The sequence below is a fragment of the Condylostylus longicornis genome, unplaced genomic scaffold (assembly GCF_029603195.1).
Source record: "Condylostylus longicornis isolate FDR11 unplaced genomic scaffold, ASM2960319v2 ptg000031l, whole genome shotgun sequence".
NCBI classification, from domain to species: domain Eukaryota; kingdom Metazoa; phylum Arthropoda; class Insecta; order Diptera; family Dolichopodidae; genus Condylostylus; species Condylostylus longicornis.
Window position 1 is genome coordinate 5,941,887 of NW_026578000.1, and position 144,179 is coordinate 6,086,065.

Here is a 144,179-nt window from a genome sequence, read left to right on the forward strand (position 1 = left end):
ATTTGTTTTAACTTTTGTAACACTGGACACCATCGTTCATGGTTTTACTGTGTAAAAACCTTATGAGCATAAAGACTTAAGGGTTCATATAGTTCAAATTTTGAATAATTAATTGCAAAAAAGCACAAGTTTCAAAGTACTAGTTTAAGAGTAGTTTATTTTTTATTTGAAAAAATCTGAGTTGTTTTGTTTTGAAAACTATCCTGTTTCTTTTTTTTAAAGCTTAAATATTTTGTATGCATTTAAAAATTACTTTAATTATCTTCCAATTTAGGCTTCATAGGCCGCGAATGTCTTAACATATTGCATTTCACTTCACTTTGGTTCTTCCAATGGAGATACATGATTATTTAACAAACGTCCAAACATGAATACAAATAGTTGTTACATTAAATCCCATAATTGACCCACTTAAATCTTCTCCACATCATTTATCGTTCATTTTTATTTTTCTATTTTATGTTTTGCTAAGCGAAGCCGAAATTTTAAATGCTTTTTTTCTCTTTTATATTATAATGTTGTCTAGATCGTAAAAACTTGTTTTATTGTCACACGGATTTAAGTGCTTTGACTGTTATATAATAATATATGAAGGTAACCAATTTAAAATAAAAAAATTTAATGTGATCAGCAAATAACCGACCGCAATGAATATTTCCTAGATTAGTAAAAGTATTGACTAATAAACTTTTAGTTAACATGCCTAGAAAATATGAATTTGGTTTCTAGTAAAGTTTCATTTTGTGCCATTCGAATTATGCTAATCTGGTAACATTCAGAGCTCAAATACTTAATTTCAAGAAATTCCATCAAAGCGTTCCGTAGATATGGTAAAAAATGTAAAATTCGGCCCCAGATCAGTTTCCGAGCCCTGATATTTCCCAAAAATTTATAGATTCATTGTTTTAACACCTCGAATTTAAATATTAAATTTCAATGAAATTAGTTGATTATTTTTCTTTATATACGCAAAAATGTATATTTATCCCGTACAGTCGAATGAAGCTTATATATGAAATCTAAAATATCTGTTAACTATTTTCTTCAAAATGATCAAAAATGTAAAACAAGACCGCCAAAAGGTCCAGTTCCCGAGGCCTGATATATCCCAAAAGTTGATCAATTCGTGACATAGCCAAAATAAACTCACCTATAAAATTTAATGAAAATCGGCTCCGCCGAACTTGATATTAACGCGTGTACACACAGACCGATAGATTGCTAAAAATAATTTATTTAAACTTCCGTACCATGGAGAAGTGCGTTCCCACCGAAAACTCGACATCCAAAATTTGGCCCCATCACATGACCTACCTGATTGTATACACAATCCGGTCGGTAAAAAGAGCAATATCCGTTTTTGTAGATATCCTTATTTTGTATTTTATTGTATGCTGTAATAATTTTATAAAGGATATAAAAGAAAAATATATATAGTGTATATTAATCTGTATATATATTTAGAAAGGTGTTACCTACAACGCAATAATAATAATGGTAATAATAATAATAGAAAGCATAACGAGAAAATTAATAAAAGGTTGGATATGAATGTCATAAATATTTTGTTTTCAAAAATGATTGCATAAAGTTAGGTGAACAATTCCGAGAGATTATCAGGATGTGGAGACACGACGTACTGGTTGGGTGTGATGCGAATGCGCACCACACTCTATGGGGAAGCTCGGATGTTAATAAGCGAGGTGAGTCCTTAGTAGATTTTCTTAGTGGTACTAACCTTTGTGTATGTAATAGGGGTTGCGACCCTACTTTCGTCGTTAGGAATAGGAGTGAGGTGCTACACCTTACTTTGGCTACTAATTTGGGGACCTTAATGGTCAGTAACTGGATGGTATCGGAGCTGTCTTCCCTCTCGGACCATTGCTCGGAATCGATGCCCCGATGGGCAAATACGGATGGGTGCTCGGCGGCCCTGGAATCTGACATGGTTAGGCCGGTACAAGAACTGATAAGAAGAGGTATGTCGATTTACAGTGCGGTTGAGTGTCTGAGTACGGCTATGAGGGTGGTCTTCGAGGCCTATTGCCCCATTAGCCGCCCTGTAAACTGTGGTAGACCACCATGGTGGTGTTACGAAATTGGTGAATCCAGGAGGAAGGGAAGGAGGCTACATAATTTAGTGAAGTGGGGTAGCAGCCCATGCATGTGGGATGAATATAAGAAGGAACTGAGGGCTTTTAAGTACACAATATGGAAGGTCAAACGGAGATTTTGGAGGAGCTATTGCACATCATTGGAAAATACCAATGAGGCTGCAAGATTAAGGAAGCTACTATCGGGGGAGCCCCTGGTACCTGGTTTTGTTAAAAGAGATGATGGTACTTGGGCTGACTCTAGTATAGAAACGCTGGAGAAGCTGATGGTGTTCACTTTCCAGGACCAATTCCCGAGGGAAAAGGAAAGCCAAGGGGGTTCCGAGGAGAGGAACGGAGGCTGTACGAGCTTTAGGTAAAGAAATTTTTACGGGGGAGAGGATACAGTGGGCTATTAAGTCTTTTGGCTCCTAAAAGTCTCCGGGAAGAGATCTGAGTGATCACCAACAAATCAGTGATCAGAACAGTGATCACTGACTGGTTGGTGGTAATTTTTCGTAGCTGCTTGTATATGGGGTATGTCCCTAGAGAATGGAGAGAGGTAAGGACGGTTTTTGTGCCGAAACCTGGTAGGAATGGTCATGTCCGCGAGAGGGATTCCCGGCCAATCAGCTTGTCGTCTTTTGTGCTGAGGACCATGGAGAGGTTAGTGAAAAACTATATAAGGAATGAGGAAAGGGAGTCGGATCTGTCAAATGACCAGCATGCCTACAGAAGAGGGAGATCTGAGGAGACGGCGCTATACGCATCGGTCACGCAGGTGGAGGTGTCTCTGCAGTACATTGTCTTTCTTAGATGTTGAGGTTGCTTTCAATAATGTGAAGGTTGAGGCTATGGTAGGGGCTCTTCAAAAAGGTAGGAGTAGAGAAGAGCATAATCAGATGGATAGGGCAAATGCTTACTACTAGGGTGGTGGTGGCCGAGTGGCGCTCAAGTAAGGTGAGGATGCTGTCGGTCAGAGGCACTCCTCAGGAGAGGTCCTGTCGCCATATCTGAGGATTCTGGTTATGAAGGGTTATTTTAGGCTCATGGGAGATAGTGGATGTACAGTTACTGCCTATGCGAATGATGTGGCAATCCTGGTCTCAGGTAAATACCCGGGAGTACTGAGAGCAATAATGCAGAAGGTCTTGATAGACTGGATGGTTGGGCGCGAGGATGCGGTCTTTCTGTGAACCCCGTAAAAACGGAGCTGATGTTGTTCACAAGGAAATGGAAGGTGCCCAGGTTTGCCTTGCCTAGGCGGGAGTCGAACTGGGTTTGGCGGGTTGAGCACGATACTTGGGCGGGATTATGGATAGTAAGTTGCGGTGGAGGGAAAACATAGAGAATAGTGTAAGGAGGGCCACGAGTGCGTTGTTTGCCTGCAAGTGGCAAACAACGCACTCGTGGCTTGTTTGGCTTTGGTGGATCGATGCAGGGGGGCACTTAAGGCACTTTGTACTATGTGCAGGGTGACTGTGTGCTGGGTTCCCGCTCACAGCAAGATACGAGGTAATGAGATGGCAGATCGTCTTGCAAGGGCTGGGGCTGGCGGAGATACTGACTTGGTAGACGAGTCGGTTCGTTTGAAGCTGAGGGCTTATCTTTCCGTCATGAATGGTGAGTGTAGGAGGAAGAGCGGGGTCTTGTGGGCAGAGGCTCACACGTGTAGGGTGACCAGGGCAATGTGGCCTATCAGGGACGGAAGGAGGACGAGGATGCTGTTGAGGTATAATAGGGCTGATATCAGCACACTGGTGGGGGTCCTGACGGGGCATTGCCTTTTGGGGAAAATGGCCAGGAGGCTTGGTGTTTCTATGACGGATGTACGTCGTGGATATCGGGATTTGGCGGAGGTGGAGGATTTAGGTGGGTGTCTCTTGCGCGTTTTTTTGACTTCGCCAGGGAGGTTAGCTGGTTTGGATAGGGGGTCTTGTGTGTCGAACTGCATGCGAACAAGGTGTTGCTTCTTCATGCCATGCAAATACTCCAATTACCCAGATAATTTCCATTACCCCAGAGAATTTCGAAATCCATTCCCGCTCCCATAAAAAAATTTTCTCATTTTCTTGGCTCGCAAACAGAATAACAATTCTTTAACATCTTTTATTCCCAGAAAAACTATTTTGTGCGTATACATTATATGCGGTGTGATAGTGTACGTGCATTTAGAAATAAGGAAAAATAATAAAAATAATTTATTCTACATTTTTATTTGGGTAAAAAAGGAAATTTCTTGTTATATTATTTCTTAAGTGTTAGCGAAAAAAAAGAAGGAGTTTGTAAATTTATTTTTTTACAAAAAGGAAAAAGGACACATAAAAATAAACAAGTGGTGATTTTGTAATAAAATGTAATTAGCGTTAGAATTAAATATAAAAGTGGGATTTTTATTTTTCGGTGTATCTACTAAATTAACTTTAATTGAGCATAAAATTTGTAAATTTTCAGCAGCCTTAAACGTATTTTCTTTTTACAAAATATTAATAAAATTTTAAGTAATTCAAATATTTTGTTGGTAAATGTATTAAATTCTTAATTAAATCTTACCTTATATCACTTTTCCATAACTAAATAATATCCATATATATAGTGTTTAATTATGCATTCGTTTTTGTTTATCTTACCTAAAAATATTATTAAAAATATGACAATATTAGAATTATAATTAAAATTGTAAAGACACAATAAATAAAAAAAATTAATAACATAAAACACAATTGAAGAAACAATTTTGAAACACAGAATTAGATTGGAAAAAATTTGAATTTCCAGAGATCACTTTAACAAAAATCGATGAGGAGTACAAATGAGATTGCATTAACCGATAAAATATCCCAATTTCTAAACGCAAAGTTAAATATATTAAAGGTTAGGAAGAAACTTGATACGTTCCAGGTTGATCCGGAACAACAAAACCCATCAATTGCTCGTAAATCGTAAATACCTTAACAATTGTAATTAAATACTTCTTGTTAATATTAATAAACCAATTGTTCTATATATTTGTTAAATACAATATCACCGACTTACGACCTTATCAAGCCGACCTTATAGAAGCGAAATATTTCCTGACCAAAATGGAAGACTCACGAGAAATCTCGTATTCTCACATACTTCTAGTATTTCAACTACAACACTCAATAACCAAAGCCTCCGGATTAAAACAAAAAATTTTCAAAAATATGAACTGTGATTATTATAATTTTACTCATAATTAATTATACTCAAAGTAATAATAGTTATGTGGCACAAGGCCGGAGCCAGAGCCGAAATATGTCTCGATTTCTTCCATAACTCTGATTTTATACTTAATATTACCTTAAAATAGCATATGTAAATTAAAAATCAATTATGATACTAATATTATAAAAGAATATGGTATGTAACTTATAATTAATTAAATTCAAATATAAACTCTTAAAACGTGTCATATGCCATATATGTGAACCCATTATCGCTTTAGTAAACATTTTTTTTCATTCTTACCATTATACTCGTAATCTTAAGTTCTCTAAGAGTTGTACCATGATTGAAATCAAGTGTGACAAACAATAGAAAGGAAAAATTAAAGAAATAAATTGAATAGATTAAAGAGAGAAACAAAGAGCAGAGTACTGTTCAAATGAAATTTAATTTCAGTAAGGGTTAAGGTAATGGTTTTTTACATTTCAAATACATATTGCAAGAGGTGCAATGACTTATTATACCATTTAACAATAAAATGTATTAATAAATACGTTTATATCCATTTTCTGGCATTGTCTCAAAAATAACTAAAAAATAAATTATATAAATGCATTTCTAAAAATAATAAAATCTCTGAAGGCATACATAACAATATTAAATTATCAAAATAAAATCAAAACATAATATGTCACAAAAGAAATCTTAAATAAATTGAATATTAATTAATTACTGTAATTAATAAGTAAAGAGTAAGGCATTATCTCTTTATAATTCACATGAAACAGATCAATGAGCCGGAAAGATCTAGGTCCACCAGCTAAGTCTGAAAGAAGGAACACTGCTGTTTACATATTTTGCGGAAGCGGAGCTTGAATTTTGTATTCCCCTCATTGGTTTGGCAGCTTGACATGGCTGTAAAGCTGACGTTTTTTAAGGGTGGCTTGTTTTTCTTGAAGCATTCGTTAGGATCAATGAAGACCATTCCCTGATTTAAACTGAGAGAAAGTAGTAAGTCGAGATCAACATTATTCACCTTATATATGAGATACCACTGTTGGCAATTCAGTTTTTATTGTAAGTTGTCACTTTCAAAAAGCTCTTAAGCAAAATAAGTTTCTTTTGCCATATGTGGTGATTAAAATTCAATTCAAAAATTGATATTTTTGGATTTGAAAAAAAATTTATTAAAGTAATATAAAAAATGTGTACTAATATTACAACAAAACTTATCCTTAACATGTGTAAAAAATTAACAGTTCTGTAAAAGTTAACATCCAACAATATTTAATTAACTCGAAAACGTTGCTAATTGGGGTAAGGTATAACATAAATTTCATACAATTACCTTCATTCCATTCAGTGATAATCGACGTAATTCATGACCTAATTTTATTTAATATTAATCTGGTATGTCTGGAACTGCATATTTTGTTTTTAACAGAAATTTATTTATACATAATAAATAAGCATTAAAAATAAAATTACAATTAATTCACATACGTATATACACAAGATGCGTGAACCTAATAATATTGATGCTATAAAATTTTATTCTATAAAATTATTTAAAATGCATTTTTATTTTAGTATAAATATCACATTATTTTGAAAAATTGACAAGCAAAGTAGTTTTAATTAACATTAACACTAACATTTAAAAAATGAAAGTTTTATTTTTCTGTATATTTGTTTACGCCTGTGTGCTAACGGTAATAATTCATATAATTGATGTTTGCGTTTGTCATTTAATTATTAATATTTTTATATTTCAGGTTTTATCGAAGCCATCTCCAGGAATAATCCAATTTTTAACAAATGCTTCAGCAAATATTAATAATGTGAATTCTGAAGGAACAATTTTAATTTCAGCTAACAATAATTCAAATGTATCAGGCGTTGGAATGGCATTTTTAACAAATGTACCAGTTAATGTATCATTCCTTCCGCCATCTACAACTACAAGTACAACTACAAGTAGCCCAATTCCAGTATAAGGATATTAAAGCACAAAGATAAAGTGTAGACCTGTACATTAGGTGTTAATTTTTTGATGGAATTTCAGGACTATAGTTGAAAATTTGAATTCGAATCCCAGTAGCTTATTCAAATGCAAATAAATCTTTCATATTTTATCAGCTGGTGTCATTTTAAACCAACAACTTCCCAATAATCTTAAAATTAATATTTTTTAAAAATTTTTAATAAAAATTTTAAATTGAATATTATGTGTTTTTTCAATTTAATTGCGTCCACCTGGAAATAGGATTCTAGGGTTTTTAAATGACTAAATTTTTTGAAATATTGTTGAGTGAATAAATATATACCAAATCTAATTACAAGTAATCAATTCGTTTTCGATTATTTTTAGTTAGGTTTTATAAGATTCATTATTATATTTACTTTTGAATTATTGCACAGATTTTGGAGATTTTACAATTAAAAAACGAAAAATAAAATTAAAATCCTTTAGTCAAATCAAGTCTGAACAAAAATGAAATGACATGTTAATTGTTGTGCATGTATCGTTTATTTCATGCCTTAAATTTATTTATAAATTTTGTAAAAAGAACCTTTCCTCCCTCCACATATTTCAATTGAAAACTTAATCCATATTACTCAAGCGTTAAACTAATAGTATCTTAACCATTTTTTTAAAATTCGATTCCCTGAAGCTATCGTATTTCGACTTTGTTATAATTTACTCCTTTAGCAACAATTTATTAGAATATAATGTAACTAATTCAAAAAGTCATAATAAATTATGTAATTCCATTTGTATTCCTTAATCAATAAAACTACAGCCACTGTTAAACAGAAATTTTTTTAAAAGACGGTGTTAAATTATAGGGCAGCTAAAATAGCAAATTTGTTTTTTCAATAAAAAAAATCTGATGTGGTCAGCACATTACCGACCGCATTGTGTATTGTTTAGTTAAATGAAAGTGTTACAGAATATTATAAAAATGTCTGTTAAATACTTCTTTCCAATTTTTAGGACATTAGTAAGCTTAAAGTTAACATACCTAGAAAAATGTAAATTTGGCTCTTAGTAGAGTTTCGCTTTGTGCTACCCGAATTCCCTGAAATGCTTAACAGTTAGTTTCGGTAACAAACAGAACTCAAATATCAAATTTCAAGAAATTCCATCAATTCGTTCCGTAGATATGGTGAAAAATGTAAAATCGGCCCGCAAATCAGTTTTTGAGCCCTGATCTTTCCAAAAAATTTACATGTTTATTGTTTTAATACGAGGAATTCATATATTAAATTTCAATGAAGTCGGTTGATTATTTCTCTTTATATACACAAAAATGTATGTTTGGCCCGTAGTAAACGTCTAGTTGCCGATGCCTGATCTTTCCAAAAAATTTACATGTTCATCTTTTTAATACGAGGAATTCAAATATTAAATTTCAATAAAATCGGTTATTTCTCTTTATATACGCAAAAACGTATATTTGGCCCGTAGTAAACGTCCAGTTGCTGATGCCTGATTTGTTCCAAAAGCTAGGAATTTTCACTGACGGTCGAGCAAAGCTCATATATGAAATTTCAAGTAAATCGGTTGAATATTTTCTCCAAAATAGTGAAAAATGTAAAATCGGCCCGCAAATCAGTTTTCGAGCCCTGATCTTTCCAAAAAATTTATATGTTCATTGTTTTAATACGAGGAATTCATATATTAAATTTCAATGAAATCGGTTGATTATTTCTATTTATATACACAAAAATGTATATTTGGCCCGTAGTAAACGTCTAGTTGCCGATGCCTGATTTCTTCCAAAACATAGGAATTTTTGCGGACGGTCGAGCTGAGCTTATATATAAAATTTCAAGTAAATCGGTTGAATATTTTCTTCAAAATGTTCAAAAATGTAAAACAGGCCCGCTAAAAAGTGCAGTTCCCGAGGCCTGATATATTATCTTTATGAGCTAACGCTCTTTTCTGAGATTATAATTAATAAATAAAATATATACCAAAAGTTGATCAATCCGTGCCATGGTGGAAATAAACTTACATATAAAATTTCATCAAAATCGGTTCAGCCGAACTTGAGATACACGCGTGCACACACAGACCGACAGACCGACAGGTTGTTAAAAATAGTTTATTTACACTTCCCTACTATGGAGAAGTACGTTCCCACCGAAAACTCGATATGCAAAATTTGTTGCCATCAAATAACCTACCTATTGTTTACACAATACGGTCGGTAAAAAGAAGAGGTTTAACTCTGCCGCATACCGATGTTATTCGTAATATTGGAAATTATATCACATTTTTGGTAGATTATAAAAGCTTAGGTTAAGCGTTTTATTACGTTACTTGACTCAATCATCACCATAAGTTTACACTAATATCTTAATACAACAGTTATAAATATAACTAATGTTTGAACATAAATTTCTATGGTGCAAGCTCAGGCGCCATTTATAAATTTTTTTATAGCATGTATTCGGCATATTTTAGAACAGTAATGCCTATACGAAATAATGCTCCAACTCGCCGTCCGTCCTAATCAATACCAGTCAAATTGTTTATAAGAATTTTGGTATGTACTTTAATTTAGATCGCACAACTCCAAAAGTACTGCTCGAATATTTTCTAAAAGCATTGTTGTTTAAAACATGTAACATGCATTTTTAATTTAATTATTATATCGATACTATTCGCACACATGTATTTCTATTATATACTTTAGACTTTTACCGTACAATTTTTTGTCTTCATTGTATTGACATATTAATAATATTATTATATTCAATTTTAGTCTCTATTGAACATTTATTGAATAAACTTATATTTCTCTAAATTCATTTGATCTAAATGAAGTGAACAACTACTGTAGCCATATCTTATAAACTTTGTAAGATAAAGAGTTCGTAAGTTCTGCTTAAAACAAATTGATAAAACGAGTAATATTCTAACACGTTGCACGAAACAAGTTTAGTAACAGGCTGGTCAATGTGACAGATCTTCGTGTTAACAAGAGCTTTATTAGAATCCCTTACCCGTTCTATTTTTTCTCGAAATTTGTAATAAATGAAATACTGCTTTGTACATAAAATAATAAAAAATTAAATTACAAAATTAAAAAAAAAAAACCAATTTTAATCAACGGAAGTAAATGAGAATAATAACTCTACTCTGTTTTCTATTCTACACATCCACTGATGAATACAATCATAAGGCTAATTTTCTAAACCCAATTATTATTATCTAATTCCCCAATAATAAAGATATTCATGGCAAGGTTTCGATATTTTTAACGCTTTATTTGCAATAAAATTCAATTCAGTTTCGATAAATTGGTTTCATATTCCGATTAATTTACGTAACTTGTGACATACTTTTCATAACACACCTGAAAGGAGCAGACTCATATTTATTTATATAATATCACACGAAAAATAAAATAACAGACGATTAGTGTCATGCAGCTCAAAAACAATACCTAGAATTTTAATTTTAAAATAATATAAAAAAGTTATTATTTCTAGTATAAAAACCATAAATCTTTTGAAATTTATTGATAAAAGACGGCATAACACTTCAAAGTGTAAGATTTTTTGTTGTATAACTGCTTGCGAAGATTTGAAAATGAAATACATAATTTTTATTACATTGTCATTTGCTTACGTACTAATGGTAATTTATAATTTATATAATTTTATTGAGTTTTAATTCTTTAAAACAAAATTAATAAAAACTAATACAGAAATTGTAAGTATAAATTATTTTAATTGTGTTTTTTTGTTTTTTTTTTTGTTTTATAGGTTAAATCAAACCCAATTCCAGAAATATCTCAATCCCTAACAAATTCATCAGCAAATATAAATTCAGTTAATAATGAAGGTACAATGTTAATTTCAGCAAGTGGATCAAATGTATCAAATGTTTCAATGTCATTTATATCCAATGTACCAATCAATGTACCATTTTCTTTACTCGTTCTTCCAAAACCATCAAAGTGATAGTAAACTCTAAAGCAGTAGAAAATGGAATTTACATGAAGATAAGAAATGAATTTATAACTTTATATTAATAAAAAAATTTCATGTGTAAAAAAAATCATTTAAATTTAAGTGTTTTGAAGTTCAATATAAAATATCTGCTTTCCGAATATGTTAACATTACAATAGTAAATAAAAGTTTAAACTAAACCTACAAATGTTTTATTTTTTTCTTTTTAGTTATCTTCATTATAAATTTAAAATTAAATTTCAAATTACGTAAGCAAAATCAGTGCATCAATATTGCCTTTTACTATTTAGCTTTTAAACAAATTTTGTTGCCGTTTTTGTCTCTGTTCTTAAAGTGTTTGGTATGTCTTGTGCTGAAAACTAATTTGACATTCTCTTTGTTCGGTCATTAAAGTCGTCTAATCCAGCAAGTAAAGTAATCTTTTGATAATAGTTAACGTTTTACCGATTTTAATAATACCAAATTTTTTTAATTTTTGAAGATGAGTTTTAATGTAATATTTACATTGATTTTTATTAAAAATTTTGTAAATTAATTAATAGATTTACAAACTTTAGTTCATTGTAACTATAAATTATAAATAGCATTTAAAATTTAAGCAAATCATTTTAAATACACAAGAAAAAGTAGCTCATTTCCTGTAATGTCCTTACTCAAGTCAGAGTTTCATTTTTGAAAAAACTTATAAGGTTGTCTAGCAACTTTCTCAATCATGGTAAAAAGTAATTTATTTTGATCATTTGCATGATTTTAACACATAATAAAAATATGAGGGACAGTTTCAGAAACAGTTCAAAGTTTCAGAATTCAGAAAGTTATAAGTCAGCCCAACATCACTAAGAAAGCCCGCCCGAACCATCTGCATCTTCTGATGGCTAGAGAAGGGCAGCCACATGGAATATGTGTGACTCTCTTCTCATTCCTGCAGCAGAATATACATGTAATCTGAGTCGATTGAAGAGTTAAAAACGCCGTTCTAATGTCTGAGAGTACAAAGATGAGCGATTTTTATATCCTCGTTCTAATTTCACTCACAGGCATATCTCTATTGCATGTGTTTGAGCTTGACACACCCAACAATACGAATCACGGTTTGCATTTATAAGTGAGTGCGGCCGCACTTCTTAAATGTCTAAATTCGTTTTGGGTCCATTTGCGAACAAAACACCAGAACGACAGTCGCAAAAATTGGACAATTATATTCCCAAATTCGTCGATAGGGAAACACTACTACGTTTCCACGGTCCAAGTTATACCGCGAGAAAAAAGCATCCACCTACCCTACCCCCAGAATGATGCTGCTTTTCACGAAAGCCTAATGAATGCTATGGGTCTCTTTTCCCAACATAATTGCCAATAAGAAATTGATAAGTTTCAGTCGTGCTTTCCGAACAATGTGGAGCTGCAATGGCAGCAGTCCAACGAATGCTAACAAAACAGCCGTGAGAACCTTCCGCATTGTGCCCGTCGCTCTCTTCTCAACTCAGAAACTGAGACCTTCCAACTTGGCCTGTACCTTGCTACACTCCTCTACGGGCATATAGATGACGATCGTCTATATAGTAAAGGACGTTACTCTTTATCTAGATGACTCAATAATCCTGTCTGTATGAGTATTTCAGGAAAAGCAATTATCTCCTAGGCTTAAACTCTGACATTTTTGCAATATTTTATTTAAAAGTAGATCGGCCATAACCTGGCCTAAATTTTAATGTATGTATGTAATTTTCAGTTTTACAAGAAAAAAAATCAGGAGTAAAAGTACCGTTGCAGGCGCAATAATTTAACAATCAAAAAATATATATGATCTTAAATAAGAATTCCATCGAAAAAATCAAGACTACTCGTATTAGTAAAAACGTTTAAGGATCATGGATTTTCAAAATCAAATTTAAAGAGTGAAGTTCGAAAAAAAAGTTTTACGAGTTTTAGTTGGACATGTTTCAAGATTTTTGTGTTGGAATTTGAAAATGCTTACTTCTGCATTTGAATTAGATGTTTTAAGTTTTTGCACAAATACTTCTACGATGAAGTGAAACAATTGATCTTTATTCAAAATGAATTTTTATTCTCTCTGAAGGAGAGGTTGTTGCGGAGATCAAGTTTCTTTGATTCAAAACAGCACCAGGATTTTACCTTGTTAAGCAGCTACCTAAAAAGGAAATTACAATTGCTTACGCGTGTCATGAGTGCCTGTATAAATTTCAAATAAGTGCCTGGCATTTGGAAAGTTGCAGAAATAATTATGCCACACAAACCTAACCAACCATTAAACGAAGCAGCTTCTAATAAGACTTCAACCAATAATTGAAAGTAAAGATTTGATCCCAAATTACCAGTTCTCGAAAGCCGAACTCAATACTCAACCATTGATCAAATTCATCGTATTTCTGTCATAATAGAGAGTTCTCTCAAAGAAAAGCAGATATGCTCTACCACATTTTTGACGTAGCATAAGCTTTTGATAAGGTTTGGCACCATGGATTAATAAATAAACTCAAACAATTACTGCCGCAGCTGTATGTTCAAATAATCGAATTGTACCTTGCTGATAGCATTTCGAATTACACAAGAAAAATATTCTTCGCGATATTGGGTCCGGCGTACCACAGGAAAGCATATTGTGACTAATATTATATTTATTGTATACTTGAGATATTCCACAAAGGGAGTTTGCACAACGGCAACATTTGGAGACGATACTGCAATAATTGTAATAAGAAAAAATGTAGATAAGTCAAAAAATTACAGAGAGGCAGTAATAAAATCACGAAATGGACTAAAAAATGGAACGTAAATCTTAACGAGGTGAAATCAATCCACGTAGACTTCAGCAATAGGTAAATTGATAATTCTCTTTCAGTCTCAATCAATGGTGTCATAATCTCAAATGCAAATTCGGCGAAATACCTGGGTATGACGTAAGATGCCAAGCTCAAATGGAAGGAGCACATAAGGAAAAAAAAATCTCATCTAAAAGAAAAATATAGATATCAAATGGCTTCTGGGAAGGGGTTTATCATTTTGAATATACGATAAAGTTCTGATATATAATTAAATATTTAAGCTAATCTGGGCTAACGGTATTCAAATGTGAGGCTGCGCCGCGAAGAATAATCTTCTTCTTGTTTAATTCGAAATACCCTATCAGTAAGGTACGATTCGAGTAGTGTCTTTTTCATTCACCGCACGGCAGAAAAAAAAAAAAATTCCTGTTACCCAAGCGCTTGTCTAAATTTTACACCATTGACATTTTTCGCAATAAAAACGAAGAAAAATAAACTTGTAGCCATTTTCTTTCATTGGCTTTTCAAATTAAAAAAAACCCCTCTGTATTAGAATTACCTTCAAGAAATAATTAAAGCGTATTATGTTACAACAAATGTATTAACAGCTTTTAATAAAAAATTTAAAATTTTTTACCTCTTATTTGCTCTTGTTAACTTTAAAAATTCGAATACCAATATATATACAAAGAAATGATTGCACTGAAATATACACACATGACGACAATACAATTTACGCAGTAATTTACGCAATATTTTCATTACGAATGCATGCAAAGTAAATATTGATGAATCTCAGCGTCATAGGTACAATCGAATACATAAAGATTTAGTCGTAAGCCATTACAATTATGTTTTTTTAAATTAAGTATAAATACAACAGATTTTTTACAAAATTTAATTTATTTGTGAAATAACATTTAAGCAGAGTACTTAAATTAAAAATCTGTGCATTGTATAACTTTCAAAATTTCAATATGAAACTCATATTTTTCCTCATATTAGCATGCAGTAGTATACTAATGGTATATCATACATATAGTTATAGTTTTATATTCTATTGATTTACTGTTACTTTATTATTACTTTCAGGTTGTGCCAGATCCACTTCCATCAATATTACAATTTATTACAAACAGTAACGCCAACATAAATGATGTTAATAATGAGGGCTACATTATAATTCCAGCTAGCAATTCAAGCGTATCAAATGTGAGCATGGTATTTTTGAATAATGTGCCAATTAATTGGTCCGGGTCTCCATCTCCATCTCCAATTCCACCATCACCACCAACAGGACCGCCAACAGTTCCAACCGGACCTCCGACAGTTCCAACAGGACCCCCAACCGGACCGCCAACTGTTCCGACAGGACCACCGACTGTACCAACAGGACCCCCAACGGTTCCTACAGGACCTCCAACAGTTCCAACAGGGCCACCAACTGTACCAACAGGGCCTCCAACGGTTCCTACAGGACCTCCAACTGTCCCAACAGGCCCTCCAACAGTACCAACAGGACCTCCTACTGTACCAACAGGACCTCCTACTGTACCAACAGGACCACCAACAGTTCCAACAGGATCTCCAACTGTCCCAACAGGGCCACCAACTGTTCCAACAGGACCCCCGACTGTCCCAACAGGATCTCCAACAGTTCCGACTGTTCCGCCGACTGGCCCTCCAACAGTCCCAACAGGACCACCAACTGTTCCGCCACCACCATAAAGTCATAATATCATCTTTGTTAATTCATCTGATATATTATGTGTTCTACACATTACTATGCATAAAATATTAATTTTAAATTTTTGTAAACTTTAAACTGCTTAAATAAGACCAAATAAATTTTATTAAAATCTTTGTAACATAAGATATTCTCAAGTTATTTGAAATATTATTGAAATTTCAGTCAAGAAAAAAAAAGGAATGACCCGTATGAAAGTGTGTAAACACTGGAATCCAGTCACCAGCTTTACTTCATAAAACTGTTGTTAGTTATATGAATTATTTAATAATAGCACCAAGTATGTATTGTTAAAATGCGTTCCAAGCATAATTAAACTAAATTCAATTTAAATCAAAGTTTTATGATAAACAGATTAACAAAGTTGATTCATTTTTTTGTCAATCATAATGATTTCACGGTTATTATTTTTTACCCATATTGTTGTAAAAATTGAAGTACAATAAATTTTCGATGAGCACAGCAAACATAATACACAAAATAACTTGAATAAATAAAATAATGTTTGGCTTTTGCCATTCATGCAGACGCGAGTAGTTAAAATACATACAATAATACAATGAAAAATATAATCTTTGTTTTCATAATAAAAACGAGTTAAAGATGTTCAAATATTTGAATTCACAATAAAAATTTAAGAAACATACGAGTATTTTATTGATCTTAAAGAATTAATCAGCAGGAGCATCATAGCACAATTGTACTTTCATGCATATAGTATCATAGGTTAGGTTAAGCAGTCGGATAGAATACAATACATATTTTTCGTTGGAAATGTGTTAATAAGAACTTGAGCAAATAAAAATTATTTAGTTGCTCATTCAAACGCGAGCATTAATTCAAATAACATGTACGAATTATTTCGGTTTTCAGAAAGAATGAATTAAATAAAATGTGCTTAAATATTTGCAATAAAAAAAATTATTAAAGGAATAAAATTGAAGAAGGTAAATAATTTTTGGGATATTTTAAAAATTAAATGAGACTTAAAAAACTTATTGCTTAAAACTTTCAATCTTAACATTGATTTTCTTACAAAGCCCGATTTTCGAATCAAGCATCTGTATATATTATGTTCCACATATATGGTTCAACATGTGTCAAATATTCAAGAAAAAATAGTAAATTAAATTTATTTAATAGCACAAATTCCAAGACAAACAAACTATATTATATCTTTTAATAATAAATGATTTGCGTAATGTTCCCATTTTCCTAAAACGTAATCATATTCCCTGGAATTTTATCTTAAAATGATGTAAAACTTTCTTTCTATTCAGTATAAATACTCTTGCGTTGCCTAAAACATTATCATTTTTAAAAAATTCACTCCACCAGTTTTAGGAATTCACATTTTATTTATAACTTAATAAATACGCTAACATTTTTTTCAAATGAAATTACTAATTTTTTCTGTATTAGCATGCATGCATAACATGGTAAAATTATTGTACTTTTATTTTTTTTTTTAAATTTTTGCCGCGATTTTTGAAATATAAATCATAACTTGTTTAATTTTCTTCTATAGGTTTCATCAAATCCAAAGCCGAGTGTAATTCAATATCTATCGAATGGTTCACAAAATTTAAATACAATTGATACAGAAGGATACGTCGTTATATCAGCTGATAGTTCAAATGTATCAAATGTAGGCATAACTTTTTTATCAAATATACCAATTAATTTTTCAGTAAATGGACCAGCCAATCCGCCTCCAAGTCCTCCACCGAGTTCTTCACCTGATTGTCCACCAACTAATCCGCCTCCAAATCCTCCAACAAGTTCTGCACCTGAATCTCCTCCAAGTACATCACAAACAGGACATTTACTTCAACCTCAGAAATTAATTCAACAAAACCGTTTAGGACGCTAAAACATCTTTTATATTCTGGTTTGGTCAATCAATTTGGTATTTTTTAATTTATTTCAATAAAGTTTATGAAGTTTTGGTATATTTACTTCTGGGTATTCCAAGCCCATATAAAAGCTTATCTTTCACGATCTTCACGATCTTTTTATTTTAAATTTTTCCATAATATTGCTATACAATGTATGTAATAATAAAAACTTAATGACTTTAATTAAACTTTTATTTCATTTTGCATTTATGTTTAGTGAGATCAGTTAAAGAATTGTGCAGATTTTTTAAATTATTACGGAAAAATAAAATTAATGACAAAATCGCGGCACTGTTTAAGCAAAATAAAGTACAAAAATCAACCTGTATGAATTCAATTCTGTTAATGTTATTTTATTTTTTTTAAATAGAATTATTTTAATACAACCACTCCATTCATAACATAATTAAGAAACGCTAAAATAATGTAAAATAATTTTTTTTCATAAGAACATTCAAACTAATATTTTTTAAGCGCCACCCGCAATCTTCGAATTAAGTTTGTGTTTTAAATTATCATGCTTAAAACTAATAATTTATCTATGAATTATTTCTATAATTTTTGGAATTTGATTTAAATTTAACCAAGACAAAAGATGTAGTAAAAAGTATCGTATACATATAAAGTTTCAACAGAAACAAAAATAATAGAAAGCAAAAGGTGGAGAACTTGAACTTTTTTTGGTATACGTTGCAAGACTAGAATTATCGATGGTTTTAGGCAAGGTATAATTCAAAAATTTCAACTACGAACCCTTTTTTTAGACATTAATTTATAATAAATTTTATTTTTAATATTTTCAACTTAAATGGAAAATGAGAGATTTGACGTATTTTAGAAAACAACAAGAGGCTTTAAGTCCCTTAATAGTTCAATAATTTGGTATGAGTCGCTACCATGGTGAAATGATAAAATAAACTGAACCGATTAAACTGTACAACACTGTATTAAATCACGTCTAAAATGTCAAAAAAAAAAAAAAAAAACTGACAATAAATAAAACGTCTATATTACAGAGTGACTTAATAATAATCATCAGTTAGAATTCAAATTTCATTTGATCCTGTTTTTAATAAAATATGTAAATTAAAATGCTATATTTTTTGAAAATAAATTGTTAACGGAAATAGCTTCCTATAATATATTGGGTCAACCATATTTTTAATTATTTTTTATTTTAAATGTTTTATTGTTAAAAATCCATGCATGTAAAAAATTTCTGTAAAAATCTGTAAAAATCTATAAAAAATATTTTATTACTTCACTTAAAGATGTCGCTCTACAGAAAAGTGTGACCTTTTATTAAAATTATGTGTTCTTTAATTCTCAATATACTCGAAGGAAATTGCAGATTTGTAGTATAATAGTTGATAAATTTATTTTGTTATTACATACTTATTGTAAACTGATTTACAAATTTAACAATAAAAATTGAAAATTTTTTTTAAACTTTCACATAAATATTTCAAAATAATTTAAAGGAACTAATTTTGTATCTAACTGATTTCAAACTATTTTAAAAACAATATACATATTTCTTTGAACAAAACCGAATATCTTAGCGTCATATTGAATTTTTCGCCTAATCACTTACTTGAGGCAACTAGAACTCTAGCTAAAACAAAGATTATTTGATAAAGGATATTATTCAAATCGATTACTACTTTAAGAATAATATCAATGTGATAGATATATACTTAAATCACAACTTTATTGGTATAATAATAACCAATCATATGACGCACCTTGAAAATACGGTGATTAGATTTTGTTGCAAGGCAGAGTAAGAAGAATAAAGTTTATACTGAAAAAAAAAAGTATTACGTTGTGGATTATTGATCGAAGATTGGACTGTTTTTGGTAAACTAAATATAGCCTTTTCATTCATTCGTTCGCCTGCCAGCTCATGTTTTTTTTTATTTTGAATAAATATCTTATTATTTTTGTATTATTTGCTTTAAAACTTTTGTTTTTTTTTTCGAATAGTGATTGTATTGAAAAACAAAAAAATTAATTATGACAACACTTCGAATCGGTCGTTGTCCTGTCGACAATCTTTTTTTCTCACAAATACAAACTATACGAATTTACGAAATTTATTACAAAAATAGTTTGGTGGCTATTTTAAAATTTTTAAAACCTGTATAAAAGTACGGAAAATATTAAAGATTTTATCAATATTACAATCATTTTCGCTGACATTATTATATAAAATCATAAATTTTAATAAATTTTCTTTAAATTGTTTCGCTATGAATTTTATGAATATTTTTTTAATAATAATTTGGAATCTAACATTGGTACATTTATTCAATACTTAATTTTGTAGAAATTTTATTTAATTGATAAACTATTTAATTCAATATAGATTAGATATAGTACTTCACAAATTGCGGGAGTAAATTTATTAAATACTGTACAAGGACCTGTTCCCAATCAACCACCAAATCTTGTAAATGTAAATGCTTTAAATACTGTACTGAGTCCACCAACAGGAAATAATCCGATACCATTGATACCAACTTCAGTTATTCCACCAGTCACAGGTGTTCCACCACCTTCAGTGATTCCGCCAGTAGGAGGTGTAATTCCACCAGTTGGAGGAGGTGTTGTTCCACCAGTCACTCCTCCGGCCGGCGGAGGTATTATTCCTCCAGTTATTGGAGGTATTATTCCTCCAGTTGTCGGAGGTATTATCCCTCCAGTGGTTGGAGGTATTATCCCTCCAATCATTGGTGGTGTTGTTCCTGGTGGATCAAATTCAACAATACCTTTAATTAATATTGGCCTACTATCTCCTACTTCTGGAGGCGCATCTTTACTTAGTTTGTCCATTTTAACAAGTGGTATACTTGGTTCATCAGGCAGTATCTTACCACTCGCCGTTATAAATATTTTAAGTGGATCTGGTAATACGGTTTCCAATAGTCCATTTTTAATATATATTAATATTTTGAATGGAAATATATTTGGTAATTTAGTAATAAATACCGGATATTGTGGAAATTCAAATAATCATCCAACACCACCACCCCCCCCACCACCACCACCACCGCCTCCATCATGTAATCCTCAAACTCAAATTTATTGTTGTAAACCACCATCTCCACCAAGTTGTCCAAATTCATGTTCACCACTTTTAGTATGTAATATATGTTGAAAGTAAGCCGTTAAAGCGATAAATTAATATTAATGTTTACGTTTTTATTTATGGTACGTTAAGTTTCTTGTAATTTCGATAATACAATAATAAAAAGAAGCAGTATTTAATATTTTTTATTGTTTTCTTATAATATATAATCACAATATTTATTAAATTTAAATTTTTATGTTACATTATATATTTTACATATAGGTACTGCACTCATTGAAACATTGGGGAGTTCTTTATATTTTTTAAGCAAACTGGCTTAGTTTTATGCACATAAAGAATATTGCAATAAAAACCGGATAAGTGTTTCTATTTAGCAGCGTGTTTCACTTTGCCATCGTATTTGAGGTCGCAAATTGCTTCCATATGATTCTTTTATAATCATCTTCACATTTAACGGATTTTTATAATTAACCTAACTTGCATAACTGCTTAGATTTTTCAGTTTAGTTGTAGCCATCTTTGCTTAATACAAACAATTTTTGCACCATTTTTGAAGGGATCACGTTGCAGCCTAAACTCTTTAATATTTTTAGAAAAGCAATTCAGTAGATTTTACTGTAGAATACAAAAATTTAAAAAAACAACACAAAACCCAACGAAAATATTTCGCTCACCCGCTAGGGATAACAAAAAATAAATATTATAATTTTACGAATATCAAAAAGAAAATTGAACTTTTGGCTTAATTTAAATGAATCTTGAAATTATTTTTTTAAAAAAACTTCTTTTTTTTTTTTTTAAAAAGTCTTTCTTTAACATTTACAAAATATTTATATTATAAGTATATGTAAAAAAAACATAATTATTTACTCATTTTAATTTGTTTTTCACGTTTACGTGTGTCAGAGATTCTCAATTTTACTACAGCACATTTAAATTTAACTTTTAAGTTTTTTTTTTGTAGCTACAAAATAATCTAGTTGGGTAGCTTTTATATAGTATGTAAATTAAAGTTCAAATTCAAGAATGTTAACGTACACAACATTATTTTATATTTACTGCCAATCAATTGTGTCAACTTAATGACGTTCTTAAAATGTTACAATGCCCTCTCACGTTTTCTTATTTTCCCATAATTTTATTATTTATTTAATTAACAATTCTTTGCAATGAACGTCTTAAGTAAATATATTATTGTTAAAATAATAATGGACTTCCAATGAAATTATATAAAAAGTCCAGCAAATGTAAGGAATTTTATTAGTATCGTGAACATCTCTTGTGGATATTATACACAATATTAAAGTGAAACTATTCTACAAATATTATATTATTCGAAATATGAATCTTATAATTGTTTTAACTGTAATATTTTTGGTAAATAATTCAACAAACCTTAAAAAAAAAAATAACAATTAAATAACAATATTTATTTAGGTTAAATTTAGCAGCGCACAGGTTCCAGGAGTATTAGATGTAGATATTCTCAATACTAATAATCCACCAGATGCCACTCCACCTGTAGTCGATGTAGATCTTTTGAACATTAACAATCCACCTGCATCACCTACAGGCGCTGGTCCTGTAGGTCCTCCACCTCTAGTAGATGTAGATGTCTTGAATGTTGGTCCCCCAGATTCTGGTACGGTAACAGTTGATATTTTGAATACTCCACCGCCACCTGGTACTCCACCACAAAATTTCGATGTGACAATAACAACATCTGGTACAATATGCCAACCAGGTTGTAATGCACCTCTTACAATTATAAGGCTTGATACTTGCAGCGGTAATACAATGTCAAATAGTCAATATTTAATATATGTCAAGGTTGTGAATGGAAAACTGGTTGGTAATTTAGTTATGAATCCTTTATTATGTGGAACATCATGTCATCCTCAACCACCACCGCCGTGTTCTTCAGGACAACAAATTTATTGTTGTAAAACAACATCTTCAACAAGTTGCAATCCATGTACTCCAGCTTTAATATGCAATTTATGTTCTTAAAATTCACTTATATGGATTCCGTGTTTGATATTTTTTTATCATATTAAAAAATGAAATAATTAAAAAAAAAATATAATAATTTGTTTATTGCTTCTCGCTTACATTACATTTCTATAGTTTTATTCCACTATTGTTTCTGTAGTTTTTTCATTTCAAATTAAAAAAATTATCAAAGTAAACGATTTAATCGCTCCTTTTAGGATATTAATATTTTACATAATATAATTATGAAAAGGATGAAAAAATCAAATGAAACTAAAAAATGTTGTCGTGAATATGAAATTAATTTGAATTGATTTGAGGGTTATAATTAACTTTAAATTTTTTTAACTGCGTCGAGCTTTTCTATTGAAATTTATATTTTTGTATAATGCATAATATTAATTCCGTATCAGTCTATTCTGTACTTCATCAAAACTCTTTGAAATTGCAATTCAAAACGTAAATACGTAAATTTTTTCTGAACGTTGGCAGCAATTTTAGTTCCTTGAATTGCAATCCCAGAAACTAAGCAATATGTCGCCAAATGTTATATGTTCTTGCGATTGTGTGTTTCAAACAAAGAGGTGTTGATAGCTATTTCATATAAACTATACTTTGTAATAATGTAGATCACTTTTTAAAGCAATGTGAAGCCGGTAATTTTTTCATGCCTCTGTATCTCAATTGATAATCGTTTGAAAGACTTAAAGTGAAAAAATGGCTTTAAAAATTTATTTTTCTGTAGAGACTCACTTTTCTGTATCAAGATGGCTTTATCCGAGAGATGCATTTTTTCCTCTTGTAATAACCTTTTAATTAAGTCTTCTTCTTTTATTTATAGTTTCCTTTTAAGATTTTGCTACCCAAGTTTGGTTTATTATGTTATATATACTTCAAAACAAGGTTCTCCTCATTTAATGAAGAGTTTTATTGCAAAATCGAAGTTCAAGTCAAACCAGTTCAAGTTAAGATTGATTCTGAAAGTAAACTGCGCATATTTTCACAATTAAACTTCAATAACTCCCAAAACTTAAATTTTTATTGCAATATTACTCCCGAAATCATACAAAATAAAACAGAAAATTATTCCGATGGTAAATATGTGAAAAATGTGTAAGACGTAATATGTGTTATATTTATATTAGCAAGCTTTAATGCTTAAAATTTAATAAAATTTAATAGCTGTACAAAACCAAACTTTACTATGAAGCGATAAATATTAAAAATCCTAAAATTATGCAAATTAAAATAATACTCAAAATACTTAAAACCATTTTCATAAGTTTTTCTTAACATATTGTAATAAATTTGTAAGGTATGCAAATGTATATTACATCATTTGCAAATCTAAATGTGCGCAAGTTATATTGACTGGATTTTTTTATATACATATTTTTTATATTTATATAAAAAATATATATAAAATATTATTTCAGCTTTAAAAAATTTTGAAGGTATAAGTACAGGACTTTTACATACACTGAATAAAATTGAAGAGTAATAAAACAATAAATGTACCTCATGAAATCTCTTAAAAATTGCAATTGAAAACGTAATATGTAAATTTTTTCTGAACGTTAGTAGCAATTCTAGTTTCTTGTATCCCACAATGCAAGGCAGAATTGCTATCCCAGAAAGGTGTTGATCTTTTCTATCCGTAACATGTTAATTTTTCGAAGAATACAAATATTGCAAATCTATTCCTAAATTTATGCAATTCAACTCAATTTCGAATTTTGGTGTAAATGCTAATAACAATTGCGTTTTTAGCATAGCAAGCTTGTATTAATTTGAACACTGGGAAATAATAATCTGAAATATAGATTTACATAATTATTATGTGCATTCTTGTAGAATATTGAATTCTTAGTAGATTTGACTTAGTAGATGTACTCCCGTTCATCCATCCCTTTATCACAATGGCATATCAAAGAGTATTTGGTGTAAGCTTAATAAATTAAAAAAAATTAAGCTAGGGGATAACCAGATAATTATTGTAAAGTTAGCCAGATAATAATTCGAATGGGTATGGAACAGTAATTTGGGTATATTTCAAATATGGTTTGAAATTTTGTAAATACGGTAAAATAGTAAAGTAAAAATACTTAATTGAAATAGACGTTTTATGAAAATTTCGATAGCTTCAGAAATATTAAATTTCAGATATAAACGAAGAGACGAAATTAATTCGCAACGTTTTATTTGCTTTTCCTTTTTAACATTTTCCAAAAAAAAATTGAAAAACAAAGTGCTTATCAGTTTCTTTCTGTCCATCTACGAACATGTTTGCAAAACTTTTATATCCTTGAAGATAGAAGGCTCAAATCTCATATTTACTAGCCACGTATTTCCGAAGAAGAGAATTTTTAGCTCTCTCATCCTCTAAAAGTTATAGCCACCAAAACTAATTATTGCATGAAAACAATCAAAAGCAGTCTGAAAATTTAGCAGCTATTAGACACTAATAATTAGTTCAGAAGAAAATTTTATTTCCCCCTTCACCCCCTCTGAAATTGTTGCCTTTCAAAATCATGTAAAATACAAATTTTTAACAGCTTATATTTCTGAAACTGTAAGCTTTTCCTAATTTTTATAAATGCAGAAAGGTAACGGTAAATTTCATGACGATAAAAAATATAAATATTTTTCTGAAATCAGGAAATTAGTACTTAAATTCGAGCATTATGTTACCGTCAATTCAAATAATTTTTTTTTGGTTTATTTCAAAAATAGAATATATTGCTCACCCCAAACGTATGCAATATTTTTAAACATATTTCTATATGAGTAAAAGAAATTTTAATAATGTAGTGCATCGCAAGATTGTTTTTAAAAGCAGTATCTTCCTTTGTTGAAGGGAAAAGTGCTACATTACAAACCATTGGATTGACTCAACTATATTTAGATTTATTTTTTTTTGTAACAATATCACTTATGAAAATTAACTTTATATGTATAATATGTATATATTTTTGTTTAAATATTTTCAAGCAAGTAACTTATCAACAATTGCTTGAATTAATTGAACAATTGCTTGGTGATTTCTTGAATTAGTCCATAAAGTACATTTTATAACTGGACCATTAATTTCTAAATATTAACAACTGCTAAACACAAATTGTTCGTGTTTTCATTGCCTGGGGTAGCATGCAGATAGCCAACTTAATTTTGTTCTCTGGTTTTACACATAAAAACAAAAATCGTTACAACTAATATTTCGTATCACTTGAGCATTGACATGAAATTTAAAAAAAAAAATTCATTAACCAAAATTGTTTTATACCCTAAAAATAAGTTTGTTTTAAAAATACTTTAATAACTTTCAAGTTCAATATCACTTATAAAATCAATAAAATTGCAACTTTTTGGATGATTTTATTTATTTTAAATTTTTTATAAAGAATCAATGGACATTTTATCTAAAATTATAACAAGAAACTAAAGGTAAATGCACTAAAATTTAAATAAAATATTTTAAAATTTAATATTCTACCTTGGTACCTTTAAAAAAAAAATTATTTTTTATTTTTGTTACTACCTTTGCGTAGACAGTTTTTTAACTATGAATGCTTTGTTTGAGTAAAACAATCAGGTAAAGTTGCAGATTTTTTATAGATTCTATAAAAACCTAAGTATATCAAGAAACTTAAAGCAGTTCCTCTATGAAAACTTGTTTAGTTTCGCAAGAAAGTCATTTGAAAAATTTGATTAATTTGTTTTAGAAACCTTACATTTAAAAATTCAATAATGAAATTAAACAAGTATTGACTTTTACCGAAATGGCAATGTTGTTAGTAGCCATTTTGTAAGTTTTTTTAACCTTTTTACTTAACTTAATAATAATTTATTTAAGATATGTGATTTTATTTTTGGATTTTTCTGTTTGATTAAACAAGTAAATTTTTTTAGTTGAATCTAAAATTAAAAACAAATGTCAATATGAAACTCAATTCAATTAAATCTACAATTCTATTTATATTGTTTAAAATATAAAGCGTACCATTTAAATCAATCCAAACTTTAGAATTAACGATTATTTCAATCAGAATAATTAAAAAATTGCTATATAAATAGTTGAAATCCAACATATGAAGTTATCATTCGTTCGCGAATAATTGGAAGTCCACTTAAGTCATTAAGACAAAAGATTAACAAAAAAAACAAAAATGTTTGTGTTAACTTTAATATCCTTAGCATTGACATTTGGATTGGTAAGTTATATAAACACAAAAAAATAAAAGATCGAAATTAAAAAAAAAACTATTTTCAGTGTTATGGTAATCCATGTGGCGGAACTTCCCCTGTTGTAACTCTACCAATAATAACAGGACCAATAAGTACAAGCAGTAGTTTTAGTGATGCTTTTGCATCTAGTCAAGCAATAGCTACTGGCTTAGATTCTACGGCTTCAAGTTTAGCTAGCTCTTTAGCTGCAGCTAATTCTCAAAGCTATAGCGGTATTTTGGGTGGCAGTGTTTCATTTGCAACCGGCGCCGCTGATAGTTTAGCGAACTCAGTAGCTTGGACCGGATCACAAACGGCAGATTTATCAGCTAGCTTAAGTGAAGCTAGCTCAATTAGTGATTCTCTTTCATTAAGCGGATTTTATGGAACACCTTTAGATTTTGCGACAGGTTTTGCAAATACATTGGCTTTAGCAGACAGTTCTAGTAATGCTGTAAGTTCCAGTTCTTCTAACGGTGCAGGAAATGCTTACAGCTTTAGTTCAGGCACTGGTGCTGGTAATAGTTATACCTGGACTATACCTAGCTCTTCTGGAGGATCACAAAGTTCGAGTAGTGCAAACAGTGCTAGTAATGCAGTAAGCTCTAGTTCATCTAATGGATTAGGCAGTGCTTACAGTTTTAGTTCAGGCACTGGAACTGGTAACAGCTACACCTGGGTTGTACCCAGTTCTTCAGGAAGCTCACAAAGTTCGAGTAGTGCGAATAGTGCTAGTAACGCAATAAGCTCTAGTTCATCTAATGGATTAGGCAGTGCTTATAGCTATAGTTCCGGCAGTGGACTTGGCAGCAGTTACAGTTATTCCAGTTCTCCTGCAACTTCACAAAGCTCAAGCGTTGCTCAGAGTTCTGCAAATGCCCAAAGTGCTAGTTCGTCGACCATATTAGGTATTGCCGAGTCTTCAAGTACAGCAAATTCGTTAGCTACCGCAGTTAGCTCTGCCACATCACAAGCTACTAGTATTGCTTCTAGTTCAGCAGCTACTTTGAGTAGTGCAGTGGCATCTTCCGTAGTAACTCAAACATTAACTATACTGAGCAGTCTTTCTAGCACAATTAGTATTGCGTTTTCACAAATTCTTGCATTGACCAGTGGAGTAACAGGAATTTTGTCTCTTCTTTTAACATTACTCGGAAGCATTGGAATAGTTACGCTAGATTTACAAGCATTTCTCAATATTCTTTTGGGGTTAAACCTTAATGGTGTTGGTGCGGTTTTGGGTAATCTGTTAGTACTCCTTGGAAATTTATTACAACCTGTTGTGGGAATTATTTCAGGATGTGGTCCGTTATCAAATTTACTGCCAATTCTCGTCGGGTCTAATACCATTTCTGTCATAAACAACTTATTTGCTCAAATAGGAGCGGTAATTAACGCTCTTTTACAATCAGTTGGTGGTACATCAATAACTTTAACCAATGGAATATTATTAGCACAACAGCAAATATTAGTAGGAAGTAATGGAATTCAAGCAATTTTAGCTCTTGTACAATCAACTTTAGGATTAATTATAAGTCAGACAACATCTACTTTAATCGGGCTCTTGCAAACCTTAGGAGTTGGAGGAAGTTTACAAATATTACTTAACGGACTATTAAATGGTGTTTTTGGACTTATTTTGCAACTGGTTGGCGTAATATCAAATGACAAAATTTGCGCTTTATTATCTTCATTATTCACTCTATTAATAAAATTAGGTGAATTACTTAGTACCACATTTAAAAATTTAGCTGCTATATTCGGCGGATGCGGTTGTTCTTGTACTCAAGATAAAATAGTTGCAGCTTTAATAATATTGCGACAATTAATTGGGTCAATATCAGTTCTTGTTACAGGACTTGTTGGTTTTAGTGGTGGGTTCAATATTATTGGGCAAGTATTGCCTTGCTAAATATAACATTAGATTCAATGTGAATAAAATTTTGACAGCAAACTTTAAATTACTAAACTAACCAATTTTACCATTATGGTTCCAATAATTTAAGAGTTTTCATAAATAAATTTTCAATAAAATTGAACATTTGGTAAAAAATTCTTTGTTTTTTCTTTTTTTATAATCTTTAAGTTTACAACAAATAAGTTTTCATTGAAAAATTAAATTTCAAATTTCTATTTTAAGTATAAAGATTTTACATATTAAGTAAATTGTTTCTTGAACTACAAATCAATAATTAGTACTCAAAATTTTGAAATTTGTAAGTATTTTTTCAAAGGTGTAATAATTCTAATAACAAAACATCAATAATTAGACTTATTCAATTATTCGAAAGTTGAAACGAAATTCTTAAATTTCGTCTGCTGGTATTGGATAAAGGAAAGTAGTCATTCCTTCCTGAAAAATTTATTTCCAAATTAAAAATATTAAACAGCATTGGTATATTTTTTAAGGAATGCAACAAATAGTAGACATTTTTCATTAATCTAGTAGTTGTGAAAAATATTATAAGCTTAAGAAAACGTTCTTATGATCACAATGTCATTGAAATTTTAATAGCATAAGTAGTTAAGCAAAATTACAATATAATGTAATTTTTATCTGTGAAATAAAGTAAAGTATAAAAATAAAAATTTTTATATTCTCTAATATAGGATTTAAAGCCATCCAAAAAAAATTTATAAAGAGGCTTAACTATACTTGTTAACTATATTAAACTTGTTAGCTATATTAAATAAACTATATAAAGGTATCTTAAATAATGATTTTTTGTAATTAGTCAAGTAGTCAAATATTTGCTCAATTACTTAAACCTTAATTGGATCAGTAACTTCTCTTAAAATTCATTATTCCTTTACCTTTTAACTTGATCCAGTGATCAAGTTAAAAGGTTTTAAGACAGCTGTTTTATAACAATTTCTACTACATTTGTATTTCATTTTCGGTAATTAGCATACTTTTTAATATTCTTAAAAATTAAAATTCTTTTGGTGGACATAATACTTTTAATTCCTTGCTGAAATACCAAATGAGAGTTTTAAAAACATATTCAAACCGAAGGAACCTTAAATATATTAAAAAGCTAAAATAAATTAAATTAACAATTTTTTGCTTTATGCCTTATCATTAGGAAACTTCCCTGCCTCATGTTAAGCCAATAATCTTGCAGCCTAATTTTTTATTGATAGAAATTGAAATTTTCATACGTAAAAATAATTATTATTGATGATGCTGACAATAAATTAATAATTTCTATATTACATAATTATGATGTGAAGTTTAGTTTTACAATATTGTAAATACTATGCTTTATAATGTTGGAAAGTAACTTAAAATTTTTAAAGAAATCAATGTATTTTGTAAAATTAATTACAATATATATTTTATGTATACTCTCTCGGATAAACCCTAATTTACTGTTTGTTGGACATAAGAAAAATTTATGTAAATGCATAATATTGTGACCAGAACTACCAGAAATATGTATTTTTTAATTTTAATATTTTTTAATTGAATTATAAAGCTAAATCAAATAATTCGGGGGCTTTTTGATTTCGGAACCCTAAACTTTAACTTATCATGAAATTATGAGTATATTTGCCAATAAATTAAACATAGTTTCTTTTTATTTATTTTTATTTCTTATTTGTTTGACTTTCTTTACATAAATCATGCTGGATTTATTTAAAGTAAGATAAAAATAAAAGTTTCACATAGAAACTGATAAAATTGTTTAACATATAATGAACGGGCCTTAAAACATATTATGTATATATTTTGAAAAATAATGGCTAAAATTTCCTATAATATATTTATTATATGTAAAATTTACTAAATAAGAACTATGTATTCTTTATTATAAAACAGTAATTATTTATAACAAAAGTTTAAATGAATTTAATTTAATGAAATCTAAATCAACATTTTTCATAAGATTACTTTTAATTGACTTTTATAAAAGTAGTTATACAGCCCTTACAAAATTTACGTTACCGCAGAAATTGCTGTATTGCTGAAATTCACGAATGAAAGAAACTTCATATATCACGATGTTAAACTTTTAGATATGCGAAAACTTTCATCATCTTTTAGAACCAGGTTAATTTGTAAAAATTAGAGAAATACTGTTGTAACTGGTAAAATTTCAGGTGTTACCATACAAACTATTAGTAATTATATGGGAAACTATTAGTAATTATACCTGTACAGACGTATGTTCGAAAGGTTTGCATGGGTATAATTACTAATTTAAGGGTAAATTTATCGCTCTAAGAAATTATTGTCTGAGACATAAACCATTATTTCTTTGCGTTACATATATGTTTTTGATCAGCGTCGAATTCTGAGTCTGTAATGGTAAAAACCGGAGCCCTATTTAAATTGGATAGTCAGCGGTGGTTCGGGTAGCTGTTACGCAACTTAAAAAACTAATTGGCTATATTTTAGAAAGCTATCTTATCGAAATTTGGCACAAGCAAACATATTATTAAAGCTGTTATGTGTGATAAAAATTATTGAAATTACTTGACTTCTTCTAGTAGCCGCCATACAACTTTAAAAGTTACTTGGTCATAGCTTAGAAATTGTGGAAGCCACGGTACAGAAGTTTTGCAAAAACTATTATGGTGAAATGGTCATAATTTTCGGATGAAGCAGTTAAGATATCATGAGCACTTGTGATAGCTGCCATACAACTTCGAAAGTTATTTGGCTAGATCACTGAAATTAAAAGATCTTAAGAACTAAAATTTCAGACAAGCAAATATCTTATTAGGACTCTTATGTTTAATAAAACTAGTTGAAATATTTTGACTTGTGATGGTAGCTGCCATACAACTTTGCCATTTGGAAAGCCATTTGGTCGCATATTATGAAAAATATTAAAATTAAAGTGCTAAAATTTTTCATAAACAAAATGGTTTATGAAAAATTTCCCTATTCTGCTTTTTTTTATAATTTTTTAAGTTGTTACAATGTTAGACAAATTTCGCAATAATTCCATAAAAGCCCCCAAAACTGCCATTTATTTTTAAACTCAGCAGATGAAAGAACACATTTTGTGCTACTGCATAGAAACGAAATTTTGATGGTGATGCAATTTCAAAAAAAAAAAAAACTTTTAAAAACAGTTTAATTTCTAACTTCACGTTCTTTGCAATTACCAAATCTCTCTTTCTGCTAAATATTTTTTAAAAAAAATTTACCGAAAGAATCTCAAATAAAATATACGATTCGCCGAAAATAATTTTCAATTCTATAATTTGACTGCCAGCGTTTCAAAAAGAATATGTTATTTTCAAAAATTAAATTCAACTTCAATTCAATACCAAATAAGAATAAGAAAATCTATCTAAATATAAAAAAATCAACTATTTTTAAAATAATACACCTCACAACCTTACAACTAACCAAACAAAAAGATATTTTAATATCATCTAAAATTAAAAAAAGTCCCGAAACAAATCATCTTATTTTAATAAAATTATTTATAGAATATTATAAATATTACATACATATTTCGATACCATTAACTTTTGGAAAAAATTTTAAAAAAGTTTAGTATAAATACGTGATTTACATTAATTGAGTTATCATTCGCTTGCGAATAGTTAAAAGTTATATTATCAGAACTTAACTAAAACACTACTTAAACCTTTTAAAAAAATTGTAAAAATGAAGGCATTTTTACTTCTTACATTGGCGCTAACATGTACGAAGGTAAGATGTTACATATTTATCACAATATTTGTAAAGGATTTCATAAGATATATTTATTATAGATATCGGCAAATCCGTGTTCTCCCGTACCACCTGCACCACCACCAGCACCACCTTGTTCCTCTCCACCTGCTGGATCTCCTATACTAGGTCTATCCTTAACTTCGAGTTTAAGTTCTGCTGTAGCTGGAGCGGGAAGCCTTACAAGTAGCACCAGTGGCTCTGGCGCTGCAAGTTCAGCCCAAAGTTCTGGTCTTGGCTCAGCCGTTTCTTCTGCCATCGGTGGAGCTGGCAGTCTTGCAAGTTCCGCAGCATTGGCAGCAGCATCAGCAACAAGCTCAAGCTCTTCCAGCGGTAACAGTGGTTCAAATTCTGTAAGTTCAGCACAAGGATCCGGTATTGGAGCAGCCATTGCTTCAGGTAGTGGCGGAGCAGCAAGTCTTGCAAGTGCCGCAGCATTAGCTGCAGCAGCAGCAAAAAGTTCAAGTTCGTCCAGTGGTATTGGGGGTTCAAGCTCCTCCAGCTCAGCACAAGGATCTGGTATTGGAGCAGCCATTGCTTCAGGTAGTGGCGGAGCAGCTAGTCTTGCAAGCGCAGCAGCATTGGCAGCAGCAGCAGCAAAAAGTTCAAGTTCATCCAGTGGTAGTGGGGGTTCAAGCTCCATTAGCTCAGCACAAGGATCTGGTATTGGAACAGCCATTGCTTCAGGTAGTGGCGGAGCAGCTAGTCTTGCAAGCGCCGCAGCATTGGCAGCAGCAGCAGCAAAAAGTTCAAGTTCATCCAGTGGTAGTGGGGGTTCTAGCTCCGTTAGCTCAGCACAAGGGTCAGGTATTGGTGCAGCCATTGCTTCAGGTGGTGGCGGAGCTTCTAGTCTTGCAAGCGCCGCAGCTTTAGCAGCAGCAGCAGCAAAAAGTTCAAGTTCGTCCAGTGGTATTGGGGGTTCAAGCTCCTCTAGCTCAGCACAAGGATCTGGTATTGGAGCAGCCATTGCTTCAGGTAGTGGCGGAGCAGCTAGTCTTGCAAGCGCCGCAGCATTGGCAGCAGCAGCAGCAAAAAGTTCAAGTTCATCCAGTGGTAGTGGGGGTTCAAGCTCCATTAGCTCAGCACAAGGATCTGGTATTGGAGCAGCCTTCGCTTCCGGTGGTGGCGGAGCAGCTAGTCTTGCAAGCGCCGCAGCTTTGGCAGCAGCAGCAGCAAAAAGTGCAAGTTCATCCAGTGGAAGTGGGGGTTCAAGCTCTATTAGCTCAGCACAAGGTTCTGGTATTGGAGCAGCTATTGCTTCAGGTAGTGGCGGGGCAGCAAGTCTTGCAAGTGCCGCAGCATTAGCTGCAGCAGCAGCAAAAAGTGCAAGTTCATCCAGTGGTAGTGGGGGTTCAAGCTCCATTAGCTCAGCACAAGGTTCAGGTATAGGTGCAGCAGTTGCTTCAGGTAGTGGCGGAGCCGCTAGTCTTGCAAGCGCTGCAGCTTTGGCAGCAGCAGCAGCAAAAAGTGCAAGTTCATCCAGTGGTAGTGGGGGTTCAAGCTCTATTAGCTCAGCACAAGGTTCTGGTATTGGAGCGGCCTCTGCTTCCGGTGGTGGCGGAGCAGCTAGTCTTGCAAGCGCCGCAGCTTTGGCAGCAGCAGCAGCAAAAAGTACAAGTTCATCAAGTGGTAGCGGGGGTTCAAGCTCCATTAGCTCAGCACAAGGTTCAGGTATAGGTGCAGCCGTTGCTTCAGGTAGTGGCGGAGCCGCTAGTCTTGCAAGCGCCGCAGCTTTGGCAGCAGCAGCAGCAAAAAGTTCAAGTTCATCCAGTGGTAGTGGGGGTTCAAGCTCCATTAGCTCAGCACAAGGATCTGGTATTGGAGCAGCCATTGCTTCAGGTAGTGGCGGAGCAGCTAGTCTTGCAAGCGCCGCAGCATTGGCAGCAGCAGCAGCAAAAAGTTCAAGTTCATCCAGTGGTAGTGGGGGTTCAAGCTCCATTAGCTCAGCACAAGGATCTGGTATTGGAGCAGCCTTCGCTTCCGGTGGTGGCGGAGCCGTTAGTCTTGCAAGCGCTGCAGCTTTGGCAGCAGCAGCAGCAAAAAGTGCAAGTTCATCCAGTGGAAGTGGGGGTTCAAGCTCTATTAGCTCAGCACAAGGTTCAGGTATAGGTGCAGCCGTTGCTTCAGGTAGTGGCGGAGCCGTTAGTCTTGCAAGCGCTGCAGCTTTGGCAGCAGCAGCAGCAAAAAGTGCAAGTTCATCCAGTGGTAGCGGGGGTTCAAGCTCCATTAGCTCAGCACAAGGTTCAGGTATAGGTGCAGCCGTTGCTTCAGGTAGTGGCGGAGCCGTTAGTCTTGCAAGCGCTGCAGCTTTGGCAGCAGCAGCAGCAAAAAGTGCAAGTTCATCCAGTGGAAGTGGGGGTTCAAGCTCTATTAGCTCAGCACAAGGTTCAGGTATAGGTGCAGCCGTTGCTTCAGGTAGTGGCGGAGCATCTAGTCTCGCAAGTGCCGCAGCTTTGGCAGCAGCAGCAGCCAAAAGCTCAAGTTCTTCCAGTGTTGGCGGGGGTTCTAGCTCCGTTAGCTCAGCACAAGGTTCAGGCATTGGTGCAGCCATTGCTTCAGGTAGTGGCGGAGCCGCCAGTCTTGCAAGCGCCGCAGCTTTGGCAGCAGCAGCAGCCAAAAGCTCAAGTTCTTCCAGTGTTGGCGGGGGTTCTAGCTCCGTTAGTTCAGCACAAGGATCCGGTATTGGATCAGCCATTGCTTCAGGTAGTGGTGGAGCCGCCAGTCTTGCAAGTGCCGCAGCTTTAGCTGCAGCAGCAGCACAAAGCTCAAGTATATCTAGTGGTAGCGGGGGTTCTAGCTCCGTCAGCTCAGCACAAGGATCCGGTATTGGAGCAGCCATTGCTTCAGGTAGTGGGGGAGCCGCCAGTCTTGCAAGCGCAGCGGCTTTGGCAGCAGCAGCAGCTAAAAGTTCTAGCTCCTCCAGTGGTAGTGGGGGTTCAAGCTCCATTAGCTCAGCACAAGGATCCGGTATTGGAGCAGCCTTTGTTTCTGGCAGTGGCGGAGCCGCTAGTCTCGCAAGCGCAGCCGCTTTAGCTGCAGCAGCAGCACAAAGTTCAAGTTCATCCAGCGGTAGTGGGGGATCTGGCTCCGTTAGTTCAGCACAAGGTTCAGGTATTGGAACAGCCATTGCTTCCGGTAGTGGCGGAGCCGCTAGTCTTGCAAGCGCTGCAGCTTTGGCAGCAGCAGCAGCAAAAAGTTCAAGTTCATCCAGCGGTAGTGGGGGTTCTAGCTCCGTTAGCTCAGCACAAGGATCCGGTATTGGAACAGCCATTGTTTCAGGTAGTGGTGGAGCTGCCAGTCTTGCAAGTGCCGCAGCTTTAGCTGCAGCTGCAGCACAAAGCTCAAGTTCATCTAGTGGTAGCGGGGGTTCTAGCTCCGTCAGCTCAGCACAAGGATCCGGTATTGGAGCAGCCATTGCTTCAGGTAGTGGCGGAGCCGCTAGTCTTGCCAGTGCCGCAGCTTTAGCTGCAGCAGCAGCACAAAGCTCAAGTTCATCTAGTGGTAGCAGGGGTTCTAGCTCCGTCAGCTCAGCACAAGGATCCGGTATTGGAGCAGCCATTGCTTCAGGTAGTGGCGGAGCCGCTAGTCTTGCAAGTGCCGCAGCTTTGGCAGCAGCAGCAGCAAAAAGTTCAAGTTCATCCAGCGGTAGTGGGGGTTCTAGTTCCATTAGCTCAGCACAAGGATCCGGTATTGGAACAGCCATTGCTTCAGGTAGTGGTGGAGCCGCGAGTCTTGCAAGTGCTGCAGCTTTAGCTGCAGCAGCAGCACAAAGCTCAAGTTCATCTAGTGGTAGCGGGGGTTCTAGCTCCGTCAGCTCAGCACAAGGATCCGGTATTGGAGCAGCCATTGCTTCAGGTAGTGGTGGAGCCGCCAGTCTTGCAAGTGCTGCAGCTTTAGCTGCAGCAGCAGCACAAAGCTCAAGTTCATCTAGTGGTAGCGGGGGTTCTAGCTCCGTCAGCTCAGCACAAGGATCCGGTATAGGAGCAGCCATTGCTTCAGGTAGTGGCGGAGCTGCCAGTCTTGCAAGTGCCGCAGCTTTAGCTGCAGCTGCAGCACAAAGCTCAAGTTCATCTAGTGGTAGCGGGGGTTCTAGCTCCGTCAGCTCAGCACAAGGATCCGGTATTGGAGCAGCCATTGCTTCAGGTAGTGGTGGAGCCGCCAGTCTTGCAAGTGCCGCAGCTTTAGCTGCAGCAGCAGCACAAAGCTCAAGTTCATCTAGTGGTAGCGGGGGTTCTAGCTCCGTCAGCTCAGCACAAGGATCCGGTATTGGAGCAGCCATTGCTTCAGGTAGTGGTGGAGCCGCCAGTCTTGCAAGTGCTGCAGCTTTGGCAGCAGCAGCAGCAAAAAGTTCAAGTTCATCCAGCGGTAGTGGGGGTTCTAGTTCCATTAGCTCAGCACAAGGATCCGGTATTGGAACAGCCATTGCTTCAGGTAGTGGTGGAGCCGCGAGTCTTGCAAGTGCCGCAGCTTTAGCTGCAGCAGCAGCACAAAGCTCAAGTTCATCTAGTGGTAGCGAAGGTTCTAGCTCCGTCAGCTCAGCACAAGGATCCGGTATTGGAGCAGCCATTGCTTCAGGTAGTGGTGGAGCCGCCAGTCTTGCAAGTGCCGCAGCTTTAGCTGCAGCAGCAGCACAAAGCTCGAGTTCATCTAGTGGTAGCGGGGGTTCTAGCTCCGTCAGTTCAGCACAAGGATCCGGTATTGGAGCAGCCATTGCTTCAGGTAGTGGCGGAGCCGCTAGTCTTGCAAGTGCCGCAGCTTTGGCAGCAGCAGCAGCAAAAAGTTCAAGTTCATCCAGCGGTAGTGGGGGTTCTAGTTCCATTAGCTCAGCACAAGGATCCGGTATTGGAACAGCCATTGCTTCAGGTAGTGGTGGAGCCGCGAGTCTTGCAAGTGCCGCAGCTTTAGCTGCAGCAGCAGCACAAAGCTCAAGTTCATCTAGTGGTAGCGGGGGTTCTAGCTCCGTCAGCTCAGCACAAGGATCCGGTATTGGAGCAGCCATTGCTTCAGGCAGTGGCGGAGCCGCCAGCCTTGCAAGTGCCGCAGCTTTAGCTGCAGCAGCAGCACAAAGCTCAAGTTCATCTAGTGGTAGCGGGGGTTCTAGCTCCGTCAGCTCAGCACAAGGATCCGGAATTGGAACAGCCATTGCTTCAGGTAGTGGTGGAGCCGCCAGTCTTGCAAGTGCCGCTGCTTTAGCTGCAGCAGCAGCACAAAGCTCAAGTTCATCTAGTGGTAGCGGGGGTTCTAGCTCCGTCAGCTCAGCACAAGGATCCGGTATTGGAACAGCCATTGCTTCAGGTAGTGGTGGAGCCGCGAGTCTTGCAAGTGCTGCAGCTTTAGCTGCAGCAGCAGCACAAAGCTCAAGTTCATCTAGTGGTAGCGGGGGTTCTAGCTCCGTCAGCTCAGCACAAGGATCCGGAATTGGAACAGCCATTGCTTCAGGTAGTGGTGGAGCCGCGAGTCTTGCAAGTGCCGCAGCTTTAGCTGCAGCAGCAGCACAAAGCTCAAGTTCATCTAGTGGTAGCGGGGGTTCTAGCTCCGTCAGCTCAGCACAAGGATCCGGTATTGGAACAGCCATTGCTTCAGGCAGTGGCGGAGCCGCCAGTCTTGCAAGCGCAGCAGCTCTGGCTGCAGCAGCAGCACAAAGCTCCAGTTCATCCAGTGGAGGCTCGGGGGCTGCAAGTTCAGCTCAAGGTTCTGCTATTGGATCAGCGTTGGCTTCTGGTAGTGGTGGCGCTACAGGTTTAGCAAATACCGCTGCTTTAGCGGTAGCAACAGCCCAAAGCTCCAGTTCTTCAAACAATAATAGTGGTTCTTCTAGTGCTGCTACGTCATTAGCTGGCGCCGCATCAAATGCAATTGGTGCAGTTACTTCTCAAGCCAGTAGTACTGCTTCTAGTTCAGCATTCGCTATATCTCAAGCCTCCAATATAGTGACGAATCTTTCGAGTTCGTTAAGTGCTTCAGTAATCCAATTGCTAGGATTAGGTAGTGGAAGTGCCGGACTTTTATCTAATTTACTAGTATATATTGGAAACTTTGCTCCAGCTTTACTAGGAGATTTGAATAGTTCTTTAGCTTCCATCATAAATTCAACGCAATTGACTACGTTATTAACATCAATAATAGGAACAGTAAACCTTAACATTCAAATTCTTTTAAATACTATATTTGGGTTGAACGTAGGAGGCGTTGGTGCAGTTCTAGGAAATTTACTGATAATTCTCGGTAACTTACTACAACCTTTGATTGGAGGTGTAAGTGGTTGGAATGTGTTACAAAATGTACTTGGTGTTATTGGAGGTTCAGTATCTGGGGTCGCAGGCAACATATTTGCTCAGATTGGTCTTGTTCTTCAAGTGCTTCTTGGATCAGTTGGAGGCACCCAAATAATTTTAACAACTGGAATTGTATCAGCTCTGCAACAAATACTTATTGGAACTAATGGAATTCAAATTTTCGTTACTACTTTACTTTCTAACGTGCAGTTATTAATAAGTGAAGTATCAACTACATTACTTGGTCCTCTACAAAGTTTGCTGAGCAGCTTAGGAGCCGCTGGAAGCTTACAATTACTTATTAATGGACTACTGAATGGCGTTTTGGGACTTATCTTACAATTAGTCGGTTTCGTTTCCAATAAAACGCTTTGCGCACTCTTGTCATCGTTATTCAAGTTCTTAGCAGCAATTTCAGATGCTTGGTCAGCTATATTCACTAATTTAAAACTAATTATTGGAGGATGTGGTTGTGCATGTACGAGCGACACTATTGTTGCCATTCTTATAACTTTGCGTCAATTACTTGGTCAAATTTCTATTCTTACAACTGCGATTGCGGGATTGGGTGGTGGATTCGTTATTTTGCCACAACCTACTCCGTGTTAATCATCAGCACATCAATTTAATTTCACGAAGTCGATAGGAGCTATCGACTTGCATTTTCCGAAAATTTATTTAAAATATTTTTTTTAATTTATAAATAAATTAAAATTTTAATAAAATTATAATTTCATTAGAAAAATTTTTTTTCTTGCTTATTTGAAATTTTGCAAATTTACTATTTTCATCGAATTTTTCTAAATACAAAACATTTTGGTTTTGGATTACAAAAAGTGAAATTTAACAAATAACAAACAAAGTTAAAAAAAAAATTTTAAATTCAAAACTTACGGCGATAGTGAAACCGCGATAGCGATAATGTATACGCAGAAGTAATAAAGAGTTTCCAGGTAAAAATGATAATGTTCGATGTCTGCGAAGAAAAAAGCAACAAGTGAAAACGTTTCAGTCGTTGCACCTTTCATTATTACATAGCAGTTACTCTATACTTATAACATGCTGTACAGAATTACTTTATAGCAATTACTCGAACCTATGAAACCATTCTATAGAAACTTCACGGACCTATAATTGGACACATAACTGCCAAATATTATAAATCAAGTTTATTATTTTTCAAATATTTAAAATTCTCTAAACCTGTCAAGCAATTCAACCAAAACTTCAACAATGTATCTGACCTTTAATATTATTTTTCCGAATAATAAAATTTGCGTGTCTAAATCAACGCAGAATTTTACGCTGAGCAAGAATATATATACATATCCATTCCGCGGATAACTCCTTCAAGTTATTACAAACTCCATGTCAAAGTGCAAGGTATAAAAAGGAAATGGAAGAAGTTTCGAATTCATTTTGTTTGCTTTATTTTATTATATATATGTATATAGCTTCTACTATACGGGTAATAGGGCTAGAGACGTCGACAAACGTAATTACTTAGCCCCAGAAAAATATTTATTTTTATGACAAAATTTAATAAGAATATGTTATTTTATTGCATTAAATTTTTACAAATAGGATAATTTGAAAAAGTATTCAGGAGCCGAAACTTGCTGATATTGATTTGTAAGCTTTGTAAAGCTTCACAAAAAAAATAAAAATTTTTAAAGAAATGTTCATCCAACAAATCGCATTTTACGAACCTAAGACTTTTTTATACAAACTGTATGATATACGCCTTACTCTATATACGTTAGTATTAGTGTTAACTGATTCACGCATTTTATTCGCATGTATTAAAAAATCCAAATACATATGTGCATGGATTTTAGTAGCGAATTATTTTATGCGTAAACAGTAATTGACCGCTTAAAGTCAAGTACTAAATCGTTTAAAATAAGTGCTTATTGTCAAAGGTATTTTACAATTTTATGCGACATAACTGAAAGCGAAGTTCCAAAATAAATTACTGAAAAGATATTTTGGAACTTCGCTAATTATTTGTTTAATTATGTACTTTTTGGTAATTATTTTTAAGAGCTTTTCTTATTTCAAGTTTTATTTTATAAAATATTTGGAAAAAAAACATCTATATGCATGTTACGGGTGTGTTTTTGAAGAAAATAGAGTTGGATCAAACCAATGGTTTGTACTCGTATTGTAGTACTTTTCCCTTCAAAAATTGAAAAAACTGCTTTAAAATACAGTATATGTATATCTATCACACAATTAAAATTATTTTCATTCGTAAACGAAACTAATTCTAGGATTGCATATATTTAGGATGAGCGATTTATCTAGTCTTTAAAATAAAACAAAAATTAACTAAAAGAGGGGAAAAAGAAAACTAAAACATAATGTTCCATTTTAAGAGTTTATTGCATGAGTTAAAAAAAATAATTATATTTTTTAATGTCATGGAATTTACCGTTAGCTTTTTGCGTTTATAGAAATTTGAAAAAGCTTACGGTTTTGGAAATATAAGGCGTCAAAAATTCAAAATTTATAAATTTCAAGAGGCGATAAATTCAGAAAGGGTGGAAATGGAAAAAGATTTTTTTCTAACGAAATAAACTATTTGTTAGTGTCTAAAAGTTGCTAATTTCAGGCTTCTATAACCTGAGGTCTAGAAGAAAAACGACATCAAAACTTTGGAAAAAACTTATTTTAGATAACGGTAAATTTGAACGGCTTTTTTGTTTTTTTTTTTCAAAGTTTAACTATAGTATGCCTCGGTAGGAGAAGCAAGCAACTGCTTTTCTGCGTTTGCAAAATTTGAAAAATGCTTATGGTTTCATTGCAATAAATAGTTAAATAATGAAATTTTTATGGTTATGGGGGGATAGAACTTGAGGTAAAACAAGTTTTTAGTAAAGACCTATGCACATATAAAATTTCAGCTTTCCATCTTCCCCCTTAATAAAAACTATCTTCATCCCATAAAAAGTAAACTCAAAATATCTCACACACAGAATGGAACATAATTTCAAAATTACAGACATAATACTTGCAAGGCTTATGTCTAATATCGAATTCTGAGTCGATTTAGCTTTGTCTGTCCGTCCGTCCGTCCCAGCGATATTTCAAAAACTGTATTATTAGAGCGGTTATGTGTGATAAAAATGATTGAAATATCTTGACTCATAGTAGCCGTTAGCAGTCGTAGAACTTCAATAATAGTATGGCCAAGAAAATATTAAAAATACGATACTGAAGTTTTGCATAAATTAATATGGTAATATGGCAACTTAAAGTAAGTATGACATAGCCAACTATGACATATTTATTCGCACACAGGATAACAAATTCGTATGGGTATCACAGAGTTGACGCGGTCAACTCTATTTTTTCTCGTTTTCAACTAAAAAGTTTTGAAAAAAAAAGGTTTTTGAAAATAAAACCTTCGACATAACCAATAAGTACATGTATTTTGAAAGCTTTGTAATTTTAAAATATTTTAAAACACTAAACTTTACTTTACAAAACCTATACATTGAGAAATATATGATGTAATTTTTTCACGAAAAGTACTATAGCAGACACTTTGCATATAAAAGCTTCCAAAAGTTTTTTGAAGTTTTATAAAGTTTTAAAAAAACTTTTTTATACCAGACAGACCTACTATCCGTGACTTCAATAATGCTTTATAAAAAGTTTAAGTAATACGATTATAGTACGATTAATACGATTGTAGTACTGTCTCAGAGTTTTCAATACCTTTACATTGTAAAAAAAACTGCTAAAGCTTTTGATACATTTTGGAATACAATTTTTGAAATATATATAATTTGACGTTTGTTTGAAAATTTCAATTTAAAGTTCTGGACAAATTTTAATTTTCAGCAAACGTTTCCACATCATTAAAAATATAGCAATTTTATGCTGCGTTTTAGGAAAAAAAACTTAAAAACTAGCACTTTATTGCTGAAAATATATGCTAGTTTATATAATTGGTTATTTCTGGTGACATTTATATGACATGTATAAGAAGAGTGTGCTCGATTTTTTCGATACCCAATTTGCTTTTATTTTACGTATCCACTAGGTATAGAACACATTTTGGAAAAGTGTACAATGTCAAAAGCTTTTACTAAACTTTTTGGAATGTGATACTTTATAAAGTTTAGCTTGTAAACGCATGTATTGAACCCACGGTATGTATGAAGGTAATTTAGATAATTTTAGTTTTTGAGCCTTTTTTTCAGCCCGAAGAAAATGTGGAAAAGTTTGAAAAAAAATTAAATACAACTGCATATCGTCGAAAAGGTTTTGGAAAACTTCAACTATGCAATATGGGAAAAATATACGAATAAAGACAATAATATTTAATTACTTTCTTTCCAATTATTTCTGAGAATTACACGCTAGAGCTTGCTTGAATTATAAAACAATGAAAGGATTTAAATCAATTAAACAATTTCATATTGAAAATAAAAATTCGATAAATTCGAATTCCTTAACTTGAAAAAAATTATATTTAAAATTTTTAAACGATAATAAGGCTTCGCGATATGACTTAACAACACCCCAGATGCATAATTATAGTTTTTTTTAAAAGTGATCTTGTTATTTACGATAACATAACATCGTTATGTTGAAATATACGATTTAGATTTTTTTTCCTACTAGTTAAATTCAAAATATAATTTTCTTCAATTATTCGAATTCGAAAATTTTTTTTCCTGACGTTTCGCCTATAAATCAATTTGCTTATACCAGAATAAATAATTTATAATAAATAATTTTTATTTTATAGTAGAATATAGATTTAATTAAGATATACTTAATTCTCACTTTCTTTGGTTTTTTAAACAACAGCTAGCTACGAGTTTCATCATCTGATAGATATGTACGAAGTAATTCGGGAAAGAGCGGGTTCTCAATATTTGATCATTATTATCTTATTAGATCACTTAACGGAGATCTACAAAAGTGTTATTTATTAAAAAAGAATAAGTCACGATTTTAAAAATTTTAGTAAATTCATTTATTAAAGCTATTGAGTTACTTATGTTAAAATCAAATTAAAATTTTTTCAGTAACTTAATGTTCTAACATATAAGAAATGTATAACATATTGTTAAAACATTATTGTCATATAAAATTATTATTTTAGCCCTGATGAAGATTTAAAATTAAATCGAAACGTTGGTGAAAAGTTAAAGAACTTTGTTTTATTTGTCCTACACCAGACTACACTGTCATTAATATACATTGCACACAAGTGCATACCCTGTGAATTCAAAAATAGTTTAGTAGCGTTTCAAGTTATAGAGAAACGCATTTCTGACACTAAATTATTAATTACAAGAAAAACAAAATGCAACGGCTAAATAATATAAAATAACATACATTATTGGCTTTGTTTTACATGTTTTGTGTGCATATGAATTGAGTTTCCAATTACACGTGATTTAATAATGTGCCATACACGTAAATTTTAATAAAAACATGTTACAATTAAAAATATTTAAAAATTTATTCCAAGTTTCCTCACAACTGAAAAAAGCCGACAACGAAAGTTCGATGAGAATACGAAATCATGTGTAATACAACCTAATTCGTATTTCGAAGTATTTTATAATAAAAAAACAAAATTAATATAAAATATTAAAAAATTTATTAGTTTTTTACAATCTTTACAATAGTTGCAATTGTAATAACATATTTAATCTCTTACTGGTTTAATATAAAATAGAAAATGGAAAAATTTTAGTAAGAGGAGAAAATTTTAGTCTAATTATTAACAGGGTTGTGGCACAATACTGAATCCACCACCAAATCCAACTAAAGATGTTAAAATTATTGATACTTGTCCAATTATTTGACGCAGTATTATAAGGACACCAATAATTAAATCTTTAGTGCATCCACAGCCGCATCCTCCGACAATTATGCCCAATTTAGTAAATATTGAAGTCAATGCTCCAGCTATTGCCGCTAAAACTTGGAACAAAGCTGACAATATAGAGCATATCGTTTTGTTGGATACCACACCAACTAATTGTAAAATGAGACCCAGTATTCCATTTAATAAACCATTGATAAGCAACTGCAAACCACCGGTAGCTCCTAATGTGGCTAATAAGTCTTGCAAAAGTTTAAGTAAACTAGTTGAAGTTTGACTAATCAATAATTGTATACTGGCTAACAGAGTTGTGATAAATGATTGAATGCCATTGGTTCCGTTAAGTATTTGTTGAATAGATGATACTATTCCACTCGTTAATACAATTTGAGTTCCTCCAACAGATCCAAGGAGCGCTTGAAGTACAAGTCCTATTTGAGCAAATATGTTACCAGAGATAGCAACCGAGCCAGAGATTGATCCCCCTATTACACCAAGCAGATTTTGTAATACATTCCACCCACTTACTCCAATTATGGGTTGTAATAAGTTTCCAAGAATAATTAATAAATTTCCGAGAATTGCTCCCACACCTGTTACATTAACACCAAAAATAGTGTTCAAAAGAACTTGGACGTTAAGGTTAGCTATTCCGATTATTGATGTGATTAAGCTTGTTAGTTGAGTAGAATTGATGATAGGAGCTAATACACATGTCAAGTTACCAAATAAGCCCGGAGCCAAGCTTAAAATATATGCAAGCAAACTCGATAAAAGACCTGTATTTCCACCGCTCAAACCAAGTAATTGGATGACTGATGCGCTTAAAGAACTTGAAGAGCTAGTAACAATACTGGCTGCTTGTGCAGTAGCTGAGCTTGAGCTAATAGAACCACTAGAGCTACTGGAGCTTTGAGCAGTGGCTGCTGCTAAAGCTGTTGCTTGTGAGGTTGAACTGCTACCACCGCTACCGCTAGAAACGGCTGATCCTGAAGCGGCACCAAGTGCACTGCTTGAGGAGCTGGAACCACCTGATCCTGAGTTACTTGAACTTTGAGCAGCGGCGGCAGCTATGGCTGCTGCTTGTGAGCTTGAGCTGCTACCACCATTTCCGCTGGAAACGGCTGATCCTGAAGCGGCACCGAGTGCGCTGCTTGATGAGCTGGAACCACCTGATCCTGAGTTACTTGAACTTTGAGCAGCGGCGGCAGCTATCGCTGCTGCTTGTGAGCTTGAACTGCTGCCACCATTTCCGCTGGAAACGGCTGATCCTGAAGCGGCACCGAGTGCGCTGCTTGATGAGCTGGAACCACCTGATCCTGAGTTACTTGAACTTTGTGCAGCGGCGGCAGCTAAAGCTGCTGCTTGTGAGCTTGAACTGCTACCACCTGATCCTGAGTTACTCGAACTTTGTGCAGCGGCGGCGGCTAACGCTGCTGCTTGTGAACTTGAAGTGCTACCCCCTGATCCTGAGTTACTTGAACTTTGTGCAGCGGCGGCAGCTAACGCTGCTGCTTGTGAACTTGAAGTGCTACCACCTGATCCTGAATCACTCGAACTTTGAGCAGCGGCGGCAGCTAACGCTGCTGCTTGTGAACTTGAAGTGCTACCACCTGATCCTGAATCACTCGAACTTTGAGCAGCGGCGGCAGCTAACGCTGCTGCTTGTGAGCTTGAACTGCTACCCCCTGATCCTGAGTTACTTGAACTTTGTGCAGCTGCGGCGGCTAATGCTGCTGCTTGTGCACTTGAACTGCTACCACCTGATCCTGAGTTACTTGAACTTTGAGCAGCGGCGGCAGCTAAAGCTGCTGCTTGTGAACTTGAAGTGCTACCACCTGATCCTGAGTTACTCGAACTTTGTGCGGCGGCGGCGGCTAATGCTGCTGCTTGTGAACTTGAACTACTACCACCTGATCCTGAGTTACTTGAACTTTGAGCAGCGGCAGCAGCTAATGCTGCTGCTTGTGAACTTGAACTGCTACCACCCGATCCTGAGTTACTCGAACTTTGTGCAGCGGCGGCAGCTAACGCTGCTGCTTGTGAGCTTGAACTGCTACCCCCTGATCCTGAGTTACTTGAACTTTGTGCAGCGGCGGCGGCTAATGCTGCTGCTTGTGAACTTGAACTGCTACCACCTGATCCAGAGTTACTTGAACTTTGAGCAGCGGCGGCAGCTAAAGCTGCTGCTTTTGAACTTGAAGTGCTACCATCTGAACCTGAGTTACTCGAACTTTGTGCAGCGGCGGCGGCTAATGCTGCTGCTTGTGAACTTGAACTGCTACCACCTGATCCTGAGTTACTTGAACTTTGAGCAGCGGCGGCAGCTAAAGCTGCTGCTTGTGAACTTGAACTGCTACCCCCTGATCCTGAGTTACTTGAACTTTGTGCAGCGGCGGCGGCTAATGCTGCTGCTTGTGAACTTGAACTGCTACCACCCGATCCTGAGTTACTCGAACTTTGTGCAGCGGCGGCGGCTAACGCTGCTGCTTGTGAACTTGAAGTGCTACCACCTGATCCTGAGTTACTCGAATTTTGAGCAGCTGCTGCGGCTAACGCTGCTGCTTGTGAACTTGAAGTGCTACCACCTGACCCTGAGTTACTTGAACTTTGAGCAGCGGCAGCTGCTAACGCTGCTGCTTGTGAACTTGAAGTGCTACCACCTGAACCTGAGTTACTCGAACTTTGTGCAGCGGCGGCGGCTAATGCTGCTGCTTGTGAACTTGAACTGCTACCACCTGATCCTGAGTTACTTGAACTTTGAGCAGCGGCGGCAGCTAAAGCTGCTGCTTGTGAACTTGAAGTGCTACCACCTGATCCTGAGTTACTCGAACTTTGTGCAGCGGCGGCGGCTAATGCTGCTGCTTGTGAACTTGAACTACTACCACCTGATCCTGAGTTACTCGAACTTTGAGCAGCGGCAGCAGCTAATGCTGCTGCTTGTGAACTTGAACTGCTACCCCCTGATCCTGAGTTACTTGAACTTTGTGCAGCGGCGGCGGCTAATGCTGCTGCTTGTGAACTTGAACTGCTACCACCTGATCCAGAGTTACTTGAACTTTGTGCAGCGGCGGCAGCTAAAGCTGCTGCTTGTGAACTTGAACTGCTACCACCCGATCCTGAGTTACTCGAACTTTGTGCAGCGGCGGCGGCTAACGCTGCTGCTTGTGAACTTGAAGTGCTACCACCTGATCCTGAGTTACTCGAACTTTGTGCAGCGGCCGCGGCTAATGCTGCTGCTTGTGAACTTGAACTGCTACCCCCTGATCCTGAGTTACTTGAACTTTGTGCAGCGGCGGCGGCTAATGCTGCTGCCTGTGAACTTGAACTGCTACCACCTGATCCTGAGTTACTTGAACTTTGAGCAGCGGCGGCAGCTAAAGCTGCTGCTTGTGAACTTGAACTGCTACCACCATTTCCGCTGGAAACTGCTGATCCTGAAGCGGCACCAAGTGCGCTGCTTGATGAGCTAGAACCACCTGATCCTGAGTTACTTGAACTTTGTGCAGCCGCGGCAGTTAAAGCTGCTGCTTGTGAGCTTGAGCTGCTACCACCATTTCCGCTGGAAACGGCTGATCCTGAAGCGGCACCAAGTGCGCTGCTTGATGAGCTAGAACCACCTGATCCTGAGTTACTTAAACTTTGTGCAGCCGCGGCAGCTAAAGCTGCTGCTTGTGAGCTTGAGCTGCTACCACCATTTCCGCTGGAAACGGCTAATCCTGAAGCGGCACCAAGTGCGCTGCTTGATGAGCTAGAACCACCTGATCCTGAGTTGCTTGAACTTTGGGCTGCGGCTGCGGCTAAAGCTGCTGCAATAGCGCTTGAACTGCTGCCACCATTTCCGCTAGAAACAGCCGCCCCTATTCCAGCACCCAATGCACTGCTTGATGAGCTGGAACCACCTGATCCGTGAGAGTTACTTGAACTTTTCGCTGCAGCTGCAGCTAACGCTGCAGCAAGGGCACTTGAACTGCTGCCGCCATTTCCGTTGGATCCGGCTACTCCTAAAGCGGCTCCCAAGGCGCCACTTGAAGAACTCGAACCACCTGATCCATGAGATTGACTTGAACTTTGGGAAGCAGCTGCAGCTAATGCTGCTGCAAGGGAACTTGAACCGCTACTTACGCTAGAGCCAGCTGCTCCTAAAGCGGCACCCAGAGCGTTGCTTGATGAGCTTGAGCCACCTGATCCATGTGAATTACTAGAACTTTGGGAAGTGGCTCCAGCCAAAGCTGCAGCTAGCGAATTTGAACCACTGCCGACATTTCCACCAGAAACAGCTGCACCTAAAGCAGCACCTAATGCGCCGCTTGATGAACTGGAACTACCTGAACCGTTTGAGTTACTTGAACTTCCAGCAGCAGCCCCTGCTAAAGCTGCTGCAAGGGAGCTTGAACCACTACCACCACCGATAGCAACAGATGATCCCAACGCAGTACCAAAAGCTAAAGCTGATGAGCTTGATCCACCGGAACTTGGTGGTGGGGGTGGTGGCGGAGGTGGAGGCGGTGGTGGAGGTGGGGGTGGGGGTGGAGGTCCGCCGCAAGGTCTTGGATTTGCGTTGACCTACAAGAATTAGTAAATCAATAATAATTAATTAATTAAAAACAAAAATTACCGCTGCAATCGTTAGAGATAAAATTAAGAGTACTAAAGTATTCATATTTAATTGTTGGTTTTAAACAAGAACGTTTTTAGTATCGATCAAAGTTCTAGTAATTGAGTCTTTGAGTATTCGCGAGCGAATGATACCATTTTTGAATTATTTCCAATTATTTATACGAAAAAAATTTTAAGTGGTTTTAAAAATAACTCAATATATTCGAAAAACAATTAAATCGCCAAAACAGTGTATTTAAATAATTTTGTTGTATTTATAATTTGTTGGACTCGAAAAACTTTTATGGAAATAAATGTACTTGTACGTATATGGAAGTAAGTATATAATATTGTTGACCCTTTAACTCTAAAATGCCACATAATACAATTGTTCTTAGCTTAGTTATACACAGTTTTACAAATTTTCCTAAAATAAAGAAATTTTCAGGAATTTAACGATATAATATTGAATATTTAAGCGTTTCTTAAAGTTATAAAAAAATTCTTATTCAAACGATACAAATATCTATTCCTCACAAATTAATGATATATGATATTAGTTACAAGCAACAAAATTTGTGAGTGAATGACTCTATATGTAGATTATGCGGAAGAGTTAAGGAATCGGTATTTTCAACTAGTATATATATAACTAAAATTGTTATTAAATTTTATATTAGTCATAAGTTCTGAATTACTGAACTAAAAGGAGAATGCACGAAATCTATAAACCACTTACTTTCTTTCGAACATCAATGCTAAAGTGGAATACTGTATTTAAGAACGTTAGAACATTCTAATTAAGATATTATTTGGAAATAATTTTCAAAATCGAAAATTTCGAACAATCAAGCAATTCGAACCAGTTCGCTCTAACTAAATGTCAGCATGCTTTCGATCCTTACTTAGGTCCTCTTAAAGACAAAAATTAAATAGGCTTAACTTAAAATAAACTATAAAAATGCTTAAATTCTTTCTGACATTTCCGAATGGCACAATATATGTACGTACGTACATACATATACTCGTATGTAGCTTTAATAAATTCTCAACAAAATTTTTTTATAACATAATTTAAGAATTTTAAAGTTTTGAGAATAGGATTTTTTTTCATTAAAATTTTAATTATAAAAGCATTCAGAAACAATTTCCTTAATAGGAAATTATTATTTCATATAGAAATAATATATAGAAACTACAAACTTAGTACTTTTCTCTATGATTCTTAATGTGCTGTGTATCTCATTTATATTGTGTTTGTTGTCATTATTATTTTAGCCAGGATAATCGTCATAATTACAATTGCCATCATAACAATTTTTTAAAGAAAGATTTTAATAAAGAAAGGCAAAAAGACATCAGTTTTATATTAAACAAGAAAACAGTAACAAAAATGGAAAAAGAAAATTGAATGAAATAAAAAGAAATTTAGAATTTTTCGACAAAACGAAAATAAAAATCTATTTAATTTACACAAAAACGTAAAACGTTTATCACTAGAAACAATAACAATTTTATTTTTGTGTCATTTAAATTTACTAAAATTTTTAAACATTACTAATTTATTATTTCTACTCGTATAATATCACAAGCACGTGAAGATTAGAAAATTAGAACAGAAAGGTGTGGAGTTCTTGTTTTTGAAAATTATGCTGGTTTTTGAGCTATAACCTAGTGACATACTCGTTTTTGAGCTACAGTCTGTTGAAAAAAAAAGTACCAGATAATTCCTGCAAATGCTTATAGCTTCGAAACCATGCGACATACTGTAACCATTGATTGCTTTTTCTTTTCGGTCCTACAACCACTTAGATTTGAGCTTTGAGTTTTCGAGGCGAAGCTCATCAAGGTGAGAATTTTTTTGAATTTTCTTTTAAATTTCTAGAAAATTTTGTGCTATTTTTGTTTTGTTTTTTTTTTTTGATGCACTACTATGAGACCCAAAAGTTAGCCCATATAACATTTTACTTTATCTCTCATGGTTTTGTCATTAAAGCGTAAAAAGACGTAAAAAGTAAAAAACTATTTTCGAAATATTAATTAATAGTTTATTTTGCATCATAATGAGTACCCGTATATTTTTATTTTAAATTAAATTCATCTGGCGTTTGCTCTTACGAAAAATCAATATTTTATTATTATTCTTCGTAGTAGATACATAAAGTATTTATTTTTGCTAAAGAAAAATATAATATGTAAAGGTCAAAATAATGTACATATTAAATAAACAATTATTTTGATCTATAGGAATATTGAAAAGAATTTATTTTTTTATTGTAGAAACAGATGAAAAAAGAAAAATTATGTAGTTTAGTATATAATATTAATCTTATATACATACATACATGTACATAAGATTAATATTATTAACATATTTTTTATATCTGGATAATCACAAAATTTGTAAAACAATTTTGACAACTCAAGTATTTATATAGGTATAAAACGTCAAATTTCAAAAGTTTTAGTAGAATTATTAAATTTATTGAAGAGGATATTTTATATAATTCCTTAAAGCCTTTCGAAAATTTAAGGCTGGAGAAAAAATAAATGCGTTTATCTAGGATCTTGTAAATCTATAAAATTTAGTGTAGAGAAAAAACACCTGAAATTTTTTAGAGATCTACAATAAAAATCTGTATATTACAGCACAAATTTTGCATATTACCAAAATTAAACAGAAAAAAATTACATACTCTTTATGTTTTAAACTACATCTTCGAAAGAGTCAGAATCATACTGATGCTAATTCAACTTCTACGGTTCTAATTTACCACTATCCTGTATTTTAAATTAAAACTGATTAACAATCTACTCATTTTAGCTTATGTAGAGAAATTCTATGTATATGACTATTAAAGTTATTCTAAGGCTACAAGAAACATTAGAATAAAACAAACATTAGAATAAGCAAAGTTTATTTTTGATTGCAATTTACTTAAATTTTTTTTTGTCTTTCGACTTTGGTTTTTACAATTATGTACTTAGGAAATAAAACACAAAAATTATTTGATTTCCTTTTTATATTTTTATCATATTCATTCTTTATTCAGTTTTAACCCTTTTAAACACAATGATCTATATATAAGTCATACATAGCGTACCGTAATTATACATATGTTACATGCATGCAAATGTAAAATGGAAAGGGAAAGCTCTATATGAAAAATGGTATTTGAAACAGTAAATTTATCTGTTTATACTTTTGTAATGAAACTTCAGTAACTCTTATACTTTAATAATGAAAACAAGCAAGTGAACTCTTATACAACATTAAAACTGTTAAAGCAATCTTCATATTATAATCGAACATTACTAAATTCCATACAAGTACTATTGATACTATGTACCTACAAAACAAGGGGTTATTTTTATCATTTAAGAATAGGTTATTACACTATTGTTTTATAATTAAATAAAATTGTCTTAATAAAAATATCAATAAAACTTAAAACAATTTAAACAATAATGTTCATTTTCCTTTCGTTTTTTATTGTTTTACAACAATAAAACAGCTTTTATTTAATATTTAAAATTATTAAAATTTATTTGTACATATTTTCTGCGATTATATTATTATTGAGCATTTAAAATTTAAACAGTTGAGTAAATAAAAAAAAAAATTTTAAACAAATTTTATTTATTATTATATTTCTGACCAATTTTCAACAATATTATTATTCACTGTTATTGGTGAACTTGTAAAATAAAATTAAAGCATTAAAATATAGTTTATAAATAGAAAGAATTAAAAAGAAAAATAAAGAAAATATTTATGACGACAATAATAAAATAAAAATAATTAAAATTTTATTTTTATTTGATTGTTGAATGTAAAGTATGTATTTAACAAATATACGTATCGTATATATATTATATGTATAGCTTGTTATACATAAAAAAATTACATAGTATTAAAATTCTGTTTTAAAATTAAATTAACGAGTCTTTTGCAGGACCTAACAACGGAAGAAGCTTAATTTTACAAACAATATGAAAAAATGTGTTAAATATTAATAGCAGTTTTGTCATTTTCATAAATTGGTCGTTTTTAACCTAGCTTTACCAGTTTTTGACTAAATAAAAGTCGCATAGTTCAACTTTATTACGAATTAAAATATATCAAAAATATTATAGCTATCAAATTTTAGAAAATTTCTAAAAAATTTAAAAAAGAGTTTAAATTTCTTTTAAATTTTAGTTTTTGAGAATTTGTAGTCTGCACTACTACGTAACTACAATACCACATTCAATTACTTTAAATCACTTACAAAAATTAATTGAACAAATTAATTTATTTTTCAACAAGTTAGTTAATTCAATAATGTAGACTCACCTAAAATGAAACAAAAAAAAAATTTATATTAATTTTTGGTTCTCATATAAATTGCACAAAATAATATTTTTAAAATTAAAGACTTAAAATTTAACTTTAATCTTAACTTAATGCGAAATAAAATTTTTATTGAATTTGAGATCTTTAAATTATATTTTCCACGTCATTTAGATTCTCTCATCAAGTAAAGACAAGCCTTAAAAAAAAAATTCAAAATTCGAATACATTTGAAATATTCGGGAAAATTAGTATATTTACTCGGTGTTATTTATTTTGTAACGAAACAAAACTTTCTACTGTTAAATTGTTATTTTCGAAATCGCTTATAAGTGAAAGTTCTTTAATATTAGTAAGAACCTTCTAATTCTTACTAATATTAAAGAACTTTCAATTTTGTTTTCAAATTTACTTTTAATTCTTTTAGGTTTCCCATTTCATTCTTTTTCGTTTTTGTACCTTATTTTTTCTATTAAATGTTAAAAATACCATTATAAATCTTGAAAATATTAAAATCTTAAATAAAAGCAATTCAAATAAAATAATATAGGGTGAGTTCTTTTATTTTTAGTTTTTCCTGCTTCCATTTAAAATATTTCAGGCGCGATTCATTGCTAACATAAAATCGATTCAATTTGATTTGTAGTAATTTCACTACAGAGAGATTGAAATCCAAACTGATGAATTGATTGATCATTTTTGTTTTAGAGTTTTTTGGAATTTTTTTGTTTATATCGACTATTCGAAACCGATTGAAAGTCTTCAGAATGTAATATTAAACGTATAATTATCTAATTGGAAATATTCCGGCTGAAGGGTATGGAATATTAAGACATTTGAAAAACTGAACACTTCAAAAAAATCACCTAATATGTCATTATGAACAAAAAAATATAATTTAACAAAGTGAATGACAACGATTAATTTATAAATTTAAATGAAAATTACATACAATATAGAAAGTTTCTGTTTTTCTATGATTCTAAAAATCAAACGCCTAAAAAATCACCTTTTATATTTGATAAAATTTTATGTTTGTCAGTTTCTACACAAATACATACATGTATAAAAAATTTTTAAAGAAAAACATTTTCCCTAAGTGTGCTTACAATAACTTAATACATCATATAATACATACATAGTACATAAATACATAATAATATTATAATACTTGCAAATATACTAGGTACTTTGCAAATAAAATTGAATACGAGTACATAATATAAAGGTAAGTAAGGTGGTAAGTTATAAACACTTATAAATGCCTACCCCTTTTATATAATCGTATTTAGTTTTATTTTTATAAATTCTATTCAATATAACATTTCCGAAATATACATATTTACATATTATGTAAATAACATGTAGAAATTGCCATATACATTAGGTATTTTAGGAATATATATTATTTTGTTAGAAAGTAACTAGAGTTAAGTTATTTAACACAAAATGTTTAAATAAATAAAAATTGTGCTGTGTCTGAATTTTTCAAATCGTAAGATTTATATTGTTATATTTTGTATTTTGTTATGTGCTTACTTATATTGCATTTTTTATTGATTTTTTAATGCCATATTTACAATATTTATGTCTTATACGACTAAATGAATGTCTTATACAATTCAAATTTAGATTTAAACAAATATTTAGACAATGTAATAAAAATTTATGTGTGTATACTAGTTAAGAATTTGTACAAAATATAAAAAGTATTTTATGAACGAAAAAAGTTTAAAATTCAAATTCAATAAATGAATGCAATTTACAATATTGAAAATTAGTAATTAGTAATGGGTACTTAGCGTACATACATTTATTAGTTATCACTTAACTTAAAATTTATAAAAATTTTCAAATTATATAAATATAATTAGTTAAATTTGGGATTTCAATAGCATATGAAGTTCACAACACTCCTTTCCATCTTTCTTGTTGCCTATTTATATACATATATGCATTACCTCCATTGATAGCAGAGTTGCGAAATTTGTAATGAAATTGGAAATAAATTTAAACCTAAAATTAAAAAAAAAATTCTTTATAAAATTTTTGGTAAACAGCGTAAATAACGGATATTACTACAGGAGTAATTTAGGGGAATTGAAGTGAAGACAAAACTGGAATATTGTGGAAACTGAAATAATATGAAATTTCATATAAAAATTTTGATTTTTTGAACCACCTAAAACTGGGAAAATAAAACAAGGCAGATAGAAAATTATGTACTACACCAAATTACATTTGAAATTCTAAGGGTTTTAAGTGCTCATTTTTTTATACTTTACAACTGAGCAGCACGGACGAGCTTTCGAGATGTGGAACAACCTTGGTACTCTTCCTCTTTTATTACAAATTTTCTTAATTTGTTAAAATAATCTCTTTAAGAAATTATAATAGTTTCTAAATTGAATTTTACATGCGATTTTATTAATTTTATAGCACATTATAGCACATTAAAGATAATTTATTATTTAAAGTAGGTATAATTATAGGAATGTTTTATCACTAACACTTTCGTTTTATTTTTCATTAAAAGCAAATTAACTCATCATATATTTTTCTTTTTAAATGGCACTAATAATAATAATATTTTCAAGAAAAGAAAAATTTTTATTTTTACTTCGTTTTTTATTCACTCTTCTAATATATATATATATTCATTTATTGTTCAATTAATAGGGTGAAGAGTTTCAAATAACAAGTTTCCTTGAAAATGCGATAGAATTTACTATATATTTTTTCTTTAAGGTAACAACTTTATTTCCTTAAAGAAAAAATATTAACTTAGTGCAAATTAAAAAAATTATATCTAAATTATCATGATCTTTATCGTAACACTTTATTATATATGTGCACGAATACAATTTATAAAGTAAATTTAAATGGTCCTTCTTTCATAATTGTTATATATAATAATTATTGTTAAAGGTTATTGGATATGAAGAATATGAGCGGTCTAATAATTTTTTTATAATAGAGTTTTAAAGATAGAATTTTAAAAATAACAACATAATTATTTTTAGAAAAAAAAAAGGCATTAATATTGAAATGCAAATTTTAAGAAACTTAGGGCATTATTATTTTACAAATTCTTGTTTGTTATGGTATTTTGCAGTAATATGAAAAATAACAGTTAAATTACAGTTCCATCTTATTTTAATCTAATTACTACAATAGTCAATTTAAGCTCCGAAAGTTTATTTCTTTATTTCTTATTGAAAATTACATCTTAATTTTTCAACTTACTTTTTTTTTTCAGTGTACATAAAAATAATTATTTTGAATGAGCATTTGTTACAAATTATTATTCTTTAAAAAACATTTTATATAAATTTACATTACGTAAAATACGTTATTCTTTAATATTTTTTATTACAATTTTATTTACATAATTTTAGACTGATAATAACATTTTTATTATAATTTCAAAGAATTATGATAATTTATTATATTGTATAAGTGAAGAATGAATCTTCATTATTATAATAATTTTATAATATTATTACACTAGTTGGTTAATGATTATTATGAATAAAATATAATAATATTATAAAGTTAATAAAACATTATGAAAATAAAAAATGTAAATTTATAACTAAAAAGAATAAAAGAAAAAATTAACAAAAGGAAAAATAAAACAGAAAATCTAAAATAAAATTATGATTATTATTTATACATAAAGTAGAAAGAGATATTATTTTATTTATTATATAAAATATTCGGTTGGATTTATTACATTAAACTAGAAATTATGTAATTTATTTAGGATAAAAAAAGGATCTAAGTAAAAGCAATAAGCATTATGCATCAATCCAAATATAATACATAAATAGTTAATTTTGAAGAATCTACGAAAGAAAAACAAAAATATTAATTAGACTAAGAAATCTATTAAATATCATGAATAGGAATTTTAAATTTGAATTGAAAATTTACAAAAAATACGATTATAATAACATGGTTTGAATATCTATTTAATATCGTAATGAAATTCCCATTTATCTAGCTTAATAATAAAATATTAAATTTTCAATAATAACGTTTCTTTTTTCGATAATTTCAGTAAAAAATAATTAAATTGAATCATTTTTAGTAAGCAAAATTAAAAGAGAATTTAAAATTTAAAATGACTGTAAATATTTTTAACAAATGCATAAGAATCAAAATCTATATATAATTAATTATTAAATTAAATAATTTATTTTATAGTGTATTAAAAATTATTGTAAAATTAAGTAATTTTTTTATTGACATTTTATTAACACATCAATTAATTGTATTTGTATAGCGTAAATTTAATAACGAAATTATTAATAAATTAACAAATGAAATTTTAATCGATTTTTTCTTTATGAAAATATCATTTTAATTTTACTTAAGAATTAATTTTTTAATTATATTATACTTATATAGATTTTATTTAAAATAAGAAACAGAATCGTAAAATTTTCCCGATTGAATCAGGAAAATTATTTTAAAAAATCCTAAGGTAATATTTAATTGTCCTTTCAATTGTAATAACAGCAAGCAAATAGATATTAAAATGAAATTTTCGAAAATTTTATCATGTCTTTAAAATAAATAAAGTTGGGCCAAAGCAGTGGTTTGCAATGTATCACTTTTCTCTTCAACAAGAAAAAATATGGTTTTAAAAACAATCTATGGGTTATTTGCATTAGTTAAGAAAAAATAATTATATTTTTTAATAGCATGATATTTACTGTTAACTTTCTGTACTTATAAAAATTCGGAATAGTTTGCAAATTCGGAAATATAAGGCATTAAAAATTCAAATTTTAAAAATTTTGATGGACGATAGCATGACAAACGAACAATCGGACAATCGAACTGACGGTATATTTTTAATCCGTATATTTTGAATCGCCTTATATATGCCGCAGTTTTAAACCTGTATCTAAACACAAAATGTCTGTTATTATACCATCCCATTTATATTTTCAGATATTGAAATTATTCGAAAGCTTTTTCAATTTACGTTGAATGGTTTTGTTTTCTCTGGTCCAATTAAGCTTCAAACTGAAATAAATAGAACATTTTTTTCAAAATTTAAAAATAACTTAGTTTATATGAATTCCCCTTCAATTTTCGAGAAGAATTTATTAAAGAATCAATAATAATAAAATTAATAAAATTATATTAAAAGGATTTTGATTGAATTAATCAAATCTTCCTTTTTTTTGAAAAAAAAATTATGTCAAATATGACTTTTCTTAATAATTCACATAATATACTACAAATATACATACTTAGATTTATGTTATTATATAACAATATGTATGATTTATAATATATGTACATATATACATAATAATATATATACATATATTATAATATATTTATATTCAATAACTGAATGGTGTCATAATAACGCATGTTATGTCTCCGGTAAGATTTGAATTTTCTTTTCTTTGTCCTTTTGTCTCATCGTTATCGGTTTTGTCGCGATAAAATTTCGTAATAATATTATGTATTTCCGTTATCTTATGTTCACACCATGTAAATTCTTGTATAAATATAATTACATACATATGTATATGTTGTACGTATTCCAATTTTATACTTAACCAAAAAAAAAAGAAATACAACAAAAAAAAGGACCAAAAACGCAGTTCATAAAAGAAGTTTATCATAAAAGGATCATAAGTGTTACTGAAAATCTCTTTTATGTCGTTTACAACACATATATATATATATATATATATATATATATATATATATATATATATATATATATATATATATATATATATATATATATAAATATATAAATATATATATTATAGCAAAAATAATGGCAACGACATTAAAATAACAAAGAGAAAAAAAAAATTGCTGAATAAAAGATATAATACAGAAGAAGTGCGGTATAAGAGTACAAAAACTCAAAAAAAAGAAAGGATTTATTACCCTTTAATACAATATTCTGTTTACACTGCAGAAAAATACATAAAAATAAGAATAAAATTTTTGTGTATTCTAAAAATCTGGAAATAATAATTTTAAAGTCCGAGAAAAATTATATTTAGAAAATTAAGTGATTTCGTTTTATTACTATAAGTAGGTGATATAACACATTTAGGTAATTTCCCAGCACTTACACAAGGCAAGCGCAATAAAATACGACATGGGGTTCATTTACACAGAAAGCATTTTGTTTTCATATATTATTCTCATAGATATTCATAAACTTCATTTTAAATCAACAAAGATTTAGACTAATGTTATAATATCTACTATAGGCTTACAATTCCACTTCTGTTAGCATTTTCTAGCATAAAGAGTAACAGAATTCTCTATCATCAAATTTATAGTTCTGTACCAAAATTTTCTAAGATATTATTTTTCCTGTTTAAGATGAAATTTAAAATTTTGTTTATTAAAGACCATAACAACTTTCGAGTGTACGAAATATTATAATATATTCCGCTCCTGCCTACGTTTATGAATATTCCTACATTAATATTATGCGAATACATAAAAAATTATTATTGCAAAAATTTTTCAAAAAATTATTGGGTGTAACATAAAAATAATGAGATAAAAATATTTAAAATTATTGAAAAATAATATGCCTCAGCTGATATTTTTTTTTCTTCTTTTACTCTAGTTACAATATTATGATATTGGAAATTGAAAAATTATTTTAAGGACAATATGAACAAATAATTCAAACAAAAAATATAAATTTAAATGTTAAATAAAATTGGTTATTGCACATATTAATATTATTAATAAAAGCTAATATCCAATGTATGTAATTGCTAATCGCCATCACAATTAATCACAACCAAATAATTGTAATATTCTACTTTTCCAATATTTAAAAATTATTTAATATACAACGTTTTCAATTATTTTATTATTAATTTTATATTTTCTGTGGAGTTTATTTTATCTGGTATGCGTATAACATAAAAGTTTAATATTTTAAATTTTAATATACTAGTATATAATATTCCAGCTCATATGTATAGTGAGGATATATTTTAAATATTAATATAAAAATTTTTATTGAGTTAAAGTTAAATTTAAAAAAGAAATTTTTTTTTGAGTTTGAAATCGATCAGTAATTCTTTCATTTTAAATCTTTAACTGCATTGCGACAAAAATTTTTGCAATAAAATTTATTATTTTCCATTTTCATTTAATGAGTGGGTACATTTGTGTTGTTAAAAAAATTATAAACATACATTATTTAAGTATATATCACCAACAATTTTGTAATATTGGCGTTTGAGAAAAAAAATATATGTACAGATGTAAAAATTTTATGATTAACATGTCCAATCATCAAAAAGAATTTAAAATTGATTTCATATTTAATTACAAAAACAAAAATTCAAAATGAATTAATTATTTAAAGCAGAATTTCAATAAACCTCGAAAAGTGGTATTACAAAATTGAATAATAATAACATATTATGCATAAGTATGTAATATATTAACTCATTAAAATTAAAATATTTTGATGATATCCAAGAAAATTTTAAACAGCAACACCACAAAATAATTCTATTTCAATTACAGAAATGCGTAATGTAATTTAATTGTAAAAATGCATTATTGTGGATACTGCCTCTCAGTCCTGTATTATATGTGTTTAATGTAAAAATGCAGATTTTTCTTAAGATCAATGAGTATCCAATTACCTCATAAATTGATCTCGTAACTATAAAATAACATTAGTTACATGTTTAAACACAAATTAACAACATGCTGTACCCACTAACTGCGACTTTGGAGTCTTAGACCTATAATTTATTACCACTTAAGAATTCAAAATTGCAATTAAACTTCAAATTCAAATTATTAACTTGATTTCTTCTGCATTTAGTAACTAAAAACATCGAAAAAATTTAGTATAAGTAAGTGTTAAAATAAAAAAGAAACTCAAATTTCTGTTCGCGTACATAAAACTGAGAAATAATTTATGAAATTTCTACAATTTTATAATCAATTTTAATTAGGTTAGTAAGTACCTAACTAGTTAAAATCCTAAAACAAAAATTTACCTAGTGAGGAAATATGCTAATTATTCAAATTCTATTCAAATATTCTTAAGTCAGTTTGATAATAAATATTTAATAACTTATATCTAATTTAATTATAAATAGGTTCTGTTGACATTAGATATTATAGTATTCTGCTAAACGAGCATACATGTACACCATTCCTAAATTTGTTTAAAAGATGCTATTTCAAGTAATACCTAAAAAGAAATACAAATTATTATTAGAAAAATAAAAATTACAAAGGGATTTACCATGTTATTTAAAATGAAATATCCTTGTCATTGTCATTATCCAATTTCTTTAATATATATGCATAAACACACATAATGACATATGTATATGTATTAAATAGGAAACTATATATCACTATATAAGTATAAATGTAGATTTGTAATAAAATTTTTATTTCATTTTACATAATATTTAGCAATTTTTTTTTCTTACAAGTTTGTAAGCACAGGAAGTAAATAAATATTAACTATGTATATTTATAAACATTATTATGAATCAACAAAAATAATAATAAAAAATATTTCATTAGAAAGTGTTGAAGTATGTTAGATCAATATAAGCACATCACACGTAGTTTCTTAGATCTTAGGACGTTAGTTCACAGTTTTCGAAACTATTATTACTTGATATCTATAACATTAGAGCAACTATATCAACTAGTAGTATTCCGCTGTACCTGTGCATTGGTTACATTAATTTAGACTTTGAAATTCATAAACACTAACATATTTTTTTTAAAATCGGATCTAATTTAGGCACAAGTTTTTGAAATTATGTCAAACAGAAAATTTTTGAATTACATTTAAAAAAACTTACTAGGTATCTATACTTTATTATGGACTTTGGGCAACTAAAGGGTCTCTAATAACCGGAGGATGTAGCCAAAAAATTAATAAATCTCCTTAAAATATCTTCAAACATCTATATATATCTTTTTTTAAAGCTATAAAAAATTTCAAAATATTCTACAATTTTACAAACAAATCAATGAACGAAAGTCTAATGGATAAAAATTGGAACACCCTTTAAATATTAAATACAAAAATATAACGAAAAAAATAATATCCTTTTTCCTTTTTGGCCTTACTTGCATTTTCCAAGAAATGTGATTTAAGGATGTTTATGAAATAGACACTTAAGAAAACAATCACATTTCCAATTAGGCTTTAATTAGACTCCATACAAAAAAGAACTGAAAAAGAAGAGGAATTTTTAAGGAAAAGTTGTTTATATTTTTAGTATGACAAAATGAGCTTTCAAGGATTTTTACTGGAATTATATTTTTATTTTGAATTTATTCCCGGGCAGAAAGATAAATCTTAAAGTATAATTTTTATTGTCCGTATTCAAATTTTTCTTTTTATGCTCGTTTTATAAGAATAAGATGAATAAGTACCTACATCTAAATAATTATGATTTTATTTTGTAATATTTCATGGAATGAGAACGGTGAAAGATCTAGGTTAGTGCCTACCTATATACCTAAATGCTTAAAGGTGTTTCTTAATTGGAAATTTATGGTGGAAATAATTAAAATTAAATGTTTTACGTGAATGTAAAAATAATAACAAAATATTTACTTTTTTTTCATTTAAAGACCGTAGTATATAAATAAATTTTGTCATTTAAAATCTGTAATAAGTTGCAAACTTTTCAAATTAGATGTGGGTACGTATGTATCTACCGACTTGCACAATTTTTTCAAAGTAATTTTAATTTCCAATATATTTTAATATAAGAAAAATAAATACGAATTTTTCTTACATAATTGCGAAAAATTATGCCATATTTACATTCTTAAAAATACAAATCCTACTTAGATTCACAAGTATTAGTTATCACAGGTACTATGAATTTGCATCTATTAAAATTGTTTATTATTCTTTTAACTTATATTTAAAATGGTGCATATATGTAGATAGAATTTAAAATACATATTACACTTATTTATTGAAACGCTTATTTCAATCTTCGCACTATTCCAGAGATCGGTACGAAATCATTGCTTTAAATAATAGGTAGGTACCCAAGTAAATGCCAATTATTCCACATTAATGCTTAAAATCTAAGAAATTTATCATAAAATAAAAGAAAAATATCCAAGTACCTTTTAGCATGTCTCTTTATTTCTTGCAGCTGTTTTAAAATAATTCCATAATTATAGACTTTCATCCACTCCTAATAAGCTAGTACATTTCTTACAAATTCATAACTAAATATATACATATGTATGTATGTACACATGTAGATGCGTAAGTTTGTATATGCATGCATACATAAGTACATTACGTACAATGTAAGTAAATTTACCGCAACAAACTTATAAGTCCACTGGAATCAGCAAATATTAGCAATTTTTAGTTTTTTTTCGCTTATTTAGTAATAACGAATTGATTAATCTTGAAAAACCTTTAATTTCAACGAATTGTAAAATCTATCTAACGGTATTATGAAAATATTTTAAAAAGACGCAATTTGAAAAAATCAAATGCAAGAGCCGATATGTTTTTAATTGCAGACGTTTTTGAAAGAATTGTTACTTATATTAAAACTTATCTACATTAAAATTTTTCACGATTTAAGCTCTGCTTTTGAAAATTTGTTTTTTAAAAAATGCAAGCACAAAATTTAAAAAAAAATTAAACTTAAACCCGATTTTTTTAATAGCAGCGTCATCGTCACTAAAATAATTACGCTAGCCACGCAACAGAACAACTAAAGAGAAGAGGAAAAACTTCCCATTGAATCTAATATTCTGATCATAAAAATAAATTCACAATTTTGACGAAAAAATGTGATCTGTTAATATGTTAATGTAGTCAGTTTATATGTATGAACAGCGTTTATATGTACGATTCAATAAAATTATTAGCATGACCTGAAAACAGACCGCATATATGCCAATTGAAAAATTAAAAGACTGAAAATGGCAATTAACATAGATATATATCTATTTAATTATATAGATATCATTATAATGATTGTCAGCTAACGTCAAACTCAAGTAGAGTTCAAGTAATATTATTTCAATCTGTACAGTGTATATTATAAACGCAAACTAAAATTTTAATTCGAATACACAATTTGCCGAAGTAAGTGTTGTTATTTTCAACTAGTTTTTCAGTAGCATTTTGTGTCAGAAATAAAAATCGTAAGCCTAAATTAAAATTTCTTGCCTTTTGACTAAATGCGCTTCTTTTGTTTTCAATTATTTTTTATTGTTAAAAACAAAGAAAGAACGAAAAATGTATTCATTCCAAATGATAGTTCAAATTTTGTGCATTTTCGAAGTGTAATTTAGAAAATTCTAAGCCTGATTTCTCTATAGAAATTTTGAAGTGATCGCTTCAAATTACCTTTTTTCTTATAGAAAACTCAAAATAGGAAAAAAACACATTGCTTCCTACTTGTGATTGTAGGAAAAATTCACATTTTCGTTGCATTTCCATATAAAACGCGGCCGTGTAATTTTTCAATTTTCTGACACGTGCTTTTTATATTTTTTATCTTTCACGGAATTATATTCAAAACAAATTTTAGTAAACTTAAATCTTTTAATGAAGCAGCTTACAAATCTTTAACACGAGCCTTCAGTAATTTGAAATATAAACGTCAGATGTTTTTTTTACGATAATGCTTTTAATAATTAAACCATAAATATATTTTTTTGGAGTTGAAGTCTTATTTGTAGTTTTTCACATTTTTATAAACAAATTAAAGTAATGACATGAAAGTATGACAAAAAAGTAAAAATGGTATAAATGCAAAAACTTGTTAAAATGGTTTTGCAATATTATAGAATGTCAAAATGTAATAATAAACTTCGGGTGTAGTAGAAATAACAACACTGAATGTAGTGTAAGCTCGATTTTTTTATAAAATGTTAATTAAGAAGCGAAACGTAATTCTCCTTTAGTCTAAGGGTCTGATCTTTTATCTCACTGTTACTTCGTATTGCGTATCTTATTTTTTTTTTAAATATACACAAAATCTATTTTCTTTGTTTTTGAAGGTGAGACATTCAGTCGATAATTTGAGAAACTATGCAAAACTCAAATTGAAAATATGAATAATCTTATTGGAAAAATGAATTATCCATTAAAAAAATGGAAAATGAATAAAGAGTGGGTAAAAAAACGAGGCTCTAAAACTAAGTATGGTATTAACAAATAGCATTCACAATTAATTTAGCTATTGTGAATTCTGAAATTCAGTTTTGAAAAATATCAAATTTAACAAACTGATTTTTGGATCCATTTGGAGTATAAGTTAAAGTAAATTGTGGAACAATTTTCATAAATTTTTAATTAGTTTTATTGAAAAGAAATATTCATTTTTATTATTAATTGATAATTATCATAGATTCTTGCTTGTATTTTCTGATTTTTTTTTTATTACGTCTTTCGTAAGTTAAGAAACATTTTTAATTTTTCTTACCTAACTGACTATTAAAACATTATTTTAGGTAAATATGGAAGTTTTCGAGTAAATGCCTGCTTGAATGTTATAAAATGAAAATATGTACATATAAGTATATTTGGTTGAAACAACATAAAAATTAGAAATTAGTATGTATGTACGTATATTTACATACTGTATTTTTCGCATTATATTTTTCATCATGAAATTATTCTAATAAATTCATCCAAGGACATGCAAACTAAAAATAAAATGAGTCAAAAATAAAATTTTCATTTTTCTGTTTAATGAGCTATCCAACACCAACACAATAAATTTTTTCTTTTCAACTTAACCTCAAAAATTTTCATGGGATGTCCTTTTTTTCCTCTTACAATATTAGAATATTTTTATTGATAATTTTCATTTTTAGATTTTAAAATAAGCAGAAAACAAATAAAAAAAAATTAAGGACATAACCACATTCAACATATTTTTGTTTTTGCTTTGTAAAATAAGTACTTAACTGGTTGAAGTGCTTATATTATAAATTCATTTATAGCTTGTGTTTTTTTTTAAGGAAATGTTTGGATATTTATCTTTAGAATTTCAACATTATATATGTAAAATACATAGTACGTAAAAAAGAAAATGGAATTTCCAGACTCGAAACGAACAAAAAATGGCCTTTTTTTGGCTTGTAAGTATTACGTCGTAAAATTTAAATACATACTCAAACCAAAAAAAAAGGATAAAGATAAACAGGAGAAAAAAATTACTAACGCATTTAGTTGTAATAAAGTTCTTTTCAGGATTCTGGAAATACTTCCAAATGTACGTACATACATAAAAAAAAGGATCAGATTAATAAATTATAAGCTGTTAAGGAGTATAAATTTTTAATATTGGTTTCAAACAAAAAAATTTCATTTAAAGATATGTAAGTGTATTCACAAAACAATTAAGAATTGTCATTATAAAGTAGTAGTAGAAGTAAATCATTGAAACTTTAACTAATATGCAATTGTATTCGATAAATAGTTAAATATAATAATTTTTTTTATATATTTACAAATTTATGTAAACAAATGTATGGAAACAGTTAACACAATTTTTAAACCATTAAAGTTATTAAAAATTTAATACATCTCATAATAAAACTCTTATAACTAATATTTGATATACATAGGTAATATAACTACTACCATACTCATCTCACAAAATTAAACTAATTTATAAAAAGATTAAGTATTTTTTTTATAACAACGAAATTCGTATTACGAAATAACATCAAAAGCCGTGTGAAAAACTTTAAAGGATTAGGTGCTTACCTCCTTAAATTGTTAAACCAATTTTTTTCTTATACACATTCAAATTTTATGTTAATCTTTACATTATATTCATGAAATATTCAAAGATATTTGTGTACCTAGTTGTGTACCGACATATAAAAGCATTAGTGTATTCAATAATTTAATTTTTAAAATTTTAAACCTTTAGTAAGTTATTACGAAAGCTAATTTTACATTAGAATTTAGTTCGAGTTACTAAGAAAGAAATAGATAGACACAAAATAATGTTCTCATGTTAAATTCTGACTTTGATGTAATATCATTTCATTCTACTGCTAGGTATTAAGAAAGATATAGTTTTTGACTAGCCCTTGTTCAGAGTTAATAATTCAGTCACTATGCAAATAGAAAATTTAAATATTTTTTTCCAATTCATTATACAGTTCAGAGCTCTTGTATTCCAAAAAGTTTTTAATAAACATTCGATGAATAATATTGTGATTTCCATATATTTATATAGGTTGAATTGAAAATATGTAAAAAAAAATTAAAAGAAATATTTAAACAATTTTCATTTCAATTGAATTTTTATCGGAAGAAACACGATTTTGTTTTCCAATTTTTTTCCCTTTTTGTGGGGAATAAAAATGGACGATCCAAGCAATTTATTTTGATTACCAAAAAATACTCTTGAGTATGCAATTTTACAGTACCTAGCCGAATATTATGGCAATAAAATTTTAGAATATACAAATGTAATATTGGTTTTTTTTATAAAAAATATTGAAAAAAGGTTGAAGCAAAGTCAAAAAATTTTTATTAAATTGCTTGGAAAAAATTATCATTTATATTTAAAAAAAATTGAAAATTTTTTATACTGCAAAAAAAATGCTCTTAAAAATTGAACAAGAAAATAATTTTGTTTTTTTGCTGTGAATAAAATCTATAGCTAAAATAATGCTTAAATGTTTTAAAAAAAGCTTTAAAGGCTAAAAGGTTTATCGTAATTTATTTTTAAAATTGCTTTAAGCCACGTACGTATACGTATTATGTACATATTATGTACATAAATAGTTTGTCATAAATTTTAATGTATTCAGGTTCAATCGCTCAAATATTGTTGGTTGATACACATGCAGGAAAAATTTGTTGCCTTTTTTTTCAACAGGCTGTAGCTCGGACACGAGTATATCTGCACGGCCTCACTCTTACATTTTTTTTTGCTGGAAATTGGTCAAAGAAATTATTTGCCACCTTATGCAAAATACCTTGTATGAAAGTTTTGTACGTAACGTACAAAACACGAAGTTTAAAGTAACACGAAGTTGAACGAAATTGAATTTCTGACAATATTCGTATATTTTACATTATCGTGTATAAAAAATATTCATATATATAAAAATATTCAAATAGATTGTATGTATTTTCAATGACATTAAATAAAAATTTTTATTAAGGATTCATTTTTATATTAACATTTTATATTAAAATTGAACAAAAACAGTAATTAGAGAACAAATTAATAAATTTTTAACTCTACTATAATAGAAACATAACTGGAGTAATCAGAATGCATCCGTTCATATACTTGGTTGCATGAAGTTGCTATATTATTAAATTTAACTAAATTTATTTTTATTGCTATCATCTTTTATAATTTTAAATATTTTTCGTAACATATGTGAATAAAATTTACTTGTACAGTTACAGCGATAATTTACAGATTTTTAACCAAAAAAAAAAAATTAAATTTATATTTTTTTCACGAAAATACCATTTACTTTTAACATTTCTCATCTTTATAAAAAAAACGTGTTGTGTTTCGGCACTGTGAATCAAACCAAAGATATAAGATAAAGAAAAAAAAATATTTAAACTAAAATAAAATATTATATCTATTATATTTTTTGATTACCATATACATAATATTATTATATATTATGTAGATATATTTTTCCATCATAGCAATTTACACAAGAGAGACTCGTATATGCAAAAAAAAACTGAAAAAAAAAATTAAAAGCATTGTAAGCACACAAGACGAATATTCATTGCGTTGACTATTTTTTATGAAATTTCTTTTTTCCTTTTCTTAAAATTCAACAAAAAAATTCTATACACAAATAAAGAAAAAAAAATCGGAACGAAAAAAGGTTCAAAAGATATTTTGACCTAATAAAACAGACACACATTTCTCATGAGAAAAACCAAATAATTCCCATAATAACAGAATATCTGAGTAGCAATACAAAGGAAAAAAAATATGATATGTCATTCAAAGTAAAATGGAAAAATCATTTTTAATGTGTGTAGAGGCGATAAATTTTTACGTGAAAGTTGAAAAATAAACGAAAATCGTCCTATTTGAAGAATAGAAAACAATTTTTTTTTTTATTTTTTCAAACATATTATTTATCATGCTTTTTAACATAAAACAACTTTGTGTAGTATGCAAACGTTGAATTTGGATGTTTTTGGATTATGTATGAAATAAAAAATTTAAGGGTTTTGTACAATTTTAATCTATTCTAAAATTTCTGAAGAATAACTGTCGCTCATATATATTAAGAAAAAAAAAATTAATTAATATTATAAATTGGAATATTAGTTTTTTAGTAAATGAAAATTGGAAACTTAAATATGTTTTTTGTTTTAGGATAAAATGGAAACTATGGAGAACACGTGAACGAAAACCATATTTTTGCAAAAAATTTAATTAATGTAGATGTTTAAAAAGAACTAAGTACTCCCAGTTCTTCTAAGAAATGCTAAGAAAAACAGAAAATTATGCCTGAAGGAGAGAAAGGAGAACGGATCAAGTAGAAATAAATAAGGTTTTCACTATTTTTCCGAAAGATACAGAGCAGTTTGCAATAACGGAAGAGAAACAATTATGTTTCATTTAAGAAGTGAAGTAAAATTTTGATACAAACAGAAAACTGTGAGTATCAAAATGAAAAATTTACTCTTTGAAATAGAAGAAGCTTTTTTAAACTATATAGAGTATTGAAAATGGAATACGAATGAATTTACCAAAAAAATTAATAGGTATATGAACTGTTTTAGAAGATATTTTGTTATTTTAAATTTAAAAAAAGACTCACATATATTGAAAAGTATAGAAAAATATATACGTGGTCGTATAACATTTTTCTAATATTATCCTTAAACTTGATAAAACTTTAAAAAAATCAATATTCTCTTTTTTTTAACTATAATTTTATTTTTTGCTTTAAGGTCACAACATATAATATTCTCATAATTATGCATAATACAATGTATAACAAGTACATGTACCTTATTTATTTTAAATTTTTATGCTTATATGTATTAAAGGTTCATTAATTGACTTAAGTTTTTTTCTCTTGTATTTTATATAAAAACAATTTAATAAAATTCAACCGTATAAATATTTAGATATAATATAGGACATACTTCTACATAATAAGACCCCGAATTTAAAGAAATTTTCATAAATTACCAGAAATTATTAAATAAATTTTTATTTTCATTTTAGGATATGTCGAGTTTTAATAATATTTCATATAATAAAAACGATACATGAGAAGGTTATAACACCGAATAAAATAGCCGAAGGACAATAGCGTTAAGTACGTTTATATTTAAATAAACTATACAAGTAGGAATTTCAGTTAATTTTTGATACTAGTAATTTGAAAGGCCCTTTACATTCTACTAGCCGACAAATTTTGAGCTGATATCGCCACTTTCCACATTCTATCTGCTCATCATTTCACATAAGTGCTCCGATTCTACAATCCCAATAACAACTCAAAATTGGATTCATTAAGATTTAGCAATTTTTAACAAATTATTTAAATAATTAATACCTAGAGTTCTGATGAATTTTGTTTGGAATAGAGATGGCCGCTTGAGTTACAACAAGTGTTGCTATTTGACGTTATTGTTTTACTTTTTCGTTATTACATTATCAAATATTTTATTTAGTGTTATAATAAGATTCAATATTTCGCATGATTATTCAGGATTAAAGAAACAGGTCAAATTATCGTCAATGCCATTATTTGTATATTGAATATTTAAATCTTTAGAAATTAATATAACCCTTCTATATATAACCATTAATATAAAAATTATGAAAGCAACAACATTTAATTTTTACTAAAATAATATTTTCTATAAAATCAAGAAAAAGTTTTTGGTTAAAGTCCTTAAATCATTAACCGTTTTGCTTTATTATTTTGGATCGATAAGATTCCCTTTTATTTTATTAAAAATTTTACACAGTGTATGTATAAACTATATAGTATTTTCGTCCTTATTTACTGTATTTTGATCTTCTTTCAATATTTTTTTGCTATATGAAGTATTTATCTTTATATATATGTGTTATGATTATTATTGTTAATAATAGCTTAGAATAACATGATTTTATATTTTTTATATAGACTTTGAAGATATTTTTTTTTTGTAGTGACAAAAAGGCTAATAATATTGCTTCCTATTTTTCTTAAAGAGATTATAAAATAAAATTTAAATATTTTTTAAATACACACAATTATATTATTTATATACATACACATAATATTCCGAAATATATATATATACGTAGGTACCTATATCTTTTCTGTATCTTTTTCTTTTTCATTTTAAATTCTTTTTTAATAGCCCTTGGGCTTTTCATATATGTATCCTTAATACTAAATTTGATAAAAATAAGTTAGGAATAAGGCAAAAATAAAAACAAATTTTAGGAAAATTTTCCTTTAAATTCTCTTCTTTCCGCGCTCTTAATCAAATCAAATGAATTCAACTGTTAAAATGCTGTTTAAAAATCAGCAAGTTAAAGTTATTTGAACTTTTTAAAGAAAACATAAAATATATTCATTTTACATATAAATTTATTTTAAATATAATTTATATTCTATCCATATATGTATATGTGTGTGTTAATATTTATATAATATTTATATTAATTTTAATCAAAGTACAATGCACACTGAGTATTTTGTTTTAATTAAATAAATTGAAAACTGCTCCTTTTTTCCGGTGAGAATTAATGATCCTTATATTCTTATTTTTTCTTTTGTTTTATTATTCTTATTTGTTTTAATACATATATAAAATCTATAAATGAATATTGTATTATATAGATTAAATATAAGTATTATATGCCGGTGTAAAAAAGCACAAAATACTTGTGTATATATTTATATTGTATAGCTTTTTGTATAATGCAATGTATTATATGTAAATCGTTTAACAATATCTTTAAAAGCATTCCTTAACTTAGTATATATGTATGTATAAAGCAGTATAGCGAAATGAAATTGAAAACTTTAGTTCATCCGGGTATTAATGTACATTTAGTATATATATACTTTTATATAGATGTAAGAGTTTATTATATAAAAGGTATATTGGGAAGTCTGTTTAATGATTTTCAATTGGTGTATATTGAAAATATTGAGACAGCATCATTTTAGTGTATTTCTAGAAGATTAACTTATCGTAATGTAGTTTATCATCTTTACATGAATGTTTAAGAGATGGAAGGAAGGAAGGAAGGAAAATTAAGTAACACGAAATTGAGAATAAAGCCAATTGTCAATATATAGTTTTCAATTAATTTTTTATAAAGTATAACAATAAAAGTTTGCAGTTTATAACCGAATTTAAAATTGATTTTAAATTCAATTTCGAATTTTATACTTATTGTTAAATTCATTCATTAGAGCCAATAGGTTGTGTTTTATACTTTATTAGCTACCGTTGTCTGTGAAAATTTCATCAATTTATATAAAAAAATTGAATGGGAATATTAGTGACGGTCATGCAACACCCTGTAAATATGTTTATCATTAAGATAAATAAATCCATATAATTTAGAGCAAAAAAAACTTTTATAAATATAACAAAGATTTCCGGTTTTTTCATTGTATGCATATAGTTTGCGGTGTGAGGTCGATTTTAATATCTTATATACGAAAACTATATACAACACATTTATACAAATACATTTTGTTATGTTAACTAAGCAAAAAATTTATTTAAAAATTTCTTATTTTATTTGAAAGAGATTTAAAGTTGACCTTTGCTAATTAATAGAAAAAATTTTTTATTAAACTATTTTTGAAAGCCAAAAGCAAAAATAATTGACTATAAAAATTATATAATACTCGTTTTACGTACATATATACATACTTGAGCAATTAAATAAATTAAATTAAAATATTTTAAAACTAAAATTCATTCTTTAATCAAAAATATTTTATATACAACGTTCAATCATCAATTAAATTGAATTTTTTGTTGCAAATTTTGCATTTAATTAAAATATTTTCTGTTTCTGTTAAGTATTGAAGAAAATATTTTCTGTATTTTAAAATTTAAATTTTATTATACTTTCATTTTTAAGCAGGAGTTGATAATAAAGTATAGAAACTATTCTTCCTTTATATTAATAATATTAACAGCGAGTGGTCAATAATTGTATTCTATTCAATTCCTATAGCCAATCACAATGTGAATGAAAAATTTTCTTTTCTCATTGCACTTGTACGAGCAATTTATAAAATGAAAAAGTAGATTAAATTTATTTGCAATTTTATGCATCTTATTGATTACATTATTTGATTTAATTAAAATGAAAAAAATTTCACACGTCAATACATAATTTATTAGAATAATTGGGATTAACTATGGGGGATTAATTATAGAAACTATTACAGTATAAGTGAAAACATAAATTGTTTCAAAATTCATTTTATAACAATTTCAATAGCATAATTAAGATTTTGTATCTAATTTTCTGTTTTAGCATTAAGTTATATGATTTTGTTATGAAATTCAGCCAGAATTATTGTTATGACTAAATAGGAATTGGAATGTTATAAAATAAACATGTTTTTTTCTATATTGTTAGATGACATACAAACGATTCATAGAATTGAACCTTGCTCTAAATTTTTTTTTGGTTGAAAATCAAGACATTAATTGTAAGCGGTGAATATTTTTATGTCGAACTCAAATTTCCATATTTATCAAAAATTTTAAAATATTACTAATTACTGTTTTTTAGTTTGGAAGTTTTCCGTTTTTAAACATAATTTTAACTTAATTGAGTTATTATAGATCTGTTTACTTGTGCGTGCATTGGTCGTTTACGCAGCTCTTCTTTTATGCTTCTCCCCATACTCTTTGTTACACAAAAATAAAATTTATTTGATAGAGAACCATAATCCGTATACATCTAAACAGGGAGTATTAATTGTCCTTTAACATATTGAAATTTTCTGTTTCATAAAAAATCAAACACATTATTTGTTAAAAATAAATCAATAAATAATCAAGAAAAATGAAATTTTTTTTCTATTCTAAAAAATGCTACTGTTGATGCTGTAATACGAGTACATCTACTTTTCGGTAGCTGGCAGTAATGGTATTTTTATGCGTATAAAAATTAAATTTTGAACGTTTTTAAAATCTTTATTACGGAAAGAGCATTAGTTCGAAATAATTTTAGTGAGTTGAAAAATTTTTTTTTTAGAATAATTTTAATATTTTTAGAAACACCAGAAGTGGTGTACCACAGTCAACTGGGATCTTGCGTTCTATGTGCAGTTACTTTTTACTTTTGTTACTTAGTACTTTTGTGTTGGTAATGGTCAATAAATAATGAAAATTAGAAATGTTCAAACACTGAAAATTAGGAAGATTTTTGAGCAAAATTTCTTTTAAAGACAAAATGTTTGTTATGTAAAGCATATATTCTTGTTTTAAAAAAAAATATTAAATTTTAATTTCAAATTATTTAAATTTCTTTATTTTTAAAGTTCTTTATAATTATTGTTACTTACATAATTTTGTATTTTGAGCTTTAAAAATTTATCCTTTGGCTAATAGTACAAGTTTGGTACATTTGTTGTTGTTATTGGTATTTAAGAGTTGATCTTGATGTTTTCTATTTTTTTCCTTTATTACTTTTATTATTATTGTTATTATTTTTAATATTTTACTTCTTCTTTAAGCTTTTGTAGTTATGAAATAATTTTTATTTTTTTTCTGTGTATGTTATTATAACTTCTTATTACATTGAAATACGAATACATATAAAAAATAATGAAAAACAATTACATACATACATAGAAATTTTTTTTTAATATTATTTTTTTTTAATATACAAGTAGTACATTAATTTATGTACGACTGAGTAGATGTAACGAGAAAAAGACAATATACGTTAAAAAATTTCCTCTAATAAAATTCTTAAAATAAAAAACAGAAATGAACTTGATGTTGGTTATATTGTATATGTATGTGTGTGTATGGTGACTGCAGTATAATTGAACATTAAAATAACTGAAAATCATAAGAAGCTGCTGTGCCTCTGTATAAAAAGAAAAAAACTGAAATTAAACTTGAAACAATACAAAAGGAAGTTGAAACAACAAAAAAAAATGAATGTGATGAAAAAGTTTTTATTTAAAATAAAAACAAAAATTACTTTTTGACTCTAAACCAAAATTCTTTCACACATACAATAAAATACAGAATAATACACAGGACAATAAAAAAAAAAAGTGAATGAAAACAAAAAGTAAAAGAGAAAAAAAAGAAAAATCTAAAGTGTTTCCTCTTATTTTCCTTTTTGGCTTTAAAAAATTTAATAATTAAATTTTCAACACATTCTTTACTCTTCTATATATACATTTGTGTACATTGTTCGTGCACTTTCCTAACTGTACAAATGTATATAACAGGGGTATACAGATTTCATCTTGACGAGTGTCAAAAATTCAATTTGATGAAAAGAAAATTGAAGAACCTGAATGTTTGCCGCATATTTTTTAAAATCTGATTGACTTGCTAAGACTTTACAAAATAAGTTCCGTTAGGTGTTTATTTATTAGTGAATAATATTGAAAATTAGTTCGCAATTCAATAGATGAGATTGGATGAGAAATTTTTCATATTAGTACCTGCAAAAATCAATATTTTTGAAAATGAAACTTGGCCTAAGTCGTATTCAAAAAATGGAAGAGCCGTTATTTGGCCAGCCCTGATATATAATGAAAAAAGGAATCTAGAAGAACCACTTACAAAAATTTTAAACAAAAAAGAGAAAAATAAATTAAAAATATATAGACAGGCACTCTTTATGCGAGGGCATCTTATTTAGTTCTTAAATATAAAAAGAATTTTTTTTTTATTTTTTTTTTTTTTTTTTTTTGTAATTACTCAGTCAAATTTGTAGAATAAACCGCATGTAGAATAAAAAGTCAATAGGCTTTGATGTCAGCTATGAGTGTGAAATTATTTCAGAGATGAGAGAGAACATTATACTCATAATCAATGAGAGATAGATGAAAAGAGTATACATAAAAGATTATTAGGAGAAACGTGTTTCGAGTACATAAAATATCTAAAATATAGACGATTAAAAGAGGTGGCGCTGAAAGTTTTATTAAGAATTTTTTTGTGTTTAATTTTTTGAATTTAGTTTTAATAAAAAATAAATGTTTAATGTTGAAAATTTTGGTAATTACACAAAAAAAACTTCTCATAAATAATTACAGAAAGAATTTTAAAATGAAAGTTGGATTCAGAACAGATACATGGGTATTATGCTCTCGTCAATACAAAATTTTTGTTCCATGAACCCTAGAGAATCTTTTATCATAACATTGATAATTTAACACAGATCTCAGTTTTTAAAATGTGTCTGAACAAAGTACTAAACGCGTTTCCATATTCGAAATATGAATCCTACAAATTTATCAGAAATCAACTTACTATCTCCCAAACCTGTAATTTATGTTAAACCCTCGTAATGAAATATATTTTTTTTTGTTTCAGTGTTTCTGCATATTAAATAAACGCCCATGTATACATCCGGTTAATTACAATTTTAAAACAACTTATTATAAAAATGTAATTTTAAAATTTTTAAACGGAACAATAATAATAAACTTTTTCCTAGCAAATTATTGAAAATCCAAATGAATTAAACTGAATCATTAAATGTAAATATACATAATTGTGTACATGTGCTCGTTTAAATACATATACATATATAATTGCCTGCCCTCTATATACTATAATAATAATTTTTAAAAAGATTCCAAAAATATTACAAAAAAAAATTTCAAGAATATAGGAGCTGAAATGAATCTATCAAAGAGAAAATTAAAATTTATCAGTACAGAATTATGAGGAACGTGACAGAATTAAATGTCAAGAAAATTATAAAAGAGAGAACAAAAAAAAAAAAAAACAAAAATTCAAATTTAATTTTCTTATTTTCTCTTTTTTTTTTGAGCAAGGATTTTAAAGATCATTTGAAAATACTATAGACATAATTATAGTAAAGAATTTGGAATTAGACCAAAACTTTGTAAAGTAGCACATTTCCAAGAAAATAAGATTTCACATTGTACTCTTAGTTTCTATAATATATCAAAAGCATTGCATACTTTTAGGGTAAACTAAAAAAAATTAGTTCTAAAAAAACTGAACCGACACAATTAATGAGATCATATCAAACATTTAATTGTATTTTGTGAGTCCTTAACTTTTTTGATTTCGTAGAAATTTGATTAAATATAGAGACCAAAAAAAAAAAAATTAATAGCCGAAAATAAAAATTTTGTTAATTTTCAGATTAATAATTCCAAAAATTTCCAAATCCTGTAGTTTACCATTTTAGAGAAAAATTATGTTAAAAATATAAAAATGAAAAAACCGTTTCGAGATAGTGGAAAGTTTCAGCAAGCTTTTCATCATTGTCTATGCCGTTTTACAATGGTTATCTATGCCGTTTTGCAATAGAAGAGAAGTGAAAATTGAAGAAGCGTTTGCGCAATTAAGAATGCATTGTTGAAATATGACCTTTTTAGAATGTTGGGCCGTAACATTTAAATGAATATAATGCGTATAGATTCCACTGTAATGTCCATATATTCCACTGTAAGACCCATTTGAATTTAAAATTTTAGACTCCCGGGCTATAAACTAATAAAATGTTCCTTTTTTCAATATTGTTAGAAATGTGCTATAATAAAAATAAAGAAATTTCAAAATTCATATTCAATGTTTGCATGGTATTTTTGTTTTTCTTTTCTCTCCTTCTCTCTTTTTTTAATTCAATGGTTTGATCCTTAAGAGTAATCATTATTATTTATATATTCATTTTATTTGGGTTTTTTGAAGAAGAGGAACGGATATACAGAGCGTATATTATTTAAAAAAAGAAAAAAAGGATTTCAATTTAAAAAATATTGAATAATCTAATATTAAAAGGAATTAGAGAAAACTATAATATACATTTGAGCAAGAAAAGGATGTCGTTTTTATATTTTGTTCTATTTATTCTTCTTTTCCTTCCTTTGCCATAATATTCTTGGTTGTCAACAACATGTTAAGAAATTTTTTTTTTTTTTTGTAGAAAAGCAAAAGAAAATCTATTTTGTATAAAGATTTATAGAAAAATTATAGTAGTATACAAGATGAATAAAAATGTTCTTTTCTACAAAAAGGTTTTACAAAATAAAAATATGAAAAAGGACAAAAATATTTGAACCTTGATGCATATATATAGCTATATACATATACAAATTTCTAGTATATTAAAATATTGCAAGTGAATAATAATTAAGTTCTTATTATACAAGGTATACACTTCATATTATATCTTTATATAACTTAATTCTCTAAAGGATCAGTGAGTTTTTCTTTGGTATCAAGGATGCGTATGATGAAGAGATCTTGTAAGAAAATATTATAAAAATAATTCTAAAAAATACGCTTATAATTAAATTGTAATTTTGTTTTAATGGGACGTACTTTAAAATTAAAATTAAATATAAAGACGCACTGAAAGTACCTTGTGGTACTTTTGGATTACTTAAAAATAAAAAGACAGTGTTATGTTACAATAATATAAATAAAAATACATTAAAAATTTTTAAGATTTTTTCATATAGCGTTTTTAAATTAAGAACATTTTTTATTTTAGGTACATTTAATAATATGAGAGTTGTTGTTCGATGTTGATCAACCTTGATGAAAAGGAATTGCTAACTTTGAAGTGGAATAGAGTGAAAAGAAAGAGAATGAAATAGGAGGTATGAATGAAATAAGAAGCCAAAAAAACAAAGATATTTGAAAGAGAGTTAGAGCAATCATAATAAATGTAGATGTATGGAGCGATTAATGGAAGTCACTGATGCCAAGTTGAGAATATAGCCTTCCATAAACATTTTGCGAATGTCAGATAGAAAAAGAAGTTCACAGAAATCGGACTCGGAAGATGATTTTCTCGGAAAGAAGGACAGACGACTTAGGTTGGTCTATTTACCCAGACAATTTAGAGTTTACAGTGATTACACACCATTATAAGGTTCGCGATTTCAGCTCAATCTATTTATAAAGGATTTTAGTCAATAATGTGCAAAAAACACAATTATCCGTTTCTCCTTAATCCTTAAATTTAAAAAGAAAATGTAATCCTTTTGAAAAAATTTCAATATTATATGATTAATAATTTGAACAAAAATCAAATTTATCGATAAAAGTCAATTTAACAATTTAAATTGAGCCAACAGTTTCGTCTTAATAATTTTTTTTTAATTTTGTTTTTCATATTAAATACATAATCATATAAGAGTTAAAGGGATAAATAGAAAAAATTTTCTTTAAAGAAACAAGAAATATTTTATCTTCATATGTTACCAAAATGGCAAAAAATAAACAAATTTTCATTCTATTTGCACACTTTCAAAAAATATGTTATTTTTTACAATTTCAACGTACTTTTACAAATGCAAATGCAAAAATACTCGAGCACACCTTAAGTAAAACAACAATTACACTATTTATAAATACATAGTGTACTTCTACCCTGCATAATTTTTATTTTAAAAACATTGCATTCATTTCAATATAAAAATTTTACAAATTTCAAAATAAAAGTTCATGTTTTATATAATTTTATATGGATTGAACCTTTTCTTTTGCATCATTTATCGATAAAGGGGATTGTAGGACCCTTAACATCTGTGACAAAAAAATTTTTGTTAAAAAAACATATTCTCGCTTTATTCAGGACTTTATGTTTGTATTAACTTTTATGGTACGATTGAAAATTTGTACGACGAATGCATATCTAAATTATTCTTTTGGAAAAATATTTTTTTTTCCAAAAGAAAGAAGAAAAAAATATTTTATTTTTAAAATGAATTTTGAATAAAAATAAAAACCATATTTCAAAAAAGTGTAGATTATAAGAAAATTCCAAATGTACAATAATTTTGAGCATCCATACATTGTTGTTTTCCTAAAAATATGCAAATTTTTTTGTAATATATAAAATATTCCCTTTTAAGACTCTAGCACAAGGTTCTTAAAAATTTTCTCAAATATATTTTAATAAAAAAAATATTTTTTTTTTCATGACAACAATCTACAATATAGGATAATTTAATTCAAAAACAAATATTGAAAAAAAAATCAATATTTTTTTTTTTTGTGTATAGTCCAGATATAAAAATTTTTATTTTATTTCTGTTGAGTATAATATGGAAAAATTGACAATAACTATGGAATTTAGAGCTTTAATAATATGCAAAAATTATTTTTTTATTATTCTTGTTACACAAACAATTTGATAATTTCATTTTTTTATAAACAATATGAAAGTCTTTTTGTTTCTCTATTAAAATGTGTGTAAGAAATATTCTTTATTTTAAAATATTCTTAAATTTAAGCCTTCATTAAATTCACTTTGTTTTTATAAATAAAATTATTTTGTTAAATTGCAAAATGAATTTGCAAAATTTCTCTTTTTTTTTTTTGTTCTTTAAATTATAACTAAAAAATTATTAGAAATTTAATTAAAAAAATAAATTTATATTAATGCAATTTAAAATTTTATAAAAAATAATTTGTTGAGCAATTTGTACAGTTTGCAGAATTTTACTCATTCGACAATATTTAGAGTTTAGGATTGTTTCTAATTGTAAATGCAATAAATTCAAAAATAAAAGCAAAATTATAAATTAATAAAAAATTATTTCGAAAATTTTTCAATTAGGTAAATTATGACTTAAATATATTCCGAATAAATTTTATTTTTTCCAAAAAAATCTTTGAACCGAATTTTTGAAACAGAAAAAAAATAAAAATATTCCTCTTTAATGCAGTAATTTTTGCTTTATTTTAAAGGACATTGAAATTTCCAAAAGGCTTTTGCATTTTTTTTTTTGCTGTTTTGTTTTTATTAAAAGAAAAAGCAAATATCAAAAATGAATCAATATTTTTTTTTATTAAAAATTCTTAAGGATAATTTCATTCCAATATACAATAATATTTTATAAAATAAAAATATTATTGCCTGTGAAATATTTAAAACAAAAATAATAAAAAAAATTAAAAAGAACCTTGAACCTAAATAAAAATTCTAAAACATAAATTTTGTATAAATATTTGATTTTTATTTTCTGGATTTGAATGAAAATGAAAATTCAATTAGTTTCTTTTTGTTTCTTTTAAATTATTCAAAATTTAAATAAGAAAATTTTTATTGCTTTTTTAAAGTTAAATTTTAAAAATAAAAACTTAGTTTGTATTTATTTTAAATTCAAAGTATAATGTGCATGTTAAGAAAATTTTAGACGTCTCATAGATTAATTATAGTATTTAAAATAAAATTGCTGCTACAATTACAATTGGAAATTTTTTGTGCATAATATTTTTCCTAATATTCCTCCTAAATGTATGCAATAAGATGTTTATTTAATGAATAGTTAACTTAGTTTACGATATTTTTATACGTTACTTAGAATTCGAATTTTGAATCAATGTTAAAAATTACAAAATTCGACTTAACCGGTTTTTAACTGTATTCGAAACATAATTGTATAATGAATAATTAGTATTATTAATATAACAAAAAATTATTGTAAATTGGAAATGGATGCTCGTTAAATTCTCAGTTAATTATAACATTTTTATATATTTTTTATGTTCGTAAAAGACATTATTAATTAAAAATGTCTACAAATCATTAAATAATTTATTTAATTTCAGTAATATTAATTATGTTATTCATGAATGATTTTTCAAAACTATTGTTAATTATTGTCTATCTTATTTTGCATATATTATAAATTCTTCAAAATAAAATATATTTAATTTAAAATTCCTGATAAAGTTTCTATTTTTTTTTTGTTATTCTTAATTTTATTATCATTAATATTATATTTAATAAATTTTATTGAAAATAATATAGAAATTCATATCTCAATTATGTAATAATCGATAAAAATTAGATCAAATTTATTATGTGTATATTATGTATATAGAATTTCATTCCAATAAAAATTTTTTAATAATAAACTTTAATATGCAATATTTATATAAAATAATATGCAATATTTAAGTAAATTGTATTTTATATTTGCTTTTATAATTTTAATATTGTGCAAATTTAAAAAACAAAAATAAAATAAGAGATGACTGCATATACGAACATAAATTTCCATTTCATGTTATTTAATTAACTTTTTCATAAATTTAATTTGTAAAATTATTTCGAAATATATTATATCTCAATAAATTTAAAATGACTATTGAATTGAATTTAAGAAAATTGAATAAAATGTAATATAATAATATTTTTTGACAAATTAATAATATTTTTGCATTCCGGCGAATGAAAAATTTTTATTTTGTTCACTCTCTCCCGTTTCTCAATATTATTCGAATAAAATATGATCTTTAATATAGAAAATGTGTTAAATAAATTTTTTAAATATAAAGATTTAAAAAGTTCACAAAAATGCTCACTGTCTATTACATTTATTTAAAAAATTTCCGATGATATTGTCAAATTACAAAAATTTTTGATTAAAAGAAAAATACATTATAAATTTTAAATTGAATTATTAATAATTAAATTCGAAATTTCCAAAATTTTTGTTATTTTATTGCATATTGTTTAAACTGCTTCATTGAAACTGTAACAGCATTTCGTATAAAATTAAAATATTTTTAATTTTTCATTTAAAATTTTGCTAAAAATAATTAAAAAATATATGTATATTTTATATAGTAATTGGAAGTACATATATAGTGCAGCTAAAAAACAAAAGAGAATGAAATTGCTCCAATTTACAATGAAAATAATTATTATTTTCCATTGAAAGTTTAGTAGGTAATTATATAATGGACCGGACATGCTTTGTTTTATAAATTTTTATTTATTGTCTTTTTTTTTTATTAATCAATTTATATTTTCTTTTCATTTCAGTGTCTCCTAGAATAGAACTTGGTGCATTTTAACTCCTTTAATTTTATATCATACCTACAATAATCTAAAGGAAATTTGATTAAAATTGCTTGTTAAATTTAAAATGAAAATTATAATTATTATTGGTATTTGCTGAATGAAAATGCAATGGTTGGTAAAGTATCTATACTGCAATCATTTATTACATTATGTTTTTTTTAGAGAGTACTTTGAATCCGAATTGAATCCGGGCTCTATTCAGATGTGAGATTAACTATTTAGTTGTTTACGATAAGACATGTGGTACGAAAAAGAAAAGATAAGGCAACGTTTCTTAGTTGCATTAAGTGAAAATCTGTTGCAAGAAATAGAACAGCATAATTTACTACCAATGAACAAGAAATCAAAAACATGAAAAATATTAATGTTCAGTAACAAAAGGCTAATCCACACAAAGTTTATTAGCACATTATATCAACATAAGTCCCAGTATAAAAATCAGAATAAATATTATATAAATAATTTTTTTTGGTACAAATTTATTTCACGCATAGGTAATGATAAGAAACACATCACAGCCACAATTTTATGCAACCCTAACGCTAATTAACAAACGAAGATTATTGAAGCCACGAGACATTAATCATGATCTGGAAATGAAATTTACATCCAGTTATAACCTTACGTATTTCCAACGAACTTAAGGTTACAAGAGCGATAACAGACTGTCACTATCTAGTGACAATTCATAAGGCATAATTTAATTTAAAATTTAGCTTGCAGATTCCCATTGTAAAACGCCAAACAGCTTTAGTATCACGGTAGAACACATAAAACCTACCACCAAAATTGTACAGCAAAAAAAAGTTCAAAATTTATTCTTAATCAATAAATAGCTTTAGATTTAAATTAGAAAAATTTAATTTATGTACATATAAAGCTTTTCTTAACATGTAAATAATATGAAAGGGAACTCGAAGAGTTGAATTATTATATTCATAGATATGTGCAGGCAGTTTAGGTAATAAAAAAAATTTAGACATTACATTGATTAGTTTATGTAATTTTTACTTTTACCAATTTGTAGAAGATTGCAAGATTATTGCAGTCCAAATAAAATTAATTCAGTATTATTTTATTCTAAGTCACACATACATAATAATATTGTTCTATAAAAACATAATTTTTCTAAGAATATTTTAAAGAAGTACAATAATACAATACAATATGTTTATGTTCTGAAATAATTGAAAACATATTTTTCCAGAAAAAAAAAAACATTTTATTTTTGAAATTGCCCTAGTAATTTATATACAAATTTCAAATTTAAAATATAGTTACATATACATACAAATTTTTATAAAGAAATTTCTAAAAATCAAAAGAAAAAGAAACTCATAAAATATAAAATTAATAGCAATTTTGTATTAATTATATCGCAATTATTCCGACTAATAAGTACGTATAATATTGAACCATACATATATGTAATTAATATGCATGTATAACATAATATGTAAATACATAGATACATACATATGTTATATATGTATCTGCAAATAAATTAAAAATTTTCTTTGCTATCTATAAATTGAAAAAACTTATTAAAATAAACAAAAGAATTTTATTTTTGTTTGATTATTTTCGGAAATTAAAATCGGAAAGAAAAATCTGTGTGTATAACAACTTGGACATATTGTGCTTACTATAATAAAAATAGTATTCTATACATATAACAGCTATAAATATAGAGAATTCGATATTAATATAGAAAATTTAATAATGTACAATACTTTATTATTGTAAATTAAAGAAAGATTTACGATAATTATCAAATATTTTAATAAAGTGTTTAATACTGACGCTTTTAAATGCAATTTCAAGAAAATTTTCTTAAATTATTTTAATTATCTTAATAAAGTTAAAACTACTTTGAATTTAAATTGTTAAATTTTACAAAAAAAAATTGTGTAAATAAAATTAAATTAAAGATTAATTAATAAGATTTTAACATTTAGAAAAAAAAGAAGTATGGAATCCGATTGAGAATTTTAATATTAAAAAAAATTTTACTTTAATCTGCATTGGGAAGGAAGTATGGAATGAACCATGATGTTATCATCTTTCAGTATTACAGTTTCTTAATATGAAAGAAATCATTTCAGTTGTAATATGGTTTCTGTATAAAATTGTATGTGAAATTTCAAATTTAAACTTGAATTTTTTTTTATAGAAATAAGGTGCCATTTTAAAGATGTTTCTAAAAATATTATATGATATACTTTGGATTTAAAGAAAAATGGATAAACACTAGTGAATTCACGAAACAAACTTGATCAACTTGAACATTTTATTTTATCAATTTTATATATAGAAAATATATTGTAAATTCGATGCATAATCTAATTCAACTGCACATAATAAATTGCTGTCATCCAAAGGGTCAAATTGACTTAAATTCAAAAAGCAAAAAAAAATTTCATCGGAATCAGTACATTTAGATGGAAAGTAAGCCAGTCGAAACCAACCGTCGGTATGTTTTAGCAAAAATGTATTTATATACCATTAGCAAATCAAAGTTCCCCTTGTGAAAATGGAAAATATCAGCTGAATTAGCCGGACCTGATACAAAATTCATATTCTATAACATTTACAGCTTCCTTGAGAAAAAACGGATTATATAGAGTTCCAGTTTGCAAGAATAAAGTCATATCATAATAAATGTAAAGTTGAGTGACATTTTTAAAAATTAAGAAATGATTATTAAGTTGGCGGAGTTAATATAAAATATTGCGTTTCAACAATAGAAAATTATTGGAATACAAAACATAAAAATTCATATTAGGAAAATATTTTTTATGGCTTATAAATAAAGTACGTATGTTATTACAATTGGTATCATAGGATGAAAAAATTCTAATATATTCAAGAAAATTTATAATTTTTACTTATTTTTACTTTTAATAATTTTTTTTCGTAGAACTTTAATTTCATTTTCTTTTTCTTGAATATGTTTTCTATAGAATTTCTTGTAGTATGAGAGCCTTTCTAAATCACTAAAATATATAGTTCTAGGAAATATTATTTTACGTATTCCATGAATTTTTCTATTTTATTCTATTCTTAGATTTTTTGAGAATATATACCTATTAGTTGACTCTTAAATCAGATTCCTATTGATTCGAAAAAAAATATACGAATTACAGGGCGAAATTCCTGTTTTTAGGAAATATCTAAAAAAAATTTCTTATAATGTGATAATTCAATTTTTTTGTCTGTAATTTTTTGAAAAAAATTTTATTTTTAATTTTTTTTACTGAGGATTTCGTCAAGAAATAATAGCGTTCGCCTTATTATATACAATACTTATAAAATTTTCAAAGTTAGAATATTTTTCTAACCTGTATTCGTTCCCATTATAGCTACTAAGTTATACGAATTAGTTTCTCTGCACAATATACTTGCTATATCAAGCAGAGAAACTAATTCGTTTCTCAACAAGTATGCTTCAACAAGTATGAAATAAGATTTCTAAACAATTTAACTAATATTAGACTTTCTACTAATGGCTTTTTTTTCCAAAATAGGTTACTTAGCTTAAGATATATGCATGTGCTTATTTGGATGGCATTACGAAAATTCGATTGAGTCGACAAAACTAGAATTAAACGAAGAATTAATCATAACAGACAAAGGACTTAGTTTTTGGTAGTTGAGATTGATGGAAATATTGGATCCATTGTGATATCCAATAGAAGAAAGAAATTCCACATAAATGATTTAATGCAAGCAAATTGGTTAGAGGAATCAAAAGGTTATAGTACAACTTGATGCTTTAAAAAATGTTTCAAAGTTTCCGAAGTATAATTCCAAGCCAGACAAACACCATATGAAAGCGCTAGTACATGTTTTATGTTACCTGAAGAACATTTAGGATTATAAGTTAAAATAAACAAGAGCGTGTAAACCAATTTATGTTTTCAGAGCCTTTGACTAGCAAGTCAACGACGACTGCAAATCTTTTAATGGTTGTATTTTGATGGATGCCGGTGGTGCTGTTAATTGGACTTTAAAGAAATAAAAAACTATTATCATTCAATCTTTAAATCTATTGCAAATGCCATTTCAATTGGAAATTTATTTTCTCATATTAATCTTACTGGCTAAATCTTACAATATAAAATACTCAAAGACAGCTGTCGGTAGTAAATATAAGTCGGTAGTTAATATAATTCAATATAAATTTAAATTAAATATACAGAGTATGTTAGTCTAACAATATAAGAAAATAAGAATTTGAAAACAAGTTAAGAACATTGTTTTATATAGCAAAATATAAGTGACAAATGTAATTTAAATATCTAATGTATTGAAAATTAATTTAAATTGAGAAACAATTGAGAATTTTATCCGGGGTAATCCGCATGTTGTTGTTCCTTGAGAAAAATTCAATTCCCTCCATCTGTTTTCCTTAAAAATCAATACTTTAAATAAGCTAGTGTTCAAGGGCATTATATAAGCTAAATTTACATTTTAATTTTATTTAAAAAATCAATATAAAAATTTAATATTCAGTGGTAAAGAATTTGTGTTGATATTAAAGTGACGTATCCACAGAAAATAAGGGGTAACCAATGAATATTATAAAAAAAAAGTAAAAATTAAAAAAATATTGTATGTAATTGTATGCATTAAAATTTTAAAGTGAAATGAAAAATTTTGATTAAAAAAATATTTGATTAAAGAGGTTTTAAATATGTTTGAATAAATTTTTAAATGAATTTTCTAATTAAATAATATTTTTTCCGTATAAAACGTTTATCTAAAGGCTTGTTTTTATTTATATTTTACTTTTATAGTAAATTTATTTTTAGTCTAACAATTATTTTCAGAATTTTCTCTTCATACTACGAAAACTTTTTAATTTTATATAATATTTGTTTTTATTAAATATTATTTTTTTTTATTAAATGTTGTAGACCACATTTTCATCCCCATCTTTGGAACAACATCTTTGGAACTACTCTATATTTATTTCATGACAAACTTTAGCAAGAATGAGCTGTATGATACGAGTATAAGTAGTTTGTGCTAAAAGAACAAATTAATTAAAAGAAAATTGTTCGATATTTACACTTGCTGTGAAAGTTGTATTTTGAAATAGAACTTTTTTTTGGGAGAATAAATCAAATATTTTGGATTATCAAGTAATTTGGGAGAAAATTATAGCTTTTGTAATAGAAATTTTTCTTTTTTACATTGAGATTTATTCCTGGTGTCTCAGACATACGTCTGTCTTAAAAAAGGATAAAAGTTAGGAAATACGAAGATTTTTTCAATTAATAAATTTCTCAAATTTAAAAATTCCGCAAAAATCTAAATTGAGTACAATATGATGTACATATAATACAATTTCATATAAACATTAAGAAAATTAAAACGAATTTAAAGTAATTTGTATTTTGACTTTTATATAGCTAAAAGAATTATCCATGATTCCGAATTTTTTTATAAAGTGTTTCGGCACGCAATTTCACAAATCGTATATATCAGGTATCATATCAAAAATTTTCAGGATTCGACTTTCAAAATTCATTTTGGCCTTTCACGGACTTGTTGTAGGTGCAAATAAAATTTTAAGCCTCAAGGTCATTTGACCTCCCGCATAGTACGTTAGTAGTTGAAACTCCATAACTTACTTCAAAATATATTCGAAAAATTTTAAATAAAAAATGGTAGGGCCCAACTATATATAAGGATTATTCGCGTAATATAATTTTGAAAGTATGCATGTACAAAAAAAAATTATTTATTAGAAATTAATTGGAATTTTATTTTTTTTTTTAGGTTTTATTTATTTATTTATTTTTTGTGAAATATTTTAAGTGCCTTTTTTTATATTTTCTCCGTCAAAAAAAATTACTATTTTTTTTTTAATAAATTTTAGATTTGCGTGTAATAAAAAAAAAGTAATATAAATTATTTATTTATTTTATTTTCAATAAATTTATGCCGGAATTATTTGTGAACTTTTTTCGAATAGATTCATTTAAATATCAAATGGAATATTATGGAGGCTTTTATTTAATTATATTTAAAAAAAATTTTTTATATTTATTATTTTTTTTTTTCTTTTTATTGCTTTTTTTCACATAATATTTTTTTTTTATTTTCATTTTGAAAATATTGAACAATCAATTAAAGCCATTGAACTGTTACTTAATATTATTATTTTATATTTTTTTTTTTTCTTTTATACACTTTAAATTATTAAATGAAAGTATATTATAAGAGAAAAGAATGAGGTTATTATGTATAAGAATATTTTTTGTTTGTGATGGTCAATATTGTATATATTTAAATTATTGGCACGCAATTTACACTTAAAAATAATTATTATTATTGAAATGACATTTAAATAATGGTATATATGAAATATTTTTTGGTATTAAATTTCAAATTTATAAGAATTTCCGGAATTTGATTAATGTAAAATTTACATGTATATTAAATTGGAATGCACTTTATTGTAATAATTCATAGAATTGGCACATATAGCTTGATAATTATGAATGAAATTATTATAATAATGATGTTTGATAATAAGACTAATATTTTAATTATTTAATTTTTATTTAAAATTATTTTAAATTTTAATGTAAGCTTGTTGAATAATATAACTTTAATATATGTAAAATATTCATTTTAATGTCACTGCTTAATATTTTGAAAAATTTTTGATATTTAATTATTATTTTACATAATTTACTTTGATTACTTTAATAATTTTAATATTTTCAAATAATTCAAAAAATAATTTAACAAGAAAAAAACAATAATAGAACAGAACATTTTTTATTCAAATATTCAATAATTTTTAATTTATTTTCATTTTCAATTTTATTTTAAATTTATTATAAATTTGTATTTTAAATAAAATTTTGATTGTTTTAATAATAATTTTAAATTTTTCCTTTCAATTTCATTTATTTTAATCAAAAATGCAAGTGTAAAACTTTTTTAAGCATAAAAATAAATTTACAAAATTTTTTAACACACTCAAAATACTTAATAACTTTGAAAATATTTTTATTATCATATTTATATTTTAATGTAAATAAATAAATAAATTTTTAAAAAATATAATGAGAAAAAATAAAATCAGAAACCAGTTCTAATATTTCCTCTCTTTTTATATACTTAAAAACAATAAAAATAAAAAACAAACCTTTATAAGATAATCGGAGTGTATAAGAACAAAACAATAAAGACAAGAATGCGCTATTATCAAATTTTCATTAAAAATAACAATAAATTTAAATTCACTTATAAATTATATACATACATAATAATATCATATATATATATACACTCCATATAAACCTATATGTTACAAACATAAATAAATTTTTTCTTTTATTTAAAATATTTTTCGTATTGAAAATTATTGCACACAAATTTTATATTAAAAAATACACAGAGAAAAAAATATTACGAGATTTTTTTTTAATTTTAAAATAAATTGCTATTTTTTTTTTCTTTTTAAATATAGATTTTTATTTATTTTTTTTTTGTAACGATTAACAAACGTACGCCTATTGCCAACAAAAGCTTGTATTCAACTAATGGTAAAAACGAATATAATTTTAAAACATTATTTTAATATTAAAATTTACTTATATTTTTCCAATATTTTTTACTTTCCTTTTCTTTTTTTTGTTTTCTTCTTTTCTATTTCCTTTTCATTCCTCTTTTATATTCGTTTTCTTTCATTTCGTTAATTTTATTTCGTGTTTTCAATTTTATTTTCTGTTGTTTTTCTGTTTTGTTTACTTGTAAGTATTCACAACATTAGCCGAGTACTTAAACCTCACGAAACAGAAAAAAAGAAAAGTAAAGTAAAAAAATAAAAGAAAGTATAAATAATAAACCGACAAACATACATTTTTTTTTTATTTTAAATGAACAAGGAAAAAATTATGTACATAGAAAATGTAAATAAAAAAAAAATTATATTACACACCAAGATACCAATCATATTTTCTTTCTATAGATTCAAAGCTAAAAATAAACATATGTAACGGTAAAATAATAAAAATAAAATAGAACAAAAAAATAAAAATAAAAACAAAATAACAAAAATTTAACATTCCCTCTCTAAAATATTAGTAACGAAGATAATAACAAAATGGAAAATGTTGATAATAATAACAACAACAAAAAAATATACACAAAAATTAGAAATTTGTAAAGAAGAATAAATGTAAAATGAAATGGAGAATAAATATAAGAATCAAAAAGGAATACGAAAAACAAAATATAACAGTAAATAAGAATGAATATAAATTGAGCGAAAGAATGTAAATAGAATAATAATACTACAAATACAACTATAAATTTGTGCATGAATGTGTGTAATTATATTAAGAACGTGAGTAAATTCAAGTTTATGGCAATTCTGTCAACTGTTATATTAAGCAGTAAAATAAAATATACATAAAAATAAAATGAGAAAACATAGTGTATAATATGAATATGTATATATGTAGGAGTAAAATTATATATAAATGTTATATGACTCATACGTATATATATATATATGTATTATGTAATGTAAAAAACAAAAGTGTTATCAGATGAAAAAAATTTTACATATTATTTTTCTATTATCTGTTACCTTGGCACATGTATCTTTCTTAACATGTGCAAGAATAAAAAAAAATTTTCAATATATTATGTTATATGTGTTATACGTACATAATAATGTTATACATAATAACATAATAACGTATACAATGATAGAAAGATAATATTAAAAACGACCACAATTTTGCATACTTTTGCAATTTTCATAAGCTCAAAATAAACTTGGCAACAAACTATTATATTTTGTATAAAGAAAAGAAGAAAAAGAAAAAATATTAAAGCTTATAGGCAAAATGTTGTAAAGATTCATGAATTAAGAATAAGATATTGTTGTTGGAGTTGTTGAGTGGTGTTATTTTGTGTAATAAATAATTCGTAAAAGTTTCTATTTTATGAATATAATTGTTAAAATAATTATTAAGTTTTGTATTAAAAACTGCGTTTTATCCCAGCGTTACACTTTAAAACTATTATAATTTTTCATTTTATTTCATATATTAAAATATTGAACGGTTTTAATTTGTTCAGAGCATCCTTCATTATTGATACATACCTTTTCATAGTGCATGTTACAAAACCGCGGTGACATTTTCATAGCTTGGAACACACGTAATCAAAGAAATAAGTTCGCAGTGTTATAAGGGAGTGCCTGTAACTAACATTTAGTTTAAATAGTCCTATTCTTCTATACTCCTTTAAAATTTAAATCAGTTTTTTCCAAGAATTTGGTAACAATTTTTAAACTGACCAACACTAACATATTTTTGTTTATCGAAAGTTTGAATGAAAACTTTTATGTTTGTTTACATTACAGTTATACGAACAACCTCAATAACGAACGTAAGCTTTAGCAATAGTAAATTAAAAAAGAAAAGTACCAAACTAAAAAGTAATGAGAAAATTTCCTTTTTCTTTTACGTTTATCGTATATTTAAAAGGACTTATAAAATATTAGCTTTTACCTACATTTTGAAACGTTAAAAATTTAAGACTTTAATGAACTAATAAAATTTTTAATTCATACTCATTACATTGTCAACTCAATATTATTTTATAGCTTATAAAACACACTTTTTAATTCTAAAATAGTTAATTTTTATAAAGAATTTTTTTATATTTTCAATTTATCTAGTTAAAGCACACTTATACCAACGTATTCCATTTGAAAAAAATTACCCTTATAAAAGTTGAATCGAAAGCTTTTTGACACATTTTTCAAAAACAAATATTTTACCGTTATGTTTTAAGTAATATAACGGTCAATCTGTTAACCATTTTTAAAACAGAAAAAAGTAAAATTCAAAAAAAATTTCCCGAATAAGTGTTGCCACTTTACATTTCTTTTATTTTTAAATCAAATTCAAAAAGCTTTTATCCTAAATGTATGCAATTTCAAATGAAAAGAATAACGGAAAGCAATTTTTTGATTTAGTTTTCTTAAGTTTTTATGTTTTCTAAAAATTTTTGTTTGTAATAATTTTGCTGTTGTTTTTTTAAATAAGAATAATTTATAACGAAATAAATACTAGGTCTAAGCATTTAATAAAGAAAGATTGTCGAAAAAACGTGATTCGAGTTCGAAGTTTATAATATGTTTTTGCTGTTATGAGCTTGCAGCTCCGTATTTCATTATAAATTCACAATATCTAACAGAATTTGATTGACGTATCTTAACTTATTTTGAAATTATAAACCATAACGCAAACTGATTACAATTTGTCGTTTTGAAATCAAAAATTTAAATCTAATTATTCCAATCACACAGCCCACAATTTCTAACTAATGCACAGCCCTAAATTTCTAATAAATGCACTAAGCCTAACTAAAATAATTTTTGTTAGTAACCACAGAATACTATTTAGTTGTACAATACCATTTTTGTCTAATTTTTTTTCAATTTTTTCAACGAACCTTCAAGTCACATATACTGGAATCGCAGTTTTTCGAATCTAATTAAGAATTGGACTCAAATTTTCCAAATATCTTATAAAATATCTAAATCATTAATAGACCTATCGGCCATTAACGGAAAATTAAAAAAAAAGTGTTGAATTAAATTGAAATTTGTAGAATGAAGGCATTAACCTACGTTAAAGAAAAAACTCTTTTCATCAAATAACACAGATGAATAAATTGACTTTTTTTGTTTTATTGCTTTAATCAATATTAATTTTTCCTCTTACATAAATTGAATTAAAAAGAAAGCGTGTCCACTGAAACTATAGTACAGGTGTAAGATTATTTGACCAATCTTGTAAATATTTAGTTACTGGCATATAAAATGTATTTCATATAACTAAAAAAAATTTTAAATTTTTAAAAAAATTCATATATAAGTAAAATTTTAATCGCCACGAGTTTACTATTGAAAAATTACTGTTCAAGTATAAAGACTCTTTGTTTTCCTTTCTAAAAATTCAAAACTTATCAAAAATGTCATCAAAAATAGAAGCAGTTTTGCTGTTCGTAGCAACACTTTTTATTGCATTACAAGTAAGTTTTTAATGTTGTTAAATTATTAAAACTTAAATTATAATAATTTTCTATTTAATTTTAGTCTGCTGTTGCAACTGGTACATCATCTAGTTCAACATCACAATGCTTAAATTTCCAAATGTAAAATTGACTTAATGAAATTCATAATACTTTTTGCTAACACAAACAACAATCATGATTTATGAAAATGGAATCGGCTTTGAAAAACTAGAGTAGGGCTTCTAATTAAAAAAAATCGGCAATGCCATAGAAGATAATTAACATCTTTTTATTTATTTTGAAAAAATTATATCAAAATAAAAGGAAAACCAAGACATCCTATAGTTACCTAAAAGAAATATGAGAAATCAGTTTTTGTTTTAATTGTTTACAATTTTAGTTAACAGCTAGCAGCAGTATTTTTATTAGATATATTTGAGTTTAATTAAAAAAATGAGGGGTCTACTAAAGAAGAACCTTCCAAAAATTTTCGCATAGCTTTCATCTTTAATATGCTTAAAATAAAATCCCTGTTCGTCTTGTTAGAAATGTCATCCGAACCGATTTACGTTTCCAATCGAGAAAATTCTGCCTCTCTAGAGATGTGCGGAGATTTCATTTTTATGCTTGTTTCATTTTTATGCTTATTTCTATTTACTACGATGTGTTATTAGTAAAACTTTAAAACTGCTAAATTTGCACGGAATAAAGTTTGAAGTTGTATTTTTTTAAATATATACATACTCCAATATAAACTACAAAATTTATGTAAAATTAAATTTAAAATCCATTATCGTGGGAGAAATTACTTTTAAGCTCTATCATTATTGCTAAGATTGCTACAAATTCGAAATTCTCAGAAAGTACTTAGTCCTTTTCGTAGGATTTTTGTTTGATTCGATTTGCGCTCTAATTTCTCAATCAAATAGAATCCATTCACGTTCACACACATCCAATTTTCATCAAGTTTTTTATCGGATCAAACAACATCTATGAATTAAATTTTATATATAAATGCTGATTAATCTCAACCATAATTTTTATAAGGACGACATCAATTAATTATTAGCTATGCTGACGACCTGGTCGTAATGGTTCAGGAAAAGTCCCAGACTACTGTGTCGAAGCACACTCAACTGGCTCTGGTTGTAGTTGAAGACTGGTGTAAAGGCGCTGATTTAAAAGTAAATCCGCAAAAAGTAAAGTGTATACTTTTCAGCAACAGGAAGACTGTGGTACGGCCAATAGTAACGTATGCTGCCTTTATATGATGGCCCGAGACGCGACAGGCGTTGGCTCAAATTGTTCTTAACAAGATACAAAGGTAGCCAACCTGTCTGGGCGCTACTGGTGCCCTGAGGATTTCTCTGACGACAGCGCTTGAAAGAATGCTGGGACTTCGCTTGCATCTGCATGTTGGTGGCCTTGCGGCTGCCAGGGCTGCAAGACTGAGACCCTCACAATATATAGCACGTGGCTCGACGGACCAAAACTCCATCCTGGGGGAAGTCGAATTGGACGGGGAGCTCCTGAAGGCGTCGGTCTTCCTGATCAAGATGATTAGATACGAGAGGAACTTTCAGGTAATAATATCTAAAAGGGAATTCGTCGAATTCTGGATGGCTCGGGGAAATGTTCCATTTTTATAGTTTCCGACAGCCAGGCTGCTTTGGTGGCACTGAAATTATCAACTTTCAACTCGCAGATAGTCTGAAGTTGCTTCAACAATGTGAAAAAACTGAGTATGAATAACAAAGTCACTCTTATATGGGCTCCTGACTCTTATTGAGGACCAATGCCTCCTTAGTTGGGTGTGGGCCGTTCTTCGAGGTGTCTTTTAGGTGTCGGAGCAGTGGCCGTGCTCCCGTGCGGACGTCTTTGGTCGACGGATCGCGGGCATTGCTGATATTGTAAGTTGGAGCCGTTCTCAATTGAGGGTTCTATCGTGATTCGTCACTTTAAACTCATATTTATAAAAAATTGGCGGATCAAATACTCAGCGATGTAGATTCTGCGACCGGGGCACGGAGGACTTCACTCATGTCCTATTTGAGTGTTATGGCTTGGCCCGCTCTATATACAGATTTTTCGGGGTTTGGGACTTTCTTATGAATCGTTGTGCTCGGGGAATTGTTAAAATTTATTAGGAGCCTGAATCTTGAGTTGAACTGATCTGACACGAGTATGCACAAAAGACCTGTTTGATCCAGGTGTTGATTAAATTCGCCCCATACAAAATGTAACATAACATAATTAATTATTATTAAATTTTACTAAATTTTCTATGTTCAGAATGTGTAGTATGAAATTAGATCTTTTTTGTTTTAAATAAAACAATTGTTTTTATCATAAAATGTTTACTTTGTATTTTTGTGTTTTTTTTGAAACCACATCGTTATTTAAATACAAAAAAGTCTGATGTGATCAGCATATAATCGAATGCATGCAGTATTATCTAATTTACTAAAAATGTTACGCAAGATTAAATAAATCTTTTTTATGTGTTTCTTTCAAATTTTAAGGACACTAGTAAGCTTTTAGTTAACATACATAAAAAAATGTAAATATGGCTTTTAGTAGAGTTTCACTTTGTTTCCGATTTCCTTGAAAAGTTCGTCAGTTACTTCAGATACCAAACAAAACTTAGGTCCTTAGTGAAAGTTCAGTTTCAGAGCCTTAATATTTCAAAAAAATTTATAAGTTCATTGCTTTCATACACTGAATTTAAATATTAAATTTTAAGTAATTTGGTTGATTATTCCTCTTTATATGCGCTTATTCCTCTTTATATGGTTGATTATATAAAAAATTAACAAAATTATAAAATTGGCTCGTAAAAAGATCCAGTTCCTAAGGACTGATATATCTCAAAAGTTAATCAAACCGTCTCACCATCAAAGTAAATTCGCGTATAAAATTTCATCAAAATCGGTCAGAAATTTCATCAGTCGAATTTGAGGTACTGATCTACGCGAACTGCCAGATATCTCTCTAAAAATAGTTTATTTACACTTCCCTACAATGGTAATGTGCGTGTCCACCGACAACTCGATATCCGAAATTGATTGTTATCACATAACCTCTCTTATTTTATGCAATGCGATTGGTAAAAACAAAATTATAACGAAAAAAGAACACAAAAAGATATGAAAAAATTTAACACAAAAATTGTGAAAATATTTACACAAAAAAAAAATTTTGTTTTCATAATTTCACTATTGAAAACATTTTTATTAAATTTAATTTTAAATTCACTTTTTATTCCCATAGGTGATACCGTGTTGGTAAAGTGAAAAATAAACGCCATAATTATTATGGCATACAAAAATTACGTGGCATTTTAGAAGATTTTTCATTTTTTTTTTTAAAATGAAATTTCTGATATTTGCCATTGATTAAAAAATGGGAATCGAACTTTTACCATATTTTATCATAGCTATAATATATTTAATTAAATATCAGGTGAAAATTTTAGAATATAATAAAAAAAATGTGCTTACATATTATTTATTATAAATTTCAATTAAATTATTTAATATTTTTTAAACTACCCCAAAATTATTAAAATTTTCATAATATTTTATTTTTAGGTTGATGTTGTAATGGCAGATGATGAATGTGCAGGAAAACAATGTGAATTTTAAATTTTTCTTAACAAACTTATTAATTAAATTTACATTGTAATTATTATAATTGCATATTGTACTCGTATATTAGCAATTTGGGCAGTAAACTCATACTAATGACAATGTCAGTTAAATTAAGCCAGCTAATCATAGCTGTCAATAAAATGTTTTCAATATTTTTTTTTTTTATATTTATAATTTTTACTTTCAACTTAAATATTGTTTGATCATATTTAACTCTATATTCTATTATTCTAATAATGTTCCTTACTATTTAAAGCAAAATCAATGAAAATTTAATTTAATTTTAATATTATTATTATTAATTTAGAAATAATAAAATGTGCTTAATTACCACAATAGCAAAAAATCTAAAAAAAATATTTAAATAGTGTTATAAATTATTGCGTTTTAATAGTGTTTATTAAAGAGTGTAAAGTATGTATAAATACCGCTGTATTGTAGTAATCATGTAAATATTCCTGTTCAGAGAATTGTCTATCGATTCAGGAAGTAATGAGTATTATTATGCTCCTATTAGAGTTGATGAAAAGGTTGAGTTTGCCACTGATCTTCAGCTACATGAATGAAAATTCTGGCTTAATTACGCCGCAACTGTGCTATAAACAAATTATGAGTTTTGATTTTGAATACAAATTAAAAAATTAGAATATTTCTTTAATTACAAAGAAAATCAGAGCTAAATTGCGGTATATGCCATGGTTAAATTTCAATAATACGCTGTTAACATTTTTAAATTCATTTAAAAAACATAGAAACATATTGAACTAAATTTATTTGGTATATTGAATTTCTTTATCTACCTATCATTTGTTTATTAATGGACAAAATTGAAAAAAAAACAGAAACTAAGTTCTCAAATCAAGGCTTTAAAACTTTTTTTTTTTCAAACTGATTAAATAAAGCACATCTTCTGTTCAGGAAATTATTTGGTTCATACATAATTTTCTAATTAATAAAAATAATAATTAATTATATATCATACTTGAATCAAACATGTTGTATTAAATCCACAACATATAACAAACATGTATTAGATGAATAACAACACTATTTACCATAGTGTAAACAAAGTACAACTTCTGTTCATTTCCTTAGGAGAAAAATTATTTGATTCTTACATAATTTTGTAATTAATAAAAATAATAATTAATCATACTTGAATCAAACATGTTGTATTAAATCCACAACATATAACAAACATGTATTAGATGGCAAACAACACTGTTTAACAAAGTATATTATACAAAATTCGTGTACATAACATATATGTGTATAACTTGTTTAAAATATTCGGCTCTTATGTCTGATAATTTATCATAAAAAATATTTTTAATGCCTCAATTAATAACCTACAATTGACATTGTCAAACACAAATTTTTTTAATTTTTTTTTTCAAATTAATTTAAATTTAAACTTGAACTTCAATTTGAGATGACGTTCATAAAAAAAAGAATTTAAAATATTAAATTATTTAATTTAAAATTGTTTTTTCTAAAAAAAAATTTTTTCCTTTGAAAAATTGTTGACACAAGTGCCATTCTATGTAAAGTACATAACAGCAAATTAATTTTAAATGGAAAATTTGTGGAAATTTGTTGAATTCGAGAGAAAAAAAACAAAAAAAAGAGAAAACCAAGTTGTACAAATAAATAAAATAAAATTTTAATCATAACAACAATTTTAAATGAAAATAAATTTTATTTTATTTTAGTTTAAAATAGTATCGTGTGGATTTCTTCGAACAGCTGTTATTTTTAGAGCGACTATGCGTTTTAAATTATTTCATTTAATTTATACGTGGAAAGATCCTAAATATGATATCTATTGTGTACTATTATGGATAGAATTTCAATGATAATCGAAATCAATATAAAATGTGATAAAGTTGATAGTGAAAACTAATACCCAAACTCAGGCAAAAGAAGAATAACATGTTATACTCTTCGATTAACATGTTATAGAAAGTTGAATTCACATTACATAAGTTGTTTTAAAATAAAATCTTAAATATGAATCATTTACATTTGGAAAACATGCTTTATTTTGACAGATTCTTTCCGTATAAAATTTGTGGTTAAACACTATACATTTATAAAATATTATTCAAGAGTATAGCATGTTATTCGTTGCAGTGTGAATAGGGTGTAAGAGAGATTTTTACAAATTGGTTTCATAATTGTATGCTGTGGATTGCAATTTTGTTCCAGTAAAATTTTTATTAGAGGTTAAATTTATAAAGGTAAGAAATTTAATTAAGATTAACTTTTGAAATTTTTTCACATTTTAACGCTGAAATATAAATTTCCCGCACGAGAATGCTAATCCGTCCGAGTTATGAAAATTTCGTGTTGAAGAGAAAAAAAAAGTTATGCCAATGTTCAGGGGAACTCATATGGCTTTGAGCCGTCGGGAGCTCAGTGTGGAGGCTCCACTGTACTTCACAAAGAGCCAATGTATTAAAATAATATTTTCCTTTTATTATCGTAAATGCCGATTTCCTGTGTTCAAAATAAATACCTCCTCTGAAAAAAAAATTAAATAATACTTAAAATAGTACACAATAAGACAATAACATAAAACTATTTTCTGTGCTACTCTTACAAATATTTTATAATTTGTTAACTTGTTGAGATCAGTGTTGCCAATTCGTATATAATCATTGAACAAAATAAAAACATCGTATTTATTCAATTATATAACTTGGCTAATAATAATAACTTAAGCAGTTACTTTCAAGTTGTAATATATATAAGAAATACTATATTAATTTATCAAAATTTAAGAATTTTAAATTAAAGAATTTTAAAATGAAACCAAATATCAATATTTGTCAATGCAATCAGTCAATATTTTGTTACTGTTAAGAGAAGAATGTTTATATTGGTATCACAAAATAAGAAAGTGGTATGGACCAATTTTTCTCAAAAAATTTAATTTTAAATAAGAATTATAAGTTTATTAAAATAATTGAGTGAAAAATAATATGGCAATCAAAAGTTTTCAATGGAATTTCCCACGATTTTTTCCCTTTTACCCTCCAAGATTTCAAAATTCCCTCAAAATGGGAATCTTCACAAAATTTCGCAACATTAGCTGAGACTCAAATTTACAATCTCACTTAAAATCAGAATATAAAATGAAAAAAATTTTAATTAAATTTTGAGAGGAGAGAGAAACAATAGTAGATTTCATTTTTTGTTCTCTTCTTGTTTTTTTTTTATTTTTGCTAAGTACCCTAACTATACCTATTATTCTCTTAACCATTAAAATCTTTTCAATTCAATTATTTTTGTTTTACTCAAGTAGAGCAATTTCTCTTTTTTGTTCCAAAAATTCATATTTTTCATTAAAATTCTTCAACATTTTAAAAATTTCATCTTTTCATTCTTTCATTTTTGGGTAATTTAAGATACATGCAGGCACTTTGTGTTAAAAAAAAAAACAAAATAAACATTTATCATAAGACACTTTAAAAAATTGCTTTAAACAAAAGATTTTCTTAAAATAGTCATTTTGGCGAGCCCTGCGCAGGAGCATTGATCACTGAGAGGGAAATATCCATTTAATTCGGCTGGCCCTGGCGACATAGTACCAGCAAAACTAGAATACGCTGCGGAGGTCATCCTTTCTTGGCTTAAGATCATTTATGAGTGCTGTCTAGACTTAATCTACATTCCAAAAAATTGGAATGTTGCTAAGGTGGTCTTTATCCTTAAGGCTAGGAGAAGTTTTCACAGCTGCCTAAAGGACCTATCAGTTTAACGTTTTTTCTATTAAAGATATTGGAAAAGTTGATGGGCGTATACATAGTGAGTAACCTTAATCCAAGGTTTGTATCCCCGGCACAGCATGCGTATCGTAAGGGGAAGTCAACGAAAACGGCCTTGCATTGATTAACACACTGCATTGACAAATCTCTGGACTGCAGAGAGTGACAATGGCTGCTTTCCTGGATATTGAGAGTGTATTCAACAATGCCGAGTCGCGGGCTATCACTCAGACGCTGTCGGGGCTCTCGAATCATGGCTCCCTGATTGCTTTGATAGGCAACATGCTGTCAGGCAGAACCATCAGGGCTAGCTTTGGGGGGTCATGTATTGAGTGCTCCGTTGAATCAATTACTGGTACGCCTGGAGAAGGAGGACAACAAGGTGATAGCTTACGCTGATGACTTGACTGTCGCGGTGTCTGGAAAGCACCTTCAAGCCGTAAATGGGCTGATGCAGAGGACCCTGGGCCTCGATTCTGGCTGGGCTGCCGGCTGTGGGCTGACTATCAACCCACAAAAGACAGAACTGGTTATTCAATGTTTCAAATTTGGGGATGGTTAACGAGCTCTTGTATCTGTTTAATCATAGTTTTAATAAATAGGTTGCTGCATTTCAGTATTCTCACCCTCATATGTATACAATATAAGTCAAATTGTCATAAAACCGACTAAAATACTGATAATGAAACCAACTCCTTTACCATATTTAAAGTTATCACGCTGAAATCAAAGTTAAACCAGAAGTAAGACACTTTTAATCATAAATGGCACATATCTACAATTCTCATATTTACTATATCTCATGTAAAATAAGTTTTAATTGAAAATAAGATTAAAATTTTTCACAAGTAAAGAGAAATAAAAAAATCAAAATTACCTTTAGCTCCTTTTTGGCTATCGAGTAATCCTTCAGTAACCGAAATTTTTGGTTGTCCAATCTGATTAGTTTTTTTTTGTTGTAAATGAAAAAAAGAAGAGAAAATAAAAAAAAAATTAGTAAAAAGTTTTGCACTATAACAAACTTTTCAAATTTTTTTTTTCTATAGTTTGAAAAGGTATTTAGAAATTTTCATAATAAAACAAAAATTTTTGGGAGTAAGAGTAAAAGGGTTATAAAGAGAATTTTTAAAAAGATATACGAGACAATCAATTAAATTTTTAGGGAAAATTTAATATTCTATTTTGAAATTTCAAAACTAAAAATATTTTTAAATAATTTTGTTAAACTTTTTCATTCAATTTAAAAAGTAACAAAAGTTTTAAACTATAAATTTAAACTAAACAGCTTTAATAAGGCGATTTTGTTCTTATTTTTAAGTTGTCTACTAGGTTATGAAGTTAGATATTTTAATAATGCAATGTTTGATGTGGTTAAAATTGCTAAACAGATGTAATAGTTTCTAAAAATGCTACTGTAGACTTCACATTCCTCACTTTTAAAGCTTTCATCGTTACAATGAATCTACTCCAAGTAACTTCGAGTAAGAATCTCTTTTCGTCTTGTAGACCACTGCAGTGTCTTTCAGTCGGAGTCGCAATAAACAAGATTTTAAAATAGCTGGCATATCATGTAGATGTATCAGCATCTTCACGGATGGTCAGACAATGATAAGGGCGTTGGAAGCGGAAACGGCTACTTATACAACGGTCTGAAATTGCAGGTCATTTCTCAATGAAATGGAGCTTTCGTTTAAAATTGACCAGATTTATGTTTAAGAAAACTGAAAGGTAGATAAGCTCGCGAGGCTTGGAACGATTTTTGGGGTTAACCCAAAACGGAGAACTTGGGAATGCGGCAATCAGGGCAAACTAACAGCACGTAGAAAAATGGAACCACACAATAGCTAAGATTGGCATAAACTGCAATCGCTTCGCACGACCGATTTTATTCTCCACGCTCAGGGTTAAATCGAAGCTATGATAGGGGTTATAACTGTATAATTGTCTGATTCGTTAAACGGTAGGAGAATGGGAGGAGAGGGACGATCGCTAATATCATCTGTGCTCATGTCCAACTTTCATATGGGAAAGGTTTAGCTTCTACTTCTTAAACCGGTGGCAATAGGGACCTTTTGTGGAATAGTTATTTTTTTTTAGTAACAAAGATACACTGGTATAATCGATGTTTCACTAAAGGTAAATATCGTGAAAAATTACAATAATATGAAATTCTTTTAAAATATTTGAGATTAAAAGCATTTTAATTGAGAAATGTTATACTTACAGCCAAAATATAAGCACTCTCAGAGCAAGTAATCCCAGATGATGAAGTTCTCGTGTAAAATCGTTCTGAAACAAATACAAAAATATATTTAATAGAATTAATTAAAAATGATAAGCTTCTATTAATGGAAAAAAGTTCTTATTTTTAATAAACATATTTTAAGAATTTGGGAGGAAAAACAGACCTGAATGTTCGCAATTCAGGATGATGCTTGGTGTTTGCAAATGTTAAAATCAGTAAAATATTTTAAATTAAGTTCGAAGAGCTGGCCAATGGAATTGGAATAAGAGCATTTAAAGTTTACCGCGAACGATGCTTTTTTTATATTGATTATATAGTAAGTGAGATCATTATTAGAGAACAAAGTTATTTCACTGTTTTCAAAATACCATATTAGAAATTAAAGTTATTTTCAACAAATTTCTCAGAAACAAAAATTAAACACATTCCACCATTCTCTACTGTCCCAAGCCCTCTATTAAATAAAATTATTTAAGTTCTAACCGTATACCACAATATTTCATTGAAGATCAAAAAATTAAATACTTGGAAATGCTTTAACTTTTTATTAATTTATAACTTTCTACAAAATGTCATAAAATATTAACCGACATAAACATGTAGGTTGCCTTCATAGCATAAATTAGAATTGTCTATTCTTGTAATAAATTAGTATTGAAGGATAGTAAGTTTTAAATCAAAACTTCTTCAAATCTCGTGTATATGAAAAGTTTTCTCAAAAATTGTTATTTCTTGAAGAGATAAAAATATTCTTAGAAAAAGATATAAGGTAAAATTTTTGCTTTTCACTTGATGTTTTTCTTATTTTTTTTTTGTTATCGTCAAGGATATACAAAATTAAAACACAAAAAAAAAGGACTAAATAAATATTTATTTAACATTTTATTACCTTTGGTAATATTTGAATCAAGTTATACTCTTCGAGACATAAAAAAAAATGTGTGTACTTAAAAAAAATAGTAATATCAAATTCATAAAGTAAATCTATGGAAACTCTCTTTAAAAATTAGTAAATGTAATTACTGTTGTCTAAATTTATTTATAAAGAGAATTTTTTTTTTCTTTAAAAGAAGCTGAAAGAAATTAAATTTTATGAAAATTTTTATAAGTTTTGAAATTTAATTTTGAATAAGTTTGATCTAATGCTATAGATCAGCAAAATATGTTTGTGAAGTGTTATTGTAGAATACGAGAGTCAATGAACTTTCATAGTACTTACATTATTATAAGCTTTAATCTTTCTTAAGAAAATTACAGTCGTCCGCAATTTTAAAATAAAAAGAAAATAAAATCTTCAGCAAGATGATCCCTATCTTACAGATGTTGTAAAATCTTCACTAGGCTTACAGCAGTATAGATCCACTGGGATACTTCTTCTTATGTCTTGTTCCCTTAAACAGCATCGTGGCAGGCGATAGAAGAAGGAAACAAGGCATAGACAAAATATTGTCTAAAGTAAGCATGGCCTTTGGCTGGCTTTTGTCCGTAAGCAAATCATCCCACTAGGAACAAATACCATAAAATGAAAATATTTAATATCTGAGTAAGACCGATATTGCTTAAAAATTGCAAAACATGATTAGCGGACACAACCATATCAATAAATCATAAGTATATATCAAAATATACCTCAGAACAATATGTGGAATATTCTGGCCCAAAACCATAACAAACAAAAAAGCTATGTGCAATTACAAAATCAAAACCCTATAAACGTAGATATAAAAGAAAAAAAGTAGAGAGGACTCGGATACACGCTACTAAAGCCAAATATATACAGTAGCTAGATTGGAAGGTACTGGACCCTGTAACTCGTGGCGGGGACCGCACTTAACGGGGCTGAATCAAATGAAAAATTTTGGTCAGAATTGGTGTTCCTAGAACAAAATAGAGTGAGTTTCAGAGAATTTGTTGAAGCCATATGTTCTCGCCGGGAATGAATAAAGAAAAAAAAAACCTTAACAACTCATCAAAAAATCCACACTTTTCGTATAATATGGAAAATTCTTTATAAAGACATTTTTAAAAATATCCTTAAAATCCCACTTTAATATTATATTAATATTATGAATATTAAATAACATTGAATCAAGTAAGTGACTTCACGAAAAAAGAAAGAGAAAATAAATTATTAAACATAAATCTAAACACAAACACGCGTTTTATATACTAAAAATATAAAAATTAAGTAAATCCAATAATAATAAAAATTGAACAAAGAAGAAAGACAAAAAACAAAAACAAAATGGTCGATATTATAAAATATTAATAAATGTGTTAAAACTTACCACCATGCGGATGATGTCCACCAACAATTATACTTGGTAAACAATTTGTAACACAATGATGACATTCAGCCGTAACATCGGTTATTAAACCGATAGCACCATCTGGTGTAACTCTACTACAGCTACCACCAGGTTCTAATGGGTGGCATATAACTGTACCCATTTTGGAGAATTTTATTTTTATTGTTTTTTATTCTAAAATGATTTTTTTATATGTTTGTTTTCTGATTTGTTGTTCTGTTTGTTTGCGTTGTTGAAAATTTCAATTCAATATTTTTTTGGTTGCTTGTTTTCAATTTTGTTATTTGTTTTTTTCTTTCTTATTTTTATTTTTCTGAAGCCTAAAAAATTTTGAAGCATTCATCTGGACCAGTGAGAATTAATATTTGATTTTCTTCTCTTTTTTCTTCTCTTCTTGTTCTCTTCTTTTCTTTCTATTGTTTACGGTTTTGTTTGCTTGTTTTGTTTGTTGTTGTTTTGTTTAATATTATTTTATATATTTTTTACACAAGCTATTTATTTTACAGGTTAAATATTTTGTTTTATCCTGGGTATTGTATAATAAATTTTTTTTCTGTTTTTTTTTTTCGGAAAATTTTTCTTCTTATACCTTATCCTGTTTTTTATTACTATGTTATATGTTTGTTATACAGATTTTTCTCACAGAAATTTATATACCTATATACATAATTATTGTTATATATTTGATTAAAACATTAGCCACCTTAATTTCAAAATTTCTAGGTAAAAATATAGTATATCTACTTGTATTTATGTAGTTATATAAATAGAATTCTCTCATATAATGTTTTAGATTTGTTGTCAAAACCGTAATGTAGGGTGTTTAAATGGTTATGAAATATTCGGCTGGTTTTTATTCTGTTTTGTTAGTTAACCGATTGTTAAATTTTGTGTGTTTAATTGTTATATGCAATATAAATATACATTTATGTAAAATTAAGTTCTGAGAGAACAGTTAAAATTTGATTTTATATAGTAAATGTATAGTAATGTTAATTTTATGTATTTGTGCACCTATGAGCTATTCTACGAAACGTAAAGCAAAATAAAAAGGGAAAAAATAGTAAAATTTTTCGGCAGTTAATGGAATGAGTTGCTAATATTATTTTTAAATTAGAAAATTAAAATTTAAGGTCTTAGATATAGAATATGAAAAGACCTTTTTCTTTCATTTTGGCAACTCCAGAAATTATAGTTTCGACTTTTTATAGAGGAGACTGATTTTTTGGCTAAATCTTAATCTATTTCTTAAAAACATTAAAAAATATCTACTGACAATATTTTCGTGCCTACTATACATGTACAATGTGAGTCGCATATGGTGATTTCGGCTCGCACAATACTGCTATACGAATATTTAATTATTTTTGATTATTCATTGCCATTTAAGGGTCAAAATGTATATGAAAGGCACCCAACTACTTAAAATCATAAAATATCTGATAAATAGGAATAAATAGGAAAAAATAGGAATAAAGTAAATACGTAAAATTCAATGTAATTTTTTATATAAAATTATTTATTCAAATAGAAAATAAATTGCTATTATGTAATTGTATATGTATATTAAATGTACAAGAAATAAGAATATGTAAATATCATTATAGAGAATTAAATGATAGAAAAACAAAAAAAAAAATAAATGAAAAGATTTGTTATATTATAAGGATAAAAGAATAGAATTTTCTTTTTCTCTTCTTTATTGTAAAAAAGGAAGTGCACATCAGCAAGAATGAAAATGAAGGCAACAAAAAAAAAAAGGAATTTTTATTTATTGTAAAAAAAATAATGGTTAAAAATAGGATCACAATTTATTTATGCATATAATATAGAAATGTACAAATTATGGAAGAAAAATGATATAACAGAAAAATAATAAAATATTAATGTGAGTATGTATTTTTAATGTATGAAAACTATTTATAGACGACTGGGAAAAATTTTATTAAATTTGTAAGCATACGAAAATTGTCATTATTTTTCATGTGAACGTGCATATCTTGCGTATCTTTATATATACGCAAATTGTAATAAAAATTCTGTTTGAATAAAATATTTTCATTAATTAATAATTATGTTAGTTAAAATGATAAATAATACCATTTTTATGTGTTCTTATTAAGCAAATTTAATATAATAAAAGTTATTTATTTCTATAAATAAATGAAAATATGAACAAAAAATTGCATATTTTTAGGGGAAGCCATTTAGTTTCGTATTAATATTAATAATCTAAAAATAAATTCATAAGACGTGTTCTTCTGAATTTATTTTTAAGGAATCATTGGCATCACGGGACTGACGTATAAGAATACTTTCTCGACAAAAATAGTTAATCCTGCCAACAATACCCCTTATGATCACATTCGTTGACTCTAAGCTTTAGTATAACAGGATTTGAAAGGGCTTATAAAACCGGTTTAATTTATTACAACTCCTGAGGCGATTTGTTCAATATTTTAAAAAATAAATTTTCTCAAATCGAAATATTCATATTCATGAATATTTTTTTTTGTTGTTCCTAATAATTTTTAAATCAAAAAAATATTAAAATGTTCCTTCTTCCTTCTTTACTTTGATGTTAGTGTTGATGATGAAAATTTGTCCTTGAATATCTTTTTATTTTATAGTTCTTTGTTACGAGTAATTCCTGTAAAGAAAGAAAATAAAAGAAAAATTAATATTAAAAAAGATTTTAAATTTAAATAAATTTTTTGGGTATTTTTAAAAATAAATTATTTAATATATTTCAATTCTTAAAACAGCAGGCATTTAAATTATCAGAATCTATTATACATAGATGTTACAAGAATTTTTTATAATGTGTGTTTCCTATATCAAAGTTGAGTATTTATGTTACACATTTATACAATATGCATTAAATATTATCTTCATTACTATTACAGATTGAAATTTAATGTAAAAGGATTCATAATAGAACGTTAAAAAATAGTCGAAAGTTGGCAGAGTGTCCTGTTATAAATCGGTTAGTCATTGGCTCAACTCCAGTTCAAATAGAAAAATTTTCTTAATTTTTCAATCTTTAAGAATATCTGCGTTTAACACGTTTTTAACACTTGCTCTTATCATAAATGTTTCCACTTTTAAAATAATTAAAAATCCAACAAACTCCTGGAAGCTTTATTTTTGCCAATTTATAATAGAACAATTAAGAACTGCATTCAAGGAAATTTAATGTCTAAGACAGAAGATTAAATATTTAAATTTAACAATTTAATAATATCAAATTTAATTAATTTTTCACACATTTTCCCTCAAATGAACACACTACAATAAATTTATTTAAATTTAAATTCTCACTAAAAAATCTTCTTTTTGCTCTTATGAGAATACTCAAATTTTACTCTTTTTATTCTATTATCACTTTTATGATACATAACACGAAATATTGAAATTTTTTCTCACTTGAAATTTTTATTTCATTTTTAATTTTAATCTTTATATGAAAAGGAATTTGCAATTGAAAACTTATTTTTCTACGAATGCAATTTTTTTAAATTAATTGAAATTTCTAGAATTTTTTCATATAATATGCGAACATGTACATTATTCGAGTACACAAGTGTGTACTTAAATTGAATTCACTTGAATATTGAATGCATAGTAATTGTAAAAATTTAAGAAATATTTGAAATTTAATAACACTAAAAAAACTTTTTGCTTCATAATTTAGAATAATAAATTTAATTTAAATAGCTAGTACACAAACCATCAGGCTTCTAAGGTTTTCAATAATAATATTTAAATATTTTCCAACATTTTAATTGGATAAAACGAAAAATTTAAATTAGGGTAAAATTAATTTTAGAATTCAAAATTTTATAAAATCAAATTTATTTTGTTTTTTTTTTCTTTAAATGATAATGACCACAAACAATTTATTAAATTTAATGATATTTAAATTGCTTATAAACTTCATTATTTGAATATTTATAATTACCGACCGTTTTGTGTAAACAATAGGTAGGTTATGTGATGGCAACAAATTTTGCATATCGAGTAGGGAAGTGTAAATAAATTATTTTTAGCAACCTGTCGGTCTGTCGGTCTGTCGGTCTGTCGGTCTGTCGGTCTGTCGGTCTGTCGGTCTGTCCGTCTGTCGGTCTGTGTGTGCACGCGTGTATCTCAAGTTCGGCTGAACCGATTTTGATGAAATTTTATATGTAAGTTTGTTTCCACCATGGCACGGATCGATCAACTTTTGGTATATATCAGGCCTCGGGAACTGCACTTTTTAGCGGGCCTGTTTTACATTTCTGAACATTTTGAAGAAAATATTCAACCGATTTACTTGAAATTTTATATATAAGCTTTGCTCGACCGTCCGCAAAAATTCGTATGTTTTGGAAGACTACGGGCCAAATATATATTTTTGTGTATATAAAGAGAAATAATCAACCGATTTCATTGAAATTTAATATATGAACTCCTCGTATTAAAACAATGAACATATAAATTTTTTGGAAAGATCAGGGCGCGAAAACGGATTTGCGGGCCGATTTTACATTTTTCACCATTTTGAAGAAAGTATTCAACCGATTTACTTAAAATTTCATATATAAGCTTTGCTCGATCATACGCAAAAATTCCTAACTTTTGGAAGAAATCAGGCATCAGCAACTGGGCGTTTACTACGGGCCAAATATACATTTTTGTGTATATAAAGAGAAATAATCAACCGATTTCATTGAAATTTAATATATGAATTCCTCATATTAAAGCAATGAACATATAAATTTTTTGGAAAGATCAGGGCTCGAAAACGGATTTGCGGGCCGATTTTACATTTTTCACCATTTTGAAGAAAGTATTCAACCGATTTACTTGAAATTTCATATATAAGCTTTGCTCGATCATACGCAAAAATTCCTAACTAATAAGCTTACTAATGTCCTAAAAATTGGAAAGAAGTATTTAACAGACATTTTTATAATATTCTGTAACACTTTCATTTAACTAGACAATACACAATGCGGTCGGTTATGTGCTGACCACATCAGATTTTTTTTGGTTTATACTCCTATTCATTCATAAAATAATAATTGGTAAAAAAAAATTAAATTCCATTGTGGTTTTTATAATATTTTGACAATATAAAAATGGGACTATTTACATTGATTTTTTTTTTTGAATTTAATACTATTATTTTAAAATAAAATTAATTTTTACTATTATTTAACTACTATAATATTATTATTATTGGCAGGAGTAATAAGAGTTTTGATCCACAGTAAAATCCAGACAAAATCCAGTCGTGTCTGATCCAGAATGGCCGGCTTACTGGTCTGCGTTCGATCCCAGAGGGACGGCAGTGGAAGAAACCTTGGCTGGGTTATTAACCATATAACTTATAAACAAATATAAAATATCCAATAACAAGAATATAAATGCTGTAGGGATATCTGCCAGAGTGCCGGAGAGGGCTTGGCTAAACTTTTAAGACGTTCAGAGAAGTCAACCAGTGGAAAAAAAAATCACATAGTGAAATTGATGAATTCTTAAAACCAAAAGAAACTCAAATAAAAGCCAAGAGTTGGAGAGAAGAAATGAAACAAGCCAGAAATGGAACCAGCACTAAAAATAAATAGCACCAGGGTGGAGAAATCTCCACTAAAGAAGAAAGCTCAACTTAGAAAACATAAACCTCCGCCGGTAGTAGTAAGTAATATAAATAATGACATGCAGTTAATAAGGATCCTTAAAAGGAAAGTATTAACCTGAAGGTAAACATGATGAACAACGATCAACAAAAAATAAATGTTGAAAATGAAAATGAATATAGACAATTAACTAAAGTTATTAATAAGGCAAAATTGGAATGGTATACTTATGAAAACAAACGAGGCCAATTAAAATGATGGTCAGAAACCTACATATAGCATGTGAGCTGCAGGATATTAGATACGAACTTATCCAAAGGGGATTCAAATGCGTAGATGTCATAAATAAAATTAAAAAATAAAAGAAAATTTTGTAAATACTATTAAAAAGATGTATATGTTGTCTTATAAGACATAAATAAAATATATAGTACGAGTACAGAATATCTCCAGCATCTGATTGGTGAGGGCTCAAAGGTCTTCCTGGAGGGAGTTTTGCGACAGGTTTGGAGAGACGGCGGAGGTCTCCGGGCTTGGGCGGGTCTTGGCAAGTGACCCAGCTGTGCCAAGCTACTTGATAATTGGTGGAGGCTCCTAGACCAATTTCGCTTCGGAGTCTCTGGATCTGCTCTTGGATACGCACTTTCCTGAAGATCGGAAAGAGCATGGTCCGAATAGTCATTTTGGCGAGTCCTGCGCAAGAGCAATGATCACTGAGAGGGAAATACTCTGGGCCATTCCCGGCTTTGATTTCAGAAACGAGCTCCGGGGCCCTCTGGGGCTCGTTTCTGGCTGAGTTGTTGTCTGTGGGCTGACTATCAACCCACAAAAGACGGAACTGGTTATTTTCAGTAAGAGATATAAGATACCAACAATAACTCCGCCGACACATGGAATCCGCTTATCCTTTAGCAGGGAGGCTAGATTCCTGGGTCTAATTCTTGATTCAAAGCTGAACTGGAGATCCAACGTTATGGATAGAGTAAGGAAAGCAGCTATTGCGCTTTACTTACGTAAGAAGGCCGTCGGGAAGAGATGGGGTCTGAAACCAAGCATGGTCTCTGGTGTGGTGGCCAGCGCTCCACATAGCTGGAAACCTCAGGCTGATAAACAAAATTCAAAGAATTGCGATGGCGTGTATTGGTGGGGTATTACGCTCGAACCCTACTCAGGCTCTCGAGATACTCTTCCACCTGCCGCCATTAGATGCCGCTATCTGCCTGCGGTCTTGTACCTCTCAGTGGCCTTGTATCTCTCAGTCAGTCATCTCAGTGGTCTTGCACTTCTTGAGGACATGCTTCCGTTCTTGTGGACTGTGGACATGCTATGGGGGCGATTGATTATGTTCCTCCTGTGCTCTCATTCATCACTTAGAAGTTGCTGTGAAGAAGGGGAGGAGAAAATGGTGACCCACCTTCTATGCTCATATCCGGGACTGGCGAACTCCAGGCAGAGATTCCTTGGGTCTTACTTCTTCGGCACGTTACGGAGTTAGCAAAGGGGGTTCGATTTTTGAGGGGTTCGGGCTGGTTCAGATGAGGAGCGGGAGGGGAGAGATCCGGGGATACCATAATGGGCCTAGTTGGCCTATGTGTACCCTTCGGGGAGACGCAACAATCTAACCTAATCTATATCTTCAGCACATGAGAGAAAAAGTTGGGCCACAGAATAATAAATATTGTAGAAAAGGCGTTACAGGAAAGGAAAATATGTTCAACAATATTTCTGGACGTGGCCCAGGCGTTCGATTAAGTTTGGTACGACAGTTTATTATTTAAATTTAAGAAATTGACACCTTTGCAATTCGTGTTACTATTGAATCATATTTATCTGACAGCTTTATCAAACTATAATATTGCTTCACACAAGCGATTTGCCAGATTTAGATGTGTCATGAAACATAGGGCGCGTTTAGATCAGCATGTTAATTTCGTGGCCTCCCAATTTGTAGGGGAGAGGGTTTGGACCAAAAGACTGAATAGAAGGAGAACTCTCGAATTTGCCTAAAGTGTTGTGACAGCACGTCTATGACTTACTTCAAGGAATATAGACACGAGGACACGATTGAGCAAAACTAATGGTTAATCAGTTTGACTCTAGGTGCGTTTTGGTTTGGATTAAAATATCCCACTATTGATAGGTCTGATGTCAGGTTCGGTCCGCCTATCTTTGTATTTCAATGATTTTTAACACTTGTATTAAAAATAAAACAAAAAAATATAGAAATACGTACCAGTAGTGTTGATCACTAAAATTCTTTTTATGCCTATATATTAATGCTCATATACCAACTATAAGCTATAGCAATAAGTTTCTGAAAAATTTATATTAAAATTCCTTTAAACTGAAATCAGAGCCAGTTTTAAACTGTTTTACGCAATCGTATTACACAATCGTGTCTCGCGCTTTCAGTCTGAGATAAACAGAATGAGCCGAAATGAACTGAAAATAAGAGTGTTTATTTTTTTTCTCGCTCTACCGTTTTGTTTTTGAGTTACTCCAATATCCATTAAACGAAAAACAAATTTAAATGTAATTGACCTTTATGAGCCCTGTAGTCGACAAATGGTTGATTAGAAAATAAAATCAAATCAATTTCGATGCAACACACACCAAAAACGTCGAAAATTTATTGAACTACCCGTTTTTAAATCAATTAGAAAATTTTCCATAATTAAGAGGTTTATTAAAATTTTACTTATTTACTATAAGCATCTTATTTTTAAAAAATTCATAATAAAAAAAATGTTAGAATTTTTAATTAAATATTTAGAAATAAAAATATTCAAACCTTGAATGAATGCATCATACCATTTTATTTGGCGCCGGAATAAGGTAATAAAAAAAATTGTAACATACACTTGAAGGTACTACTTGCTAATACTGGAAATATGAAACTAATACGCATACTGTAATAAATGTGTGCGTGAAAAATGTTAAAAGAAAAAAATAACATAAATGAAATTTTCAGTGGTTTTAACGACAAACGATACTTGGGATATTGTGAATAGTTTAACGTCATTGCAATTCTGTAATTATTACCTTATATGAACGACTTGTTAATTTATTAAGTTTCTTGCTGTTTTCAGCAGTTGTGTTCTCTTTTTTAACAAATGCAATTAATTTGGGAGAATACGTAATAATTGGAATTATGTGAATTTTATTCGTTATTTACGTTGATTTTAAGAGCAGTAATAAATTAAATTTAATTTTTGGATACCGGCAGATAGTAATCTACCACAGTCAACTATTACCCAATGAGTCACAATAAAAATTAATTCTAACTTATGGAAAAGTTGTTATCTGCTGTCATACAAACGAAGTTTAAAATATTTCAATTTTTTATATACGATTTTTTCACATACAATTTTTAGAAAAACTATGCGTTTGCATTCTGCTGGTGTGTATGCTGCCTTTAATTTAATTATAGGCACATAACGTGGTAAACTATAAACTTGTTCACTTTATTTTACTGCAATCAAAATTTATAAATCAAAAATTATATGAAGCACATGCAATTTTATGAGCAGAAATTTTTATAATTTGTAAAAAAAAAAAATTTCTTATTATAGGTCGTATAGGCACATAAACCACGTACAATTTTATTATTATTTTGAAGTAATTTTTATTATAATTTTTTATTGGAAACAAAAACATTTGTTATTGTATGGCCCTAGAATTTTCCAAATAAAACAACATGTTATAAAATTTCTTCATATAACCACAACTGTTATGGTGTTGAAATTTTACTTGTAAAAATTTTTAAATGCTGTTAAAAGGAAATGCCAAAGTATAGTTAACATTTTCTACTAAATTATAAAATATTTTGGCATACGAAAACTATTTAAAATTGGTTAGATTGATTAAAAATCAACACAGTCCCATCTACTTTCTATCATGCGATTATTGATTGCATATAAAACGATAATCAATTAATTTAAGTGATCTGCCAGAACCCTTGATCACTTAGAGTTGGCCATAAACAAAAATAGTGAAAAACAATCTTATTTTTAGATTGTGAACCCGCGGTTGCCTTAAATTGCTAATGTCTGCTGTGAAACTGTTAACGTCTTGATCGTTGTTCAAGATATAACCAAATCTTCTACACATAAAGACCATTCTAACACACATAATATGCTTTTAGAAATATTAATCGAAACAATACCTCCCGTTATGTTTTTGAAACCCAGAGGAAAATAACACTTGTTGTAATGCTTGCCTAATGATCTTCATTTAATACTAAGTCCTAAAGTAGACATTGCCGTGTTATAATACTGCTGATACTCTGCGAGTGGTGCATTATATTAATAAAATTACAAGATAAATAAAATGTTGAAAATGGAAAAATGTTTCCAGATCATAAACATATTTCATACTTAATCTGGGCAGTTTGCTTTCAGCAGTATTTGCCTCATTTAATTTTTAAATCCTACATTATTTGATAGTGCGAATGTTATAAGCCATGGTAACAGGCTTGCAATAAACAGTTATAGGTATAAGAAAAAGAATAATGAAAATTTATAATTTATGTACCTATACCACTTAAAACGTATTCTTCTTTATAGCACAAAATAATGCACTCAATATATGTACATGTGTACTTTAATAACGCAATATAGTTGCGGTATTAAAAACAAAATGTATTTGGTGTACTTTAACATTTTTGCAGATATCATGTGGATTTACGTTATTTGCATTAATTATATTTAGATGTAGGTAGACTAGGTAATTTAACAAAAAATATTGATTCAAAGCCTATTTACTTAGCAATGTTATTAAAAATTTTTCAATTACCTTGAGATACTCCAAACTACCCTTGTTATTTGCCGATGTATATGATTCGCAGAAAATTAAAATTTCTATTTCTATGATGATGAGAAAAGCGTACATCATTACAATTTCAGAGTAAATAATATGATTTTTAATTGGATATATTGAGAATTGATTATGAGAATAATTACAACAACCTAGTATCAAAGGATTAAATTGTGTAATGAAAATAATTAATGAATTAAAAGTATACTTGTATTTTAATCGTGGTATTTTAAGTTAGTTTAGGAGTAAGAGTAGCGTATTGAATAAATATTTCTATTTTCTAAAAATTGATAAAAAAACAGTTTGTACTTCAAGTTTTCCAGTTTATAACTTAAGTAAGACTAGGCAAATAAGGGTATTTACTCGTTTTCAGCGTTTTCCGTTTTATTTTCGTAAACGTTGCAGCAAAAAAAACTATGGTTACACTATGATTTGCTGCTTCTTTACACTTTATGGTGTTAATATAATTCCAAAATTTTCTTCACTACGTTTCGATTATGGTTAAACCTGCAGGGTACTATAAGTTATCTGCGTATCGACTGCAATCGTAGTGAAGTCACCGCGTCACAATAAACTGACTATCCAAAGTACCTAAATTTTCTGATGGATAGTCATGATTATGTTTGATACCGACCCATTTCACCTTGAATCTAATCTATAATTGAAACTAAATCTGATCTATTTTAACTTATTTAATAAAGCGCATCGCTCAAAAAGTCCGTAGGATGGCTAATAAAACAACAACATTTTGACATTATTTGATTCTATTCATAAACATAGTTTCCTTTTAAGACGATACAGTCATTCCAGCGCTGTCATCAATTCGTTGTTGTTTTTGGTCTGGTGCTAGCAAATGCGGCACCTACTTCGAACAAAGCTTTCTCATACCCAAATGTTAGTGTAATATAGTAAACATATAGCCGTCTGATATCATTACGGCCTCGGCAATCTCCTGCAATTTCAGTTAGACAATTGGATTTCTTTTATGTTTTCTTTAGTAACTGCCGAATTTGGGCGAACGAAGCGTTCAGCATCATCGGTATTTGTACGACAATGTTTAAAATCAGCAAACCACTTTTCAACCATTTGCCTCGGCGGAGCGGAGCTCGAATAACACTTATCAAGCCATTGTTTGGTCCGCACAGTACTTTTTCCCATCAAAAATCAATACTTAATGAGCACAAGAAATTCACTATTTGTTTTTTTTCAATTCACAAAAGTTGATTTAATTGTTCACACACTAACTTGGTAAATAATGGTCCGAATGTCATAAAACTTTGACAAATATCTTTTGGAGGTTGATCCTTTCTAATCCGTATGGTTTGGATTCGGTATTTGTATCGCCATTTATATGTCATCCTACGGACTTATTGAGCGATGTGTTAGATCTTAAAATTTTTATTATGTATTCAAATAAGTTTCTGAAATCCAGCTTCAAATTAATTTCCCAAACATATACTAAATATGTTTCCAGATTTTATTAAGAACCTCAATGATTCGTGTCATTTTCTAAAATTCACCTTGTTAAAAATTCACCTTCCGTCTATAGATTTATTTCCTATACAAAAATGAAATTCTATTTAAAATTAAAATTCGATACATTGGCGTAAAATTTAATTCATGACATAGAAACAAAATGGTTAGGTTCAATTAATATGTAATTCATCTTAAATTCATTTTGGAAAACTAGATAAGAAAAAATCATAAAATGAAAAACACTCCAGTCGACGACCTTCTAAAATTTCAAATAAAAAAATGAAGAAAAAAAATTTTTTTAAAAATAAAACCAAAGTAAATTCTATAAAAATATTTTAAATTTATCTTGTGGTAGGGTTATTATGGTTTACTGAACTTATACTCCAATGAAATATAATAGTATATTCCACTTAATTCGAATGTAATCACTCAAGGTAATATATTCTTGGTATCATATAGAACAATATTAGAATGATATAAAAATTGAAGAAAAAACACAAAATTTATTAATTATCTGGCAAAGTTCTTGGAAGAAAGAAATACGGAATATACACAAAATCTCGAAGAATATAAGACCTTTTAAAATTCAATCGAAAAGGATTATTTAAGTTAATACAAAATGTCAAGGGTAACATAAAATAAAATATTATAGCGATAACTAGAGAATTTTTTAGTTTTTAAGGATATTCTTCCTCTAGTTTTCATCTTCTATATCTTAAACTTTGGGAATTTTTGATCTTCATAAAAAAAATAGCTTATGAATTTCATTTTATTTATAGATCTCTGGATTTCTTCTAATATATTGTTCAATTTATTCAAATGCAATTGTTGTACAAAATTTAGGATTAAATCAAGCTGGAATTCCACTTCAACATACCAGTACATTACCTATCCTTCAATTACCTCATTCTTCTAAAATATATACACATAGTCATCCAGGAGCAGAAATTTTATCCGTTCAACCCATTACATCACATTTTATTAAATCATCAACATTTGCACCTGATGATAATAAAGATTTTGATTTAAATCCACGATATAGTTTTTCATATGATATCAAAGACATAAAAACTGGTGATGATAAACAACAAGAAGAAAAACTTTCAGAGGGTAATGTACAAGGAAAGGTACATACTCGTACAATAAGATTTTTCATCATTTTTTTTTATTTTTGATATTAAATAAAATTTTATTTTATTGTAATTTTAGTATTCTTTGGTTGAACCAGATGGCACAAGACGAACAGTTTCATATACAGCCAATGATTTAAATGGATTTAATGCAATTATTTCAAAAGAATCACCATTCAATCAAAATATTATATATGAAAGTCAAAAATTCTTAAATATTGATTTCAATAGAAAAGATAATCAAAATCTTGAAGAATTTCAAAAACAACTTGCAAAACATCAAATTGAAATAGAAGAGGAACAACGACGACAACAAGAAGAATTTCGTAAATCCATTATACAACAGAAGGAGCAATTGACAAAAGAACAATTGAAACAAACACTTATTGAACAACAAGAAAAATTGACAGCAGAGAAAGAACAACAAAGAAAATTAGAACAACTTGTTTTATCACAAAGATCTTCCATATTGAATCATGCAATCCATTCGACAATAATTCACCACAATACACCATCATTAGAAGTTAATTCATCTCCCATTTTAACAACAAATCAACATTTTTCTACTTTACAAACACATCCAGGTTTTATTAAAAGTTTTGGATCTTCTAAAACAACACAAATATTGTCATCACATCCAACTACACTACTCCAAAGACAATATTTTTCTTCACCATCTGTTGAATACGCATCAAAAATTAATTTACATACAACCGGCTTAAATAGTCAAAAATATCATAAGTTAAGTGAAGCTATTAATATTACTATTGGTGATAATTTATCAAATGAACAGCATAGTAAATATGAAGATCGTAATTATAACATTAATGATTCAAATGATAACAGTGAAACAGATGATGAAGGTAGGTATGATCAGAATAGTGATGAAAATGAATATAATAGAAATGATTATGGAAGTGATCAAAGATCCAAAGAAATAACAAATGGATTGAATTATAATGAAAGAGAATTAATGGTAAATGCAAATGGTGACGATGACTCAAAGTAATTGATAATGAATAAATGAATTAAAATTAATAATGATCGCAACTATAAATTATTACTTTTGTTCTAGAATAAAATTTCCAATAAATTAAAAAAAAAATATTAACAATTAAAATTTTTTTATTTACTTTTGGTTTGAGCTTAAAGGTTTTAATGCCTTTGGTATATTTCGAATTGTTAAACAATTTTCAGATTATTTGACGCAGATTCGGACAATTACAGTGCTGACACTCAGTGTTGAACATAACCTAGTTCGAATGAATTCTAAGTAATTTTAATATGTGAATGTACCTATGTGTTTCAGCAATAGTTTCTAGTCGAATTTACTAAAAATTATGTATGTAATTCGAAAAATTTACAACTGAAGCAAAATTTGTAATCACTTTATGCAGTTCTGCGAACACGATCTATGAGAATTCTCGATTGAAATATGGATAAGCAAAATTAGCAGCGCATATGAAAATGATCTATGATAACCTAGCTCTAAATCGAAAATGACCTATGATAACCTAGCTCTATATCAATATTAGTTGCTAGATTTTGAGCAGTTTTAGTAATTTGGGAAATAATTACCAGTAGCATGTAAATTTTTATTCTTGTAATATGACTTTTATTTATTGTAAATGAATTTTTATAGTATTCCCATATAGTAATAAAAAGTTCAACCACAAATAAATGTAGCTCTGTGATGAAAATGTGGGAAAAAAAGAAAAAATGGAATGCATTGAAATTTACGATAAAGAGTTTTGTGGTTATGTGTGGAAAGAGATTTTTACTTCAAATATTTTAAAAGTGCACCGACATAATATGCGCTGTTTTTATGTGTTACCCGGAACATAAATGTAGCCAACCGTATTTTGATTCGAATCAAAGACAAAACTAAAAAGGGTTATGTAATATAGATGTTATAACATATTGAAATGCAAATAAGCAATCAGGTGTAGTGAATATTATCACTACACCTGATGCTTATTGCATTTCAATATGTAATGAATGTTTAGTGAATCAAAAACGGAAGTGTACTAAAGATTCATTGTTATTGATTTTGTAGGTTGAAGGTTGGTACAAAAGTCATAACACTTTCGCACTTAATCTACTTAATTTCGGTTCCCCTTCCATATGTTAATTCTTCACTTCTCTAATAGAGTTGAATGCAACACTTAACCGATCGAAATATTAGTGAATCTCGATTTTCGATCCAACGCTTTACAAGAAATCAAATGTGAAAAAATGTCTTGTAGTCTGTACTACTAAATTTTTACATTACACTGTTGAGGTAGTCTCACAAAATTGTGCTTTCCTGTTGCTGATTTTTTACCCTATATGTTTGATTAAGTTTTGTATCTTCTTACATAAGAGAAGTAACTCAAAAATCACAACTTTGATTACTCCAACTAGAAAAAATTGCCCTCTTCTGTTATGTTTTATTAACACCTATTCGATTTTCAGTAAAGGTGGATTTTGAAACTGGTTAGAACCGTTATGGTTGTGAAGGCTAAATAAATAAAACTTTACAGTTATCTCTTGTCAAATTCGCTACTGGATTCTTAATTACATGAAATTCAGCAATAAACTAATTTTAGTTATATCAAGTCCCAACCTACTTGGGGCTATTCAATGCGTTGACTGTGAACTAATTCCATATGTGTACTTATGATATTTCTGCCAATTTTATGGGTGGAGGTCGGCTTCTGCCAATATAAGAATCTAATCCTACTGCACAGTTAATCTTTGCTTTATGATAAGAGATAGGTTAATATGAAATTTTCTTTCTCCGAATCTTGTTATTCCAAGAAAGCTCATCTAAACGTCCATTTTTGTTGATGTTATAAACTTTGCCGGAATATTATTAACGAGCTATAGTTTCTACTTTTTCAAATTAATCCGATTATTTTATAAAATATAATTAATCGGTATTCTATTTCAGACTATGGTGCGCGTGTTTGTATGCCTCTTACATAAGTATTACTATACTTATATTAAATTTATATTATTAACAATATTAACAAACATAACATCTTTTTTTAAGTGAAAATGAAATTAAATGTAAACCTTAGCCAAAGGCAAAAATGCAAAAAAAAACAGAGTTTATAAATGGATGAGCTGTATAGAAAATGAAAAAGAAAACTGGTTACTAGGTTTTTAGTATGAAATTTGATATTTTCATGGTTAGTAGTACGATTTTTGTTTTCATCTCTCTCTACTGTCAATAGAAATGTATAAGTGTAATAAACTATAATGTGGAGACTTTGAATTATAATATAAGAGATGACAATGTTACTTGTAAAATGCCCATGCAATACTGCTATTACAAAGATTCATTCAGCTTCGAGTTAAAATGATATTGCTGCAGTTTAAATAGTTGAATTATTTTTAAAGATTTATGGAAGTCACTCAAACAAATTCTTTAATTGAACCGAAATTTTATGAGGTTGAAGTTAAAATTACTCTAAGGCTAATATCAAAGTTTTGTGGTTCTGAGCCGTTTTTTTAGTTTTTTAGCATTCTATTGCCTTGCAAATTAAGATTCAAATTAAAAGCAAAGCTTTTTTTCACCATTTTTATGCAAGAAAACAATGAGAATGGGTTCAATATTAAAGGAGCCCCATCATTTGTGTTGCTAAAGAAAATGAAATATAATGGAAACCATCATAAATCTATATCTCTAATAGAAATTACTTTTCATAAGTACATTCAAAAGAAGTTCAGTAAAATATTCCAAAATTATTTTACCACACACACTCCAATTTCGTAGTATGAAAAGACAGGAATTATAGTTGGAACACTTTATTAAAACTTTTTATAACAACATATATACTATTATATGGGTACGATAATGAAAGTAAATTTATGCACAAATTAAATATAATCTTAATAGAGCATAAAGTCGTTGTTTGCCTTGCAGGTCATACGTGGCATTAAACTTACTAAACCATAATACTCTTATATATGTGTTTACAAACATACATATATAAAATATTTAAACCTGATCCTTCATCAACTCTTAAAATATTCCACATTTTATACATACTCATATACATAAATATATGCTTCTATTAAAGCAAATTATAATTAATATGGTTATAATGTAGATACGAGTATGAATGGTTGTGGGAGTCTATTAGGATGGAGTGTTCTGATATAAAACAACAAAAATAAATTGAATGTAAAACTTTCTTTCAAGTATTTTTGGTCTTCCTACACTTCTTGATCCCTAGGGGGGTCTATTCTATTGCCTGTCTTGCTATGGATTGTTCAGGTCTTCCTAGAATGTGTTCGAACCATCTGTATTTTCTTTTCTTAATTTGTTTCTCTATTGGCTCATGTGTACATGTATTGTTTGATATTGCATTTGGCTAAAACACTTTACATATGATCCGGAGGCACTTATTCATGAAAACCTGAAATTTCTTCATGTTGTTCTTATTGTCTAGCCAGGTTTCACTGCTATATAGCATGATTGACTTAACACAGGCATTGAAGACTCTAATTTTAGTTCGCCTCGATATTTTCGTAGATTTCCAAATTTTCCATAGGCTTGCAAATGTTGGCCTGGCCCTATTCAGGTTGTCTTCAATATCAAGTTGTGTGCCTCCTAACTATGCTCCCTTTTCAGTGAGTTCTCTATTTCAAACCTTGATATGTTCGTAGAGTTGATTCTTATTATTTTTATTTTATTTGTGTTGATATATAGGTCGACTTCTTCTGCATTTTTCGAAAGCCTGTTTAGTTTTTTTTTCATATTTTCATATGTGTGTTTCGTGAGGTCATCAGTATAGTCCAAACCGTCTACTTTGTTGGAAAGGCCCCAGCCAATATCATTTCTACCTGCACTGTTGGTTTTTCACATAACTTCATCTATTACTATGTTGAAAAGTATTTGCGATAGTAGGCATGATTGTCTTATAGCTCTGATTATGTTCATGGGTCTGCTTAAGACTCGTTTATGTAGCACTTGAGTTTCTGCATCTGCGTACATGGCTCTAATTATTTTTATTATTTTCAGCGGGATTACTTTAATTTCTAGTGCCCTTCAAATTGCATTTCAAATCCTCCAAATTTGATTCAATTGAATCAAATGCTTACTTGAAATCTATGAACGCAATGTATAGGGGTGATTTGAATTCATTTGACTTCTCTCTTAGGACTCTGATGGTATGTGAGTGCTCCGTGCAACTTCTACATTTCTCTGAATCTACATCGTTCTTAATTCTTTTCTGTGCGATTAGAGCGAATATTTTGTGAACCGTATGGTGTGGTGATGTTACTCCAGCTGTTCCAAAAGTTGCAGCATCTCGGGGTTGTCATGCTGGAGTAATCTTGATTGATGATTGATTGCATACTTCTTTATTTCATCTTTGACTGTCAGCACGTTTTGATCTCGATGTAGAGTATCATTGCTTAACTTGAAAATGCAATAAATAACTTTTCGCTCCAACCTTGTTCTTCATTTAAAATTATTTCATAAAAGTGTGTGAATATAACACAGATGACTTTTTTATGATTATGTTTTCATACCGTACGAGTTATACCTATATTTAGGTACATGTTAGTCGTTTGCTAAAAATATTAAAAGAGATAGAAAAGAACGACAAGTTGAACAAGAAATTGTAAATGTTTGGTTAGTAAAATCATCGCAAGAATGAAAACCACACAGTTCCCATGGAGTCGTTTGCGCCTCCAAAGGGTAGATTGAATTTTTTTTTAGGAATTGATTGATTGAATGGGTCTGAAGTCTTACATATGTTATGTGTTCGTCTATGGGTTACAGTTTTCGAATAGCTGTAACGTTATTACGGGGCACGATGTGTCGTGAGGTGAGTTTGAGTAAAGGAGAACGAGAAGAAATGTGGTGAATTGCGGTAAGGTGAGGTACGGTGAATTCAGATGAGGTCAGGTGAATTGAAGTAGGTGAGAAGAGATGAAATTGTAAGGCGTGAAGTGAAGTGGAGTAAGGTTAAGCAAGGTCAGTTAAGTTGAACTCACGTGACACGACCTAACGTGACTTATGAAAATATAATTTATTTCAGCTATAACGTCGTCACAACGTGATATTTCCAGTTAATGACAATATTGCGGCACTGCAATAATTATATAAAATAATACCAAGAATTACATTTACTTTAACACTTAATTCCATCTTGATACCCTATGAACAAAGAAAACATTCTAGTGTATATAGTGCTTGTACTATGTACTATAGTGCACTAAATACTTGAAGTAAATCACCTTAAGATTGATTAAAATACAAGGCAATATAGTTAAACATAAAGAATTTAGGTAGGGTTGTTATGGTTTACTAAATTTTCATTGAATTTTTGTGCTAGTGAGTGGTACAAGTAATGTTATAGCTATAATATAATATAAGCCGTCATATTGTATTCTCGATGTAAAGAATAGTTTAAGTAATTATTACATTGAATTTAAATATGTTTTTCATAAACTGCCATTTATATAAATTGAACAAGAAAATTTCTAGCATTGTTAATCTCTTCACAAAGTTCTTACCAGTAAGAATTAATTTAGAAGACTTTAAAATAATTTAAATTTAATCAAAAAGAAAAAAGGATTAAACAAATTTCAATTAGAAAATGTTAAGGGTAAAAGAAAATATTATTTGCGCATTATTCTGTGAAAATATAAAATATTTTTGTTGAAAATCTTAAAATAAATTTTGTTTTCTAAAATTTATTATTCATAAATTATAAAATTTATTGCAGAGTTTTCCTTTTGTGATCATATGTTTTACAATATATACGAATGCATATGTTATACAACATTTAGGTTTAAATCATGCAAGTTTAACACATCATCCTAGTAATCCACCAATAATTCGGATACCACAACCATCAAAAACAATATTGCATCATCCATCCGAAATTATATCAGTTCAACCAATTAGATCTCATATATTGAAAACATCATCGTCTAGTGATGATAGTGATTTTAATCCACATCCACGTTACAGTTTCTCATATGATATCAAAGATTTAAAAACTGGTGATGAAAAACAACAAGAAGAAAAACGTGATGGAGATCATGTACAAGGAAAGGTATAGTATACTTCTTAATATATTCCCGGAATAAATTCTTAGAAGAAACTAATACTAAAATAAATTAAAATTTTCAGTATTCATTAGTTGAACCAGATGGTACAAGAAGAATTGTTGCATATACAGCTGATAATTTGAGTGGTTTTAATGCAATTGTATCAAAAGAGCCTTTACATGGTCAACAGAACCAACAACAACGTCAACAACAGCAACAACAAATTAATGAACAACAAACAACAGAGATAACATCATCAACTGAAGATGATGAAAATCTTGAAGAATTTAGACAACAGTTAGCACAGCATCAAGCTGAAATTGAAGAAGAACAACGTCGTCAACGAGAACAATTAAGACAATCTGTAATACAACAACAAGAAGAATTGACAAGAGAACAATTAAGACAGACGGCACTTAAACAACAGCAACAACAACAACAACAGGAACAAATAGCTAGAGCACAAGCAATTGTTTTAGCACAATCAATACCCAGTTCAGTTTTAGGTCATACAGTTCATTCAACAATTGTTCACCATCATACACCAACATTAAGATTACATAATGTACCTGTATTAACAACAAATCAACATATTTCAACATTAGAAACTCATCCAACAATTGTTAAAAGTATTGGTTTACCAAGAACACATATTTTATCACAACATCCAACAACATTATTACAAACACAATTTCTTTCATCACCTTCGGTTGTATTTACATCCCGTATTGATTCAAGTAGTAGTGATTTAACAAATAGAAATTTAAATCAACAAGAACAACAGGATCAACAACAACACCAACAACAATTACAACAACATCGAATCGATGATAGTGATAGTGAAATCGATTTAAGTGAATTAAGAGAAAGACACCGTGATCTTAGTGATGAACAACGTATTTTAAATGAAAATGAACAAAATGATAATGGTAATGGTCATAGATTAAATAATGGCAATGGAATACATAGTAATAATGATAGAAAAGAATATAGAAATGGTAATGGTAATCATCGAAATATTCATGAATCTAACGGTAAACGAAGAAATGGATTGAATGGAAATGATAATGGTACAGAACATGAAATTGGTACGAATGGAAATGAAATCGATGATCGTTTAAATGAAAATAGATATAACGGTAAAAGCGAACAGCGTTTCTACTATCGTCGTTATTAAAAAAACAGTTATTAAAAAAAACAAAAGAGTTTTTTAAATTTAGCGGGAAAACAAAAATTATTAATTTACTTTAGATTTTAGCGTGAAATGAAAAAAATTTTAAAAAGGACATGACTGACCCGATTTTTTATTACTCGTATGATAATAAATTATTACAGAGCACAATTATTATATTATTTACAGATGGAATACATTTTATATTTGTAATATTTATGTTATAATTTTATTCAATATAATTTATATTTGTACCTAAGATACATCCCAAATATGTGTTCCTTATAAATTTTATAAATTTAAATTATTCAATTTACTTATATTTTGCAAAATTATTTTATGTATAACAATTATTGTGAATATTTGTACTTTGTATTATAATTTTTTTGTATATTTTTTTTATATATTTACTAATTCAGCATATACTAACATTTTAGTGCCTAATGGCCAAAATACCAAAAAAAAAAAAATTAGTTCATACTAACCCAAACAAAAAGTATTTAATTTATTTTTTTTTACCAATATTTGCATGTACAATTTATTTATTTAAAAAAAATATGAAATGAATTTTATATTGTCACAAATTGAAGAAGAAAATGAATAAAAGAATTCAAAATTATTTTAATTTTTTATTTAATTTTATTGAAATATTTATTGAAGAATAAAATTATTTATTAAATATTCTATTTATTCAATTGATTCTCTCTCTCTTATTCCTGACATTTAATTTTAAAAATCTCTCTTAGTTAAAAAAATTATTCTCTTTTTTATTTGGACGACTGTTAACTTTTCGTTGAATAAAATACTCATTTTTTTTATGTGAAATGTGTTCTCTGCTGACAGCTAAAGTGCCCCCATAATTTTAGCTTAATTAATTTAAATTTTCAGTAGATTTATATAAGGAGTGACACTTGTTATTTGCACATTTCGGCAGTAAGTTTAATTAAAATAAATTTTTTCTTTTCGTTAAGTTTCATTTGTAATTACTTAAAAAATATCATAAATCCCTTATTTTTGCCTAGGTCTTAATAATAAGAAATTTGAACTTAAACTATTGAAATATTCATTATGCTAATGAATTCAGGACTAATTTGGTCCTGAAAAATTTCAGGACCAAATTAGTCTTGTTAATTTGAAAATTTTTTGATTACATGGCAAAACGTAAAAATTTATTCTCAACAACTAATTTCTTTTATATTCAAAATGCCGAACAGTAATATCATCCGCTTGCGTTTAGAAACTATTTTTGCAGAAACCCGTCCGCTATCTGTTATCTACAGTTTGATTTCACAAATAACGATTAGATTATGATCGGATTATATCAACTAATATAACATATTGTGTTGACGATGACGAACATAAACGTCGGTTTTTTGTTGTTACGAAAGCCCCTACAAAGCAATTTAAAGTCAGTAAATCTTCAATTATGTAATCATACCCATCTAAAATGTATTTCGGGTTCTACTGAGACCATATCCGCTGATGTTATTTAAAATTAAAATTAGCACCTATTTTTGTAAGGGCATATACAATGTTGAACTAATGAATACTGTTGTATGAAACTGTACCCAGAACAGTGCTACGTTCCTGCTGCTGTAAAAAATAGAGCCTCGACTTTAAAAACGAAAGTGAAAGCGTGCTTAACGTAATATAGTTATCAAAATAGATTGAAATTTTTGTGTTTCCAGTGCCCAAGATTTGAAATAACTTTTCTGTTTTCTGGATTAACATGATGTCTACTAAGTAACGTTCAGCGAATAATTTTAATTTTAAAATGTCTGAAAAATTGTAAGAACGTATTGTAGATATTCGATAAAGTTTATAAATCAATAAGAATTTTTTAAATAATTTCTATGAATTGACAAATGCTGGAGTATTTCTTTGTGTTTATCACATCGAATCAGCTGATACCATTCAATTTCCTTACTAACATGTAATTTAACCTTCAACTTAATAAATAATTTATGGATTTTTTGTGATTAAATTTCAACATTATGTAATGTAAACGTAACATCAAATAACATTAAATGTAAAACAAAAAAAAAATGGCAAAATTTCATAATATTCTTTGAAAAATATAAAATTAATAACACCACACTTTAAATGGAAAAAAATCAAAAGAAGTGTTTTGTTTTCAAGTTATGGTAGAACATTCAATGTGACACGAGTACGTATGTTTTGATCTAGTTGTAAACCAACATAAACTGCATATCATATAACGTTATGAATTTTTGGCACATTCAGTTTTTTAACACTCTTTTTTTTGTTTTTTTTTTTTTTTGTTTAATTCATCCGCTTCGTATTTGTCTCTAAAGTAGTTTACAAGAAATTAGATATAAGTAGTTCATTTTTGAAATATAGATTTTGATATAAGATGCTGGGCTGAGATTTGGAAGAATAAAAAATATTATATTGTGTGGTACCCGAATTGAGTTTCTTGTTTTTCGTTTTTAGTTTTGAACTATGGCGCGCGGTATTATTAATTTTCATGTTTTACAAATATGAAATGTTGTAAGTGATTTTGTAGAATTGAAAAGAAGATTGTAAAATAAGAGTTTTCATCATGATATTATTAAGATTTTCATGTCTTTCATATCTTAAAAAATTTAAATATGAAATTTGATATTATGGAATAGAATGGCATAAAAAATATCTAGTCTAGATAGAAGTTAAATTTAGTGTCATATAGAAATTTTTTAGTATAAATAATTTGCTAGAAGTTGAAGAATTATGCATTTTTGTACTGAAGCTTAATAAAGATACATCGGATTTATTATTTTTTTTAAAAATATTTCATTAAATTTAAATTTTTGAGTTAAAAACGAAAAAACCAAATTTACAGAAGCCAAACAAAAAATGATAAAGGTTTGAATACTTTGAAATATTTTTTTCCAAATTCAATTAAAAATTTAAATTTTTCTTTTTCACAGGATACTTTTATAATTTTCTATATAATATCACAAATTAGTGGTTATGTAATACATCCAGAATTAAAACATACAACATTAGTTACACATCATAGTAGTCCTATTTTAGCCACAACTGTATTACATCCAGTAGCAACAACAACGACAACAACAACACAACATGTTGAAGCACCAAAAATTGTTGAGGAATCAAAACAAGTAGAAGAAATTGCATATCCAAAATATAAATTTTCATATGAAGTAAAAGATAGTAAAACTGGTGATGATAAACGTCATGAAGAATCACGTGATGGAGATGTTGTTACTGGACATTATTCATTAGTTGAACCAGATGGTAGTCGTAGAACAGTTGGTTATACAGCAACTGATTTAACTGGTTTTAATGCTATTGTTACAAAAGAACCAGCACCAGCACCATTACCAGCAACACAAATTATCCATACAGCACCAGCTACAACAGTTACTTTAGAAGAAATACCAGCAATACAGCATAGAACACTTGTTTTACCACAAGCATCAACAGCTTTACTTTCTGGTCATAGTTTATCTTCAACATCATCGGTTATACATCATGGTACACCATCATTATTAGAATTGCCATTATCACAAAGAGTTATTAGTTTACCACAACATCATATAATTGAACATCCAGGAACATTATTACATGAAACACAACATTTATTATCTAGTCCCTCATATTTATATTCTTATGATAGTCTTTTAAATGGTAGTGAAAATGGTAACGGAAATGGAAACGGTAATGGTAACGGAAACGGAAATGGTAACGGACAGAGTAACGGACATGGTAACGGAAATGGTAATGGCAATGGAAACGGTAATGGGAACGGTAATGGAAACGGAAATGGCAATGGTTTCAATGGAATGAATGGTAATGGTAATGGAAACGGCATGATGAATGGAAATGGAAATGGAGATTAAGGAAAATTATTAAAAAAAAAGAAAGAAACCCGAAAAATGCGCAGCCTAATACAATAAATTCGTAAATTGGAGTCAAACACCATAAAGTTTTAAAGGAGTCAATAATCAAATTAAAGTTGCAATATGAAAAATCCAATAAATAATTTATTTATTATATTATTAACCATCATCATAAATCACATTTACATTATACACATACAAATATATCTAAATCACTGTTTACGAGTATAAATATTATTCTTTAGGAAATTTAAGGACAATGTTTAATATTTAACAGAAAACATTTCATACAGATAACATTTTACTAACATTTTCTTTTTTATAATAATTTTAATAATGTTCTTTTAATTACTAACAAACAAATTTTATTTAATAATATAAATGATGTTTTATAATTTTTTTTAAACAGAATTTAATACACATATACATAAATTGTAATATAATAATATATATACCTAGTTAAAATACAAGATGAAGTGACAAATTGAAAAAATTAAACGCACATTAACGAGGAAAAAGTAAACTGAATGAACAAGACACTGTTAACGAAAAAAATAAGAGAAACACAGGAATTAGAACATTTCATAAAAATATATAGAATTTTTATTTTTTTTTTTTCTTATAAAATAAACACCCAACTAGAGACGAATGAAAACCGACAAAGAACGTAACCAGTATAATACCGATACGCGAACTATTTTAAGGTACAAAATAGTCAAGCTATTTTTAATTTTTATACTTTATTAATGATAAAACGCATTGCATTTTTTTTTTTAAATTGATAAAATTATCGCTTATTTTAATATAATCAAAATTGGAATTAATAAATATATGTAATTCAAAAGCAAACGAAAATATCATTTGTTTATATTTACTGGTGTATACTTGTATGTTTTTTTAGCTTCCAGTTAAAAATTTATTTAATATTGAGGCCGAATGTGAATATGTACAATTATCTATGTAAAATGAAAAAATAAATTAAGTCTTTGGTGAATATGCCATTATTTAATCACACAAGTGCCAAATTTGTCTGGCTCCTTTAAATGATAGCATGTGTGGTAACTGAAATTCTTTATTATTCATAAATATGAACCTATTATAAAAAAATCTGAAGCAAGACATCATAAAAGGGAGTCGCAACGACGCGCCTTCCCACTTCCGTAATATACTGACATCCCCAGAAATTTATCACAACGACTCCCAAACATTGACCCATTTTCCCAAAAAGGCAAAACCTCGTCGGCACCTTCACCAGTATGCTAAAATCAGCCCTACTATATCCCAAAACAAATTCCGTCTTCTTTTCATTCTTACACGGGCTCATAGGTCTGGCCACCCTGCACGTGTGAGCCCAGCTCACAAGATATTATCAAAGCTCTATCTATGACGCCAATGAATTCCTGCAGTGGCAGACGCACCGAACCATCCGCCAGCTCCAGCACTCGTAAAACAGTCTGTCATCTCATTTCCCTCTATCTCGCTGTGATAGGGATCCCATCACATGGTTACCCTACACATATCGCACAATGCACTCGAACATCTCACGAACGTCGACCTAACTGAGCAAAACTCTAGAGCTCTGGTCGATGCCCTACTATCCACAAAGTTGCAGCTAATTCCGTTTAATCGACAACTCCATCCCCAATTCCTAGAGGAATATTCTCGCTCCAGTATCTTCCGTGGTCTTAGAACCATTCGTGTAAATTGACAATCCAGCATTCGAGCTTATGTCTTTAGCACTCTTTTCCACCCTTTGTGGAATCGCAATCCCGTAATCAACTTTCCAGTCGATATATATTTACTTACTTACTTACTAGGCCTTACAGACCATGAAGGTCCCGAGCCTGACTTATCATTTTTTTCCATTCGCCGCGGTTCTGGGCGGCTCTCCTCCAATTGGAGACACGAAGTCTCTCCAAATTCGCCGAAGTTTCGTCTCTCCAACGAAGATGGAGCCTACCTCGACGTCTCATTCTGAATTCGGGTCTGGATTCGAACACTCTCCTTGCTGGGGCGCTTTTGGACATTCGTGCAATGTGGCCTAACCAGTGTAGCCTCTTTATCTTGATTTTGCTGACTACATCAATGTCCTGATACAGCTCGTAGAGTTCGGCGTTATATCTTGTCCTCCGGACCCCCTGCTCATTCACAGGACCAAATATGCGACAAGAAATCTTTCGCTCAAAAACATCAAGGCATTGCTCACTTGTCCTAGACAGTATCCAAGCTTTCGAGCCATAAAGTAAGACCGGAAGAACGAGCATCTTGTAGTGCTGCAGCTTAGTGTTTCTGGATAGGAGTTTTGAACCCAGTTGTTTTCGCAAACCGAAGTAGCAGCGATTTGCCAGGGTTATTCTACGTCGCACCTCCACCAGGTAGATGAACTGCATAACTACCTCAAAATTATATGGGTCAACCGTGATGTTTTGACCAATATGATGGACAGTGGTGGTTGACAGCATCGGTATATGGCACAAAAAGGTCAGACTTACGTCCTTAGCATGTATCACATATTCCCTCAATATTCCACTGTGTGTATAGTCCTTACTCCTTAGTATATCTATCCTCAAGACATTTCTCGGCCAAGAAAAACCTCTCAGCTGTGCTAACTCCCCAGCGCCTAGCGCATAGATATTTTGACCTATCGGTTCCAAATGTTTGGTCGATTATTAAAATTGACCCTAAAGTTTTCCAAATAAAATTGTATCAAGTATTGTTTGTGGACGTGTTTCCATCATGTGACTCAATTAATTATAGTGTCAAAGTTCTGCTCTTCCATGATTATATCATACGATGGATTTGACAAATTATGATCAATATATCAAATACGATTCAAAAAATTCTTTAATATCGTCGAATTTTTTTGTGGTTTTATTCAAAAGTTACCTACTTTCTAATGTTTCTAAAGTCTTATTCTAAACTCAACATCACTCTTTCAATTTGTTCAAAACTCACTTCAAACAAAACACGTTCCATTTAATAATAATTTTTCTGTATCAACATTGAAAAAATTTTCCATTTATAAGACATACTTTTATATTAAATTTCTCTTCTAATTTTTATTTTCTTTTTTAAACATATCAGAAACAAAGTCACTGACATCCACCTTGATATTATTAAGAAGTCACTTATGTTGTTATAAGAAAACACTAACATTGTCCTATACCATTGACATTATTAAAAACAATTTTATTACATTCCATTCAAATAATTTAGTAGTATCTAATGGTAGTGCTTACATTGTACTCGTATATGTACAATGAATGTCAACGTGCTGCCTTTTGCATAGAAAATTCATAATTGAACCTTAATAATATTCAAGACTTTTTATATATTACACAAATATATAAAAATTATGCCTCTATTATAAAAATGAATGTTAATGCCATCTACAATGCACATAATTTTATATTTGCGATCATCTACGTAATTCATTAACAAGAGTTCTTTTTAAGAGTATATGAAATACCGAATTATAGAGAAGTCATTTGACATTTTATACATACTAAATACGAGTAAAATATTTTAGTTTATAAGAAATAAATTTAAAAAAAAAAAATAATATGGTGGATGACCCAAATTTTGTAATATTTTTTAAAACATATCAACTATATCCGCTTATATGTAAGCATACCTTTTGAAATTTAAAATCAAATGACTTCCTTTATGATGATTACATTTTTTTTCCACCAGATCATATAAAATTTCTGTAAACCACAACAGCCGGCTAAGTCGATTAATTTATAATTGATGTGCAATTTAATACTATACTTCTCTGTTAGTATTGCAAGTCTTCTAATCAAATATAATTCCTATACTCATCAAAAGTATTCTGAGACACTATACATGTATACAATTACACATTTTATTAATTGAAGCGAATGCAAATAACTTCCACCATTTCCACATTGTGTAATACATTTTATAAAAAGTATATACTCGTATAATTTAAAATTTGGTTTTATATTATTTTTAAACAAATCTATATTATGGTGTGAGTATTATAAGGCATTTACCTTTCAATATTATTAACTTCATTCACAATATTATGCCGGCTAATAACACTTGCAATATAACAAAATAATTTCATAATCGAAAATCATTTACAATATTGTTACAACACTAAAAGGAAAATCATATAAAATTTTACACTTTATCTTTAACAACCTACAGACCTAAATATTCAAAACAGAAATGAAGAAATGAAAAAAAAAAACAAAAAAAAAAAAAGCGTAATAAAATTTACCGTATTCAATTCCTAAAAAGTTACAAAACTATTTATACCTAATTACCTACTCACATAGTTATTAAGAGAGTTAGAGAATGAGAGTAAGTGCACACATAATAATAAAAGTAACAGTAAAATGATATGAGACATTTTTCCCTTTTGTAATTATTATGAAATAATTTTTAGGTATTTATTTTATTTTATTTTTTTTTTTTTAATTTCCCATTTGTTTGCGGTTAATATTTTAATTTTTCGAAAATATGAGTATATTTCCCATTCCATAAATCTTCAATGTAAAATGCAATCTCATAACCAAATGCTTATCCGCTTTACTGAATTACATTACCAATGAATGTAAGTATAGCGTAATATTCTTTGTCATCTAATTTCTGAATTCGATACTGAAAGTATGCAGTAGCTAAAAGAAGAAAAATTTTCTTTTCTTGTTTTTTTGTTTATTTTATTCCAACCATAAATGCATAATATAAGAGCAATAACTTGTTCTACTATATAGACAATTTGGAAAATTGCATATACGTAGGTACTTGCTTTATTTCCATAATTATCTTTGTCATTTCCATCCATCTTTTTTGCTTTTGTGATTTTTTTTCTCATTTCTTTTGAAAATTTTCAATAGATCAAATTTCATCGAATACTTATGTGTATGATCATTAAGAGATGAATAAGAATTGAAAGTAGGCAAAGCACGTGTGATATATGAAAATTTTTTAATATAAAATAAAATGAAATTTATCACAAAGTCATCATTCATATTTTGAATACTCTGTAGAAAATAACTATAGAGAGAGAGAGAGAGAGATCCTTAAAAAGAAAATCACTTAGTTATTTAAAGATTAAAAATAATTTTTCAAAAAAAAAGAAATTCTTTTTAAAATGTGGACTTTAATAAAAGTATAAATTTCAAAAAAAAAAAAATTAAATAAATAACACTAAAATTTTCTTGCTCTTATTTTTCCAATTCTAGAAAACTACAATCCTTTTCGTGTGCATTCTTATGATTCGAAATGCTATTGCTTTTCCGAAACGTTCTATAAATGATAAAAATAAAAATGTACAAGTAAATAAAGAACAAGATCAACTAATGGTAGAAACAATAGCTGAAAATCATCAAACAATTTCGAAAAAGAAAGATTCAGAAGCTTCTATGGAAGAGTCTTCAGATGATTCAACATCATATCCGAATTATAGTTTTTCATATGAAGTAAGAGATCCGAATACAGGTGATGATAAACAACATGAAGAAAAACGTGATGGTGATTTTGTTCAAGGTCAATACTCTTATATTGAACCTGATGGTAGCCGTCGTATTGTTGCATATCAATCAAATGGTACTGAAGGTTTTAATGCTATTGTTTTAAAAATTAATGCATCCGAATTAGTATTACCGTTGGAAGAAAGTTCTGATAGTACACATAGTGATATTCAACAAGAATATGAAATACCATCAAAACATAAAGATTGTGTTGAACAATTTTCTAATATTCAAACAGAAAATCCTGAAATCACTCAATCATCTGAAAATCAAATTCCAAATGAAAGTAAAACATATATGGAAGTTGAAGCATTACAAGAACAACATTCAGGATATAAAACAAAAGAAAATAATAATAAAAAATTATCTGGACAAGCAGCAGAAAGGGAATCTGAAATAGAGAAAGATCATATAGAATTTGAATCACAAACTATGATTATGAATTATGAAGATGAAATAAAAGAAATTACAGAATCACCAAAAGCATATGAATTGAACGAAGAATCAAATAATGTACAAAGTTCTGAAATAAGAAATTCAAATGAAAATCAAGCCTATCATAATGAAGTGCAAGAACCACAACAACATTTTGCATATCCAATGGCAATTATGCATACTCATGTATATCCAATGCCTCTTCTACTAAAATTGATACCAGCTACATCTAACCTAGAAAATCAAGTAGAAACCGAACATCATGAAAAACTTGAAGCTCAAGCCACTGAAAATAAACCAGAAACACAAAATAATAATGAAAAGAATAACAATAAATCAGAAAATATAGTTGAAAATGAAAATAAGACTACAAATATTAGTAAAAGATCAAAAAAGACTCGCAGACATAATGTACCAAATAGTAAAACACGTAAGTTACGCGTTTCATACAAATTAAATGAACATGAAAATCAATCACAAATTCCATCTAGAAAAGTAAATGATATTAGAAAACGTGGTACTGAAATCAAACAAGAAAATGGTGGTCATCATTTTGAAACTTATTGGTAAAAAAATTGGATTTTTTTTTATAATTTCTTTGTTTTCTATAAAAAAACTCTCTATTTAATTCGACATCATAAATTTATATTAAATTTAAGATGAGGTTTTTGAAAACTTTTTATATTTTGCTATTAATAGTTTCATTAACAATTTTATTTTATTATACCAGGTTTATATTTAAGATAGTAACTATTTTATAAGTAGATATTTATTAAGAAATATTTTATATTAAGGCCATAATAATTTAAGATAATAAACTTAAGATATTTGCATAATAATTATTTTAAATATTAAGTCAGAATATTGTTTTAATAAATTAGTTTTTTAAAATCATTAACTAGAAATATTACAATAAACTCAGTTGATAAACATTAATTTATATTTTTTTAATATTTACAAATTAAATGATTTCTTCCGTTCTTATAAAAACCCTGAAGCAGAAGACTCTAAACACCTTAACCTTACAATATGAGTACTGAAATTAGCTTGTTTTTATCCAAAATAAAAGATTTTCGTAATATAAGACAAACAAAGCATTGATTCACTTTTAGATTCCCATCACAATAACAAATAGCAAAGGTATTCTAAATTGAACCATTCATACTACAATTACTGAAAAATCAGCAATTGAAATTGAAGATCACATTCATATTGAAATGGTACACAGCTGCTCTACTATCTAACACAACCCAGTTTCAGCTTAAATAAATTTTTTCAAAAAAATGTTTTGGAGGGTCTTGTAATCTGCCTCATTTCCGCTTAGAATGATAAATCTTCTATTACTGCTCCAATGAATCAGCAATTTTTGGTATAAAAACTGTTTGAATACTAAGCTCGTAAGATTTCATCAAATCTCCTGTGTGTCCGAATTTTGGGCTATAAGATGAGATAAATGAATTCATAAAATACATATAGTAGAGAAAAATCTACAAATACTATATTTCATGGGACAGCCCACACAGACGCAAGAACTCTTATACAAATCTGTGAAGAGTAAGGTAACGAGACGTAGCAATAGCAAAAAGTAGCGTCTGATTGTCTTCGTGTATCGAAGCAGTGGTACACGTGAATTAATTTATATTAATTTCTCGACTGGACTTTCCACGAATTACTAGTACTATGTTTTGGAAGGTTGTCTCTGGTGTTTAAGAGGGTATAAAATTCTGGGTGATTTCGACATAACCTCATCTTCGGCATGAAAAAAACTTTTTATAACAAGAGAAAATCTGAACCTCAAACTAGTCACATAGTCAAAAATCACAATTGATTTGATGTTCTGCTATATTGACATTAACTGACACCATTGAAGCGATTCATGGAGCTTGGGCAACTAAACTACGACTAAACACAATATAATATACTAGAAATAAACTAGAGACCCCCGAAAAAGTGATTTAATTCTTTCCAATGTTTAAGTTTCTCAAATTAATGTATTTTGTTTTGGCTATATAAAATACTCTCAGCAATAAATAAAGCGTCCATCCTAACCTGAGAATAATGCCGTTCCAGTTTGTTTAAACTATGAAAAACAAAAGGCCGATGGCAAGATTATGGTAAAAATTTTTTAACCTTAGTCATGTCATCAATCATTTGATAGTTTTAATTTGACCTCTTGAACTTCATATGCATAATTGATAGTTTGAATTTGACCTGGAATTGCAAAAAAATCTTAACCTTCACAAGTGAAAACAATGTTTATAACAATTGAATAATACCATTGTACTACAACAAATAAGCATTTTATTTAATTTTATCGCTTCTAATAAAAGTCAAGTTCACACTTACAGCAAAGAAAGAAAGACAATTAAGTTTAAATCAAGGACAATGCCGCTGTAAAACTGAGGTTCAGGAAAGTTCGAAATACGGAAAATAACAATCGTTTTGTTCATTATTTGTATACAACGGCAAATTTGATTAAATTTGGTGAATTTTATATGGTTGTTGTTTAATTTGAGTAAAATCAAATTCATATTGGTACTTAAATTCATCGTAAAAATGAAAACATTATTACCTAATTCCTTTTTGTTTAAACTTAATAAACTACCAGTATCCATTACAATTTTGGTGCAATAAAAAAAAAATCACCTCAAAGGTTTTAAATGCGATTTCATACACAGAAATCCGAATAAAAATTACAAAATACTTTTTTTTTCACATATTATACTAAGTCTTCCGTCTATTACAAAACTTCTTCCACAGTTTTATTCATTATGCATGAATATTACTTTAAAATGTAGCATCAAATAACAAAATATTGCAATGTTGTTACATTTTTCGTTTCCATACTTCCATGAATAATTGAATATGCTTCCTATATTCGTACAGGAAATTATATATGAAAATAATTTGCTTACAATGTTGGAAATTTACCACTATAATACAATGATCTCTTAAAATTTTCCAAGTTTTGACGATCCCGTAAATTTTCCAACCAAATTCTTTAAAAACTTATTATCTCTTAAGATTCCATACCGATAAATGCTACAATGATGTATATATGACATGATCTGGGAAAGAGTTTCCAGTGATACATTCTCTTAAACTGAAAATTATTTTACGAAGAGAAAAAGGTTTTTTTATTTATCATGGTGAATAATAATATGAAAACCAAATAAAATACATTAATTATATCATCTACCAATAAAAGATACTGGAAATTAGCAAAATATAATATGGAAATTAAAGTAAATTAAACCATAAGGGTTAAGTTTCTAAAGCAGTTGCCCAATTAATGCTAAAAAAATTAAGTTTGACCGCTTTGTCTATTCGACTTTCTGCACAATTGCTGGAAGAAGGGACTGCGAAAAACTCGCAACTCAAAAAAAGCTTAGCAATAAAATTCCACTACAGAAAGAGCTAAACGTCGAAAAGATACTGCACGTCTACCACCACTCTGTCTGAACAGCTTCCACAGGAATTTGTGGTTCCAAATTCACTCAGGGGACAATGACTCTTTAACAACTTTACCAATAGACTAAGAATATTCCCATTATACGTTCATTACACTATCGTCATGCGTTCCTAAACTACATAAATTACTGTATGCGTATGACTTAATGGAATCATTAAATCCCTCGATTTCCTGTAACAGTTATGCTTAAGAAAGCAAAGTACTTGAACAGATGAAACCACAAAAATATGTAGTCATATTCTCATCTCCACGAGTGTAACTACAGCTAATTCCGCACTCGTAAACGTCATCAGAACCGTCGTCTGAAAACCTAACAGCCTAGCATCTAATCGATATCTGCAATACCAAATAATTTCTCTGTGAACACTTTAGTTAAATTAAATTTTTATAGTAATCATAGGAAACCATGGGAAACAATGGCAATAGGGAGTTTCTGCTGGTAAAGTGCTTTCTTTTTCAGGCCGTTTCTGCTTCTGCTGAAAACTGCCTTCTCTTTCAGGCTTTTAAAATCTCCTGGTCGTGACGGATATTCTGCGTTTTTGCAAAGGGGTTTCCAGCACATCACTAGGACGTTGGTAGAAATTTTTCGTGCCAGTTACATATGTGGAGGACGACCAATGTGGTGTACATTCCGAACATAGGTAAGCGACAAAGCAACCACTCAAGCTTCTCTCGTCCAATTAGCCTTACTTCCTTTCTATTGAAATCAACGGAAATCGTGGATGATACAAACATGCGCGAATACGCGCTAGGAACCGATCACTTGCATGAATATTCTTATCAATAGGGAAAGTCAATTACGTTCGCCCTGTAGGGCCTAGTGGCGGCTCTCGAGAGCTTACTATGCTCGAGGGCAACACTTGGTTGCTTCCTTGACATTGACGGTGCATATGATAACACTCCATATTAAGTCATCTGCGAGTCATTGCACAAACGTGGGGTTGAAGAAAAAACGAGTAGATGGGTTGACTGGGTGCTACAGAATAGAATCATTAAACCCAAATTATTAGAGTAAATTAACGAGCCAAATCCTGTTTGGTGAGCGTATTGGCTATATTCTAGAGAAGTAAAGTACCGAGGAGTAACTTCTAATTAATAGAATAATGGAATGAGGTAATGCATTTAAATACTACTAATTCAAGAACTAATATAAAAATCCCAGTGCTATGAACACTTTAACTCTGATCTTTTTTTTGTATTCTTTGGAGATTTTCTCAAATTTTAAATCTTTAAATCTATATGATTGAAAAACAAATAGGAAAATTTAAAGGGAAGTCATCAACACTGATGTTCTGCTTAGTTCTATAGTATCAGAATTAGTCTCAAACTGAAAAAGCAACAAAACTGACAATTAGATTCCAAAATCTGCTATTTGTTGTTGTACAAGTAAAATTAAAGTATTTAAGTCAACATTCTTGTTCTCTATTACAACATTTTATACAAACATTGGTAACAATTACAGAGTGTATATGTAAAAGCATTTTAGCATTTTCATTTTGTTTCCATTTACTTATCTCAATTACAAATTTATCTTATTCACAAATTAAATATATGCTAAGAGTTAGTGAATAAGTAATTGAAACAACCAATTTCTTCCGCTTATTACGAAACAATATTCTCTTTTTATTCATTCATTATTTTTATTTATCTTCAATTATTGCTTCCTAAAGGAGTAAACCATATTGTTGTGAAAAACAACAAAAACAAAAATAAAGAAAAATAATGAAAACCATTAAATACCAAATTCCTTTAATTTCCATTTTGCACCACTTTTATTCTGAGAAAATAAAAATAATTGCAATTATTTTACTCTTTTTTAAGAATTGAATAATTTGAACGGGAAGCAACTAAGTAAGTGATTTGAGTGGGAAGTAGCTAAGTACATGCATAAATGATTGCAAAATTTATTTAGAAAAGAAAAAAATTTAAATGGATTTAAAAATAGTATATAAAACCGAAGATCATTAGGAAAATTATAATCATTTGGTTTACTTGAACAGTAGTAATAACTACAAGAAAAGTAACAATAGTGAAAACATTATCAACAGCAAGACTCTTATTAAATTTTCTTATTAAGAACTAAAGCTCATTTGAATATTAAATTGTTGTTCAATTGTCCAAAAATAAATAAAAAAAAGGGTAAAAATGAATCATCTATTGCATGTAAGCAAATCATTTATATAAAAATTTTCTAAATTTTCAATATATTTTAAAATAAATTTTCTGGATTTCAATAGATTTTCATCATTATTACAATTCAATTTATTGCGAATACGGAAAATTTCGTAATAAGAACGGAAAATTTGAATAGAAAACGTGATACAAAACATATTGATTCTAATCAATTTTCTCAATCCACATTACAAAATGCTGATCAAAAGAATATCGTCAATATAAAAAGAAAAGATTCTGAAGATTCTGAAGAAATATCTGAAGAGATTTCTGATGATTTGAGTTCACATCCACATTATAAATTTTCTTATAAAGTTTTTGATCCGGATACTGGTGACGATAAGGAGCATAAGGAAGAACGTGATGGAGAATTAGTTCAAGGAGAGGTAAAATGAATTTTGTATTATTTTTGCAAACAACAAGTAATAAAATTTTCTTTTATTGTATTTCTTCTTTTTAAAGTATTCTTTAGTAGAACCAGATGGAAGTCGTAGAACTGTCACTTATATTTCTAATGGTACTGATGGTTTTAATGCTATAATTAAAAAAACAGCTGCACCACTATCAGAAAATCTTGAAGAATTTGCATCTACTGAAAC

At 28.9% G+C, this 144,179-nt stretch overlaps 9 protein-coding genes and 1 long non-coding RNA gene across 10 annotated transcripts in view; 7 read left to right on the top strand and 3 right to left on the bottom strand.

The window, feature by feature from the left end:
- Positions 1–26,954: 26,954 nt before the first annotated feature.
- On the top strand, positions 26,955–28,924 carry LOC129608422 (serine-rich adhesin for platelets-like). Its single transcript, XM_055519914.1, has 2 exons — positions 26,955–26,999; positions 27,059–28,924. The coding sequence occupies exons 1-2, from the start codon at positions 26,955–26,957 to the stop codon at positions 28,922–28,924; spliced, it is 1,911 nt and encodes a 636-aa protein (XP_055375889.1).
- A 3,717-nt stretch (positions 28,925–32,641) lies between these two features.
- LOC129608423 (fibroin heavy chain-like) lies at positions 32,642–39,591 on the top strand. The gene is made up of 2 exons (XM_055519915.1): positions 32,642–32,686; positions 32,749–39,591. The coding sequence occupies exons 1-2, from the start codon at positions 32,642–32,644 to the stop codon at positions 39,589–39,591; spliced, it is 6,888 nt and encodes a 2,295-aa protein (XP_055375890.1).
- A 5,140-nt stretch (positions 39,592–44,731) lies between these two features.
- LOC129608425 (streptococcal hemagglutinin-like) lies at positions 44,732–49,499 on the bottom strand. Its single transcript, XM_055519917.1, has 3 exons — positions 49,455–49,499; positions 45,889–49,402; positions 44,732–45,762 (listed from the first exon to the last, which is right to left on the bottom strand). The coding sequence occupies exons 1-3, from the start codon at positions 49,497–49,499 to the stop codon at positions 44,732–44,734; spliced, it is 4,590 nt and encodes a 1,529-aa protein (XP_055375892.1).
- A 25,840-nt stretch (positions 49,500–75,339) lies between these two features.
- On the bottom strand, positions 75,340–91,371 carry LOC129608505 (uncharacterized). Its single transcript, XR_008696894.1, has 2 exons — positions 91,002–91,371; positions 75,340–75,570 (listed from the first exon to the last, which is right to left on the bottom strand). It is a non-coding gene; the product is annotated as an uncharacterized LOC129608505 (long non-coding RNA).
- Positions 91,372–101,023: 9,652 nt separating this feature from the next.
- LOC129608426 (uncharacterized) lies at positions 101,024–108,148 on the bottom strand. The gene is made up of 4 exons (XM_055519918.1): positions 106,848–108,148; positions 104,539–104,603; positions 103,192–103,252; positions 101,024–101,067 (listed from the first exon to the last, which is right to left on the bottom strand). The coding sequence occupies exons 1-4, from the start codon at positions 107,008–107,010 to the stop codon at positions 101,024–101,026; spliced, it is 333 nt and encodes a 110-aa protein (XP_055375893.1). The 5' UTR covers positions 107,011–108,148.
- An 11,564-nt stretch (positions 108,149–119,712) lies between these two features.
- LOC129608427 (probable myosin light chain kinase DDB_G0284661) lies at positions 119,713–120,954 on the top strand (the record flags this gene model as incomplete). Its single annotated transcript, XM_055519919.1, has 2 exons — positions 119,713–119,907; positions 119,990–120,954. Coding segments are annotated over 2 exons (1,125 nt in total), but the record flags the coding sequence as incomplete, so codon positions are not given.
- A 5,457-nt stretch (positions 120,955–126,411) lies between these two features.
- LOC129608445 (basic-leucine zipper transcription factor A-like) lies at positions 126,412–128,263 on the top strand. Its single transcript, XM_055519939.1, has 3 exons — positions 126,412–126,515; positions 126,636–126,968; positions 127,046–128,263. Exons 1-3 carry the CDS (start codon positions 126,507–126,509, stop codon positions 128,138–128,140), a joined length of 1,437 nt encoding a protein of 478 aa, XP_055375914.1. The 5' UTR covers positions 126,412–126,506; the 3' UTR covers positions 128,141–128,263.
- A 2,615-nt stretch (positions 128,264–130,878) lies between these two features.
- Positions 130,879–132,664, top strand: LOC129608475 (uncharacterized). Its single transcript, XM_055519976.1, has 2 exons — positions 130,879–130,999; positions 131,065–132,664. Exons 1-2 carry the CDS (start codon positions 130,991–130,993, stop codon positions 131,998–132,000), a joined length of 945 nt encoding a protein of 314 aa, XP_055375951.1. The 5' UTR covers positions 130,879–130,990; the 3' UTR covers positions 132,001–132,664.
- Positions 132,665–137,243: 4,579 nt separating this feature from the next.
- LOC129608428 (uncharacterized) lies at positions 137,244–138,506 on the top strand. Its single transcript, XM_055519921.1, has 2 exons — positions 137,244–138,182; positions 138,303–138,506. The coding sequence occupies exons 1-2, from the start codon at positions 137,244–137,246 to the stop codon at positions 138,504–138,506; spliced, it is 1,143 nt and encodes a 380-aa protein (XP_055375896.1).
- Positions 138,507–142,516: 4,010 nt separating this feature from the next.
- Positions 142,517–144,179, top strand: part of LOC129608429 (uncharacterized) — a 2,207-nt gene continuing 544 nt past the window's right edge. Inside the window, exons 1-3 of the mRNA XM_055519922.1 lie at positions 142,517–142,521; positions 143,720–143,966; positions 144,043–144,179. The exon at positions 144,043–144,179 is cut by the window's right edge and continues 64 nt beyond it. Coding sequence (XP_055375897.1) covers positions 142,517–142,521; positions 143,720–143,966; positions 144,043–144,179 — 389 coding nt within the window. The remainder of the gene's footprint in view (positions 142,522–143,719; positions 143,967–144,042) is intronic.

Coding starts and splice junctions, on each gene's coding strand:
- LOC129608422 (XM_055519914.1), top strand. CDS start 26,955: ATGTTTGTGTTAACTTTAATATCCTTAGCATTGACATTTGGATTG. Junction 27,000..27,058: donor TAGCATTGACATTTGGATTG/GTAAGTTATATA, acceptor AACTATTTTCAG/TGTTATGGTAATCCATGTGG.
- LOC129608423 (XM_055519915.1), top strand. CDS start 32,642: ATGAAGGCATTTTTACTTCTTACATTGGCGCTAACATGTACGAAG. Junction 32,687..32,748: donor TGGCGCTAACATGTACGAAG/GTAAGATGTTAC, acceptor TATTTATTATAG/ATATCGGCAAATCCGTGTTC.
- LOC129608425 (XM_055519917.1), bottom strand. CDS start 49,499: ATGAATACTTTAGTACTCTTAATTTTATCTCTAACGATTGCAGCG. Junction 49,403..49,454: donor TATCTCTAACGATTGCAGCG/GTAATTTTTGTT, acceptor TAATTCTTGTAG/GTCAACGCAAATCCAAGACC. Junction 45,763..45,888: donor AGCTGCCGCCGCTGCTCAAA/GTTCAAGTAACT, acceptor CAGCTTTAGCAG/CAGCCACTGCTCAAAGCTCC.
- LOC129608426 (XM_055519918.1), bottom strand. CDS start 107,010: ATGGGTACAGTTATATGCCACCCATTAGAACCTGGTGGTAGCTGTAGT. Junction 104,604..106,847: donor TGGACATCATCCGCATGGTG/GTAAGTTTTAAC, acceptor TATTTGTTTCAG/AACGATTTTACACGAGAACT. Junction 101,068..103,191: donor TAGCCAAAAAGGAGCTAAAG/GTAATTTTGATT, acceptor TTTTTTTTTCAG/AGGAGGTATTTATTTTGAAC.
- LOC129608445 (XM_055519939.1), top strand. Junction 126,969..127,045: donor GAGATCATGTACAAGGAAAG/GTATAGTATACT, acceptor TAAAATTTTCAG/TATTCATTAGTTGAACCAGA.
- LOC129608428 (XM_055519921.1), top strand. CDS start 137,244: ATGATTCGAAATGCTATTGCTTTTCCGAAACGTTCTATAAATGATAAA. Junction 138,183..138,302: donor CATCTAACCTAGAAAATCAA/GTAGAAACCGAA, acceptor AATGAAAATAAG/ACTACAAATATTAGTAAAAG.